The 144,179-nt window shown below is 40.9% G+C and overlaps 1 protein-coding gene and 1 long non-coding RNA gene across 2 annotated transcripts; one reads left to right on the top strand and one right to left on the bottom strand.

Moving 5' to 3' along the window:
* Window positions 1-19,937: 19,937 nt before the first annotated feature.
* KCNF1 (potassium voltage-gated channel modifier subfamily F member 1) lies at window positions 19,938-22,484 on the top strand. Its single transcript, XM_036380842.2, has 2 exons — window positions 19,938-20,351; window positions 20,453-22,484. Exon 2 carries the CDS (start codon window positions 20,651-20,653, stop codon window positions 22,112-22,114), a length of 1,464 nt encoding a protein of 487 aa, XP_036236735.1. The 5' UTR covers window positions 19,938-20,351; window positions 20,453-20,650; the 3' UTR covers window positions 22,115-22,484.
* A 50,780-nt stretch (window positions 22,485-73,264) lies between these two features.
* Window positions 73,265-140,239, bottom strand: LOC129046625 (uncharacterized). Its single transcript, XR_008508262.1, has 3 exons — window positions 140,091-140,239; window positions 76,113-76,184; window positions 73,265-73,339 (listed from the first exon to the last, which is right to left on the bottom strand). It is a non-coding gene; the product is annotated as an uncharacterized LOC129046625 (long non-coding RNA).
* Between the last annotated feature and the right edge of the window lie 3,940 nt (window positions 140,240-144,179).

Genomic DNA, 144,179 nt, shown 5'->3' with positions numbered 1-144,179 from the left:
AGATGCCTTTTTGCAAGACACTACACGAAGCTCCAAGTTTTCACTGCAGAATTTGAGAAAATATGTACAAGCTCTTTCTAAAGAGCCTAAGGGCTTTCTTAGCTCAAAAATACAGCATGGCTTTTTCCTGTCCCTCTTGATCAAGTTCTATTTGTGGTCAGTATTCTCAATCCACACACCCACCTCATCAGACCTGTGATATTCTAATTTTAATGACCAAATGCAGGAAACTACTTTTACCTGTTCAATAATTTCTTTATCATAAAACACAAAAAATGGCAGTTTCTTTCATACCAGCCTGACTGGTGAATTTGTGGTTTCCTCACTGTTCACTAATACATCTGATAACCAGGTATCTTGTAGATCTATATAAATGAACAGTAACAAGAGCATTTTACAAATTAGGCTGCTTCTTGCTTAGGCCAGAGGTCTGGGGGATCAGGATCCACTTGTCATTATTTTCTTCTACATCATGACTCCTTTTGGAAATGGGTGAATCTATACAGTTTGATCTGTATTTCAATTACCAGCAGTGGATCAATGTGAGAGAATGTTGTGCTAAACCACAAACTAAACAAAGCTGTGTTGTGCCCTTGTACCATGCAGATGTAGCAGTTCATGCAGAAGCTGCTTGGGGAAGCACAGCATGGTCTCAGGTGATGCAGACAGCTGAGCTACCCCATGTCCATCCTGGCAGGGATGTGGCTCAGTGGGAACAGCCATCTCTAAACTGTCTGCACCCAACAGTCTCCCCTACTTTCTGTGAACAGATGAAATCTGGGTTTCTGAGAGCACTAATCTGGGACCATGCCCGAGTTGTGCTGCAGCCAGCCATGTCTCAGTTGAGGTACCAAGAACTGAAATTCATGCTCACTGGCTGCAGCCAGTCTGGGCTCTGTCCACCACTGACAGAAGAGCTGGGGTAGCTCAGCATATTACAGGATTAGTCTCAGTTGCCTAAACCAGAACTATTTTTCTCCCACTTTCCCAGCCCTCTGTAGCTCTGTAGGTATCAGCTATTATCTTTTGATAGCTTTAATAGCACTACTGTTGTTCTTCTTTATCAAGGAAAGAAAATCCATAATCCAAGCTGTCTGAAAATTGCCTGATAAAATGTTTGGAGAAAATTGCCACCCACATCCTGTATTCCTCTGCAAGGTATGGGAGCATTTCCAGCACTTGTACAAGATGAGAGAACACGTGTCTTTAAAAATTAGGATACTTAATTTGAACGTAAATATACTAATGCTGACAGGAAAACTGGATATGGAAGTGTTTATATGTGATTTTAAACAGCTATCAGGGGTTAAATGACATGCTAGTCATTTAACCTTTTAAACATGAACCTCGCACCTTCATTTTCCTAGTACCTCCTAATGTTTACATGAAATTACAAGAAGAGGTAAAGCTATTTATTTACATAGAAAGCGGTCAGACTTGCAGTTTTGATACCCAAGTATATGACACTGAACATCTGGCCTTGTATTTTGGCAGTCTGGTAAAAGATGTCTGATTTCCTAGCTAGAATAAAAACTGTCAATTGCAAACCACTCAGAATGGAATAATGGATCTGTATAGATAAGGATGTTGGATCCTTTAAATTAATCAGTTTGAAAACACTGGATTCCGTGTTTGTGTCCAAAACAATGGTGCAACAGCACAGTTAAGGGTCACTACTGTGCAAGTGGGGCTGGGTTCCCATGCCCACTCTAGTGCTGGTCAGTTCACATGCCCACTCCAGTGCTGGTATGGGTGATAGCAGATAGCCACAATGTCAGTGCTAGTGATATGTTCAAAGCTCTGGCCACTAGGACTGACTTGTAGCATTAGTTCAACTAAAAGTAATTGTTACCACAGAATTACAGACTTTCAAGAGAACATATTAACTAAAAAAAATCACACTTCAAGCTGTGACACTAGCTTTTTTAGCTCTAACCAGCTGGAAATCAGTAAAACCAGTCTCTGTTAAATAGCCCCATCAATTTTAGTCTTTCTCTTAGACTGTCTCTGATACATCCCAAAGTAACAGCTGAGATCAAGATAATGACATTTACTTCATTCTTGAGATGGTGAAAAAGAAGCTTGTGGTAAATGTATTTTTTGTTGCCCAATATTGCTCCAAAACTATGGGTACATTTCCCCTGAATGGATAGGGGGTCTTGAGTTCCACTCCTGCCTTTCATCCCTGCCCAATTGCTTAAATTAGAACTAAGTTGTCAATGGGCAGCAACAACCTGTTCTGCATTCATTTCAGTTATTCAGTGTCTTCCAAATCTTGCTTACATCCATTACCACTTCACTGACACAGACATCCAAAATTTCAGTGCATGGTGAATTGTCTCTCTCATTACAAGTCTGTAGATTTTAGCAGTAGTCTTCCCTGCCAGGCCATATGAAATATTGCACTTTGTAGGGTAATAGCATTCTTAAAAGACGAAATACACCACATATTTGTTCCACACATTATTTATCCACAAAGCACTGAGACTTGAGTAGTATTTCTGTTTCTCTTCTCTGCTCTTCTTTCTGAATACTTTTCTTTCCAAGGCTTTAGGAAATGAATACCCCACTCTGCTTCTAAACTGCTCATTAAGAGGTTTATTTCCTAGAAGTTTTATGAATTTTAGGAAATTTAATAAATATTTTGGGGAAATCTGTTCATATTTTACCTTTCAGAAATGGGTTAGCCTGAATGCTATCTAATGCTTCTGATAGCAAGGATGTGAAATTGAAGCTGTGTAAAGGTTAGTTAAATAGGGTTTCTGTCCTCTTATGGGATTACCTATCCTTTCTAAACTGGGAGCCCCTTCTGTGGTCAGAGGAGCCCAATGACATCTGAGCTATTGGCATGAGGTTGACAAAGATGATGCAGGGCTAATTGTAGTTCTCTATGTTTCTGGCATTGGAAGTCAAGCAAGAAACAACTGAAGCATCTAAAATGGCTCCATGTGCTTGTGTGTGGGCAAGTGAACCTCGTCCTGAAATTCAATACAAATGAGAGATGGTCAGTCAAGTTGGCAGAGCTTCACCCCACTTCTCAGAGTGTGACATCTGATTTGAAGAAGGTTGCCACTGTGCTTTGCTGTGGACATAAAGAATCCATTCCCTCACCCCACCAGCAGAGAAACAAAGATGAACATGGCTTTCCCAGTCAACTTTGAGAGCATGAGGGCTCTATGCCATCTTCTCAAGGCATTCCATTTGGCAGAAGGCCAAATGGAATCCCCAAATGGATTTTGTCTTGGGAATGGAGGCTTGGCTCTACCCATGGCTGAGTTCTCTTTCATCTCTACCATCCTATTGACACCTGCATGAATGACAGAGGGAGAAGGCAAATCTTTCTGTTAGTCTAATTTTGCACAGGAGCTGAATGGTTGTACCATCCCACATGCAAACATCCCAAGGAATAGGATTTTTAATGATAAAAGGGAACATTCCTGAATAGCTGCTTCCAGAGGTTACCCAGCTCCTTCTTATGGTGGACTTAGCTCAAGAGTACTCATGACAGATACTTCATTTCAGTCAGCATACTGTAGGTAATGTTTACTTTACACTTCCCAGGAGATCCTGCCCTTAACATCTGCTTATGGCAGTTGTTAGAAGTTTTATTTATTCTGTGGCGTTTTCTGATGATAACAGGTGCAGCTGTTCTTCACAGTCAGCTGTGCCTCACACTGTTCTTCAACATCACTGCTTTGGGATGTAAATATTCCCCTCAATGCCTGGCTAATAGTGCAGAACAGACCTGCAGCCTCTCTTGACACTGACAAAGTCATGGGATTCAGTCTCAGAAAAAACATCCCAAATTCAGGTGTCCACATGCTTTGGATCTGACAAAGTCATTGCTGTAATCCCATGGCAGGTTTATACTCTGCAGTGGCAACGCAGCCACACTCAAAAAACTTCCTAAGGCAAGTACTTTCAGCTTTTTTATGCCTCAGAGAGATCAGGCCCCAGATAAATAAGTTGATTAATTTGTTACTCTGACAATCTACTGTGAATAGCCATCTACTTCTGCTGTGTCATCATAAAAATCAGTCCTGCATGGAATGGTGAGAGTTTTTCTAAATGAAGAGAATTTAGGTAAGCTGATGGTGAATGCTTTGATATAAATGAGGGGAGGGGGGGGGGAAAGCTATCTACAGAAGGCGGGGTTTTATTTATCTTTTCTACTTATCATTTACCGGTTGTCTAAAACTTCCTGTTTGCTCCCTATTGCAGTTACAATGTCTGCTGGGATTTACCTTGAATTAAACTACACAGAGCGTGGAGAATTTGTACCAGTTACATACAGTTCTGAATAATTCAGCAGCTTTTGTGCAGTGCCTTTACTGAAATTAGAAATTGGAATGAAAGTTCTCATACAGCCCAAAGGAATGTTAAAATTGGAGAATAAGGTTTTTATGGTGCCATTTTTGTGTAAGTAACAGAAAATGGCAATAAAACTGAAAAGTCTAGCAAAAAACCCAAACCAAAACCATAAAAAAACAACCAAGAAATGAATCTATAATGTAGGTGAAGTCCCAAAGGTAAAGCACAGGTATTACAACTGAGGCAGTCTTAGAGTCAGCTGGGAGCACAAACAAAACAGCTTTTTGTTTTAATGGAAATACCCTTTTCAAACAGTCCTTGTCATTGGTTTCCAGCCAGTCCAGAATATCGCAGTGACTGATGCCCTATAAACACTCAGACACCAAACACAGCTGTCAGGTGGCTGAAGGAAAGAGGCCCAGCAATTTGGGTGAGCATCTCAAAAGGTTTCACCAAACATTGTTGTCCATAACTTGATTGTGAATCTGAGTTGACTCTGTTTGCCATTTTTGCTAGAATCAAAGTTTTTAGATCGGTTTTAAGATTTCAGATAGGTTGGGTTTTCCTGCTTAAAACCTCACATCTTTATCACAAACACAGGCCAGATGCTTTGGACACATGTAGCCAATAATTCTCTCAGGCTAGGTTTTCTTTTAGTATTAGCAATTGCATCCTGATGTAAGATTTTTAGAAATTTGCTGTGTACCTAAATAAAAACTAAATGAACAAAGTATAGACATGAATTCATGTGAATTAATTGGTTTTTGGAAACTGCTTGACCATAAAATTATTAACATAAGCTGATCTCTATACAGCAACATCAACACCCAGGCTCCAAATGGTATTTACAAACATACAATTCATCATGCCTTGACTACTACATTTAGAAGATGGTTTATATCCTTGAAAGCTTATTTACTTCCTTCAGGAATGTAATTTGTTCTAATAAATTACATTCTCTCTATTTAAAAGCCTATCTGCAGAATACATTTATTTTACTCTGAGTGTGACAATTCTGTCTCTGTCACCAGGGTGGACTTTGCCAGTGGAAACTGGAAGTCTGCTCTGCAGCAAGCAGTATTCCTGCTGTTTAAACCATGAGTCCTGTAAAGAGCCAGCTGGCCTTCTCTTTATGTTTTCAGACATGTATAAAACATCTGCTACCAAAACATAACCATTTGTGGATGGATTAAAACAAAATCTCAGTTGTCAGCAAATGTCTATTGATCCCTTCCTCTGGCTTCCAGACACTGTAAAGCTGGGGCTGCCAGATAAGACAAAATGAATGGGGACTTTTTTTCCAATGCTAATAGCACTGTGAGGTGGCAGACTTGTTTTCAGCCACTCATTCTTCTTACTCCTTACATCCTCTGCCCCAACTATTGTTTTTGGAGACTTTGCTATCACTTGTAATGCTTGGTCCACAAACCAGTGCATGCAAATTTGGCACCTTCATGCAATATGGAGCAGGATGCTGAAGCCAGAACTGAAGGCCTGCCCAGGTAACTCTTGTCCCTGGCATGCAGGAGGGCAGTGAGAGCAAGCCTGAGTGAAGAACTGGTGTATCCACCACTGCTTGAGTCCACTCAGAATGAGAGCCAGGCAAGTACTGAAAGGAGCCTCTCCCATGAGTGAGCCAGAAACACTCAGCATGTTTTACCCACATGCTCCTTAAGCAGCTGTTGTGTGCTTGACTCTGAGCAAGTGCTGTGGTGGTGAGGAGAGGGACCTGGCAGATGCAGAGCAAATCCCAACATGGAAAAAAACTAAAAAACCCCTGTCATTGCTTTAGTTTTTCTTTGTTACAGACAGATTTATCAAGTGATCATCAGGCAGCATTTTCCAGTTCTAAAATGTGGTATTTCCAATGACACTGGTGTTCCCTTTATGCAATTTTATTAGTGTGAAAGAACATTTGCTGTATGAGAAGGTCAAGTTATCCTGGTAATAAGCAGCTTTACATTGGAGTATCTGTATCTGAGTTAAAACTCAGAGTGATGGTAGTATATCAATGTGGCTAAAGAGTCCTCGCTGCAATGGATAGTGGTAAAAATATGCAGTGTAGTCCAGCTTCTTAACTGGTAATTCTTCAGCACATCCTATCAGCTTTAAATCAGTGCATGTTCATTTGACCTGGGGAAGCAGGTGGAGGAGGCCAAAGCTAGGGACCATGAAATGGGAAAAAGGAAATATTTTCACTTTGGATTTTCACAAGATTTTGAGTCCTTGCAGAAGGATTCATAGATATGTTAGCAGTGACAGGACACTCAAAGCTGCTGCTCTGTGAACAATTGAAAAGGTTGATCAGTGTTTTCCCTCATGCAGAAAGTGCCATGGTCCAAGGCAAGATAAAAGAAAAATAATCAAATTTTGTGATCTAATAAAGAAATTAAGTGAATGAGGAAGGCACTAGTCGTGACAGCTAGTTTTGTTTAGCAAAGATTACTTGGGGTTTTTGTTGTTGGTTTTGTTTGCTTTTGTGCTGTTTTGTTGTTGTTGTTGTTTTGTTTTTCCCCCCCTAAAAGAGCTTTATTGTTCAGTTCCTCACATGACAATACCTTTCTGGTGGCCACTCATTGTCCTTTTACAGCAAGGAATTGGTGTATGAAACCCTGCCATGTGCTTTGGGAATTTATTGTGCTGCAAAAATGTTGAGACTGTAACACCTGCATGCTCAGGGAGGATTTAGACAATAAAACTGTATTATTATGCTAATGTCTGTGCACCCCCAGATTTCCTTCCAAAATAGCACTGAGGACATATAATCTGAGAAAAATTAAAAATATTACCAAATAATGGAGTTGTATTCTTAGGCTAGAAAAACTTCTCAAGCTTAATCTGGTAAAATAAATCTATTTTCTTCTAACTATCTTTTATTTGTTGTTTTCCTACATCAGAGACCAGACACACACTAGGAAATTTACTGCTAGTTCCAAATAGAATAAAGTTGCTCACCTAGTGGTAAGAAGTGTAATATTTTGGGAAGGATAAAATGTATGCTTCATGATTTTCAGTTACTCAAAAAGGTTATTTATAGATCCACAGCAGAGAAATTATGTTGTTCAACTGAAACATCCCAAAACTGACAGAAAATATCGAGCTTTACACTTTTAAAAAGAAAAAAAGCTTTCAAAATAAGACAAAAGAAAATTTCTTTCCCTAATGCCCACTATGTGTGGGAAGACAGATGAGAGATGTGTGGGAGCAGTGTTTATTTTGGTGATTTTTCCTTCCTCAGGCACTTGTGACAGCTTCTGCTGGGAGCCTTCAGGAAGGCTGTGGAGAAGGGAGATACTTCTGGGATGAAAGATGGAGAAGGAGGTGGTGAGCTCAGCAGCTGACCTGTTTTGGACTCCAGGTGGGGTCAAAGGACACGCACAACATAAGGCTGAGTCTTCTTCCTGCCTCTATCCTTCTACTTGCAAGAGGAAATCAGTGATTTCTGTTTCCTTTTGGGGCAGAAGCTCTCTTGTTCCATGAGTGTGCAGAGCAGAGGTATCAGTCTTAGACACAGCATCTCTGTGCCACAGAACACATCCCCAGTGCTAATTTGTCCTCATTGCTGTGACATGAGACATCCCTTCTAAATATGGAGCAGTGGCAAAACATGAGTCTTTGTAGAGCTGGACCCTGCAGAGCCAGATCATGAGCCTGGCAATGAGTGTGGAGGCTGCAGCCTCAGAGAGGTGACTTCAGATGGGTATTTTCACTTCAGTGCTCAGAACCTGGAATTTCTAGTGACTCTGCAGCTCTAAAATGTGTAGTGTCAGTGCTGGGCTTAGGGATATTTATTCATTCAAACTTGTTTGATGACAAAGAGCCATTGGAAATAATTCATACATCTCCCCTTGCAGACACACTCACATGAGTTTTGTTTACAAACTGAAGAAATGGCTGTTTTTCATGCAAAAAATATTACAGGTTATCCATGTGGATAAAAGACTTCAGTGCATGAGTCATGAGATCTTAAAATACCAGGTGGTGAGGGACACCAAGGACCATCTGGTCCAGCCTTTCTTGGCAAAAGCATGGTCTGGACAGGATGGCCCAGCATCCTGTCCAGCTGAACCTTGAAAATGTCCAATATTGGGGAATCCATCACATGACTCTACCCCAGGGAGATTATCCCAATGCTTTATTGTTCTTCCTGTGAAAAATTTTCCAATTGTGTTAAATTGGAATCTCCCCAGGAGTAGCTTGTACCTATCACCCATTGTCTTTTCCATGTGACTCCTTGGAAAAGGAAGTCTCCATTTTCTCTGTAGCCACTCTTTAAAAACTGGAACCTGATGATAAGGTTTCCCCTGAACTTTCTTTTCTCAAGACTGAACAAACCCAGTTCTCTCAGCCTTTCCTCATATGGCAGGCTGCCTGGTCCTTTTACCTTTTCTGTGTCCCTCTCTGGATCCTCTCCAGCCTGTCCACATCCTTTTCTGCAGAGCAGGGACCAAAACTGAACAGTGTTCCAGATGAGGCCTGACAATCCCTGAATAGAGTAGGACAATGATTTATTTTTCTCTGCTGCTGATGTCCCTGAGCATCATCCTGTTGGTTTCCTTTGCTGCAGCAGCAGCAGCACAATGTTCACCCTTGAGGGCCCCCAGGTCCATTTCCCAGACAGGGAGATCCCAGCCTGTGCTGCTCTCCTGGACTTTGCACTCCCAGGACCTTACACCTGCCCTGTGGAACTTCACAAGGTTCTTGTCAGCTCTCTCTTCCAGCCTATCCAGGTGTCTCTCCTGTCTTGTCCCTGCTCTTTATTGCTAGGCATTCCTGGCTGCTTCTTGCTCATTGCTGGAAAAATTTGCAACTACATCAAAGAAACCCCTATGGTTCAATGGTACCCGTGTGTGTAATTGTAATACTGGTAGATAGTAAGTAGAGATAGTGCATATATTTGAAGAAAAACAGGATCATCTTGCAAGAAATTTGTGAGCAGGAAAAAGAGCAAAATGACTGCAGTAATATTCTGTATTAAAATTGAGAGAACTCTTTGTAATAAGTATATGGTAAATAGACAAGGGAACATCCCTTCTTCAGTTATTTGAAATATGCAGTGTGTTGTGAAATACTGTTGGACCCACTTCTGTTTACATTCTGTACTTCCAGTCTACAGATTATTTACCTGCTTTTTGAAATGCTGATTTGGAAGCTTTTGTATCATTTAAAAACAACTTACTGTCATCAACAAGTAACCTGAGACAGAGTTCTTGCAGAATATAGCACCACATTATTAAAGTTTTTAACTTACAAAATGACTCAGTTTAAGGGAAGAATTTTCCTCAATGCATGTGCAACAATTACATATTTGATAAGTTTGTCAAAAATAACCCATTTTGATGGAATGTTAAATTTTAGTCTAAAACCAGCCTGTGACAACTTCTTCAAAATCAAATTTGAAAAAAAAAAAAAAAAGAAAAAGGAGGAATTAACAGCATTATTTCAATTAAGGAATGAATACAGGGGGAATTTAAAATATACTCTATCCTCTTACCCTGTTGATCTGAAATGCAGGGTTGTTGGACCATTCTGCTCTGGTGCTGTAGAAGAAATTACTTTCCAGAAGATGAAATTCAGATGTTCCCATAAAAATACATTAATGTACAAGATGTATAGAGATGTGTCGTGTGAAGTACCTCAATTTTTGTTCTGGCCTTACAACTGTAACAGTTACACACTGTAAATATCAGGTATTAATGTTGCAGTGCTGCAGTTAGAAACCAGTTGTGGTTGGAGCAATTAAATGTTTGGTTTTGTTTGTTTTTTTTTTTTTTTTTTTATAGGATCCTAATTCCACTTTTCTTTGCACTTATTCTGACAGAAAAGGAATTATTTTCATTGGTGTTTTACAGATTTTTGGCCACTTTTGAGATGAGAGTCCATGCACGGTGGGTGGAGCGGCTACGTTGCTGTTTGATTGGTGTAAAGAGCTCTTCCATTACACCCATGGGTCCCCAATGGTTTTATTAAGTACATTTTTGTGTTGAAAAATGTACTCTGGACAACAATTGAAGATGATTCAGGCTTAATAAGATGAGAAGGGCTACAGAGAACACAAAGGCAAAAGCTAGTGAAAATCTATTTGGAGAAAGTTGACTTTTTCTCATGCCCTTGGGCTATGTGTTCAGAAAGTATCCTTTTCTCTCACAAATCCCATCTGTCATTTCCAATTTCTAAGAGAAGGTCTGGCAAGGAAATGTGAAGAATCTCATGAGTGTTAGAATTACTGGTGTTGTACAATGGAAATAGAACAGATAATTTTTTGACAGAAGAGATTCATGTCAGATAAATGCAGTTCAGTTAAATAGAAAGTTGCCAAAAAAATGCAATGAAAACCTTTAATCAAGATATGTCCCTGTGTTGAAAGAAACTGTTTTCATAATATCAAAATATATTTACCTCTGTATCTAAAATGTTTAGTTAAGGTTTGTAATTTCAATTTTTTTCCTTATTTTGGCCTTGTACTGCACTAGCAGCATTGTATTTATAACACAATATCAGAATGTAATATTTAGTATACAGTGTATAAACATTTTCACAATGTAAAATTTTGGTGTTGCTAAACTAAAGATTCCAATGTCCTATATTTAGATTTGTTTGACACATTGCAGGGAAGTTTCTAAAATGCAGATTAGTTTTTCCTTCTTTCTGCAACTCAACAGAATGTCAGGATATCAGAAATTCCTAGAAAATGTTATGTATTTTGTAAAGGTCTAGTTAAAATTAATTCAAGTTAATCAGTTTTATCAAGGAAAAAGACTTTAAGAGATGAGCGAAGGCCAAACAGTAAATGGTTGATTATTAAATGAATTGTCACCAGCTCTGAAACAGAAGTCCCAAGAAGATTTTGCAGCTGGGGAGCTGAGTTGTGGTTCCCCACCTATGCAGCGTCACCATTTCATGCATGTACATCACAAATTTATTGCAAAACATACACAGTACCTGATTCTGATTTCTGTACACAACCAGTCTAAGACCGATATGAAAGGACAACTCAGCCATGTATTGAGCAATGATTGATTATTTAGGATATTCATGTGCTACTGGAATATCTGGCTCTGTTGTCAAATAAGCCAAACGCCCTTATCATGAGATATTGACAACTGCTTTTAAAACTCCAACCATAAGGTGAAAAACCATTTCCAAATACAGGATAAAATAATTAATCCCTTTATGATTTGTATGTATAAGATCTGATAATTTTGTATTCTGGCCACATTTATGGGTATGTTTACAACTACAACCTGACCTCACATGTATGGTAGTACCCATACTTACTGCAAAATAAAGGAAATCTGCTTTGAGATTTGAGCTATTTTTGTAAGACTAACTATCTTTTTATGAAACCAGCAAAATACTGAAGTATTTCCCATGATTGGAATACAGTTTTAGATTTGAAGAACTGGAGCCATTATGGTTTCCACTCTGATCTTTAGTGCAGTGCTATTTTCTGTCAGGATAGGAATTTTTATGCTGATGTGTAGGATGTGTCCCAGTGATTTGTGGCCAAGTGTGACTGTGGATGTTCTGACCAGGGAAGTGGTTCTTTTTCGTGGTGATTCTGCTACTGTGTAGTCTCAATAATATGCACAGAAGCTTAAAGATAATAGTAGGGAGGACGGAGCGGTTAAAAGTGGGTGTAGAGCACGGGGGAGATTAGATGAAAGTAAATGTTAGCATCATTGCTGTCATAGGCAGGAACTCCTTTCTCAAGGTCACCCAAGAGAAGTCCCAGGGTGGTTGAAATCCTCCTGCTGCCAGAAGTGAGGAGCCCCTGCCTGTCCTCTGATTAACCTGTGTTAGTCACGGCAGTGGAGCTTGGCAAAAGCGATGAAATCCTCGTTACTCATCAGGACAGAACATTTGAAAACGACAGAGAATGGTAATAATGAAAGATTTCAGCAGGAGCATTTCTCATTCATCACTGAGCTTCCTTTCATCTTCTTAGCCCTTATTTATTTTGCCCAATGGGATATCTTGGATTCTGTAGTTTCATCTTTGAGGACACTACCAGTGCACACAATGGATGGTGGTGCTCTTATCACATTGTGCAAATGGGCTCATGACTCCACCCTGAGAAAAAAGTGAATTAGTATGCAAGATGTCAATACAATATTAAATTAAACAGCACATAGTAATGAAAGGCATTTAATTTAGTAATGTTCAGTGAAATCTTTACTGAGCAGAACCGATTATTGTATAAAACAGAATGGATAAAAGGCTTGACTCATCCATTGTCTAGACAAATCACTTAGAAATATGTGGGTTAGCTTTAGAACCATTCAGACAATGTAAAAGCTTATTTGTAATCTGTTTGTCAAATTAAAAATGTTTTTTCATTTGACTCCTTTGAAAGCTATTAAGAAATATGATGTGTTGCCAAACAGCTTAAGATAAGTAGCAAGAATGCAAAAGATTTTTCCAGTGGCAGATGACAGATCCTGAGTAGGGCCAGGAAATAATTTCTGACAGGTTGTTTGTCCTCCAGAAAATGTAGTTTTGATTGACTTAAAACTTTTTGTAGATTCCACTCAAATTCAGCAAATACTTTTGCTAAGCAAATCTAAAGAAGACAGGCAAAGAAGGAGATGCTAAAAACAATTTGTCAAGGTAGGGTCATACAGAGGTTTGGTCTTCTTTTTTCAAAGGCAACAAGAGTAAGAACATGGTCCCATCACTTCTGAAAGCAGTGATTTCAACACCAATGGAAGAGGAAAGCACATTTGAAGTTCTCCTTTCTCTGATCTATAGTGGAAGTGTTTACTGATAAAAAATTACTTTCATCACCACAAATGTGCATGCTTTAATGCTTTCACTCTATGCTGGCTGTGCAAGCAGGATACTGGCTGGGAAATGCCACATCCTGCAGTGCCTGACTGCCTTCCTGGCCACAGGCAGGACTGTCACTATCCCAGGAGATGGAGAGAGCAAGTCCAGAGAGGCTGCAAGCTGAGGGAGTCACTGGCAGCAAGGGGCTCTAGGGCATCCTGCCACAGCCCTCAGTCCTGCAGGGTTTAATGAAGTCAAATGTCCACAGGTTGCCTCGATGGGTAATTGCAGAATTGTGAAAATATGAACTCTGCCTCTACTTCTGCCTACACGCCTTCCTCTCCTTCATCTTCTACCACTCACTGCAAGAAGGAAAACTATAGCTGCATTGACAAGAGCTTCTGAGAATTGCAGGCTTTGCTGAAGCCTGTATTTTTCTCTCTGCTGCCATGTTTTCTAGAATCAATGAAAGTATTTTATTTTTTAGTTCTGTTTCAATGCACTGATGAATTGTTTTCTTCTTTTTTTTTTTCCCAACAGGTGTTCTTTACTGCTTTTTCATAGAAAAGATTACATATTCTTTCTTCTTCATTGAGCAGACATATAGGAGTACTTTTGACCATAGCAGCAGAACTATGAACTATTTTATTATATTCCTCATTTTGATTTGACACAATAACAAATATTAGTTTATATGAAAATAACTTCTATTCTTAAATGGTACACATTGAATTGCTACACATGCTCTTTTTTCAAAGAATTAGGAATGATAGCTTGTACAGAATATTATTAATCACCATTCAAACTCCAAGCACAGTAGAGGGCTGCAGGGTTGAATTTTTAAAAAGAAAACACATAAAACCACATTAAAAACCTCTGCCCCATCAGCCTTAGATCTGTCTTTGTGTCTTGGCTACCAAAACTTAGGAGACAGTCTGCCCATTTCACCTCCCTCTCTGCTGCCACGGTCTTGGTCTTTTCTTCAAGTCAACTATTGGTAACAAAATCATTTGGTAGTGATGGGAATGTTCACCTTTGGGAAGGCCAGGCCCATCACTTCACCAGAGCCACCAGCAAGACCCTCTGATAGTACCATTACCTTTATCTCCTTACTTACCCCAGTACCATTTACATTTCTCTGCTGGGCCTCCCACATTCGAGCTGGCTCCAGGGAAGCTGCTGGGCAGCAGGACCAGGATGTCATGGCTCCTGCAGGAAATCACTTACAGCCAGTTGTGATAAAAGCCAACAGTGGGAGTGCAAAGGCAGACAGTCAGAGCTGAGAAATGCCAGTGCTGAGATCACCCATGGAAACTGCATTGAATCACCTTGTGCCTATTTACTATGATACAGCTCCTAATTACATGTGCATGTGCAAATTTTTGGACCATTTTTGGACCATATTCAATGTATATGCAATTCCTAATTTTTAAGTCATTGTCTCTCTGCAACTGTAGTAAGTCTTTTCACCTCGTTTTTTGCTTTTCTTTGTACATGCAACCACATTCAAAGCTTTTGATGGCAGTGTTTAAGAGCAAGAAACAGAATTCCAGTCCTTCCTCAAGAGACAGTCATGCTGTAAACAAGCCAAGGTTCTTAAATCTTTTACAGCATCTCCAACTCCCATCCTATTCATGGCTCACTGATATGCTTAATTTGAACCCATCTGTTTGCTGCTTAAAGGGAAGGTTGCATTTTATTTATTTGAAGTCATTTACATTAAATCAGAGATTTGGCTGTACTCCTGAGTGGTCACTTAAGGCAGGTCTAATAGTACAGGAAAACAGACATATTAATGTCAAATGGAAAGCAAGGCCAATTGAAATTTGCAGCAAGCTATTACCAGCCCTTTAATAAGGTATTAATTAAAAGCTCTGATACAATAAACTGACTATGTATAAATTTTGAACTTTAAAAAATGAACAAAGTAGCTAAGAGAGGAGAAATAAACTGGGAAAAAACTCCTTTGAAATAATAGTCTTGGACAAATATGTAAATATGCTGGAAACAGAGACACATAAAACCAGATTTGCAAGGTGAACAGATCTGTTACCGTCCAGATACCCATCTCAGTTCAGACATTTCAAAATCCCTTGTTCTTAATATATCAATCTGAAGGAAGTTTTATGTATTGAGAAACATCACACAAAGCACAGAGATGTATTAAAAGAAGTAGACAATTTGTTTCTCTAACTTTACAGGGACCTTTCTTTTACCATATCAAGGGATTTAAAAGACTCATCTGTTGCTAGAAATAGCAGTAGTGAGCAATGAACATCTTTCATGCTGAAGCTCAGATTCATTCCAGCAGCTCATGGCTACACACACAAGACACACATCAGTGCTGGGACCAGGAGCTGCTGCCACTGCATCACAGAGGTTTCCTGCAGGCAGTCAGTGCCCACAGCTCCTCTCCCTCAGGCCCTGGTGCTAACAGCCCATGACATCAACTCATGTCCTGCTGCCCTTCAGGTGTGCTGGGGAGGTGCATGAGGCTGGTGCCGGTGCTATGGCAGCACCACCACATCCATGCTGGGAACCACAGTGCCCAAGGGAAGGCAATCCATGTGTTCTTGCTGTGTCAAAACAGCTGACTTTATTGTAGAGCATGTTACAAGGATAAAAGAAGGTGTGATTTGAAAACAGACTTAAAATATTGAGCTATGAAGGATAAACCAACATGTTGCAGTAGCTGGATTAATTTGCCAAAAAGGGTGTGCTGGATCTTCCAGTGTGATTGTGATATTGCTGCACTAACCAGTAGAATACTCCTTAGATTTGGAAAGCCTAAAGGGTTCTTTCAGCAAAATCTTTCTTGAACTTCTTACTAAAGCTGGCTGTGGTAAAGCAGTCAGAATAGCTGCTCAGACATCAGTCTTACACTGGATGACTTGCTCTTTCTGAAGTCCAGAATGACATCATTAATTCCTTCCCGTCCTTCCAGGTTATCTGCTTCCCATTTCTTGTGATTGGCATGAAGTAATTACATGGTGCTTTTTCCATACAGAACCTTGTACTGTCAGTGAAGAAGCGATGTCCATGCAACTGGCTGAAAACTTTGACCCCACAATACCCCAAGGAAGGGAGAAAGAATAAGATATTTCTATTCTTCATCCTCCTTTAGGTCCCTGATTGACTTTTCTATAGGTAATTTTGGTGACATGTTCCTGTCTCTAGTGGCTCTCCATAGTCTGCATCTAGTCTAAAATAAGTGGTGGTGTGTTAGATGCTGAGATCTCCTGCTGGATCTATCACAGGTCCAGTACTGCATGTGTCATTTAAAACCCAAATATGACACAACAGAGAATGTGTGCTTATACTGAGTATAAGCAGATTTACATGTGCCCAAGGATGTCCCTGGGCATTGAGGCAAACTGACAACTGGTCTCCATCTGTTTTAGGAAGTCCTTTTAATCTGCAGTACTGGTGCTGCCTGTAAATTCTCTGTTGGGAATTGTCTCTGATGGTCACATGATGGCTTGGAAATGTCCATGTTAGCTGGTCAGTGTGGGCTGGATCTGTGCCAGACATGCTTTAGCTGTTTCTTACTTGGACAGTCAGAGTCAGGTCCCTAAACTTTCTTGAGCTTGCCTGTGATTTTGGGAGAAGGGAGAGGGCAGATGCAGGGCTGTGCTCAGTGCAGGCAGGGGCTGATTGCACCACAGCCTGCTTGCAGAGAGGCTGTCCAAGTCCTGCCTCCGTACTAAGCACCCTTCTCTCAGTGGAATCCAAACTTATCTCCCTAGGGTTGCCTCCTAACCCATTCACAGTCCTTCAGGCACCACTACTGCCCACAGCTCCGTGGGGAGCAGCTCAGTGCATCTGACAGGAGGACAGAGGTGCTGGCTGGGGTTCAAGAATGTAGTATGAGCCAGACTAGCACTCAAGAGTGCTGGGATTCAGGAATGTAGTATGAGCCAGACTAGCACTCAAGAGGAGCAATCTCTCTTCCCAGACTGCACAAAGCCACTCAGGCGTAAATGTCCTTGCCCAAAAAGTGGTCAACAAAGGAGGTAAACCTTGAACGTGGGCATTCCCTGGGGACTGTGGTTACTGCAGGTCCCTGTGCTGCCTTGTGGGTGCTCTGTGCCACCCACTTCCCTCAAAAGGAGCCAGTGTCACTGGGGACCCATCTGAGCTCCACCCACACTTAGTGGACCACGACCTGATGCAGTTCAAGCCCCACCCTGGGACATTGGCACCCCCACCAAATGCAGCCCCCGCCCCAGCAGGGATGCCCAGCAACCCAGGAGCCCTTTGCTCAGGCTGCAGGGCTTGGTGTCTGGCTGGGCCTCCTCCTCCTTGTCCACCTCCTTCTCCTCCTTCTCCTCCTCCTCCTCCTTCTCCTCCTCCTCCTCCTCCTCCTCCTCCTCCACCTCCCTGAAGGAGCCTGTCTGAACCACAGCCAAAACTTAACACAACTGTCAGCTCAAATCCATGTGTTGTTCTCTGAGCCAAAGCACCAACACAGGAAAAAACCCCTCTGTGTTTCTTGTTGGGTCTGTAGGAATTCAATTGCCAGCACATATTGCTTCCAGCAGACACAGCACAGCTTGACCTGTTCTCACAGGCAACAGAAGTTGAATTTAGGAGCCCTAGTAATTGCAGCAATCTGGTCATAAATGAATTATAGGGCAACAATTATCTACTGAAATTTTTAGATTAGAGAAGCTTTCTTTTTGTGGATGAAAAAATGAATTAATGGAATAAATTATTTGCTGCAAATTATTATTTCTGCTCCTGTTGTTTGCTGATCTGTGATACATCTGATACAAACATTCATCAAACAAGCCTGTGTCACTCTTTTCAGCTACAAAAACAAGGGTTTAATTCATTATGATTTCCCTGACCGTTCTTTGGATCATTTACATTTGCCCAAGTGGATTTAAAATGCTACCAGATCTCCTCTAACATTTCACAGGCACACTGAAAGGTGTAAAGAACTCTGAAAAGGTGCAAGACGAGGGAGAATAAAGCACAAGGATTTTAGCAGCCACACTAAGTAAAGTCTTCATAAGGACAGATCTGGCATTTCAAAAATAGTTTCTTCTCAACCTTTTGAGAATGTGCTGAGATTTATCATCTGAAAGGAGCTGATTTCACCTTTCAAATGGAACAATGTCCTGTGTGCCTTTTTGTAGGTATTTGTTCTGTAAAATGGACAGGGAGGGATAAGGGAGGGGAAAAGCCTTTTTGGAAACAAAGGTCTCAGTGTTGATCGTGCTGGACCCTGCATTGATTTCTCATCATTACCTAGAGAAAAACGAAAAGGTCACTGGAATGAATTGTTGATCAAAGAGAGTAAGATCTGAGATGGTTAAATCTGAGGATTTAAATCTACAGAACTTTTCCCTATGCTTATGCAGTGTGACAAAATTCGAAGCCTAACTTTTCCAGATCTTGATTTTGTTTTGTAAGATTGGATAAGTAATCCCATCTGCATTTTCCCCTGTGCAAGCATATCACTGCTATTGGCATCTTAAAATTTATTTTGCTAATGCCAAGTTAGCTAGTAAGCAGGAAAGCCACAGGTGGGTAATTATTTATTGATGAACCCGAAAAACTGAGGGTTTTTGCAGGTCTCCAAAGCATTTCTTTTGTCTCAAGAAGCTTGCAAGTATCAGCAAATTTATATGTGCCTGGAAAAAAATTCAAGGGACTTCTTGTATTTTACCCAAACTATGCAGCACACTCGGGAGCACATGAAGGTGACTCTGGCCTCCAGAGGTTCACAGCATGACACTGTGTAGATTAATAGATATTACTCTCTTCCTGGGACCTGATATTCCCTTTTCCTGGGTATGTGACACTATGACCACATGCCATGTCAAGATGAGGTCTGGTGCACAATCTCTCATTAATCACCCATAAGCTTCTGAGACAGTGGAGCAGGAACACTGTGTACTCAGCAGGGTCCCCCTGGCTGTGTGACACCAGCAGGAGGACAGCAGGCACACCACAGATCTCACCTTTCTCCCAGGATAGACACAAGCCTGGAGAAGCAAACAGTCAGCTGGATTTGCTCCTCTCTATTCCTCTCTACTGAGAAGCTTTTCAGAAGCCAGTAAATTGGAAACGATCATAACTTGCTGGTGCAGATAATTCTGCTGTGGCCAGAAACAGTTAGCTTATGAACTGTAGGTTTTCCTGGATCCACTAAAATGAACTGTAGAGTCAGATTTAAGAATTTAAGGGTGGTAGGTTTCCTGCCTGTAGAGGTCTGGGGGGAAAATGTTCTTCAAATCCTGGAATTCAGAGAAAACAAAATTAAAAGGAAATGCTTGTTATTCTACTTTTACTTTTAAAGAGCTGGATGTAGTACAAAGCATTGCTTCTGGTAAGTAGCAGTCACTGAGATATCATAATAGATGTAAATTACTCAAACCCTCCTCAGGCTCAGCTGACTACAGGTCACAGAAATGTAGCTAAAAGTGAGGACCCAATAGCTTTGGGAAACATGCACAGAGTGTAGGGGAGGTTTTGCTCCACATCTGCAACAGAAACTTTATGGTCTCTGCTTCTTTCTCAAAGACACCAATACAAATCCAAATTAACTCAGTGTCCTGACACAGGACAGAGATGCTCTAGAGTTGCTCCTTTCTCACTGAGAGTAGGATAAATGCCAAATGTTTATTCCCAAAACACAGTATTGCTTCTTCTGGTTTCTGCCTGGAGAAAATATTTGTGTGTCTCTGAGCTCTGGATGACTTTATACACGATTAGGCTTTGCATGTGATAAAACAAAATGTTATAAAAACTCCTTCAAGTTCCTGTCAGAATAGAAACGCATCATTGTACCACTGGGCAGGCGTATAAATAGCTGAGAAGAGCTTTCTGTGCAGCTGGTGCTTTGCTGCGTTTCACCAGGAGAGGGTAGAGTTTGGAAAGGACTCCTGGCAGCCCAGGCTCCCTATTGTGCTGGGAAACAGCGAAGGGAAAACAAGCACAAGTTTCTCCTCTGCCTGTTTGCACCGACTGACTATGTGCGAGAGTCAGCAGATGAACTCTGGAAGACCTTAAAGTAAACAGAAAGCGGAAAGAGAAACAAATTCAAAAGCAGCTTTCTAGGGAAGTCAGTGGAATCGAAGGGAGAAGCCGCGGCAGCTCCCGTGGGCTCGCCCCGCCGGCTGTCTCAGAGCTGTCACTCACCGCACCGTGCCTTAATCAGAGCTCGGGATTTATTTCTCTGCCGTGACTTCCAAGCTGTGAATAGATATCCCTTTTAGAGACAGAATGGGACCTGAAAAGACTCTCGAGCACTGAACAGACTGGTGAGTTTTATTAAATGGTTTCTTCTCTTTCCAGTCTGCTGGAGCTTTCTAACACCCTGCTTGCAGGCACAGCAGCCCGATGACTTGTCTTTTCCCTGCAGCTTGTTGCATTCCTCACCAGGCTTTCCCGACCGCAGGTTTCTATCAGTAACCTTTCCCACCAGGACTCCAGGGCAGTTTGGTGACATTTGTAACAGAGCTGCCTCAGTGCTGATTTTCTTTCATGAGAGATTAAAACCACAAAGCTGTGAAACCAAACAACGGGCTAAAAATCAACCAAAATCCAATACAATCATAAAATGGCAGGTGACTCTAGGTTTCCAGATGTGGACAGTGATGGATCAGAAAAAAGTGAAGAAATGGAGATTGTAGTCAATGTCGGCGGGGTAAGGCAGGTGTTCTACGGAGATAACCTGAATCAGTACCCAGAAACACGGCTGGCAGAGCTGGTCAATTGTTTATCGGGGGGATACGATAGCATATTTTCCCTCTGTGATGACTATGATCCTGGAAAGAGAGAGTTTTACTTTGACAGAGATCCAGATGCTTTCAAATGCATTATTGACGTGTACTACTTTGGGGAAATTCACATGAAGAAAGGAATATGCCCCATATGTTTCAAGAATGAAATGGAATTTTGGAAAGTGGATCTGCAATTTTTGGATGACTGCTGCAAAGCTCACCTAAGTGAAAAAAAGGAGGAACTGGAAGAAATAGCCCGAAGGGTGCAACTCATTCTGGATGACTTGGGAGTAGATGCCTCAGAAAGTCGCTGGAAAAAGTGCCAAAAATGCATCTGGAAATTTCTGGAGAAACCAGAATCATCCTATCCAGCTAGAGTGATTGCTGTACTGTCATTTCTGTTCATTTTGATCTCCTCTGTTGTGATGTGTGTGGGGACCATCCCAGACTTGCAGGTGGTAGATGCAGAGGGGAACCGTATGGAGCACCCGACCCTGGACAGCATCGAGACCGCCTGCATAGGCTGGTTCACCATGGAGTACGTGCTGAGGCTGATCTCCTCTCCCAACAAACTCCACTTTGCCCTGTCTTTCATGAACATTGTTGATGTGCTAGCAATACTTCCTTTCTACGTCAGCCTGACCTTGACCCACCTGGGAGCCAAGCTGATGGAGCTGAGCAATGTCCAGCAGGCTGTCCAGGCACTGCGCATCATGAGGATCGCGAGGATTTTCAAGCTCGCACGGCATTCCTCAGGGCTCCAGACCCTAACCTATGCCCTGAAACGCAGCTTTAAGGAGCTCGGGCTGCTCCTCATGTACTTAGCTGTTGGAATCTTTGTCTTTTCTGCCCTAGGTTATACCATGGAACAAAGTCACCCTGAAACTCTATTCAAAAGCATCCCTCAATCATTTTGGTGGGCAATCATTACCATGACCACAGTTGGATATGGAGACATTTACCCTAAAACAACACTAGGAAAACTGAATGCTGCCATCAGTTTTCTTTGTGGAGTGATAGCGATCGCCCTCCCCATCCATCCCATCATTAACAACTTTGTCAGGTATTACAACAAACAGAGAGTTTTAGAAACAGCTGCCAAACATGAATTGGAGCTGATGGAACTAAACTCTGCTGAGGGGAAAGCCGCAGGCTCCAGAAGTGAACTGGAGGATCTTTCAAGGGAAAGCAAAGAGGCTCCTTTTTATAGCAGCCGGATAAAAGTCTCCCACAGTGACACCTTTATTCATCTCCTGTCAGAAGAGAAACACCATAGGACCAGGCTTCAAAGCTGCAAATAAACTGTGAGCTGTTGTCAGCGCTAAGCTGCAGATCGGGACAACCTGACAATCAGCTATGGAAGGGACTCACAGATCTGTCAGAGTTGGGAGGGAGCACTGCTTTGCTTTTCCAACATGAATATAAATTAACCCCATGGCTTCTCCATCAACAGTTGGTAAGACTTTACCATTATTCACCCAAAATAAAACAGTAGGACTCCAGCAGTCTGAGATCAGACTGCTTATATTGAGTGTGTTCTGGCAAAAACCATTTGTAACCATTTCAGAGACTGAAAAATCCTTCCTGATCCGTAAATGTTCAATGACCCGAATGTGCAACATTGCCACATCAGAACTTTGTACCTGTGACAATAAAGAGCAGCATCACACAGATTGTGTCTTCCAGGCTCTCTTCAATGCCTTTGCAGCTAGGGGAACTGCTCCTTAAAAAAATTAAAGCAGCCTCTCATTTGTATTAGATTCAGGCTTACAGCAAAATGTTACAAGCAGTTTGAGCCTAGAGATACCGAAGGTATCAGCATATTGTGTGCAGAATATCAGAGTGAATAAATGGCTTTGTTTTGTAAAATGTACTTTGGGGTCAACTTTTTGGATAGGTTTCTGTTCTGCTTTCCAGAAAAAGTTTATTTTGAACTATATTTTGAGCAGAGATACAGAACAGAATCAGTGTATTTTAAGGAGCAAATTTAAAAATATTTGTTCTAGCTATTAATTGCTGGATGATTTATATATGCAGGGATCTTTCAGGAAGGATTTATAATTAAGTAGCTTTTTAAAACTGTAAGTTAAATCATGGTATCTTTAATTCTCTACTAAACCAAGGGAAGTTTATAAGGAAGTTAAATTGAGTAATTCTAAATAAGAAACTAACTCTTTGAAAGTAAGTGCACAGAAAGTTTCAGTAAAAATAGTATAGTCTCCAATTGATTTTTAGTAAAGATATCTAGCTGAGTAAACATGTTATTAGGTTATTTTTTAAAACAATACAATACTGCAAATTGTATTGTTTTAAAAATACAATAACTGCAAACTCTGTAAACATTAGTTTACAGAAGCACTAGCTACTGATCAGTATCTTATTCATTAATTAATATACTAATTAATCAACACCAATGTATAAGTACTATCCTTTCCAAAAACAAGTGCCATCTACATAAGTCTAAATTTGGTTGGTGTAAAAATTGTATGTGTAATAGGTCTGGTGCCAGAGAAATCCATTGAAACTAGGAGTTATGCCAGCTTGGAGGGAAGGGGAGCACTGGCACAAAGATATATTTACATAAATGGGAAGCAGGATCCCAAATGTTTAAAGGGCTAGAGTAGCTATCTTTATTTGTTCCCTGTTGTGCTGAGCAGCCCCTTGCCCAGGTGAAATGCAGCAACATGAGCCATGACCTATCCCTGGGCACCTCATGCCCAAGATCCCCCTACAGGTCTTTGGGACATTTTTCCTGGCACGTGGACAAGCAGTGGGCCTGTGGCATCCACCCCACAGGAGCAGTGGCTGGAGGGGCACAGAGCTGAGGGATGGGCTCTGTGCTCTTTTCTAGCTCCTTGTTTGTCCCTGTTTCCTGGTAGAGTGGTATGTGTCTGCTGGTGGGGAGCTCCCTGTCCTGCTGGGAGCAGAGAGCAGTGGTGGCATGTAGGGACTGGGCAGGTGTGCAGTGAAGGGCAGCACGCCTCAGGAAGACCAGCCACCCTGTATCTCTCCTAGCATGGAAATCAGCCCCTGCTTCCCTAGGTTGAAGGCCTTTCCTAACATTACACCTCAAATTGCTGATCTCCAGGGACACCTCCTTGGTATCCCCATGCCCCAGCCCTGTGCCTGACCTAATGTCCTTTCTCTCAGTCCTTCCTAACATACCTCCATCAAGTAAGATAATTTAAATAATGTCTAAACATTTTGGTACCCGAATCCTTCCACCAGCATTTGTGCCAAATTCTCTCCTGCCTAAGACAAATAGCCCCTATAAGTACCTCCTCAGCCCAAGCAACCCTTCACATCCCTGCTCTTAGCCTCTAGAACTGCTCTCTCACTCTGCCTCACCTGCTGAGACCTGCTCCTTGCTTGCCAACAGCCTCAGCTCCTCTCCCTGGCTGCCTGGCCAGGACCACAGCTGGCTCCCATCTAAGGGACAGGATCCTGTCCCTGCACAGCTTAAGACTTCCAGGTTACAAGTATGGGCTGCAAACCAGCAAAAATTGACTCAGCTGGGGTGCTGGGAGTGGAAGAAGAGGGAATCTAACACAGCTGTGTGAGTCCAGCTTTATCTATCAGCAGGAATATTATACACTCCTGACTTTGCTTGTGACATGCAAGGGGTAGCTGAGAGTGAATTAAGTTAGCAGAAGCATTTTCTTGAATGAGAAAAGCACTGTGTTAAAACTAAGCAATATGGTTGGGCTCTGCAAGTCCTAAATCCTCACTGCCATGCTTTGTGATTTATTTAACCTGACATTAAATTTTTAAAAACTCCTTCTTTTATCAGAAATAATTTTATGGGCTAATTTCTCCAATGAGTCATGCCTTTGAGCACTGGGCTCTGCTTATGCTCTGTCAGTGTGGAAAGAGTTTAGAGACAACCTTGGTGCTGCTGTAGCCCAGACAGGTCTCAGTATGTCTTGCTGCACAGGGACCTCATTTGTTGGATTTGTTGCTATAAGTTATGTTTTCTTAAAAGGCTGTGTGTGGGCAGGATGGATTCCTGCCTATTTGCCTTGCTCATGGTGTGGAAACCCTGCAGGAGCAGGGGGAGATGTGGGCAGTGGTGGAAGGACAGGGCAGGCTGGCAGCCCATGGTGAGACTGGAGAGGAGCAGGGAGTCTTGAACACACAATCCTGATGGTGCAAAAGAACTTCCTGGGTCCCTGGGGAGACATCTCTTGCAAATCAGGAAACTACCACAAACCACTGGCTTTGAAATCAGGGCTGGACAGAAGACTCTGTCCTTAAAGAATGGAGTGATCTAGATGTTGTTTGTTTCCTATTGTTTTAATATCCTACACAACTCAGCAGAGCTGATTTTCCTTTATTACAAGGCAGTCTAAAAAAGAAAAGGATTTAAAAATCTGGAAGTCTCCAGGGTTGAAGGGGACGATTAGAGAAGCCCTTTCTCAGAGAGTAAGCAACACAATCCAAAGGGTCTAGTGTCCCCACTCTTTGACACAGGACTTGAGAAAGTCCAGATTTAGGACAAGCTCTGAAGTCTTTCCGAAGGGGAAACTGCACCATGCTTGTTGCAGGTTTCATTTCTGTGCTCTGGGTGAAGTGAGCACAGGCTGCACCACTCAACCCAGCAGTGCCTTCCCCACATCCAGCTCTTCCCAAGCACTTTGCGGGCACTTGGGCCGAGTCTACTCAGTTAAATTAAGGAATGCAAGGCATTCCAAGTGAGACCTTCTCCAGACACAAATGGGAAACTCTGTAGCACAACTGCTCTTAAGGGAGCCCTGTCCCTATGTTTAATACCTTTCACCTGGGAACCAGGACTGGGATAGCCAGAATGCATCCAAGTGCAGAAAAATCCAAATAAACCACCTGGGTTTCTCCTTACTCTTGCTGCACAAGGACTCTGCTTTGGACTCACAGGTGTACAAAGGAAAGGGGTCACTGTTTCTATAAGAAATTGGGAGTCTGGGAAAAAAAATGTAGTAGTCTTCTATGGAAAGCCACTCTTCTATGGAAAGCCCACTGACCAGAATTATGGAGAACAAAACAGAACTACTGTAATTTTAGGTGATATCCCTTCTCATACAGAAGTTCCTCAGTTCACCATTCAAGCAATTTCAGAGCACAGTGAGCAGATCAAACTGTCCTCTGGAGAAGTTATCCTGTGGGACATCTGCCCTAGCAGCCAGCCCTGGCTGCTTCTAGAAAACTTTGAATCTTTAAAACAGCCTGTAATATAGAGTTAAAACTCGAAGTGAAAAACTTTTATTTCCTGAATAGTCAATAGTGTTTCAGTCACAGCTGTAAATTCAGGATTAATCCAGGTTTGACATCAAATAGCTGCTAGCAGAATCTGATTCAATAGCCTTTATTTAATAACACAGCCAATGGTAGATTGGTGAAGATTGCTAAACTGTAGGTAAAATGAAGCCTGTTTCTGGCTCTTTGGACACCATTAACAGTAGAACTGAATAGAGTGGAAATTGCTGCTGGAAGTGTGGGAGATGGCTGGAATATTTAGTGACACACAGCATTAGTCTTAGGGAAGTGACAGGTGTTTAACACACCAGCCCACAGCACACTGTGGCTGGCATGTCACAGCCACCTTAGCTTTGGAGCCAGGCTCAGGCAGAAACAGCCATCAGCAGCTGGGGCTTCACTGCTGGATTGACATGTATATATGATTTGAAGAGACTTTATAAAAAACCCACCAAAATGATGGGAAATAGTAGAACACCACTGTTTTCTGCTGTTGTGCATGTGGGAGAGCCTCCCAGTCCTGCAGGTGTGGCAGTGCCACACAAGGTTAATTGCAATGGCCTCTCTGGTCTGTTCATGGGCCAAGGTGAACATGTGGAGGCAGAGGCAGCTCCTATCAAAGAGAAGGAGGGCTGAGGACCAGGCATCATGGCCCATCTGTCCCTTGCTGTGCTAGGGGCACTCATCACTTTTTGCAGGTGAAGCAGACAGTGATGCTGTTTCAGTAACCCTTTGGGCAGATTTCTTTTTGCCTAATGTACTATTTGAATGTAGCTGATAAAAATGCTAAAGAGGAGAAACCTCTTTTCAGTCTCAAGTACTCTCTATATATGGATTTTTCAAATAACTACCCAAAATGCTCACCTGAGACTGGATAAAATAGTCACAAACAGGTGTTTTTTGAAACAGAACATTCAAATATCCATAAAAAGTAGAGGTTAAGGAATAGAAATGAACAATTAACTATACTAGAAGACAAAAATCCACTGAGATGAGCTCAGTTGGTTAGAGCAGGGTGCTAATAATGCCAAGGTTGTGGGTTTGATCCCCATACAGGCCTTTCACTTAATAGCTGGGCTTGATGGTCCTTGTGGGCCCCTTCCAACTCTGAATATTCTGTGATTCTGTGAAAAAAACCCACAACTCTCTTCCAGCCACACCTGAATTGCCAGATATGCTCAAACAGATAGAACAGTGTCCCCTGTGAATTACACTAGGCAGAATTATTTCCTCCCTTTCAATGCAGCCCTTGGTCCTATATCCACCAAAACCCCTTACAGTTCCATACTTACACAGTTACTGGGCACATGCACAGGAGAATGCACTTGTTACCCACCCAGGTTTCTGAGGAACTGCCTTGCTCTCCATTCAACTATTTTACCTAGACTGTCCATTTGGGAATATCAGTGTTTCCTTCCACACAAACTTGCACAAGACATTTTCCCTTTGAGACAGAGGGCTCTTAATGGTGTGGGTAATAAGTTCTGCACTGCCTGTGTAAACCAAACTTCACTGGGAGTTGCAGGAACATAACACTAGTGTGAAAGTCAGCTCAGGACAATATATCCTAAATACACTTGCTTCAGCTGTAGATATCTCACTAAAACCAAAATTGGTTTCCCTTCCTGCAATGAACCGTATTAGGTTTGAATTCAGTAGGAGCTTTCCCTGCCTTAGGAATTTTATAGGGGATGATGGAGCCAAGCAAGCCAGGCTAATATACAAGGCAAGCTTGTATAAATTGCTAAGAGGAAAATAAAAATGATGGAAAGGTCTGAGAGCTCCAGGAGAAGATGTGCCATTTAATTGTTTCTTTTCTTGTTGCTTTCATATATAGGCGAGAAAGCTGACAGTGTTTTGAAGTTGCCTTTTTTTCTTCCCATGTAAAGGTAACCTTGAATATCTTTTTAACATGCTGAGAGCCAAGTGCTGCTAAATCATGCTGGTCATTTAAAGACATATAATAAAAGCAATACAAATGAGAATTATTTTCTGCTCATGAATAGCAGATAAAGTGTCATCCTACTGCTTGAGAAGTGAAATATGGAGAAGACAGCTTGACCTTTGCCCCCCCCTTTACTCACTTTGTAGAAGCATTACTAATTACAAGTCAGTTTTTGTACATAAATAAAAAACAAAAAAACCACCCTAATTCCATCACTGTTTAGTGGGCTAAACTCAAGCAGAGAGGAGATAAAACCTGCATCCTCCCCATGGCTTTTGCTTGGCAATGGCCACTGGCCAGCTGGACACTGCTTGCTTGTTTGCAAAGGAACAAATCACACCCTTGTCTGCCAGCAGGTCCTTCTATTTCTACTCGTTGTCACAGTAATAAATCAATTGTTGCTGCAAAACACAGCTCCTCTCCAACTCGTGGGGAATCTGCAAACTCTCTACAGCCCAAATGTCAACCAATTGCTGGCTGGGCTTTCAGGCTGGAGTGGTTATTGTTTGCCAGTTCCTTATTTACATTGGAACAGTAAATTCCATTCGCACAAGCCTTTACCATTTGGACTCGTTTGCCTTAGAAACAAATTAATTGCTGCCGTACAACATCATCCCTGCTGTGACTCACATAAGGGCACATTTGTACTGCCTTGGCTGGAGGAGTGAACCTCAGCTGCCAGCTGGACTTCATCCTTGCACGCTGGAGCTGTTATTGTACTCCTCATGTTGGGATTCTTACTGTCACAGCTGCTCACATGAGACCTGAGTGTCTCAAAGATGCATCAAAGTGAGATCTCCCAAATCTGATGCAACTCATCTGCACAAACGTTTCTGAGTTGGAAAAGAGGTGTAAAGAAGCTATAAAGATCTTCAATGAGCATCTGGGGCTAACTGGGGAGGGTGCACGCAGGCTTGGCTCAGAGCATAGCTTGGCTCAGCCACTCAAGAGTCATCAGGAGAGGCATCCAAGGCCCTCTTCCCTCCACTCATCTGACTGCCCCTTAAGCATTGCTTGGCAGTGAGCAGGTGGATGGCAAAGGACGGTTGTGTCTGATATTCCCTTAAAAGAGGTCTGTTTCTTCCTACTCCCCATACAGAAAACACTATTGCCCAAAATTCCACAAAGTTTAAAGTACAAGAAATATCACAGGAGGTTAGTAGAGCAGCCTTGGAGATTCAACATTTTTGCCTCAGCTAAAACATAGGGATGCCAAAGTTTTTTTTTTTTTTGGAGGGGAGTACTTTTTAATCACAGGGTTGCAGACAGCCCCAGTGTGATAATGTTTGGATCCATGAGTGAGACTCGCAGGTGTCAGAGCCTGTGACAGTGACACTTGGCTTTGCTGCCTAAGCTGTCATATGATAACCTCTGCCATCCTGGAAAGCTCATGGCTCTGTATCGTCAGGAATCTTGGAGGGAAAAATAAAAAGCCTTGTTAATGTGACTAAAGAAGTTGCAACCACTTGTAAGTAAACTGTCTGTTTGCTGAAATCCCCACATTGCTTTGAGATGCTTGATAGGTCACGAGATGTTCTGTGACATCCACCAAGGGAAATAAAGGAGATAATGGATTCCTCTACATTTCTTACAGTTCTAGGGTAAATGAGATAATAGTGATGACATAGTTGTGGGGGAGAGGGAGATAATTTGCTAGTACACTCCCTTCTGGGCTGAGCTTTCTCATCCAAATTTGCACATTTTGTAGATTGAAAAATTTAATTTTGATCAGCAAGAATGGTGCAGTCCAGCACCACTGATTCTTGGGCAGCCTACAATTAGAAGTGGAGTACAACAAACTAATCTAAAATCCCAGATTTCAACCTAATTCACTGCTACATCAATCCAAGATGTAGGATGCAACAAAACACAAAGGATCTTCTGTAATCGGTCCTGTGATGAGGAGAAGCCACTTCCAGCTTCAGTGGGAAGGCAAGGATCTTGGCAGTGGGCTTCAGGATTGGAAATGTGCCATGCCCAAGGACCCTCATCTGCAACCCGGTGCTGCAGCTCCTCTTCTGCTCAGGGAATGTATGGGACATTTCCCTGTGCTGCACTGTCACTGTGTCAGAAAATGTTTTGTACAAAAAAAAAAAGAGATTTCTTCCTAATGAACAGTCAGTGAGGGAGGATGATGGACATTTGGGATATCTATAGGTATTGCTTCATTTATAAACAGAGACTAAAGTGAAAACAGCTTTTTTCATTGTTAATTTGATTCCACTGCTTTTTCTCCAGTTCAGACTGTACCATTGCTACAATTTAATGGGAAATAATGCTTACTCCAGTGAAATATCACTGAATTCAATTGCTGGCTCATCTGTCTCATTCTGATCAAGTGACAAAAGACACACACCATCACAGTAAGCCATGTCCTCTAGCATCAGGGGATCTTCCAACACTTCAGTATTTAACGACTCAAAAAACTTTCATGGTAAAGGCTGCAGGAATGAAAGGCTGCAATCTGAAAGATCTGCCTTAAATAATTTTAAAAAGACAATTTTTTTTTTGTTTTGTTTCCTAGTTTGCCCAAGAATACTTTTAGAGATGGCTTGATCAAGTACTAGCATAGAATGGAAGTTCCAGGTAGCTGAGGGCTTGTTAATGTAACAGACAAAAGCATAAAGTGCTAAGTGTAGCATACTCTAAGGAGATGCACAATATCATAGCACAGAATTATCTTACCATGGAAGGAATTAATTTTGGATGGGAAGATTTTGCCATCTGGATTCTTGGCTACATAATACTTCAAAAGAGGTGACTACTGAGAAGTCAGTCACTCAAATTTAGTTAGTATCCAGTGTACCTGAGATGGTGAGGGTGTCCCTCCTGGCCTGGCATGAAATTATGCATATTTTCTATAAGTGCTGTTCTGGCCCAGTGAGGTGAAGAGCATCTCATGGAGTATGAAACTCCTAAACATCCTCAAATGAATCAAGCTGAATCACTGTCAGTGGATTTTGGCAGAGCAGAACTTTCAGGTGCCCAATGAACTGGAATTTGTTTCCAGCTGAAACCACAGAATCATTTAGGTTGGCAGAAATCTTTTGAAATTCCCAGCTCAATCCCTCTGCTCAAGAACAGCCATGTGAAGCAGGTTGTCCAGGAGCTTGTCCAGACAGGATGAGCTGTCTGAGACACCTGAAAGGGATGGCAAATACACTCTAGGGAGCACATGAGCCTTTCTAAAGTGCCTCCAAGATGCCAAGAAAGGTCCTTCACAGCACCTGAACTGATAATAGATGTCTGTGTTTGGGCAAATGAATTCCAGCCCTCATGTCTGCTTGAACATGGTTCCTGGAACTTCATCTGCCTGCTGGGCTCCACCATCAGCTTTGAGCTGATCTCAACTGACTCCAGAGGGATCTGAGAGTGCACAGTGTCAATGCTGGCCTGAACCTTCACTTCTGCTCTCTGCTGTCTGCTTCCTGAGTTTGTGATCACATGGTGAGGTACAGAGCACTTTGTTGAGGAAAAGCAAAGAAAATGGGTTTTTTTACAAACCCATGCAGCTGAAGAGTTTTCTGCTACAAAAGAATCATAGAATTTGTTTCTCCCTTGCTGCTTGGTTAGAAAAAAAAAATACCTTTCAGATATGAATAAAGGTACCTAAATCACATGGTTTTAAGGATGGTCCCACAGTCTGTGGCACAGGTTGATGGTGTGATGGTATTTCAGGCTTCCTGTTAGATCAGGAGATGCCTGGATCTGGCTGCTGGACCACTACCTGTAAATCATAGAATCACTCAGACTGGAAAAGACCTTTAACACTGAGTTCAACTGTACACCTAGCATTACCAAATCCTGTCCTCAAATCATCAAGCTAAATTACCCAACATCTGTTTCTGATCTCACAGATCAAAAGAGGACTTGTGCCAGTTGTGTCAGTAGAAAATGAGATAAAAATCAGCAGTGGGCCATGTGCTCTGGCACTGGATCAGAAACAGCATGGGAGCAGAATGGTGACTGTTTTCTAAAATTCAAGAGACACTCCAGCAGCTCCTGCAGCCTTGACTCCTGCAGCCCATAACCCTGACAAAGCAGCCACTGCTCTGCACAGCTCCCCTTTCTGTTCTCCCACCCTGAAAAGCCTTCCTCTCTCAGTCCCTGATCCCTCATGTAAATGGAGACAGCATTATAAACTGTGCTGTCATCTCCTATTCTGGATATGTAAATCCAAGAGTCTTTCAACAATGGCTGGGAACAGCATGGTTCATGTGTTCCAGCTATTGAGGATAGATCAAGACAATTAACTTTGTTTCTTAGTCTGCAAGGAGATTTACCTTCCAGGTTTTAATATTGATAGTGGAATGTTAGAGTGGTATTTTCATAAACCATGTCAGTACAAAATATTGCTCTGTTACAATACTTAAAGATTGCTTCCAACTCCACAAGTTTCATAGCATTTCAACAGAAGTGTTGTCTTGCCTATCTTTCTCTAGACAGCTTCTCATGCATATTCAATTTAAACAAACAAAACTCTGTGTAATAACTCTGATGTTATTGTCCTAGGATTTCAAAAGGAGTGACGATCACTTGGGATAGCTGATGACCACAGTCAGTATTCTTACTACAGACTAAATAACTAAATAATGGGATTTCACATAGAGAATCATCTGAATAGAAATAAAAGGTTAACCACCCACATAACTCAATTAACAAACTATCAAGATGCACTCTCATGTTTATTATTGCAATAAATCTGTGATTTAAATTCAGTGGCAAAATATTTGCAAACATTTACTCAATTGCTGCGTGCTCATTTTTTTATCATAAGATGAATCAGCTGAAGCTCAAGTAGTGCTGTAGCTCCATGATGTTTAGTGCCACACATAAGTTTAGCATCATGTTCTTTAGTCCACACTGTGGCCCTGCATAGAAGTGGTGTGACATCATCTCCTGTTTATTACAGATGGAGTGACAGACACAGATTTTACTACTGTCAAAATAGCATTAACACTTGGTAGCAGTCATGTTGTGAATTTATCCCTCCATCAGACTGCCTGCTATGGTGTTACATTGCAGAAAAGATATCGTCATTGACATGTTACTGGGAAGAACAGAAACATCAAAGCTGCAGTGCAGTGACTGGAGAACAAAATGAGTCTGATTCATCACCCTGAAAAATCCCATCTGAAACGTCTTGAAAAGCTGGCACAGTTGCACCTTTTCAGCCAAGAACAATGAGAAAAGTCAGTGTGCATGAGAGAGAGAGAGCATTTGCCACTTGTCCAGGCTTGATGGGAACATGAAAGGATGTACTGCTAGTTAGTATGAAAGCAGAGGAGGAGAATAGGTGGGAGTAGCACAGGATTTAGAAGGGCAATAGAGAGCAAAAGAATAAAAAGCAGTACAGAGAAAGACACTACAGAATGGAGAGGCAAAAGGGAAGGGGATGAGAGACTCTTTACATTTTTTATTCTGTTCTGTCTTCTTACAAAGCTCCATTTTCCAATTTCCTTTGTGTGACTTTAATTCAATATGATGAAAGTCCTTTTAGTACTTTTAGCACTGCCAGTCGTTTGCTAACAACAGAGGGAGCGTGAGTGGTGATAGTGCATAAATGTGTGTATGTTTGCATATACACATATATCTGTATTAATACAGTCAGTCTTGCAGGATTGATGAAAAATATTTTTAAGTACTTTCAGAAAAGTTTGCTACAGTTGTAACAAAATAATCTTTTAACAGTTACATTTGCCATAGGGTATATCTATAACTAACATATATTTAGATGTTTCTCCTTTGAATTTATGTCCAAGATATTTTTTCTATTACTAGTTACTTTCTGTATGGTGCTGAAAATGCTTATTGGCAGAGTGTCACCCATTTACAATCCAGAGGCTGACAACTATGAAGCTATGAAGCCAACTCCTTAATGAGCTTCAATCTATTCCCATATCCCTGTTTACCCATTTACCTCAGAATGAAATTGCCATTCTGTTATTTTTTCCACAAACTGCACAGAGTTTACTCACTTAATTGGAAAAAAATGCAGCACGGAAGGATATTACATGTTCATGAAAATTTATGGCCATATATCCTGTCCCTTTAATTTCCAGTTGGTAATTCTTGTTAGTGAGTACTACAGAAGAAGTCTCAATGAAATAGAAAACTCCAATAATTGCAATGAAATAAAGCCACTGTATTATTCTCATTGATAAACTGCTTTTCTGTGGTTACTACTGATGGGTACCTGCAAGAAAACCAAGGAGATTGCAGTAAGGTTGTGGCTTATGAATTAAAACAATATTTTTGTACAGCACATGATGAAAAACCATTCTCCCATTCTAACATATTTCCTAATAGTTCAGGAACTTAAACACATGGTTTAATTGCTACCAAGTAATCCAAGGTCAGGGATGGCATTATAAATCACTGCAGTGAATGCCTATTATTTAAAACCTCTGTGAGATAACAACTGACTTCTGGTTTCTGATCTCAAAGTTAAGCAAATGAGAAAAGATTTAATTGTTTTTAAAGATTTGTGAAATAAATGGAGAGGAACATCTGTGCATTTATTTAATTGGTTATAAAAATATCTGTCATTCCAAGTGCTCTGAAGTTCATGGATGTAATGCTAAGAGGTATATGTAAGCATTATTACTTTGCCTTGAAGAAAAGTGGACACTAAGAGACTGCATGTCTGAATTTTCACAGATGAGTGTTGAAAGTGCTTTGGTTTCTGACTGTCCTGGTGGTGGAAGGGGGATCCAAGCTCTCCACTCCCTGCCCTGAGATGGACATGGATGTGCTGGTGCCTGCACATGCTGGTGCCTGCAAAGGCAGGCATGTGCCTGCACATGCTGGTGCTGGTGCTGCACAAGCAAAGGAGGTGGCAGGTGCCTGCACAAACTGCTATAAAACCCTTTTATCTCTGCTCCCTAAGCAAAATCACATGCCCAGCAGACTCACCCTAGCCAAATCCAGCCTGCTGACTGGCAGCAGGAGAGCTCTGCTCTATACAGGGGATTAGCCCCCCATTCAGCTTTTGCTTTGAAAGCATTGACACAAATCACCTTTCAGGCTGGACTGCAGGGATGTCCCAGCTTTCCCAATGTGTTAGTTACTCTTTCCCAATGTGCAGTTACTCTTGGGCAATTCTAACAAAGCTAAATGTTAAGCCTAAGGGATAAGAAGGGAGGGAAAATGTCCTAAGAGGCTGACCTGATAATTTAGTCTTCTGTGAAAAAATAAAGAAGACTGTCAAGAATGAACCTTCTTTATTTTAGACACAGGCAGAAATTAAAAGGCAGCTTTTCCTGCAAGGAGAGAGCCCTGGGTGTGATACAGGGCTATTTTCATCTGCATGGAATAATGGAGCTTTGCTTCAAACTGTCAAGGAAAAGCACTGGAGAAAGGGACACATATGAAGGACCTGCCTAGCTTCTAAACAAGCAGGAATATTTCTTTATGCTGGCATGGTAGTTTATTTTTCTCTGATGTTTTAATCCTACTTGGTGTAGAATTTACAGCTCCACAGCCTAAGGTGTGGGGATGCAAATAGCTGTAATGAGACATGAGTATTTTGCTTATGCCAGCCCAGCTTGTCAACTTCCACATCATTGCCCACTTCTTCAATCCCATTTACCCCATTTTTGAAGGAGACAAAGTGGTTCAAGGTCTTTATGACCAGCAGGACTGTCCTCCAATGTAGTGACTGTTCTTCCCAGTTGGGTATCATGTCCAATTCCTTCTTCAATGGTGATGGTAAAGTAGAGCTCAGACATAATTTTTCAGATGTAAATTAGAAATAAAGGCAGAGAAGGCACTATCCTTTCCATGCAGCTTGCCACCCTGAGTTGAAAAGAGACCTCTTCTGCAGGTCAGCCTGGAAGTAGCCTGAAACATTCCTGTGTCTTGTGTGTCCTTGTATCCTCTCCTGACAAGCCTCAGCTGCTGTTACACTGAGAGACAGAGATGCTCACCCTCCCACCGAGGGCCTTTATTGACTTGTTAGAGACAGGAAGCAATTTAAAAGCCTTTTCTCATTTACCTATTGACTTTCACATCACTCCTTTAAAGGATTATTGGATTTTGAGATAGTGACTAATGATGTTATCACTATTCATTAATCCTGAAAAGCGTCTGCCATCCATGGAGCTTGGCAAAGAAGATGAAAAGAAGACACTGTAGGAAAAATGATTATAATGTCTTTAATGAAATTCCAAGAGGATAGCTATTATAAGCAATGCATCTTATGGAGTGATAATAGATTTTGCTTTCTTAAAAGTGGTGACAGGTTCTTGCTCAATGAACAGCAAGAGAAAGAATTGGTATAAAAACATTCAAGTGACAAACACAAGTTCAAGATCTTCTTTCTGCAATTATTTCTGCAGTGTTTCTGGCCTGGTATCTAAAGTCACTGACAAACTTGGAAAAGTCTAGTGGAGCCCACCAAGTTGGTCAGGGCTGCAGGACTTGTCCTGTGAGCAGAGATGAAGGGAGCTGGGCTTGTTCAGCCTGGGTAAAGGACACCTTCAGGAGAGTCTCACAGCAGCCTGGCCCTACCCACCTGGAGGATTATGGAGGGGCTGAGATGGGCTCCTCACAATAATGCACAGTAGGAGAAGGAGAGGCAGGTATCATAAATTGAAATAGATTCCAGCTGGATATAGGAAAAGAAATTTCACTGAGGACAGTCAGGAGACCAGACTGCCTGGAGAGGCAGTCCCACTTTGGCCTTGGAGAGTTCAAGATCCACATGGGTAAAGCTCTGAGCAGGCTGGCCTGAGCTCACAGATGACCTTGCTTGCAGCAAGGAGCTGGACAGAGGGTCCCTGAAGTCTGTCCCAAAGCAGTTGATTTTGATTCTTCTTCCATTCTCACAACAGTTTGCCAGGACTTCTAAAGAATATTCAGAGTCTAAACACAAATAAAATGATCTTCATTCTTTATTGCTCTAACTGCATCTGTCCTTACAATGAAATTACCTGATTGGTCAGTCTATATTCATATATCCAGGTGATAAGAACCTAGAGACCACCATAAAACCACCAGAGAGAAAAGCAAGTCATGCTGCGTGCTGTAGAAGACTAAAGCCTCTCACAAGCCCATCCTCTAGCAGAAAGATAGGCTTTTACATTAAGTGGTGCAACACCCTGGAAAATGAGTAATGACTACAAGTAATTCCTGCAAATGGAATGAAAATCCTTCACAAGTCTGTCCAATCTCTGCTTCCAAAGTGCTCCCATTCATATTAATCTATTCAGAAGATCACATTACTCCTTCAGTGCAGGCGCCTCCATTCACACAGGCACTCATCCAGAGTTATGCTGAGAACATATTGCAGAAGTGTGGCATTTCAGAGCTAGAAAACATGTGTTAACCAGACAGACATTTCCAAGAAGAGAACACATGCATGAAGTTTATACTGCTCCGTACATGGGGGAAAAACCTATGCTCTCCACAGGGCTACATCCCCAATCCTTTTGCAGCAACATCTACAGGGTGTAAAGCTTCAGGCTATCAGAAAATTGGTGCTCCCTCTGCCTACAGCAAGAGCATATCACTGTCTGTAAGTAATGCAGGTTGTTAAGAAAAAGAGAATATTTATTTAAGCACAAATATGGTTATGAAAGTTTTTTAAATAGCACAGTAATGAGCTTGAGCTGGCTATGTATATTACATTTTCATGTTAGTTATGAAAATTAATGTCAGCTTAAATACATGCATCCATTTAAAATGTAGAGAACTTTTTGCAAATGAAAAATACATTGAAAAAAAGTAAAGATAAAATATTCTGTTATAAATCCACAGAAGAAGTCTAATCTGAATTACTGACTCAAGCCAATGAGGCAGAGAATAATAGAAGCCAGTAGAATCTTGACAATAAGAAGTTTGACCTGGTTTTCCTTCAGAATTGGAAGGTCATCGAGTTAAATATTATACTAGTATGGTGATCCAGTGTATTTTCAAAGGCAGGTGGCTTGTACAAATAAAGGAATAGCTACCCATAGAGTAATGTACTATTAGCTGTTTTCATGCTGGAAGACTTTTTTTTATCAAATTGATTGATACAGATTTCATAAGTGCTCAAAAAACATAAATGTTCTTGGGATTCTCTAGCTGCTGTCTCTCTCATTCTTCTAGTTTGTGGATAAGCAGAAAAAAAATTTCATTCCTAAAAGCAAAAGAAAATTATTTTATCCAGAGTAATATGTTCAAACTACCAGAGCAAAAATGAAAGCCTAAATGGAAAAAGAACAACAGTGATTCCATTTTTAGGATGGAACGATCTTTTCATGACTGAACAATTTAATACATATGACTTGCAATTTCTGTGCCTGGATCTGTCATCTTTTTAAATGCCATTAAACTTCAGTGTCAAAATACCTATTAAGAAAGAGTCTTTTATTGAGGAAAAGATAATAAAAATCAGGTACATTAATAAGCTGTATGAGAAGCCTCACTCCAGAAATAATGAAGCTCATAAAATGAGTTTTGCCATTTACATTCACATCCTAAAGCAACCAAGCACTTTAATACACCCAGATCTGACCAAGAGAGATTTACCAGCCATGGAACTCATCAGCCAGAATTTAATAAAATTTTGTATACACCCAACCTGTGATATTAGGTCACCTATAAATAGAACAACAGAGTTTCAAACTACATTACTTCTTCCTTCAGAAACATTGAATGTCTAGAAAGCAGAACACTGGATTTTGCATTCCTTTAAGTCCTCAGAAATCCCTAATGAAGTCCACAGAGTCCATGAGTACAAAGGATCATTTTCAAATTACAGCTGGGGATGGGATTTTTGCATGGTAGGAATATACACTAAACAGCAGCGCTGAAGTTATAGGTCATAAATAACCTCATGGATCTACAGTCACTCCAGAGCCTGCTAAAAACTGTTGCTCCTGAACTGCTGGAGCTTCCCAACCCACCTCCTCAATGCCTACAGCTGACAGGTCAGCATCATGGCAATATGAAAATAGTATTATCTGTGTCAATGAGCATCCACTCATGATACCATTCTGGAACATACATTTATTTCAGTTATTGGATTTTGGAAAAGAATTAAGGCGATGAGCATCTGGTGTTTGAAATAATCATTTGAGATGAAAAACAGGAACCACAAAAAGCTACCCATAATATTCATATCTATTTTAAAGCAGTTTACTCGCTTACATACAAATACAATAAATACATTCTTAGAATTTTTATCTCTCATATTCAATAAGTGATTTTCATTTGCTATAAAATTACTGATCTCTTGCTCAAATGAGAGACCATTTTGAATTTAATGAATTCTAAGATTAGCAAATTTAGGAAAAATAGAAGGGTTCTTGGAATATAATTTACTACAAAATCAAAGCATTAAGGTAGCTGAAGCAATGCACTGTAACAACCTGTTCAAACAATAAACTCTCAAGTAATCAATGGAACATTGAAATAGAAGACAATAAAACTAATTTTATTTGTGCTTCTTCATTCTGCTAAATTCCATGAGAGAAATCAGCACTCCATTTTAAACCTACATCTAATGGGAATTAATAAAACAACATAAGGAGAAGTATTTTCACAATCTCAGAATAAAATTGCATCTTTGCGTCAATTAGCACAATTTTCTTATATTCTTCTAAATAGTCTATCTTTTTTCCACACCAATAATATTTCAGAAATACTATCTTTTTTGTTTATGAGTGAAATACTATTCAAGACTGGATGCTGAACTGGCTGAAGCATTAATTTAAAAAACTTATTATTTTAGAGGTTTGTGCTGTAAGAGATGCTTTTTATTTCCACTCAGATAACTCCACTAGAAACTATTAAATTATATTCTGCTGAAACAGATGAAATTGTGAGGACCTCAAGCAACCCACGCAGGCCAGTAGAATATTTGCATTCTTTTCAGCTGCTTTCAGAGCCAAACCCAATTCCTAAAATCCTGAGATCATCCCCATCTCCTCTAGTGACCCATTTTTCAGTCCCTATCAGCCATAGGTGAATCCTTTCTCACTCAGGAACAAGCACTAGAGGTTCCTCTGTGCTTAGTAGGTGCAGCACCTGTTTCAGCTACACACTTTGTGCCTCAGTTCATTAATTTGCTAAATGAGAAATAGCGGCATCTATCCTGGAAGTAAACTAAAACGTTTAATGATGCATCTAAACAGGTTTTAAATTGCAAGTTAAATGAATAGGCAAAATTACAAAAGAGACAATGAAATAAAATCCTTCCAAAATTCTGTTTGCATTATTCAAAGTGCCTATACGGCTGACAAAGATTTTCCCAAGCTCTCAGACAACAGGCAGCCCAGTAAAGGAGAAAGTAACAAGCCTCTTATGAGGAAGGCTCACCCATTTCTAATAACAGGAATAAATCAAATTTGAGAGGCACTGTGAGTGCTTATCCAGGCTTTGCTCTTTTACAGCCCTTATGGATACACCTGTCTTTTAATTAAATTTACCAGTTCAAAGGTAAAACATTGCTCTTTACATATCTACCCCTAATTTTACCTTTGAAATTTATTTCCAATTTTTCTTATTAGATTTAAAAACCAATTCTTGTTTCTCCAGTGCCATACAAAAGAAAAGAGAGCAAATCAACATTTCCAGAGTCAAATGATGCTTTATTGGTGAGCTAATAACCCTTTTCCACCTTCTCTTTCTGGGGTTTCTTTATTACTGCTCTGTCTCAAGAATCCCACCATTTCTCCACAGAATTATATTTCTAACTTCGTTCTACAAATGGAACCCAAGCATTTTCTTCCCCACAGAACAGGAGCAAAATGCTTGCAGTAAGAGAAGATCAGCTTCTCACAAAAATCTTCCACACAGACATGAACTAGCTGGTAATGATTTATAAACCACTGGGAACACTATAAAAGACTTATTCTATTTAGACAACTAGTTTCATTTTTTCTGTACTGAGTTTAATTCCACCCTTATTAAAATGGCCATTTTTTCCTATTCTCTCACCTAATGAATGGAGATAATCTGGCACAAATCTCACATCAGATTGCAGCAATATCCATCTCGAAGGCTGTGCCCAGCCTGCAGCTGCTCATCTGAGTGCTGGCAGGTTGATTCTTGGCTCTCAGCACATGGCATTCCCCAAGCTATTGCTGATTTGGGTGGCTGATGGCCAGTGCAGGTTGTTGCCAGGCTGCTGTGCTGTGGCCACCATTGCTGGCCAGTGTGACCTTGTTGTTGGTCCCTCTGTGTTGTACATGAGCATGAAAACAAGAATGGCTAAGCCAGCCCAGGGCAGATCCCAGAGGGGACTGCAAAGCCCCATCAAGCCTACAGTGGCCTGACATTATTCCTTTTGTATTTATAAACACAAACAGGTGACAGCTCTGCTCCTGCCCAAAGTTGTGACCCACCAATGGTACAACTGTGCCTGCTGGTGGTTGGCAGATGTGGCAGATCTGCTCCCTGGCACAGGGTGGCTGTCCATGGCTGAGCCTCTGGCTGTGCTCCAAGCAGGTGTGAGATGTGAAGGGGATGGAAAAACGAGCCACGCTGCCTCCAAAAATAACTGCACTTCAGTACAAATAGTGCAGGCTCGGCGTGACCTATTGGCAAAGCAATGATTTTAAGGCAGTGGTAGCAGGTTTATGGGCTGTGCTTCCCTGACACACATAGGGCACCATGTCACAGTAGCTCTGGGAACAGTGGAACCAGAAAGAGTCCCAGAGAAATGGGTTATTCTACATCATCAGTTTGCAAGGACAGATGCTGTAAAGCAGATATAACTTTAGAGCTCTCTTGTGTTCATTTCCTCCAGATTACAATGACACATAAAGATAAGGTTTGGTTTCAAGGGAGCTGTGTCTGGCTGGACCTGTACCAGCTGCCCTATGCTCTTACTTAAGAGTAATGTGGTCTAGATTCATTTCTCAGAGGCTCATTTCCCATTGCTGTTTTACATGCATACCACTGGAGCCCTGAGCAGAATCACCAAGGACACTGAGAGTACCAAAACCAAAGTGCAAAAGGTGCAATGAAAGCAGATCTTTGCCTGTGTTGCCCCTCAAAAAAGTCAGTGCTGGTTAACTGGCATTTTACAAACAGACAAAACTTACAAGACTGTTTGCAAGACAATTAATTCTGAGCCTTCTTTCTGGAAGAGGCATGGATTTCTCACTGCCTATACAGAGCAGGAGTTACTTTTACTCCTTGGTTTCACACATCAAGCAAATTTGTGTCAAGAAGGTGATGGCAGAAGGAATAGGACAAGTCAGAATGGTCAGCTAGTTCCATGCTCTAGAAATCAGGGCTGTGTGTCTTCAGTGAGGTGTGCAGAATGGTGCTCTTTCGCAGGGTCAGACTGGAAGAGTAAGTTGTCCAGGCTGGTATTTAGCCCACACATCCTCAAGAGTGTGGATTTATACACAGACTGTCAGATTTTAGCTTTGAGAGCCAGAGGTGATTTGGCTACAGATATATCCTTGGCTGGGAGAGCTGTGCAAGGCAATGGAAACAGGTCAAGTGATAATATCAAGAGGAATTCTCTCTTGGCTTGTCTACTGTACCTCTCTGTTCAGAATCACAGCATGCTTAACTGGATCTTTCCAGCCCAGAGCAACAAACCAAATTTATAATGTTCTTAATTGCTTTTTCTTTTCTTCTTCCCCAGCTGGCAGATGGACCTGTACCATATCAGCATTGCTTTGTGTCATGCTTTCAAGAATGATAATAGAAGCAACAAAATTATTTTATTTTCTGCTCTGTGCACACTGCAGAGAAATTTCAGTAAGCAGCAATTGGTCTTTATTTATTTTCATTTTCAGCTCTCGCTGAGATAAAAAATTATTTCTGCTGTATTTTGTTTGCTTTTATTATATAGTGTTCCAAACATTCTCTTTTAATTCTCACAAAGGATGCTTTTTGGAAACAAGCCAGGCTTGCTGAATCTTTGGTAGGGATGTTTTGAGACACAAAGCAGGAAATCATGTTGTGTAGTCCATGGACTCAAAGGGATAAAAGATGACTCCTATCACATGCATCAACCAAGAAACCCATCTGGGGCTGAATATAGTGAAGATTTTAGTTACAAATGCCTGCCTTTACAGGTAACCTAAAGATTCAACTCAAAGGAGAGACACCCTCAAATGTAACCTTGCATTCAGTAAAACAATTCACAATTATAACATCCACAGAATCAGCCCAAGTCTTTTCTGGGATTTTATTTTTACTAGGATGCAGAGAAGCATTTCACAGTCTTATTTGTGCCTAACATATGAAATGAACCTGCCATCATTTTGGAGTGTAATTATACACACACACACATGATTGTACTGTCACCCTGAAATGGATGTCTGACCATATGAGCTACATTCAAATTCAAATTTAAAAACTTAAGAGATGGTTCAGGGGACCTGCTGAGTATTGAAGGAAAAGAGAGATGGTATTGACTTCAAGAGATTTTTGTTATTTGCATGAGTTATTTTGAACTGACTCTACTGGTTCTCTTCCAGAGAAGTCAGGCTGAATAGTCCCTTCTGATAAGAAAGTTCATTAGCCTTTAATTATTATTTAATGTTTTATAAAAAAAAACCCAGATTTTTTCCTGAGGTAATTTTGGTATTGCATAGCTGTATGCTTCTTCAACTTCGTGTTGTAGAAGGAAAAAATTCATTTTCTCCTTTATAACCCTAACAGTTTAAGGCTGCATGTGAAAAAGCAATGCACAAATACTTGAAAATTTTGGCTTCTCCTTGTAGACGAAGACTCAAGAAAACTGCTATTTTCACTATGATGACTTTGATTGTAGCATTTTCTTTTCCACTGAGCAGTCTGTTGAGGAAGCAGCCAGAGCAGACAGCACAGAGTGCTATGCTGCACCACAAACAAGGCTGTGAGAGAGCAAGAAATTAGTTCAACCAGTGTTTGTGCCAAACAGCATTAATTTAAATATGCTTTTAGTGGGGAAAAAAACCCAGGCTGGAACAATTTCAATCTTTGAGCAATGCAACTGGGTATGGCAGTGCTTCTGGAGCTGTGGTTGAGTCAGCTAAGAGAACCTCGGGCTGAGGTTTTCAGGGCTGTCCCAAGAAACAGCAGGGTTATTATCTCCTGTCAGGGGGTGAAATGGCAATGAACCATCCATGGAGACCTCAGTGGATCAGGAAAAAGCCCCATGGGGTGCTCCTGCCTGTCAAAGACAGCTTGAAGTCACCAGCCTGTCTTTAGGGCCATCAGCTTTTTACAAGTTCTGGGTTAGTAAATTGTGAATTCAGACCTCTGCTCACTACATATAGTTAATTATGTAAATGCCAGTGCTTTGATATGGCTCCATTCTCAATCAGGCAAACACTGAGTGTCTCTATGGGTCAGATGAGCCAGAGCTCAATTTGAACCACAGGAGATTGGAAGCATCAGATTCAAAGCTCATGCACAGACCAACTATCAAGCAATGCCAGGTTATTTCATGGGAGAGTGGATTTTGGTTTTAAACATCCACCACTTCCTTGCCCAAAATATGTATGTCTCTATCTGCATTTCTCTTACATAATTTGTGGGCACCAATCAATCCCTTTGTGAGAGATTTTTCCCAAACTCAAGTGAACATAGAAACTACCCAGTGGAATCAAGATACCTGTTCTTGCTTCTCTCCTGAGCAGTGCTTGAGCCTATTGGTTTAACTTCCATAGACAGAGAGGATACAGATTTATAAAAAAAAACAAAAACAAACACAACAACAACAAAATACCAACCCAAATAAACAAACAAAACCCCAGAACCCCAAAAAACCCCACCCAAACAAAAAATATTCTAGTATTTTGGTTTTGTTTTTTTTTTTTCTGGTGCTGTTTTTCTGCTTAACTTAGTTGGGAACAAAGGTGAGAGGATTAAATGAGAGAATTAAAGAGCAGCTGTAGGTGTTTGCAGCTGCTCAGAGACTCCGAGAATACCACCCTGCAGGCAGGACTAGGCAGAATGTCCTGGGCCCTCGTTACCACTTTGCCAAAACTGGCAAGGGCTGCACCCTGCAGCAGCCTTTTTAGCCCCCCCAGTACATCTGGAGCTCACAAAATTCCCCTTATGCAGTCGTGAGGAGAAACTCAGGGTACTTTAAACTCACATATTTTCATGCACTTTTTCAATGCACAGGTCGATTCCCAAACTGGTTAGATAGAGAAGAAGGTCTTTGTCAGATCAAATTTTATCAGCAGAAGAATCTGGGAATGGTTCCTTTCACTGCCAAGTTTGTCCATCTCAGGGAGAGAGCATTTGAAAGCACAGTTAGCAATGGACATTGCAGCACTGTAATAGACCTAGAATTCCTCAGGAATGGGATTAGAGAGCAGGGATTTCTACAAAAAGAGGAAAATAAAGCAATCTAGTGAGTCCCACAAAATTACAGCATTTAACTGTCAAATGCAAATCTTTCAGTTAAAGAAAATATTAAGGAAAGAGATTTTGTGTGTACTGATCCTAGCACTGTCATTTCATCACTGAAATATGTCTTGCACAGTTTTCTTGGCATCTTGTCTTAGGTTTATCTCAAATCACATTATTCTTGTGCTAATAAAGTTAAGTGTTTTCCATTCTACTACAGAACAGTAAACATGGACTTAAATCTACCTATCTCTGCCAGTTAACTATTTTGCAGAATTATTGCTTAAGTTCTATTGCATTAAATGGGAGATGAGGTTCGTTTAGTAGGATATATAAACAACTCAAAACTAAATCTAACAGCCTCTAAACATTTTGCCTAGGCATATACATATGTTACTATTTTTGTTATTTTTAAATAGTGGTAATTCCTACCATATTTATATATGTCAAATAATCTCAGTGATTTCTTTTCCCAAATTCCTAAGCAAAGGGCTCAGTCTCCTCTGCAATGCACAGTATTGCCAATTGCCACGAGGACTGGGAGACACACAGGTATTTCCTGCTGTTGAGGCATTTGTCTCACACAGCCCTTCACAGGAAGAGAAATCTAAGTTCTTCTGGTTGACTCTTCTGTGAAAGCACCTGTGCAGCAGGGAAGGTCATAGAAAGGGTGCATTTTCTGCTCCTTGTTACCTAAGAATTCATAGTGGTATTGAATAGTCATATTTGCTGGTAGGATGTGCAGAGCACATTGGGTAGTACCCATCTCTTAGGAATTCATTCTCAGCTACCCCAAAAATGAGACACTTGAAGCCAGTTGTTAACTAAGGCCTTTATTCTAAACATATTTTCAGAAAAGGCAGTTAACAATTCACCTCCAGTGTAATGAGCACCGGATTCATTAAATAAACACTAGGTTACATAAATCCATATTTATGACTCTCTGCAGAAAACAGAAATCCAAAGCTGTGCTTTGAACTAAGTCATGGGAGGCTAGACAGACACTGCATGGGGAGAAGATAAATACACACCACAGAAAGAGTGGTGACTCCATACTTGTCCTCAGGGTAAAAACATGAGGGAAAAAAACCCCAGTGAACTATTAATGAGACTGTTGTATTGATGTAGACAGGGTGAGGAAATGTCATAACATCTTTTGTAAAGCACTCTAATATTAATTGACAAACATGATGTTCCATTTCTCCACTATAGTCAAAGAATTATCATTAAAACAAAATTGTAAATGACAAAATCTATTACCAAAAATTATTTGAAGACATTTTCTTCCTTGGCTCCATATTCTGTCTGTCTTCCTCCCAGGAGGATTCAAGATTTGTAAAATCCTTGGCAAAAGGGCATTTTTTTTGTCACCCTCTCCATTTGGAGGTGATTATTTGGAGCAATATAATTAGCAGTTTGGCATACAACAGCAGTACTGTGTGATTGAAAATTTAAACCAAGAGATTTCAGGAGAAGGACTGTTTGCTGAAAATGTGTTGTGCTCAATTCAGCCATTGAAAAGACTTCAAAATGGACTCTTTCTCTCTTTCATCTGAATCAGGAGGAAAAAGAATCACTGTGATTTTATGCTCAAGGAGTCCAGAAATGCACTAATGAGAATGGAAAACAAAAGAAAACATGACTGAATAAATGGTTGATGACCAAGCCTTAAAAATTAGTTTGCCCCTACAGAAGGCTATAGCAAAAATTAACAAGTAAACTGGAATAAAATCTGTTACCACTTCTAATCTGTTCATTACATTTATATACAATATGCTATGCAAAACACACCTGGAGGAGTTGCCTCTTTCAATCCTGCTTTGTTTGTTCTGTTCCACTAATGCTGTTGAACATGAAATGTAATTCTCTGGAGAAATGACTAGAGGCTCATTTTTTTTACCATGTAAATGCCTTGTGTCACAAACACAGCCAGACACAGCTCCTGGGCTCTCCTGTATTGCAAATGGTGTATGAGTTTCCAAAGAAACATGCAGAAATGTTTTCCTGTTCCCTAAATTGTGCATTGAGTTTATGATTTCCTAGAGATTCATAAATGTCTAGGAAATCATCAGGGTCTGCAAATGGGGGGCATCTGAGAAATGTACAGTAAAACTGAGATTCCTCTCCTTTCCTTCAACTATTTTAGAAGTCCTAAATATGGGGAAGTCAATAAAATATTCATCTTGAATATAATGGAAGGAAGGAAGGAAGGAAGGAAGGAAGGAAGGAAGGAAGGAAGGAAGGAAGGAAGGAAGGAAGGAAGGAAGGAAGGAAGGAAGGAAGGAAGGAAGGAAGGAAGGAAGGAAGGAAGGAAGGAAGGAAGGAAGGAAGGAAGGAAGGAAGGAAGGAAGGAAGGAAGGAAGGAAGGAAGGAAGGAAGGAAGGAAGGAAGGAAATGATCAGGATTTTTCTTTTATATATTCTTTGAAATCTACTTTAAAGTCATCCAAAAGAGAATGAGTCATTTTCATTTTATTAAAAAAATATATCAAAGCAATAATGAGCAGTTTGATCCCAGTGTGAACATTTTACCTCTTATTTTATGTTAAATAATTCCCTTCAGTTAATAACAATCCCACTTTCAAAGCAAGAAAATAGAAATTCTCTGTGTGATGATTCTGTACAAAAGCAAAGTTTGTTTTTATTTCTGCAGGGACAATAAATTAGAGTCTTTCATCAACTACCATTTATCTCCTCTTTTTTATGAGGATGCAAGTAAGTAATTATCAGTGAAGTTCAATGATCAAGCCACTGCATAAATCTGCAGTAGAAACTAATCCTGACTAATTAATCTGACAAAATGTGTGGTTTACAATAATCCTCAGTGCCAGTAGTTCCTTCTCAATAATTTGCTTTTATGTTAGAATTTCATCTGTCCTTCATGCTTTTTTATTTGAAATTGCACCCCAGAGCCAGTTTTACCTGGAAATTTCATGATGTTTTGTAAATACAGCCTTGGGTACAAAGAGACAAAAGTAAATACTCTATTGCTATAGATGAGAGCACCATGGCAGTGTGAACCAATGCCAAAAAACTTTAGGAAATCTGGTGAAGATAACAAGGAACAAGTTGAGGGGTGCACTGGATGGAACAGAATCACTCTATGTCTATGCCACAGCTGTCAGGGAGTACAAACATCTAGGAAGGATGAGTTAGCTAAATAGGTTCCAGCACTTTATAGCAAAAAAAAGAGCAGTGGATATTCTTAATCCTTTTCTTTTTCCCTGAATGCTAATAAACTTAAATTTTCCTTGTTGCAGATTTGTAACAAATAAATATTTGGTTTTGGAAAAAAAAATAATCAAAATTTGGTCATAGCATACAGTTACTTATTTTAATATCTTTCTCTTCCCTAAACTTGACCTAAAATACTCAGGAAATCTCAGGTTCCTTGCAGCACTGCTTCTCTCTAGATGACAAGTATGGAAAAGAATGCAGTTAAGGGACCCAATAGTTCAAACTGCAGGATGTGTGTAACTTCTTTAGCTGACATGGGCAATACAAATTCCAGTACCTGCTTGTACAAAATTCACAAGCTAACAAAGCACAGATAGTTCCCACATGAGCACATTTCAGCATCTCCTTAGGGGAAACTGAGGGAGGCACTGGTCAGAAATAGTAATTTCTCAAGTCCAAACCTCAAGTCTTAATTCCCTATTTGTGTTCAAGAAATATCTAGATGTTAGAAATGAGAAGTCACAGTCTGTTTGCCATTACTTCTCCTTAAAGACAATAATGAGGGTGTTTCCATGTAAGAATTTTTGACTTTTTTGCCCTCTAGATGTCTTCCTGCAGTAAAAGATGCAGTAAAGCAAATCCAAAAAATATTTACTAGTTGGAAATTATCTTCCTGAAAGGGATTTTTTTTTTTTGGTACTTTTAATCATTTTAGTACTGACTAAATCAAAAATGTAATGTTATTTCTAAGCTTAACAAGTTCACTTGACAACCACAAATAGCTGTGATTGTGAGGACCTGGATGAGAATGGGGCACTGGCTGACTCTGCAGCATTCTGTAGAGGGATTCTGTACTGTAAATGCACAAGGCATTGCCCAGTGAGACAAAAAATTACCATGCTATCCATGCTGTGTGCTTTCCACATCAGCTCAGGAGAAACAGCAGGTAATCTACCTGCTTTAGTGAAACCTTAGCCCTCTGAAAATCTTTCACCTAACCAAAAAATTAGTTTCAACTCTTGAAAAATCCTTCTCAATCCCGCAGAACATTTACTACAGGATAAGCATAATGTCAGAGCACCACATTGATAACATGCACACAGAATTAATTTGTTGTAATATTTTTCAAATAATCAGAGTCATGAGGTTATTGCCTTATTCTCTGAGATTTGTACCATTTCCTTGCTACAAAGAGGCTGCTTATAGAAAGTGCAAGGACAATGGTTTTGCACGGCCTGGTTTTTGGTAGGGGGGCCCACAGAGGTGTTTTCTCTGAGAAGCTGCTGGAAGCTTCCAGCACATCCAGCAGAGCCAACCCCTGATGGCCCTGAAGATGGACATGCTGCTGGCCAAGGGTGGGCCAGTTAGAGAGGTTGGTAATGCCTTTGTGATAAAATATTTACAAAGAAAACCAAAACAAAGTAGACACAGTTTTTTTTCTTTTAGTGAGAGAAGAGGAGGAGGTGAGAACATGTGAGGGAAACAACATAGTGACACCAAGGTCAGGGGAGAAGCAGGGGGAGGAGCTGCTCCAGGAGCCAGAGATTCCTCTGCAGGCCATGGTGAGATCATGGTGAAGCAGCTGTGCCCCTGCAGCCCATGGGGATCCAGGGGGATGCAGAGATCCACCCACAGCCCATGGGGATCCACAGGGGATGCTGAGATCCACCCACAGCCCATGGGGATCCAGGGGGATTCAGAGATCCACCCACAGCCCATGGGGATCCAGGGGGATGCAGAGATCCACCCTCAGCCTGAGGGGATCCAGGGGGATGCCGAGATCCACCCTCAGCCTGAGGGGATCCAGGGGGATGCAGAGATCCACCCACAGCCCATGGGGATCTAGGGGGATGCAGAGATCCACCCACAGCCCATGGGGGAGTTTCCCATGCCAGAGCAGGTGGAGGCCTGGAGGAGGCTGTGATCCAGTGGGAGACCCGGTGGAGAGAGGGGTCCCTGCTCCCAGGCTGGAGCAGCCTGTCCTTGGAGGACGGCAGCCCATGGAGGAGTGACCCCCGCTGCAGCAGTTTTGGGGGGACTGTGTGCCTGTGGGGGGAGTTCCCACTGCAGCAGCTGTGGTAGGACTGCTGCTCGTGAAATTGGAGCCATGCTGGAGAAGTTCATGGAGAGCTGTCTCCTGTGGGAGGGACCCCATGGCCCCACAGGGGAAGGACTCCTCTCCCAGAGCAGCAGAAGAAAATCTCTGTGATGAACTGACCAAACCCCCCTGCTCTGTCTCCCTGCACTGCCGCCGGGAAGGAGGGAGGGGTTGGGGGGGAGCAGTGTTATAAGGACTTCTTTTACTTCTCATTATCCTCCTCTGATTCTGTTAGTAATAAACTCACCTTGTAACTCTAAGCCTGTTTTGCCCTTGGAGCATTTTCTCCTGGTCCTTATCTCAACTCACAAACCCTTTGTTAATTTTTCCTCTCCTCTGCCCAGCTGTGGCAGGGGAGGGTGAGTGAGTGACTCTCGTGGGTGCCTGGTGTTTGGCCGGTGTCAAACCATGACAGATGGCTATAAATGGCTGGGGAGGTAATTCAAAGGAGTTGGGAATTCACAACAGGATTTACACTATCTATAGTTGTTTTTCAGCCTGTTTTTACCTTGCATGTACTGTACATACATTTATATTTCCAAATTTTGTAAGTACAGGTATGAATGTTAATAAGACTGTCCTTCTAATTTCTTCCCTTTGGAGAGTCTCATAAGAAATGCAACCTTACAGTAACTCTAAAGCAGACTATGCTTTACATACTATGACTCATATTTCTGGTCCAGTCTTGCCAATACAAATCACAGCACAGAACCTATTCAGTAGGATTAACTACTCAGACCTGAATGGTGCAGGCCCTAAATGATATACTCTCTCACCACATCCTTTTTATAAATCCATTTTGCTGTGTGTGATAAAGCAGTAGTCAAAAAACAAAAGCTCAGCTGGAGACTTATAGTTAATTTGGATACATTTTTCCAGTTGTTTGCTATGCAGAAATGTATTTCCTATGGTGTCTGAGTTACAAAGGCATTACTGGCACTTAAGAGATGAGCAGAAGAAGTTGAACCAGTTGACAATTAGTGAAGCACTGCATCTGCTTGTGATTTGCAGTCCCCAAGATATCAACTTTTCCTCCTAGCAGCTGTCTTCTGTTTAAAGAATAAAAGCTAATTTGGGTTGCTATTTATCTATTACCTTCCAAGAGTTTGGGGGATTTCCTTCATGCAAGCTTCCATGCTTCCTCAAATTTTGTCTTATGAGTTATAAATACATCACATCCACACCAGGAAGTTCAGGGTCCTAGTTTACAAATAGGATTTAAGCAAACAGAAAAAAGAGCTCTTGGCCTGAACACAGACACCTTTCCATCTGCACGCAGCTCTGAGGCTGTGACCACTTCATTGCCTGAGCTCAAGGGAGCATGGACAGCTCAGTCTGCCGCAGGGCTGGGAACAGTCAGATTTAGGGAACACAACATTTCTTCCCATGGCTTCTGCAGGGAGCCAGGAGCTGAACCCTCAGAACAAATCTTCTCAATTTCTTACATTCTCTTGGACTTAGAGGCCATGGAAGACATACCATTCAACTTAGGTACTTATAAGGTGCTATGAATACACCCCTCTGCATTCCCCTGCCAGCTCTGACTTCATCTCTCAAGTGGTTACACATCCCAGGCCTCTGCAGAGCCCTGTGGAGGTCCCTGAGCCTGGAGCTCCCCTGCCAGGGAAGTGAGGAGGCTCTGAACTGCAGCCTTGTTCTTTGAACAGAGCTTGGGGAGCAGAGCTGGCCAGCGTCCGTGTTGATTGGACCAATAGCAAGTTAATTACAAATTCATTTCACATTACAAAATGCAAAGCTGGTAATAAAGAAGATTGCTGTTAGAGCACTTGTTGCTCTAAATTGTTATGGAGGATTTGGGGAAAGAGTCTGTGAGAAGTACTAACGACAAAGAGCAAGCATGCTATGGTTTTTGAGGTAGCTCTTATGTGACTGTGCGGATATCTGTGCACAGTAGATACTGGAAAAAACACAGAGAACCTTGACTGATCAGCTAACCTTTAGAGAACAAGGCTTCTGTGGATAATTTATCAAAACAAAGCCATCTTCCTGGCACAAGTTTTCTTTATCAATTTTGTTTGTGCTAGCTAAACAAACACATTACAAATATTCCATTATCTTTTGCTGCCTGTACTTGTATTGCAGCATTTTCAGATAACAAAATAAACATTTATAAAGGTGGATCTTTGCACGAGCCTTTTATCACAAACTTTTAATAAAACAGATTGGCCAGTGGAAATAAAATGGAACTACACAATCAGGCAAGTAATTTTTTAGCAGTAGCTGCCCTTGTCCAACAATGAATGTGAGATTATTTATCCCTCTGTAAAACAACAATAATGTAGTTTACATTACCATGGGGAAGAGCTCATACAGAAATGCATTGCTGAATGGGTAAGTTGGGGTACACTTGCATCAAGCTTAGCCTCTGGTAACTTCCAGCTGTGCCCTCCCAGCACCTCACAATTCTATCTGGAGGTCTTCCCTGAATCCAGAGACCTGTGAGGAGAGTAGGATTTTGTCAGAGGCACTGCTGCACTCCAGTCTGTCTCATTACCAGCATACCTAGGTATCCGGCAAGAGCTAGTAAAAAACCTGCCACTCCCCTGTGAAAACCCATGTAGTGTTTTCAGATGATTTCCAAACTGCATGCTGCAAAAGATGTCTAAGGAACTTACAGGCCATGTGCCAAAATCTTCTCAGCAAAAAAGCCAGGTTCATGTTATAATTCTTATTACTAACAAGACTTAAGCCTTTCTAAGTCTACCCAGCAATGGGTTTACACTTCAACAGCACCTCTGTGTATCAAACTAATAACTAATAACTTAACATGTGGCATGGAAAATAATGAGCTGATACTTTATTAATTGCCAAAGTAAAATCTTCATTTCACATTCACCTGTGTTAAGGTCTTCAATAGCATTGAGTGACATGTAAGAAAAACCTTTCCCCTGCCTACCTTTGATGTGCTCAGTAAGATGCCTGGAGAACATGGTCTGTCCTGTCACTGCTCTACTCCTCACCTCTGGCTGAATGTAACACAGAACAGATCACTAGGTTCCAGTAAATAACAGATAAGAGGGCATGCAATCACCTTACACATCTGTAGTCCTTTTTCTGTGTCCAGGGACTGTCATATCAGGGGTGGTCCTCCCAAAAAGCCTCTCAGAGGTCAAGAGCAATTTTTGGCGTAGCTCCTCTCCCTGGGGCGTGTCGGTGTTTGGGTGTGTGAGATGGCTCCTGGGGTGCCATTCTATTTCCCCTTGGTAAAAGCTCCTGCACCATGCATCTGCAGTGGTACAACAAGACAAGGAAGGCCTTATGGCAATGCTCCACTCACACCTGTGAAGGCTTTAGAGAGCTCTTGGTGTGAGGTCAAGAGGGGAAGAAGCATGAGCTTGATTAACCAGGGTTTTATTACTGACATGCTAAGTATATAGTTTACTGTGTAATCAAAGCTTCCTTGACAATTCTCTGATTGCACTGCAGAAAATTTCAACTCAGTAATCAGTGAGAAAACCAGTGGTACTTCTAAATTTACTAGCAGATTTCAGTTCTCCTGTGTTACTACCAAAAGTCTAATAGACAGAAAAATACACTTATCACTCCTTTCCATGCTGTCCCTTGCAGCCCATGAACATGCTAAAACCTGCCTTTTTTTCTCCAGGGAGAAGATGACAGTTGCTGATGCTGTGATCACTTCATCTATTTTTGCTGATGTACTACTCGGTGCTACAATTTAGTTCTACTAATTGATTCCTCCTACAAGAAAACAGTTGATGAACACCCATTTTAAAAAGTATGCTTAAATAGGGTTGATCTGCCACTCTTTTAAGACTGCAGCTACTTTTGATTACTTAACATAACAATAAGCATCTTAGTCACTCAGTTGCCGTAGGTAACGCTGTACAACTTGCATATTCTCTCACTATTTCTTGTTGTAATCATCAGGATCTGAGGAAAAATCAATTTGTTATTCAAATTTTGGATTTTCTTTGTATAGTTCTACTTCCAGTTTGCCATGCAATGATGGAAGATGGGTGATATTAGCTATGGCTGGAAATCATTTCATATGATGTCTAGTCCTTTTCTTCATCCTAATTCTGTCTGCTGTGAAGTCAGAAATATAGAATAAATACAATTGCTCATATAGGAAAGTTTTCCTCTACAAATTTATTTTTTTACAATTTTTACAATTACTGAAGGATGTTATTTTCTAAAAATTCAGTTGGACTAGTACTGTAGCAAATTTTAAAAATGAAAGGGTAATTGCTAGAATCACATTTTAACAACCAGGAATATATTATCCCATGCTGTAGGGAAACTGCTGTAGAGAGGAGCTAAATCCAGAAAAGTCCTAAATCATTTGGAAAAGTGGAATGGGAAGCAATGCTTTAATTGTAAAGGAAATAAAAGAAGGTTTGGTGTGAGCCTTTATCTGCCTTGACAGAAGGATGTCCATGCCCGTGGTGGGAGGAGCACCTTTTCCTGCCATGTGGTGACTTGTGCATAGGAGGGTGACTTAAGCTGGTAAACTCCACTGCTTTGGGAGAGTGGCTGTGAAAATTCAAGGGTTCAGGAGGTGCAGAAAGATGCTTGTGGAAATGAGGAGGGTAAAGAGCTGATACCTTTTTTCTAGCAGAGGATTCAGTCACTGGCAGCTCTACTGCATTATGTCCTGCATTTTGCTCCTTCTTCAGCCTCTGCAGTCTTTGATGATGTATCTGCCATATATTTTATATTTGCAACTTTCCTGATCCTACATTACAAAGCAACTCTGCCAAGTAAATAAACGCAAATCCTGATATCAAGGAGTAAATTTTTTGTGTGTGTGTATGTGTGTGTATGCTGGGAGAGATGGGAATAATAAGCTATTTTTCACAAAAGTTTCATATCTCTATATATATATCTATAAAGATATGAGGTTAAGTAGACACTGGATAGAATAAGATTAGCTTTCATCTCCTGGCCAAATTTCATCTTAGGTAATTACATTCTTCCTGACTAAATATCTTTATAATTTCAATTGGGTACAGTCTATTTCCTATTTCAAATTGCTTTTCTGTACATAATGTGAGCTCCTGTATTTTCCTAGAAATGGGTATGCGCTGCTAACAGGTGAAGTGATCACTGGTGAGTACACATTAAAATCAGTAAAATGTTCTTAAATTACTTTAGGAAACAGCCATAAATCTTACTGTTTGTTATGCAGAGACAAAAGGTTGAGGAGACTCTTCAAGGAGATTGGAAGAAAAGAGTTTGATACTAAGCTAGCGATCTGCCTCTTTCACCTTTGGGTCAGGGACTGTCAGGACATTGGTAGGGGATTTGACACAATGAATTACAGACTTATACTTGGATTCTGGCTCTATGAGGGGAAAAAATTTGCCCTACTTTGAGCAGTAGATGGATGTATCAGTTAAACTCCTGGGAAGAAGGGATCTGTGCAGGTGACTTGATAGCTCTTGTATGCAGACCTGAACATTGATACAGTTGTCAGATGGTAAGGCCAAACTTGGGAATTTACAGGTAGGAACAGGACAAAAGTTCAGGGTATGTGAGATTTAACTGATGCAGGCTTAGGTTTCACGAAAAGTGATGGAAATGGCTGTGGGATCAGACATTTGCATCAACAGCATGGCTTGTGCCCGTTAAATCTCTCTTCAGAATAGACAACCACTGTATAGCACAATGTGTCTTGTATAGAGTAGAAAAGCCAAGTTTGATTTATGGCATTTTTGAGCACAAAAATCCACAGGAAATTAATGATTACTTCCAGAAATTAGTAGGAATGAGAAGATCCAGGGTCATAATTGTATACACCAGTGTGAACTGCCTGGGGTCATTGTCCTGATTGTTGGGTAGATCCCTAATTAGAGTCCCAAATGTTTGAGATACATGAATACAAGGAGCTGTCAGTGGGGAATGAACTTCTTGTTAACATCTCCAGTGTTAGGAGCTACTGATTTGCTACACTTTTCAGAATATTAGACAAATGTGACCCAAGAGCACAAGCATTTCATGTGCAGATAGAAATTGTAGTTTATTATTCACATGCCTTATTTATTTTCCAAATTAAAGCTGGAAGCATCACCACAGCATGGGGTGGCTCTCTTTGTAGAGTATGTCTTGAGGTCTGCCAAGTCTCACTTCATAAATGGAATAGTGACGCACACTCAATGCAATTTCCAGAGCAAACATGTCTTGAAAAATAAGTCAAACATCTAAATTGCCTAAAACAGGCCTAAGAAACGGGCAAGAATGGATTTCCTCAAGCCTATGTTACCTGAATTACCTTAATACATACATCTGTCTTCAAAACTTCATGAGACTGACTTATTTGTAAGATTTAAAAGAAAATTAAATTCTTCCTGGGTTCACCTGGGATTTAGAAGTGCAGACCCACTGTTTCACTCTTTATTCTGTGCAACAGTGAAGTTTATGAACATATTTTCTATATAAAATGCAATCTGACATGAAAACATGCCTTGATTAATGTTTTGCACAAAGCTCTGCACAGAGAACTATTCATATAGAAAATAAATAGAGAAGGATAAGGACTGAGCAAGCACGTGTGATACACCCCAACTTTTTCCAGGCTCAGGATTAATCACCTTACACAGCCTCTGAATCCAGGCTCTGGAATTGCAGATGATGATGATAAAGTCTCAAGAGGCTCAAAGTCTCTCTGGAGCTGTGTTCTGCCTGTGCTATGTAATTACAGCAATAATCCTCCTTCACACTTCTGAGGTGCCTGGAAAGCTCTTGGTAGTGTTCAGCAGCCAACAAAGCCAGCATGATTCAGCAACCACTTGTTTCCAGCTTCTATTCTTTTTTTTTTTTATAAAGAGCAATACTGTGTATAATATAGTTTTAAAATACATCCCTTCATTATAAGTTAAAATTAAGTATTTTTGGTTTCCATTATACTGTACTCCTAGTCCAAGCTTCTGCTATTTTCCCCTGTTGGGTTTCTTTTGCCCTTATTATGCTTATGAATCAAATAAACTGAGAATGAGCTTTAAAGCTGTGCTTTACAGAATTGCCCATTTCATGTTAGAGTTCCTGCAGGTCATTTGAAATTATATGCCACTGAGCCTCTGACTTGTTGTCAAAAAATACACAATATGTTTGTTCTTTCAAAAAATCCCACTTTAAGTAGTTGCAGAGTAAACTGGGTCTCCATAAACTGGGTAATTATACAATGCTTTAAAAACCTAAGGAAGAAGCATCATCAGACAACAACTATTTACATTACAAACCAGCCTCTTATCCAGCAAATGGCCCTATCCACAGAGCAGAGCATCCATCCTGGGTCTTCTCTGGGCACAGAGACTTAAAACATTACTGTGATTTTCTGAAATTTTTAAATTTCAATAACTTGAAAGAAAGGTGAAGGTGTTGCCATAAGGTGGGAAAGTGGAGTGGTTCATGCTGTGACACTCAGAGTATTTGGTGCATTAATAAGGCACGGCCTGATAGAGATTTGGGGTCCGTGAATTTCTGGGGCCTGCCAGGCCAGTATGGGAAGATAATGTGTGGGCTCAGTCACTGTGAACCCAAATCATCCCTGGCTCTGTTTCATGTGGTATTAAGGAATGTAGAAACTCTCTCAAAAGGAGAGCCCTGGACCATATTGCCAGTCACATCATGGTGTGGAGAACAAGGGCACAGGATCTGGCAGTGAGCTGAGGAGTCATTTGGCAGGGACTATGTGCACAGTATTTTTCTTTCCTTAGCTGGCTGATAACAAGGCAGTAAAAGAATGCCATGGTGACAAGATGAAGCCCCAATGACAAAAATGAGTTTATTTCCCAAGACTTCAGTAGGGTTGGACCAGTTAAAATCCATACATCAGCACCTTCAAGATACACACAAATATCTCATGATTTTACTGTCTAGGATATTCATAATGGACTATGAACTAAATATTTTCTGAATTTAGGAAGTATCATGTGAATATGGAAAAAAGGAAAAACTTACTTGGCTGGGAATGGCCACATTGCTGCCCATAGTCTTCAGAAAGCTGATGTAGCAGCAGTTTGTTAATGTCTCCTCACGTAGATGTGCTCCAGGTGACCAGCTCAGCTGCCAAGCAAGAACATCACAGTAGAGAAAAAAAGCCTCTGTGCCAATTATTATAAATCTCATTCTTTTTAAAGTGCACCTGAAGCTGCAAATCACATGCAGATGTCAAGCTCCAAGTGTGCTCTGAAGTCAAAATCACAGTGCTGGAAAGTGTCTTTTGTAAAACTGTTCACATCTGCAGCCTCTAAATGCTAAATGCAGAAGCAAAAAGATTACTTTCCTGTAAACTTAAAGGGAATTTTGCTCTGCCTGTTCCTGCCTGACGATTGATGTTACCTGCTGTTGTAATCCCAAGTGAAAGGCTGAAGAGCCTGGAAGTTTGAAGGAGACAAAGCCTTGTTGAGTGATGCAAATTCAGATCCCACGTTTCTGCCAGGGTGCCAAAGTTTTCCCAGTCCAACCACCAACCACTGCTGGTGCTCAGCCTCTTGCTCACAGCCTTTGCAAGAGTGAGGAGGTTATCAGACAGCTTAAAAGAGAGCAGAGCATATGTGGGGCAGAGATGAGCACCACCAATGGCCACAGCTGAGCTGGAATTGTAGAATTTGCAAACTGATGCTTCTCAACTGAGTCTGATTTTGAGCATTTTTTCAATAATCCATGTCCAGGGCATGAATGAAAAATATACCCCCTCCTCTCCCAAAATAGTCTCTCTTCCTAGAGCTGAGTTAAAATTTCCCTTCCTGCTACTTGCCTTTACTCATGGCAATAAATTATTTAATAATATGCCAGGATGTAGGTTGGCTGCACAACTGAATGATTCCCATCTTTTTTCTCTAGGGAAAACTCATTTTTGTAAAACCATCAGGTGATGTCCAGGTGAAGTCTCAAGGCAGGATCTTCTCTTTTAACTTGGTAGTCAGAAGACCTTATGGAAAATCAGAAACATTCACAGCATGGTGGGTGTTAAAGTTTAGTGAAAAATACTTGTGTTCAGCAAGTTGTAAACAGCCAATCAATCCTGGAAAAAATAATTCAAGGAGAAAGAATAGAATAAAGTGAATCACTGATGGCTTCCCCCAATGTTTATGGAAAGCTCTGCAGCTGTTATTAGGTTAATGAACTTTAATAGAAGTGCATTACTGAAAAAGCGCTCTTAACAGAGTTTTAGTGCAATGTTTGCATGCCTTTGTACTGGTGCCTGATCAGGGTAAGCTCTGAGCTGACTGGGAAATTGGTCCTTACCACATCTGAAACCAAGTGTTGAAACTCCAGCACCAGAACACGGATGGCCTAGGAGCATCTGGGGACACAGAGATTTACTGTGTACAGCATTTAGAAAGTCTGTGTTGCTGCCCTTTGGGATTTCAGGATGTGTAAGGTGAAGGTTCCTCCAGCAGCCTGCATGCCAATCCATCTGTGCTGCATCCCAGAGATTTACCTTGGATCTAGGGCATGGGAGAGTACTTCCAGTGCTTTTCACACAGGAGCCCTGCACTTTTACACTCCTGTTCTCCATTCCGCCATAACTAATGCTGGTCATTTTAATAGTGCTATGACTTCAAATCAAAAGAACAACTAAGTTTTGTTTCATTTCACCATTTCAGTCATTGGGGTGAGTAGTTACATATTCCTGATTGAATTGCTCTTTCATGCAAATGTCACCACTCTCTAGTTACAATAATTACAATGCAGAAGGAAGCACTGGAAGCTTCCCTGAGAGAAAAATAATTTTTATAATGGCATGTATAGGAGGAAAAACATCATCTTGTTTGTTTTATTGAGCAGTAACCAAGGGAATCCATTAGTTTTGTAAATAGGAAATTTAACAGCACAGGAAATCAAGTGGCATATAAAAATCTATCAGTAGAATTACTTAGAAAAAGGATGAAGTAAATAATAAGATAATATTCCTTGAATACTGGGATAAGTCACTGAGAACGACCCTGAAGAAAAGGACTTGGGGGTGCTGTGGGTGAAAGGCTGGACTGTTTATGTGTCACAGTGTACACAACCTGGGTATTTGCTGTGTAGGAGGAGTCATTGGTACAAAATCAATGCTGTAAATGTAGTAATAGCTATACCAGTTTTTAATTCTTTGTGAGGACGGGTAAATGTCACCTGAATGGAGCTAAAATCATCTGACGGTTGAACAGGAATTGGTAACAAAAGTTTTAAAATTGGTACTGCCAATTAGTATTGGTATTGTCAATTAGTATTTATCAACTTGGTCTTTTTTTTTTTTTGTATTGTAATGAAATATGATTGACAAAAAAGTGAAATCAGATGGTTGTTTTACGTCCAACTTAGTGAGAAAAGCGAACCCTTTTTAAAGTTACTAGAAACCAGTGAAACTAAGGAAGCCTGTCATGCTTGAATTTAGGATGTGAATTTTAACAGCTGTTTAACAGTAGCTTGACTCTTCCACAATGATATGTGAAAGACAATGGCCTTATTCTGATTTCTGCTCCCATTTTCTGCAGTCACTTGGATGGCTTGAAGTTATTTATAACTTTTAAAAAGCTGTTTAAAATGTAGTTAATAGCTGGACTAAAGTAGTTTCATTATTAAACTGTTTTTAAGAAATGACATGTGATTATTTTTGACAGAATCTCAGCACTTAACGAACCTTGAAAGCTAATTATTGTTTCATACATCCTTCCATGGGGAACAATCTTTTCTTAATAAAAGAAAAGGAATAGAATTTGGGTGTTTATGTACACACAAGGAAGCAAAAAGAGTGGTAATTTTTTTTAACAAAAGTGGAAGATGTCCTCTAACTTCCTGACTGCCTTCAAAAGCAAAATTAGGGACACTGTACTTTCTTCACCTGTTGTACCTTGTGAGAGCTCAAGTTCTGTGCAGGAGTGGGCACAGTATCATTTACAACATGCAGCGTCATGCTCCACTAAAGGAGCACTTTGGGGTGATTAGTATAAAACCAGCTGCTAGGCCAGGCTCAATGGGCACAGGGACAGGATGTGGACCCTCACAGTTGCCCAAAACTGAATAGAAGAGTCGCATGTTTGTATATGTGGAGTCTTTTTTATTCATTCAGACCTTTTGTACAAGCACTTGGGATAGTTATTTCCCCATTCCCTTCCCCTCCCTTTCCTTCCCTTTCCATTTTCCCTTCCTTTCCTTTCCCACTTCACTTTACCTAATTCATCTTCTAAATATCTTCACCTTAAATCTTGCTCAGGTCTTTAAAATCTGCTTAGTTATCTAAGAGCTGGAACATGGGACAGAGATAGTCAGGCTTCACTTTAAAGAATTGCAAAAGGAGAAAGTCATATGAATTTTTGTCTTCCAGTACCTGAAGGGAGTCTACCAGAAAGCTGTAGAGGGACTTTTACAAGGGCATGTGGCGATAGAACAGGGGGTAGTGGCTTCAAATTGAGACTAGGTTTAGATTAGATATTAGGAAGAAATTCTGTACTGAGAGGGTGATGAGGCATTGGGACAGGCTGCCCAGAGAAGCTGTGGATGTATATCTCATCCCTGGAAGTGCTCAAGGCCAGATTGGATGAGGCTCTCAACAACCTGGTCTAGTGAAAGGTGTCCATGCCCATGGCAAGAAGGTTGGAACTGGCTGATTTTGAGAGCCTTTCCAACCCAAACCATTCTATGATTCTATGATTCCAGGGCAAAACAAGGATAAACAAGATGGGCACTGCTGGACACCACTCTTGCAGAAGAATTGTCTCCTTGGGATGGCACCTCCTCTCTCCCCAGGGGTTGCCTGCACTTACACTTCAGTGCCCTGTTCCCTCAATTTCTTGGCTGGAAAATAAAGTTGTGCTTTTCTGACTCCCTCAAAGGTTGGTGCAAAGATAAATCAAAGGACAGAAAAGGCTCTGAACACTTCATTATCTTACATAAGCTCTAAATATCCCTAACTCTGTTATGTGTTCAGTATGGACTCAGCAACTTGCACTCTTAACAGGCCTGGATGGAGGAGAGCAGAGCAGGAGGAGCTGCCTCCAGCAGTGGGGTTGTTGGCTAATACACCAGGTTTAGTAATCTACACCACTTCATAAACTTCTGTTGGTTATATATTTTTAGAAAATAAAGTTATGCTTTTAATGTTCCTTTCATCTGAAGAAATGTCATTTATTCATCTCAGAGTTGGTTGTTCTACAAATTTTTTCCATTTGTAGATTTTATCATTTTGGTTGTTCACCAGAGTGGGGAAAAAGGGAAAGCTATGCAGCCTACATCAAACGTCTCCTCATATAAAGAAATATCTATGAGGGTACAAGATTTTTTTTGTGATTTCTACATTTAATTTCTTATATGATTTTATTATATTAATATACATTCTGTTCTGATAAATAGAAAACAGCTAGAAAGTAATTTTCTCTTTAAATGAGACTAATAAATTTATTTTCATGTCTTTGAGGATTTCAATCGATAAAATAGTATTCTCACCAAGAACTCAATAAAATCTTTAAAATATATATGAACTTCAATTTTATCTTGGAATACATTCACAGAATATAATTGCTCTTAATGTACCATGAAGAGGAGCTGTACTTTGTAATATATAGTTTCTAGGGAGAAGTTATAAAAGGATAGCTATTCTTCTACTTCTAACTTTAGAGAGCTTCTCTGGTTGTTATCAAGGCTATTGAAACATGTCTGCTCAATGTTCTTCACTCTTTTACAAATAGGGTATTAGGAAACAGTTGAGAATTACCAAAGGAAATAAGAAAGAATCTGATTATTTGGGGTACATAACATACAGCATTTAATAATAAATTGTTTAGAGACTTACTAATAAACTTACTTTCTGTGTGTACACACCAATGTTTTATTTTTGTGTTGTATTTGGTCTATACCTTATATCTCTCTAGCCCAATTTCAAAATTAATATATCACATGAAAACATCCATGTATTACTGATGTATGTTTTTTGTTTTTCCCACTGAAATAATTCCCAATTCTTCCTCCCAGTGTCTCTGGGGAATTCAGCTTCTGACAAAGCACACCAAGAACTTCAGAGTGAATTCTTCAAAACACCTAATTTTAAAACTGTTGCTCTCCCTAAAACAAAGAGAAACTTACTGGCTTTCAAAGGCCCTGAGCCTGTGAGCCCTGGTTTCCACAGGCAATGAATAGGACCTAATCCTGGTACCCAGCACAGAAAAGGGATCAGGACCAGCAGAGCTACTGGCTCACAGCCATGAAGTTTGAATCCCAGCATGGTATTCAACAGTGTAGGACTACAGTTTGGTTTGGCCCACTGTATGGACAGGAATGACTCAGGAAATTGAAATCCAGGTCCAAAATATATTCAGCTTAAGTCTTTATTGAAATATGAGCACTGACAAGTAGAAAAGGTTGCATGTTGCAGCACTGGGTTTGGAAACAGATGGCAGGAATGGTTTTACCATGGGACACGTGCAAAGTCCAAACATGACAGAGGATCCACATTTCCAATGCCACTTGCTCACAAAAAACAAAAAACCTCAACAACAACAAAAACATTCCCTCTTTCTCTACTGACATGACATAAAATGAAAATTTTGATTTAAACTGAAGTGACTGTGTGTTCAAGACAGAGAGATGTATGAATAGCCATGGATTATTCCTCATATGAATAGCTTCTGAATCACATCTGACAAAGGTAGTGTACCAAACTGGCATTTGAAGTCTGAAGTTTTAATTCTATTCACAGATTGTGTTCCCAATCCTCCTTTATGGCAAGGTAATTTAGACAATTTGTAAATGAAAGTAATTAAGAAGGTGTAAATAGCACCATGGAGCACTTAAGTGTGCTCTTTTCCACTGAGAACAGCATAGTTAAATGAAGTTGTTAATTTAGTCCTTTGTAGGAATCAAGCATTACAGTTACATGCTAACACATTAATTAAATAGTCAAGATTCTGTCATCATGATTTGATTCACAATATTTCACTTGAGAACAATCCAGATTCATCCACAGATACACAGGCATATTAAAATGGAATATTGAAACAATTATGTAAAACCCAGTGTAGATGAAAGATATTTACTTGCCAGCTCAGTTTTATTTGGATAGGCAAAAGGAGTCATTCTTCTAACATATTTTCTAACATTTATTTAGCCAAGCCACTTGGTCACAGCCAAAAGGCTCTGTCAACATATGGTGTAGGATGTTTAAAACAGCATTTGTGGGTGATATCTTCACACATTTGATGTGTTAGATTCAATAAGGAAACTTGGATTAGATACACAGCTTATAGCCCTGATTTGGAGAGAGCTGCAGGATTCAGGAAGGCCGTGGGCAGCCCTGGTGTGTCCAGGTGCAGGCACAGGTCAGCACCTCCTGTCACAGCCACAGTCCATGCCCAGTCCCACCTTCAGGATGGGGTGTGCTCTATGTTTCATGGAGAGCCCTGCTCCAGCTGGAGGCAGGATGGAGGCAGGAAGCATTGGCAAACCCCAAAGCAGAGGGTTTGCCCTGCTTCTCATCCATCCAGCAGGGTGGTACAATCAAAATCAGCTGGTTGGTACCTCCTGCCAATATCAGAGCAGAAGAGACACCGTGTCCAGCCTAGCACACTGGATCTCCTGGCAAGGCAGCCATAGGAAAAGTCTGGCTGGGGACCATGCACAGAAGAACTTAAGGTGCTTAAAGGGGGTTTTGTTTGGGTTTTTGTTTGCTTTGTTTGTTATTAAATAGCCTCTTGGGATCTAATCAGTCTTAGGACTTGGAGCTGGGCTGCTCTCCTGAACTCTGGCACCCAAATTGTGTCTATGGTGCAGTGGGGGTCCAGGTATATCCTGTAGAATGTATCTTACTCCTAATGTTAGCTTTTGCTCTTCAGTGCTTTTAGTTCAATGAGTTGACTTCCTGATCCTGTGACAATTGGGCTTCTGAGGTTAATTCTTTTGCTGCAGGATGAAGGCATTTTTTATAAGCAATGAGCCCTCAGGGAACATTATCACACTCACAATAAGAGACAGCTAACATTTTTCCAACACACTCTTCATCTGCAAGTATAACTGAACCAAAACCCTGTTTTAAAGGAGAGGCAGGCAGAGGCATAGCTTATAAAAATGGAAAGAAAAAAAATTAAAAGTGTCAAGAAGATTTTTGCCAAAGTTTTCTGTTGCAGAATTGAGAATTATGTGCACACAGATTTCACCCATAGCCTTACCAGCTGTGCAACAGTAGGAAAGAATTAGAAGTGCTACATTTTGAGAGAAAGTGTTGTGTTCAGAAATCATTGTCAAGTGTGTAAAAGGGAAGGTGTTATTTTTATAAATGAAATGTATTTTTCTCCTCTTCATCACACTCTCTTATTATTTCTTAGCTCTACAAAAGCTAGAAGAGGGTGAAAGTTTGTGAGTGTGGCAAAAGAAAAATCCCTTTTTCATATTTTCATCCTTTTCTCATGGAAAACTTTATAATTTCACATGGAAAGTATTTCTGAGAAAAGCTCTACTTTTCCAGTTCCACCTATGCACGAAGCAGAAAAGACAGATTAAAGGAACTGTCAAAAAGTTTCAATGTTAACAGCAAAGTGAAAAATAGAAACTCATTTTTTCTGACTTTTCCTTTTCCTATTATTCTTCTTGCTGTCACTCTCCAAAATGTTCCCTGATATTAAGAAAGAGCAGGACTTGGCAAAGGTGGAAAAAGATCATTCAGACTTCAAGACAGGTATAGCATTTCCTGGCTTTGAATCATATTGAGAATGCAAATGAAGATTTTGTCAAAATAATTTTCTAAACAGTCATTGACACTTTGCAGTTGCTAAACTGCCACAACAAATCCATGTCAACTTTTGCCCATGACAAAACAAAGTTTTTTGGTCTCTTTCTCCAGCCAAACTCTTCAGTCATGTTTCTAGAGCTTCTTACAGACCACACAAATTTTTGCATGTCTGGTCTCAACAAGTTCCCTTCTATGTGCACGTCTTCTATATTGCTATACCTCTAGCCTGCCCTATCAGATCAGGAAGCCACACTACTGCTTTTTCCCATGTCTCTTTCTGCTTACCTTGGAATAATTTTCATACCCTGTAACTGGAAATCAGTTCCTGCAATCCCCAACTCCTGCTTATGTAACAAGGGTTCCTGCTAAAATACACCTGTGTGCTGCTATTTCAAATGTAGAAGTTTCAGTGGAGAATGTCAGGAAAAAAAGAAGAAATCCCACAAACACTCAGACAAAATGACACAAGGCTTTCAAATGTCTGCCATTATTAAAGTAGAACACCAAATGGTGCCATTTGTCCTTCCACTGGATTGTGCCCTTGCTGCTGCTCAGCCCAGGCATTTGACAGTGTTGGCCATGGCCAGCAGCAATGTGCCTCAGAGAGTGTTGGGTTTGGCTGTGCTTGCTCTCTCAGAAATGTTTTCAGGTTAAAGAGTAAATTACAGTCAGACAGCTGACCTGAGGAAATGTTACCAACAAGACAAGGTTAATGACAGGTCCCATGATCTGCTCAGCTGAGGCTTGTTGTCATTGCACTGCATCTTTAATGAAATGGGTCCCCAGCAGAGGGCTGAAAGTGACTGTAAGAAATGAAAATGTGGAGATGGGGGAAAAAAAATGAGCTCACTGTTATTATTATGTTCCATATATCCCTGTGAGTACAGGATATCTTCTGCATATATGGCTTGAATATGGGACCTGCTCCACAGAGAAGAGGGCAAAACTGGTTTTCTCTGCTAGCACAGTAAAAAAAAAAAAAAAAAATATACTAACCTTTTCCAAACTTTGGACTGCGGCTCTATATACTGTTTCATGATGGATTACACATTTTAACTGCACTACCCAAGGAGTTTTATTGCTGACCTACAGAGTATCTTCCTTCCTTGCAGGTAGAACAAGCTGTGATTTACTGCCATTGAGTTCTCCTAAATTTAACAAGATTAATGGGGTTTCCACAACTTTAACAGTCTCATTATCTTATGGTTTTAATATGTTATGTGAAATTATTTCAATCTTTGTGACAAATGGAATATTATATAATCTTTTATTACAATTGTTCTCAATATATTAGGTCTAGGATTAGTACCACTGTGCTTTCTGGTGGTTGAAAAAAGAACAAGCTGCCCAAATTCAGATGTGTTAATCACCACGTAGGACAGAAATATTAACCAAGAGACCTATAGGAAGGAGGGGAGGATTCACCCATGTGATAGATTCATGTACAAACACAAAAAATGAAATCTGTCCTAAAAGAGAAATGTTATGGGCTGGAAACAGGACAGATTGCTTCAGGAACCTTCATTAAAAAAATAGATATCACATATCTCTAAAAGCTCTCCAGTAACTTAGATGGAAAAGCCAATTCTCCTTTACCACAAACTGGCTTTGAGCAGTCAGTTTGGCTTTCATCAGAGGCAGAGCTATTGCATCACCTGCAGCTCAAGCTATTTTAGAAAGTTTTGTATTTACAATCAATAGGTTGCAAGCAATTCCAAAGTGAGTGCAATGGCTGGAAAGCATTGCTATAATCCTGATCCAAACCCTGTCTTCAGTCTGCTTTCACTTTTACTTGATAAGATTTGGACAATTTGTCTTTTTTTTCCCTCTGGGGTATTTTGCCCATGTAAATGCAAAACACAGAAGGATGCTCAGTTTTTTTAAACATTTTTGCTATGTGAAATTCAGAAGGCTAAGTGGGTAAGAAAACAAATTATGTAAATCACTTGTGCCAGGAACAGCTCCTTTTTGCTATCACTCATATGTTTCTACAGAATGATTAACTTTTTTTCCATATTGCATATTCCATTCTTTTCCAAGTTTCATATGTGTTTAAGAGCATAGGAAACCAAGGAGTTAAAGTATATACCTTGGTAAATTTTATCTTGTGAATTCATCCCACACAGTCTGTTTCCTTTGTCCAGTGTTTTCATAACCCTTATTCAAATTAATGAGGGATCATTACAGTAAAGACTAAAAAACATATCTTTTTAGAACTTTTGAATGTAATGTTTGTCTCTGTACTCTTTCCAGAGTGCCATGTAAATGGAACAGAGCACCAGAGACTTCCCTCATGCCTTGGAAGGGAGCAGGGCTGAGCTTTTAACATGAGAGTCTTTAGGGATACAGATTTACTGGCTACATGTGTTTGTCATGGAAAATGAAATAAGAGCTCCCAGTATCCACCAGACAGGTTAACCTGCTGATGAATTTAAAACATTTTTCCAGCGTAATTAAAAAAGACATTTCTGGGAGACCTCATCACATTCTGTCTCAGAAATTTGCCATGCAGTCTGCAATATCAGTTTCTAATTCCAGGAGTAATTAGGTATCTCCTGGGACTTGCCCTGAATGTATTTTCTTCTTCATCCTCTATACTTCTTCATATAAACTGATTTTACACCTCTTTTATCACAGAAAGCACAGTAGAAGAACTATTAATTTTTGCCATTTAGAATTCTACAGTAATATGATGGCTAAGACATATATTGTCCTCTTTACTCACCTTTTCCCACTTCTATCTTATCTTAGATAAACACCACTTATGCTACTACTAGAAGTAGCTGAAATAAATTTAAGGTGCCCTCTTTTAGCAGGAATAGAATATCTGCTTCCCTGAGGCAAATAACAAGCACTGTGTAAACCAGGCTGGCCATGCTAGGAAATGGTCCAAACTCTATCCAGGTCTGGATACAGCCCAAACCTCAACATTTCAAATATTTGCTCCCTCTCTGTGCAACTGCTTTGGTCTCTCTGAAGAAGGGAATTTTCTCTATCAGGTCATGGTGTGTGGGCTCACCCATGGAGGGTGACTTAGCACTTCTGACGGAGGTGGCCAAGTGCTCCAGGCTGTCCCAACACTTTGGGGATAACTCAGAGGAGAGTGTCCCAGCAAGGAGGTCATTTCCATGGTGACAGGCACAGCAGAAGCAGCACAGTAGATGGGCAGGCTATGGTTCAAGATACCTAATGTGAGGTGTCACCATGTAGGTGTCTGAGTGTGTTATTTGCATTACAGACAGATCAGATCCAGGCTGTGATTCAGGTCCTGAAATGTAAGTGTTGAGCCATCTGAGACAACCTGCAGGCCCCCTACATTTTCTGGGCCATACCCATGAAGCTCACATGGGTGTCAGAGTGTCTCAAAAGGCCCCAGGCATCTCCTCTGGTCACTGAAACAGAGGCACATGCCTGCAGGTACTCACACAAGGACACTGAAGGAGGGCTCAGCCTGGAACTGAGCCTGCTGGGATGTGTTGTACTGCTCAGGGTACAGATGGAGACCACCATCCTGAATGGTTAAGTAACTCTCTTAGAAATCATAGGAATTATTGACACAAAATCATAGGCAGACCCTGGAACTGATGCAAAGCTTTCGAAATCCCAGCCATTCTCCTATCCAGAGCATGGACAAGGATACCTACAAAAAGGGAAAGATTACACAGGCAGGACTTCCTCATCCAGCAGGTTGCCCTGATCCTTCAGGCACTCATAAAAAGTTGCAGATGCAACATTTCTAGGCACCTCCTCTTCTTTCATGGATCTTTAAAGTTAGCAATTTTTTTAACATGTAGCATATTGCTGCAAATACTAATTTTCTGTTGTTTTCTCTAATTTTAATCAGGCTGGATGTCTATGCAATTGGAATGACCTCTATAGATCTCAATAAATTCCCTTATGTGTATTACCCAAGCAATGTCTTACACTTCATTTGAAGTTTTCTTTCTATTTCAGTTGTAATCAATTGCTTTAGCAATCTGAAAAAAAACACTGTATAGGCCACTGCTCCTAATCATACTCATGGTTAAGTTTGCAGTAAATTATCACATGTAGATTGAAAAGCATTTTTTTATCTGTTGCATGATTACAGCTTCCTTTCTAATCAGTCTTCACTGGGTTTTGTGTATCAGCTATTTAATCAAGCCATAAACATATCCTTGTCAAAGGTATCCTTGATATCCTTTCATTACAGCCTACGTCCCTTTATTCCAAAAGACAAGAACCTGACATGCCACATATTTGTCTACAGCTGTGAAGGTTATACTTATCATATCTAGAAATGGAAGAAAAATGTCATGTCTCCAGGTACACCTTTCCATATGGACAAAATTTGCCCCTCAGAAATATTTTTAAACACTTTTTTCTCTCTAGTTTTTCCAACTCAGATAATGAGATTCTCACCAACTCTGCTGGGGAATGTTCCTCAAAACTTTCCCTATCCTAATGTCATCCTACACAAACAAAGACTTTCCACTGCTGACATTTCCTAAATGTTTGCCATCATGTTGTCTCCACTCTCCCATAAATCTGATTAATCTTCTCCACACTACATAACCAGTTTTCAGTCTGTAATAATTTTCTTTCCTTTCTGTTACTCTTCTATAATTTAAGTTCATTTTAATTACCACCCACATCCTAGCACTACACAGACACAAGTACTCCTGGCTGGAGTTTCTGTAGACTAGAACTGTAACATATCATTACACTGGTGGAAAACACTGCCTCAAGATTTGCTCTGGGTGCACTTCTTAGAGCAGATATACCAGCTAAACTCCTGAAAGAGTACAGCCCCAGGGATTATAGCTGATCTCAGCCACATCAGTGCCCTGTCCTGGGCCTGGATCCAGAATGCAGTGAGAAGGGGATCTCTCATGCTGTCATACAGCACAGGACACAGCAGGTGCACCCCCAGCCTCTGGTCTCTGTGGTGTTTTTGCTCCTGACCTGCCAGGGCAATACAACCCAAGAGAGCTTTCTATTTGCAGCATTGCCACATTGCAAATTCAAGATTGATTTTGTCATAGATGCTATCAGCACATTCCCAGCTTTTGCTTGAACACTTATGTTTAAATATTTACAGTTTCTAGGTTTTGTTCTTGTATTTAATACAGATATTTACTCCACATGTTTACTTGCATTTTCCAAGCACAACATTGCTAAGTGATTTTCCAACTGTAGCTCTGCCCTCCATCCTCATGACGTATTGCTCTTTTCTCAGGAGGATTGCAGTAATTCTTTGTATAGTATGTGTTGTAAATTGGTCTCTTAGGTCCAGACACCAAAATGTAAAATGGGACTAATATGAGGACCAATACAAGGACAAATACCTGCACAGGGGCAAGCCCTAACCAACTATGTCCACACAGCACAGAGGGGTTTTCTGGTGGCCATGGCATCATCAGCAATGGGCTGGTGCTGAGCTTCCTACAAAGCCCATGGTGGCGCAGATCTTTTCTTTTCAGCCTCATTGTGGCAACATTTTCAGTAGGACAGGCACAAAGCCATTACCTTCTTCTTCTTTCAGCCCACAAAAAGACTTCAAAACATATCTGAAGGTCCATCCTAGCTGGATGTAAACTAGCAATCCACTGCAACAGCATCTACAGTTTGCTGTTAATCCTACTAGCCTGCAGATACCCTTTTTACTCTTTCATGATTTCCTGTACCCAGTGCATGGTGGAGTTATTTTCGTTTCCCTTGAGGATGTTGTCTATTTCTCATCATTTCCCAGATGATACATTAGCTGTTTGAGAATTCAATTAATTGAAGTTATTTTTATATTTATGCTGTAATTTTGCAATTAATATTGCAAGTAAACTATGTGTTCAGCAAACTAATGAAAATGTCATTGATATCCAGTAAACTGCTGTGACAACTTCCTGGGGACCCCATTGCAGTGCCCAGCCACACTCAAGGTAAAGAACCTTTCCCAGTATCCAGCCCAAAACCCCTCTGGCACAACTTCAGGCCACTACCTCAGGTCCTGTCCCTGGTCACCACAGAGCAGAGATCAGTGCCTGTCCCTCCTCTCCCCCTCACCAGGAAGCTGTAACTGCAGTGAGCTCTGCCCTCAGCGTCCTCCAGGCTGGACAGACCAAGTGACCTCAGCCAGTCCTCACACAGCTTCCCCTCAGGGCCCTTCACCATCTTTGTTCCCTCCTTTGGACACTCTGCAGTTGTTTCATGCCCTTCTTACATTGTGGCACCCAGAGCTGCCCCCAGCACTGGAGGTGAGGCTGCCCCAGTGCAGAGCAGAGCAGGACAATCCCTTCCCTTGCCCAGCTGGCCATGCTGTCCCTGATGCCCCAGGACAGGGATGGCCCTCCTGGCTGCCAGGGCACTGCTCTGCAGGGCAATGTTCAACTTTCTGCTGACCAGGACCCCAAATCCCTTTCGATGGCACTGCTCTCCAGCATCTCATTCCCCAGTCTGTCTGTACAGCCACATCTGCCCCATCCCAGGTGCAGAGTCTGGCTCTTGTTTCTGTTAAACTTCATATGGTTGATGATTTCCCAGTCTTCTAATTAATCAAGGTCTCTCTCCAGGGCCTCTCAGCCTTTGAGGGAGTCAACAGCTCCTCCCAAGAGTGCCTGGATACCTGCCCAGCAGAAAATGACCTAGAGGTGCTGGTTGGAAGCTGGTTGAATATGAGCCAGCATGTGCTGGATGGCCAAGGAGAACAATGACATCCTGGCCTCTAGCAGCAGCAGTGTGGCCAGCAGGACCAGGGCAGTGACCATCCCCCTGTATTCAGCACTGGTGACACCATGTCTCGAGTGCTGTGTCCAGTTCTGGGCCCCTCAAAGACATTGAAGGGCTGGAGTGACCACCAGAGAAGAGAAACAGAGCTGGTGAAGGGTCTGGAGCACAAGTCTGATGAGGAACAACTGAGGGACCTGGGGTTGTTTAGTTTAGGGAAAAGGACGCTCAAGGAGACCTTATCATTCACTATAACTACCTGAAAGGAAGCTGTAAGGTGGGAGTTCTCTTCTCTTCTCTTCTCTTCTCTTCTCTTCTCTTCTCTTCTCTTCTCTTCTCTTCTCTTCTCTTCTCTTCTCTTCTCTTCTCTTCTCTTCTCTTCTCTTCTCTTCTCTGTAATAAGTGATAGGACAAGAGGAAATGGCCTCAAGTTGAGCTGGGAGACATTTTGGATACTAGGAAAAATCTTGTCATGGAAAGGGTTGTCAGACACTGGACAGGCTGACCAGGGAAATGGTAGATTTGCCATCTCTGGAGGTATTTAAAATATGCATAAATGTGGCACTTGGGAACATGGTTTAGTGCTAAACTTGGCAGTGCTGGGTTAATGGTTGGACTCGATGTTAGAGATCTTTTCCAACCTAAATGATTCTATGATTCTATAAAAAATTTCAAAATATGTTATTTGTGATTCCCTTTTCAACTCTTCCCTAGTGTTTCTCAACGAATCAACTGCACAAACATGTACAATAATTTTGGCAGAACATAATATTAAGTCTTGACTTTTGGCTTTGACAAACACTTCTGTATTTTTCAATTTGTTTTGGTAGGATCTCTTTTAGTTTACTAGCTCAATTCCCAGATGCCTTTTGTGTAACTCAATTTCATAGTCTCAGTAATGTCTTTCATAGGCAAGCTGCTGAACTAATAAATATTACACAATTTAATAATAGATACCTTTATTTCAAAGTGTCAACAATATGGAGTAGAAATAGCTGAAAAATAAGTCTTTTCAAAACCAAAGTTAAAAAAAAATCATAATAGCAATGTTTTATTGCAAAGATATTAATGTTGGAGTCAGAGACCTGCACAGGATAGAACAAGGTTCAGTGAGTTCTAGGGCTCTCTGCTTTGCTGACATTTAATGGCCTGTTTGAGTTTCTCTGTGCAAAATTATTTCTATGTTTGTAGAAAAAGTTCTCATTTACTTCCTGGCAACATTCAGAAAGCCCAGAGTGTTTGCACATAGTGCAGAGGGTTTTTCTGATGGCCAGGGCATAACACTTTAGAGAGAAATTGGGTGCCCTTGCCAGTGTAACCTGGGAAATGAAGTGGCCACCTAGCCTAGGCATTGATATGTGCATCCCACAGTGTACATGTTCAGGAGTCAGAAGCCAGCTCCTGACACAAGTTCCCAGTTGTGATCTGGGAATGATACAAGAGTTGCTTAACCCCAGACACTGCATGGTGACAGCCTAAGCTCCAGCCCAAAGAAACCACAGTAATGGGAGGTTTCATTCCTGGAAGTTGGGCCAGGGGAGCAGATTCCTGCTCTTCCTGCCCTCCACACCATCTCCCTGTGAAGTGAAGCTCTATGGTGTGGTGTCACCTCCCTCTCCTTAGGCTCCCCTGCTGTGATCTGGACACAGGCACCTTGCTTCAGAAGCAAGGAAGGTGGGTGCTGACATAACTGCCTGGTTGTCAGGGTGCTCAGCTGGAAGGGGGGAAGAGAATGGGGATCTCCTTCAAGTTAGGAAGAAGTAGAAACTGAACCCTGGTCTTCAACTTCCTGATGCAAGTATGGAAAAGCAGATGTTATTGCTGGAAAGACTTCAAAATTAGTAAGTATTCTCAGCTACAAGTCCTCACCTCTAAGAGGGTTCCACACTCTGGACTAACCTTATGGAAACTTTCTGATGTACAAACTAATAAAGTCCCAACAAATATACAAAAAGTTTGACTATGTACAGACAGGCCTGGTTTCACCAGCTCTGGAACTGCAGAACAAAAAAAGGACTGAGGGATGGGAGCTGGCAAGATTTATCTTTAATAAGTAATATGTCATTTGTCACCATTGGGACCAAAGCTGCACTTCTTGGGAGTGCTCATAGGAGACAGCTTTCCTGTATGGTTTGGCAGCTTCCTAATACTGACACCAACTCACCAGTGAATGTTGGCACAGAGTACTTGAGAAAGGAAAAGATTTTACCCCCTGAAATTTGATTACTCAGAATGAAAGATACTAAAGAAAGTGAAAACAAGGGCTTGAGATGAACTTTTAGCAGTAAATCAAGAAAAATTAAGAAAATTTTTGTCTTTAATGTGGTCTAGGGAAAGTTTTAAATTAGTACCTAATATTGAAAAAAAATTATTATCCCTTTAGGTGAGCTCCTGTATTGCTGGGTAACTTCATTTTCCAGCCACCCAGTAAGAATGGACATTACTGTTCCCTGGAGAAAGAGAACACGCCAGAGTAGTGATGGATAAAAGTGGGGGCACTCAGGGTTTCTCTCTGAGAGTTCTTTTGCTAATAGACTCACATAATAAGAAGTTGCACAGTTAAACTTGAACAGATCATTAATTTGATAATGAAAAAGAGTCCTATGAAATGCCCCAACTTCCATCATTTAGCAACAAATCAAAGGGAAACTATGAGGACAGATGGTAAAATTACTGTTAGCACAACTGGTACAATGAAGAACGTTTAATAATAGCTAATAATGCATCAAACAGGATGGGCTGTACTGTACCAACACACTGCATTTCTGCTCTTTGGGAGCCTCTGCTTGCCAAGGGCACCCAAGGGCAAGCACTTCTAGTCCACAGCACACAAAATTGAGGGTCCAAAGACTGCTTCTGAGAGACAGGGTCCTAAGGTCCTAAAAAAGGAGTGGTCAGTGCCAGGGAAGAGGGAATTTGGATTAAATTCTTTTTGCCAAGCCCTGTCCTGAAGTCACCAGGATTTATTTTCAAAAAAAGCACACTGAAAACAGGATTGACACTCTGGAAACAGCACCTGCAGAGTGTTTCCAAAGTGCTAATGCTTTTGGGAGGGGGAAAGTCATCCTTATTCTAGATTGTGGATGACAGTTTTGAGACATCTAACTACCAAAAAAAAAACCAAAACAAAACAAAAAAACCAAAACCAAAAAACCAAACTGCTTACCAAACAAGAGATGGAGATACGAGCTGGTGGGTTTCAATCAGTCTCTTGTGTCCTGTCACTTTTATGCAAGCACTGCAGTAAAAGAAATAAGTAGGAAATTCTGAGCTGCTTGTCCCACTTCAGTTCACAGTGAAAAAGAAGAACTAGACCAAGTAGTCAATTCTTGCTTTTCTGTGCAGATCATTATGCTTTATCTTCATGCCATAAACACAAAGCATGAATCAAACTCATCACTTAAACACTCATGTTTTCACAGCTTCCAGCTACATGAGTGTTTTGTAAATGTAAAAATACAAAATGGTCAAATGGAAGTAATGAATTTTCCATCTCAATACCTGTTCTGTAACTCTAATAAAAGATCAGCATTATTAACCCAATAGTTAATGAAGTAAATATTTCTCATGCTTCTCTTATTGTAATGAATAATTTTTCAGTTGAAATCCCCAATATAAAGAGCATATATTTCAATTGCTGCATAGCAGCAGCTCTTCTCATCAGTACCACTCATTCCTTCAGAAAAGGCAGATCTAGAACAGCACAGGGGCAGTAAGGACTACACCCTTCCCATGCTGTTGCAAAGGCAGGGAGAGTTAGGCCCCCTCTCTGTAGTCTTCCCAAGATTAGCAAGAGATCTAACTAAATTATTAATATACCCATGCAGTGGGAATCACTGCTGAGTACAGAAAGATTCTTCTGTAAGTAGTTCCCATAGGCAAGATTATTTCTATTGAAATACAGAAATCAAATTTTAGTTTCAGGAGAAAATCAGAAATTAAAAACTTGACAGCTAATTAATGTTGTATAACTGGTCACATGCTAAGAAAGGTGAAAGCCAGTATTTGCACCTGGGGTGAATAAAAGTCAAACTTCTCCCACTTGTTTGCAATCTCCAGCATGCAGTGTACCAGGAGCACCAGAACAACAGCAAACAGGGGAGAGGAGACGAGAAAGCTGTCGTGTTACAGGAGTGGTCACTTCATTTTCACAGTTCTCCTTTGCTTTTAAACTTTTGAAGGAAAATGCTACAGATCAATAGGTTTCCTCGTTAGCCAGCTTTAGCACCTGGCTGTGAGCACCAGAACAGCCCTGACTTACATACAGATGAGCTGTACAGAGCAGCTGAGCTGACATCACTTGCACTGTGGAATTTTTCTGGACTGAAAGTTTGTATGTCAAGAAGTAAAGGCTGAACATATAGCTTGTTCTTTCAAATTCACCTCTTGGGCACTGTAAATTTCCTTTCTCTCCTGCCCAAAGCTTTTTAAATTTACCCTGCTAATCTTCACTTTTTGGTCTTGATTTTTGGAGGAATGCTTCCCATTCTGTTCAGGTTTTCTGGTGAGAAAAGGGCAAATGACCAGCTCTTTTTGAAGCCACTTGTTCCAGTTTCTTCATTTAAATTTGAAAAAGCTCTATACCATCCTTAAGAATAAACACTTTGTGAATTATGTTATGAAATTCAAATAAATTGTTTCAAGTAAGCATATTTTTTCTTCATATTTTCTGCATTTCACAGGATAATAGCAGTTTTACTTCATGGCACTATGATGATACAGCTCACAACTCCAAATAGTATTAATTTCCAACTCCAAGAATTTTAGTAGAGAAAATTTTATAAGAATTGAAACCCTGACAGCAGATACATTTTCCTTACACCTGCAAAACATCTCTACATTTAATACCTGTGCAAGAAAATTCTCAGTTCTCTTTCCCCTAGGCTCCTCAAATCTGCTTTCTGTATCCAGGAACTGAATCCATGGCAGTGAACAGAGCTTTTTGACATCAAGTTTCAGGTAAGTAAAAAGCTGCAGATCTTTACAAGGGAATCTCTGTGTTCCTTAGTTTCTAATTATTTTCTGTTCTGTCAATTTAAATTGGAAGCTTCTTGCTACAGAAACTGTCTCTGACTTATCATATAAACCAAGTTGCATAACCAGTCACATATCTAAGAAGGGTGAAACCAAAACTTTGCCCAGGGTATGAACAAAAATGTATCTTCTAACATATTGCATTCTGCTTCCTGACAATTTTACTGTGTCAGTTTAAAACCGTAATTCTTTGAGTCAAGACAGGTGTCCAGATGCAGTTTACAGAGAAAGGCAAAATCCAGACCCTGTGGCTTGGAGCTACTGCCTGTCCTCCCACCTCAGCATGGCAGGCAGCACAAATCCCAGAGCTGACCACTTATTTATGTTTTGGATCCAGGGGTTGCATCAGCTCTGTCTCTCAAAGGAATGGGAGACCTGTGGAAACAGCCTCCAGTTCAAATGGAGAGCTCTATGCCAGCCCAGTGCTCTTTCAGAAGGTATCACAAGCACCTGTGCCAGCTCTCCATGCCCTGGAGAGCCACCTGTCATCTCTGCAAGTCTCTGCAGCTGCTACTACAGCTGATGCAGTTAGGTAAATGCTCAAAGCCACACATATCCAGCAAGTGCTTTCAGCAAAATAGCAGCAGAAATTTAGCTTGACTTTGGTCATTGATTCTTTTTTTTCAAGAATAGAATTTTGTGTATTTGATTATGAAAATTAAATAATGAAGAAAAATGCCTTTTTTCTGTCACAAGCCAGGTTTGAAAAGTGATGATTCTTCATTTTGTAATTTGGTTTATTCAGCTAATCTATTTGACCTTATGCAGACCTTCTGTTTTCATGTCTGAGTGGCAAGGAGGAGGGGTTCTCAGTGCATGTAGGAAAGCCAGAGGGCTGTGAAGAAAACTGAAGTCCAAAGCCTATTGTTTTCATGAGAAAAGTAAAAGCTGCATTTATTTTATGGCAATAAGTGTTACAAGGGTCTTCTCTCTTCTTTGCATTTGTGTTGTGGGAACCCAAAAATGAAATTATTAGCCTAAGATACAAAAGTAAGCTATGTAAAACCATCTTTCTGGATTATATGAATTTGTTGTGTCATTGTGTCTCCTCTGTGCCCAACAGGCAGAATCACACCATGTACAGCATACAGGCTCGGAGGAAGATGCTCAGTAAATTCCATTCACTCCCAACAGCCTCAGTGGCCAGCACTTCTTGCTCATTTCATATCAGATCCTGCAGTCTGACAGACCCTTGAAGAACAACATCTTCCCACATACAGGGGATGTAAGGAGCAAGCTGGGTCTCTACCCCTCTCTGATGCCCACAAAGAGCAACAGGAAGGGCACTGCTCTTGTAAGATTTTGGTCAACCCCTTGTGGTCCTTCCTTTCCTAGCAGCTTTTGTGTTCTTTCTTTATTCTCCATTTCTGTGCCCAGTTTTGTGCTGATATTTTTTGCCTTGTCAGAGGTGAGGAAAAACTGCAGCTCTGGAGGGCATGTGGGTACTCAGCAGTGAGTACCCTGGAGACCAACAGCAGGTTGATTTGGGGCTTAAAGACATTCCAGTTTGGAACTTGGTCTCACTTGCTGAAATGGAAGGTACAGTTTTTCCTCTGCTGTTGTCACAGCATCCTCAGCTGTCCCTCAGGATTAATTTTTGTCCTGACCAGGAGGAAAGTGTCCATGGTTCAGAGAAGAGATGTCCTTCCTGCTCTAATAACAAAGCCAGCAGGATTATTACTTAACCAAGAGAAGTTTTTTTTCTGAGAGAGAGATAATCCTGAATGAGCACTGGTGGCATGGCCTGCTTGAGGAAGGGCATCTGTCTTGTTGATTTTCAACTGAGCAGTTGGCAAAAGGGAATATTAACACTCAGATGGAAGTAGACAGTTTTGGGGGTTTATACAAGATACAGGCCTGCTGGAGATCCCACAGCTCAGTGCAGCAGGGACAGCTTCATCCCTTAGTGCTCCTGCTTTGTATGTTCTCTTCTAGCTAAAAGTATCATCTGATGGGTTGATTAGTCTTAGATTTCTGTTCCAAAATAGTTGGTACTGAAGGTAGCTGGACTTTTCTATAACCTATAAAATGTGACCTGAAGAGACTGAAAAACACATCTTTATGGGTAAGGTAGAATTTTATACCTTTATAGTACAGAGCATTTTAATGGGTAACTGGAAAGGAGCTGGTTAGTATGCACAGGGTTGGACTTACCCTTGTATTTGGGATTTAGACATACTGCAAGAGGCTGCTTCATTCAACTAAAAATCCACACAGCTGTGATCTTTGTTAGCTGAAAGGTACATACCAGCAACCACCCATAAACCTGAGAGTCAATACTGCTTTGATTAACTTGAGAACTACATGAAATACCTTCACATTAAAGTTATTTTCCAGCATGCTGGTCATTATTTTATTAGAGGATACGTATTGATAGCATAACAGACATTTTTCAGAGTGCCAATAAATCCCAAGTCTGAGATTTTGACTTCAGAAGGAGAGGCTGTAAACATGGGAGAAACACAGAGGCAGTATTCTGCAGAAAAATTTGTCCAGAAATAGTTTCATGTGCTTTGGCCAGATAAGAAACATTTGAATATGCACCTTTAGATACCCTGTATTAAGTAAGTGCTTGCTACTTCTTCTGAGTGATTTGTGACAGTGCATGCCATCTACTGTGAAACAAGACTCCTGACAGAAATAAAGGATAATCGTTTTTAAAGCAGAGTGGAAATGTGGAGTCTTTCCATTGCCTTTAATGGGCTTTGGATTGATTCCAAACAGGCTGCAGTGATGTGTTTCTCACTATAATTCACAGGCTCTTGCCCTTGCCTTGTGACAAGAGAACATCACCCAGCAGTGCACTGCCTGCAGGAGCTCCACACTTGAGGCCAAGGCAGCACCAGCAGCACCAGCCAGGGGCAGTGCCATGTTTGTGGCTCAGGATGGTCTCAGAGGGATAGAAAAAACCCCAAAAAAGGCAAAGGCCAGCCCCAGAAGTTGTCAGGGATACAATCTTTCTCCACTGTGCTGTGCCAGGGGGTCCCAAATGTCCCAAATTCCCAGCCAATAAGTTGTTCCAGGCTTTGGATGCACAGCTTTCCTGCAGGGAATCACAGAATCCCATGGAATTGGACTGGTTGGAAGGGACCACAGTAACCACAGAGGTCATCTGGTTGAGCCTCCCTGGTCAGCAGGGTGATCCTAGAGCATGTGGCACAGGCTAGACTGGATAGGAAGAATAGACAGGAAGACTGCAGAAACCCAGGGCTCACGAGGAAGGTGCTGCTCCTTGGGCAGGGTTCACCAAGGTGCTACCTCCTGAACCTATCATCCCACCAGAGCCATGGGAAGTTGCCATGAACCTATCATCCCACCAGAACCATGGGAAGTTGCCATGAACCTATCATCCCACCAGAACCATGGGAAGTTGCCAAAAGTCATGTCTTCTTGCCCACAGGAAGTTCCCACTCAGCTGGAAACACAGCCCATGGGAATGCATTTCCAAAGCTTCAGGTCTATCCCCACATTTCTTTCTTTCCTGCAGCAGCACCAGCACATGGGGCTGTTGTCCCACCTGTTCCTGTTCCCAGGTGCTGCACCAGCTGTGCTGCAGGAGCTGCCCTCATCCCTAATTCCCTAAAGGAGCTGGTGACCTCCCCTCTCCAGGCCCCTGTGCCCAGCTCTGCTCAGTGCCCAGAGCTGGCAGAGGTTTGCCTGGCTGGGTAACACCCCAAAACAAGGTGATGAAGAGTGATATGAGAACAGGGGACAGGACCACCTTCCACCCCAGTTCACTGCATGGCCATGTGGCTCTTTGGAGGTGGCAGATGGAGAGGGCTGCCCCCCTCCTTCCTGGCTCCCTGGGTGATAATCTGGCAAGAGCTGCAGCTGGGTGAAGTTACAGCTGGCTGGTATTTAGGTTTCTGTTCTCCCTAAGCTCAGCAGGCTGGTGGTTTTGAATTTGATTTAATTATTGGTGTGAATAGGAGGTGCAGGTTATATTCTCCACACTGGATTGTTCCAAGTTATACATATGTATTACCAGCTTGAGCTTAGGCTTCAAAGCACAAATATTTTGTGTGCACATAGTAACACACCTCAGAAATTAAAAGACTGAATACTAGATTACTAGATATAGAGCTTCTTGGAGAAAGAAAAGATTATTCTGCAAAAGAAGTGTCCTTTTATTTCCAAATTGAAGCTGCTGAAATAATGCTCATGGCAAGGTTTAGCTGCAGAACTCTCAGCATTTTTATTAATAAGAATTACTTCCAGCCACTCTGTGTGTGAAGCACTGTGACTCCAGGCAGGCTCACATCTCCTGTCAGGTATAATGAAGCACAAGCATCAGCTCTCCTGCTTTGTGTGTGACTGCTAAGATGAGGTATGAAGGAGACCAGGCATCACATCCCATTCTGAAGCAGCTGGTCTTTTGTGAAAAGCTAATTTTATTCATGAGCAAAAGTGATTTGTTAAATACAGCCTATAAAACCAGGATTTAAGGTAGATGCTATTATGATCAGGGAAATAAAATATTAGCCTTTCCTCATTTATTAAATCCATGAATTCTTTTAATAAGTGGATTTCCTTAATCAGTGCTTGTTCATTGACTGTAAGTTAACATCTAAAATCTTGGCACTGATCTTTGGCACATTTGCTGAGACAAAATATCATTATTAACAATTAGAGCAGAGTTATTTTAAAATATTTTGCTGCACTTGAACAATTATCTGGGTAATCACTGACAGGAGCGTCCAGGCAGTGATGCCAAAGCGCAGAGCTGAATTCTTTCTTGTTTTCTAGTCTTAGCCTCAGATTTAGAATCACAATGAGCCAGTGGAATTAATGTAGGCATCAGACAGTGTTATCTCATGCAAGCTTATGCAAAGGCTGACTACTTTCACATTCATCAATTCTGTGTTCAACCAAATTTCTGTGCACAGACACGCGCATGCTCACAGAGCTCCCCAGACTCTGCCAACCTCAGATCATAGGAGCCTTGTCTTAGTGGAATCCTCCCTTCTGAAAGCCCAGCTCAGCCACAGCACAGCTCAGTGCTGGTGACACTGCCCACCTGAGGAGCACAACCTCTGAGAACATCCCCATCTGATATCACAGATTGTTCACTGCAAACCCAGGTCTATAAAAAGATCCTGCTATCACAGCCCTCCTAAAGCAGATTTTGGAATCCAAGAAGTCCTATATAATTGAAGAGTTATGAAGTAATTGTAGACAAATAAGTAGAGGTAGTGCAAAGTCCTGGTCAGTCATCCAAATTACAAACAGAACTGAAGAGTGGTGGCTCACCAGTTTAGCCAACAGGAGAGTATTTTGTTTTACTTTGCAGACCTACAGTACACAACCCTTTTACACCCTCTTACTGGGTGGTTTTCCTGCTGTTCCAAGGAAACTATTTATTCTGCTGGAAGTCTCATTTTGTCTTTGAGGCTTTTCTTTAAATTGTCATTGCTATATAAATAGAATCTAAGTTAGGAAGAAACATTTAAAAATGTTTAGCAGGGACTTGTTTTCATTCCAATATAGATTTGTGTGTGTGTGTGTGTGTGTGCATGCATGCATAACACACAAACATGCATGTCTGTTTAAATTGAATTAATATAGAAAAAATCCAAACAAAAACCCAGCACCAAAGTGCACTCTCTTGTCAACACTTTCCTTTTATTTGGAGAGAAAAAAAAAGAACAGTGAGGTTGTTGAAGTATTTCTCTAAGAACAAAGTCTGCCATTCCTGACATATAGCCAAAATAATTATTTTTAAGAGGTCCTAAAAGATAGAATAGTCACGTGTGAGATAACAAAGAATTTTAAATATCAGATTTTACATTCAGGAGGGTATTGTAGAAAATGAAGATTAGGACAGTGATACCACTGCAGCTCTTGGTGAGTGCCTAAGACCTTCAAGATTTAGGTGTCCACTTTGTATCACTAGTCACAAAGTTGACCAGGGACATGATCTAGAGAGGACCATAATGTAAAACACAATGTTTTTGGAAGGTAACCAGTACTTGTTTTCCTTCTCAAGGAGCTTGGTTCTTTCCTTAGGCAGTTTTCAGTAGAAATTAGCAGCTGATCAGTTCTGCAGCAGATCAGTTTTGAGAGCTCTGCCAGGCTAGGGAAATTTCTGTAAATAAATTAGTATCTAGCTCATTTCTCTACTTCACCCAGTTCACACAAAGTTTTGCACCCTCAGTGAGAAACAGCTACCAGTGAATCCACCTTTGGCTCCATTAAATCTAAACTCCTGTAAAGATCAATAATTTCCAGCACTGATTGATTTTTTTTCTGATGTGAATTCTAGAAGAAGCCATTAAACTATAAGGCCTAGCAGTAAGATTAATCGTGCATCTACTGGATAGTAATGTCAAGGGAATGTCATTAATTGGAGCATAAAAGGATCTTTATCATCATTTCAATAGTGATGGAAGTCTTGTGAGTGAACACTGGTGATAGACTGTGAAGAGTTTTTACTTCTCTGGGTTGCTTGATTTCCATTGCATAGACAGATTTTACATTAAATGAAAAACACTTTTGATTATATTGACTGCCTTACAAAACTCCTACTGATCACACACCTCTTGTTCAATCACTCAGGATTTCAGAATAATGAAGATTATTTTTAGAGTTACAGAAGAGGCCAGTATCCTGCCATTTTGCAGTGCCTTTTTGGGCTAGAGCCACAGAACCTGTTAGTCCTTCATCTTCTAACACCCAGGTGAGACATACATTTTAACTCTGTATGTACAGGTCACATAGAAACCCAGCCATTTGTGTTCTGCCAAACTGTTAGCTTGGACAACATCTTACAGAAATGAGCACAGCACTGATTATGTGTTTTATGAAAATCAGAATTCATTTTAAATATGGCTATAGGAGAAAAGCAAAAACCTTTTCTGCCCTTCAATGAGCCTGAAGTTATACATGCATATGGTGGTTTTTTTCCAGGTCTTTTTTGAAGCAGTAGATAACATATATTCAAACTGTTATCTTGGTTTAGGTTCTGATCATAAACATATGAGGATTGAATCAACTGGAGAGTTTTAGGATTGCTAAACTTTATAGTTATCTTAAAGCTATAGACCTAATTTCATGTTAGATAAATGGAAATTAATGCATCCCTAAGGAAGATTTCTAAAATGGGTCAAACAAAATGCTCTTTTAAATTGTCTGATGCTCTTTGTTGACTAGGGAACATCAAGTACAAGAATCAGTGTGAAACAATGACTTAAATTTAGGTACTTTTGAGTTACTTGATTCCTATACTCCCATTAGAGTCACTGGAGCCTGAAGAGCAATTCAGCTCACCATAAAGCAGGTATACAGTGTCTGTTCAGCTGAATCATTCACTGATTACTCTTACAGGATCTTCATTAGTGGTAGTGGGAGATTAGACACTTCATCACAGAATCACAGAATGTGCTGAGTTCAAAGGGACCCACAAGGATCATTGAGTCCAGCTCCTGGCCCTGCACAGCACCATTTCCAAGAGTCACACCATGTGCCTGAGAGAATTGTTCAGAAGCTTCTTGAGCTCTGTCAGGCTGGTGCTGTGACCACTTCCTGGGGAGGCTGTTGCAGTGCCCAACCACCCTCTCGTTGAATAATTTTTTTCTAATCTCCAACCTAAACCTCCTCTGACAAAACTTCAGCAGAGCAGGACAATCCCCTCCCTTGCCCAGCTGGCCATGCTGTCCCTGATGCCCCCAGGACAGGGATGGCCCTCCTGGCTGCCAGGGCACTGCTGGCTCATGTTCAACTTGACATTGACCAGGATGCCCAGGCTGCTTTCTGTGGGTCTGCCTTCCAGCATCTCATTCCCCAGTCTGTTTGTCCATCCAGGATTGCCCCATCCCAGGTGCAGAATCCAGCCCTTTCCCTTCTTTTCCATGGTTGATGTTTGCCCAGTCCTCTAATTTGTCAAGGTCTCTCCACAGGACTTTGAAGGAGTCAACAGCTTCTCTGCATTTTGTATCATCTCTGAGCTTGCTCAGTATCCCTTCCAGTCCTTCATCCAGGTCATTTATGAAGAGGTTGAAGAGCACAGGACTGAGGATGGAGCCTTGTGGAACCCCATTAGTGACAGGTCCCCAGTCTGATGTCACCACATGCCCTGAAACCTTTGTGCCTGCCTCATGAGTCAGTTGCTCACCCATCCCATGATGTATTTATCCAGCTGTGTGCTGGACATTTTACCCATGAGGATCCTGTGAAAGCTTTACCGGAAAAAAATACTGGAGGATCCAGTATTGAAATCTTTACTGGAATCCAAGAAGATTATATTAACTGGCTTCCCTTGATCAGCTAGGTGGGTTACCTTGTCATTAAAGGAAACCAAATTTGACAAACAGGATGGTCGTCTCATGACGCCATGCTGGTGATCAATGTTTGTGTTACATTTTAGGTGTTTTTCAATACCTCTAGGAATAATCTCCATAGCTTTCACATGGAAACTGACAGGTCTGTGCTTTCTGGGCTCATCCTTCCTACCCTTCTTGCCCTCCTTGAAAAGGACAATGTTTTCCAGCTCCCAATCAGCTGGGACCTCTCCAGATTTTCAAGACTGCTCAAAAATCATCAAGAGAGGATTTGTGATAACATCAGTTAGCTCTTTGAGTATTCTTGCATGAATCAAATCAGGCCCTAGAGATTTGTAGGGATCCACCTGGAGCAGAAGATCCTGCAAAATTTCAGGGTCTGCTGGGATTTAATCATTCTTGCAGTCATGGTCCCCCAGTTCAGGGCACATTTCAGGTGTGGTACATTGTAGCCAGCACCTTGTGAAGCAGACTGAGGGATCCCTTTGGTGTTTGTTTCCTCAAGGTTCAGCACACATTGCTCTTCACTGGTCAGCCTGGTTTTGTCCCTTTCCCCCTTCCCAAACTCATTTAGAGCTCTGTCAACAACCCCCCTCTAGCTCCTCTGAGCATCCTGTCAGGTTTCAGTAGACCAGAAGGAAGTGATGTGTTGAGCTTATTCAAATTTTGGAGATGGAAAAAAGAGTTACATGCTCAACAGCAGAGCTGTGGCTGCCCCATCCCTGGAAGTGCTCAAGGCCAGGCTGGATGGGCCTCTGAGCAACTTGGTCTAGTGAAAGGTGTCCCTGCCCATGGCAGGGGGCTTAAAGCAGATGATCTTTAAGGCCCTTTCCAACCCAAACCATTCTATGATTGTATGAATTATCCCAATGAAAACTGAATTCCAAATTCACTTTTAAATGTAGACAAGTTTTCATGGTTTTTATTACATTAGCACAATCAGACAAATGGCTTTGTGGAGCCAACTGCTTTAGAGCACCACATTATGAACTAATTTCATTACTACTTGGCAAGAAGTAGTACCTCAAAGTCTCCTTGCACCAGGGCTTACAGAAAAGGCTGAGGGCCAGCACTGTAATTTCACTAAATGCAATCATTTTACCACAGCATTGCACTAAACCGTTATCTTATTCCCCTTAAGACACTTAGTTGCAAACAGGCATTCAAATCATTCCCACCAGACATCCAAGATTAACAAAATAAATATGCTCCCACACTGCAGATTTTTAGAAGGTATATCTGTACATTGGTAATTTCAAGTTCACAGAAGCATGGTTTTACTCATAACCAGAACAATGCAACAGTCTGTTTGGGATTCTGCAAGAAAAATGATATATATATATATATATGTGTGTGTGTGTGTGTGTGTGTGTGTGATTGATTTGACACAGGAGACACACAAGAGTTTGATATTTGGCTGCATTCAAGCTACTGAACTTGTCTGAAGTCAAGTCCAAAATCAACTGCTAAGAAAGTAAAATTTCCTATCAGAAAGGCTTTTCCACAAATATTTTTACAAACTTCTTCTTCCTACAGTTTAAATGTAAGCAAATATGTAAGTAATTATGTAGTTATTACAGCAAACTGTACTGCTCAACTCAAGAGAAGAGATTCTTCATTCTTCTTCCCCAAAAATTAAGCTTTCCTGGTACTCCACATGCAACAGCATTACAGAAAGTCTAGGAATTGTTTTCCATATAATATTCTGTCCAAATATTACTTTCTGGTCTAAGACCTTTCAGTGTGACTGTTTCATAGAAATTCAGTAGGTATGAGAAGAATACAGAGTACTGCACTTAAGAATTAAACTTCAGTTTTGTAAATATCTAGAAATTTTCTGGATGGTCTCCAAAAGTCAACCCTACTCCCCTGTTGCACATTGTTCAAGGCTGTCAGAGAAATGCAAGCGAAATAGAGAAGACCAGGCAGGATGTAAAGGCCCTGCAGTGCATGTTTGATCAAATCTCAAAACACTTTTTCCTCCTTCTTTCAATCAGATTTCATTGATGGGCTCAATTCTGTCAGACACTAAGCACCTACCACCCACAGGACTTGAGAGTCTTGGGAAACTCAGCCTCATAAAAACACGCTTGATTGCTCAGTGTGAGAAATAGAAAGGGATTTGCCACATGTGGCACTGCTGTAAGAGCAGTCAAGGGATGAGTAATGTGCTGGAGCCACTTGGCCTCCAGTACTAAACTGCTTCAATTCTCACATCAGACATGGATTTTGCTGTCCTGCTTCAGTGGGGTTCAAGGTGGTCCATTCCACCCAGACAAAGCTAACACACAGAGTTGGGGTGCCTGGTTGGCTGGGGTGCTGACTAGCTGGGCTGCCAGCATGGGGACTACTCTGGTATGCTATGGCTAATTCAAAACTCAGAACTTGATTCTAATTATTGCCCTTCCTCACAGCTACCCAGGATCCCAGTGACAAGGGATGCTTAGATGGATATCTCAGCTCTTATTCATACAAACTTTCAGTTTAGTTTACCTAATTGATGTAGCTAATAAAAATAAATTGAAATAATGACTCAAACTCTAACTATTGAATTCCTGGAAAAAGGTCTTTCATAGAGTCATAGAGGGTGGGTTAGGGTAAGAAGGTTATAGGTGTGAGCCCACCCTTTGCCATTCTCTGCTATCAAAGTGACTACTTCAACCACTGATCTCATCTGATTGAGCAACCAAGGGCACTCACACACAGAACTGGGAAATCTGGGATATTTTATCTATTATCATTTCCTTTGTATGATAAGGAAATGGGCAAGCAGGATGGACATGGGAATGAATTCCTGAAGCATTGTAGTGGCTGTACTGCCTTCTGCCTCAGAGCAAAAATTTATACTAACAGGCACCTCATAAATCTGTCTTATTTCACTGATTCAGGTCAAGAGAGCATTACTTTGCCCTGTTATTAGTGCTTATTATTATAAGCACTGATCCTTCCCACAGGTCTCAACATTATCTTCATTGGTTTATGCCTGCGAAAGGATAAGAGATGTGATTTATTACTTTCTCCATATTTTTTAAATTGAGATGGTCATAGTCTAAGTGACACTTTTATGACCTTCCCTGAATGAGTACAGTTAAATATTATGTTTGATGTAAGTATTTTGTCCTGACCCCAAAACATTAAGTTTATGCCACATCTTCCATCAGCTTGTTACTCCTCAAAGAGGAAAAGACACATTTTCTCTGCATTGCTTCACATGCATCCTTAAAGCTTAGCTTGCCAGTTTTATAGGCAACAATCCTTTATGAGCCTGTATTTTAATATTATTAGGTGCCAAAATATGAAGTGTCTCTTCTCTCCACTGAAGAGGTTCACAGTTGTAATAATTTAAGATCTCAGACTCATTCAGACTGTTTTCCCCTAATGAATGATGTCACCTTCTCTCTTGAAGTCTTGCTTGTTTTCAGTTTTTTGACCGAATGCAAAATGTACCTAGCACAGTTCAGGTTTCACAATAACATATATCAGAAATTGGTAATAGACTTACAGAAGGAAGACCACTGTAGGCCAGTTGTGAAAGATCAGGAATAGCTGAAGAAATTCATAGAGGAATAACTGCTGTGAAATTTGGTCCTTTGTTTCATTTCTAATCTTCCAAGGACCAAGGAGAGATCTTTATACAAGAGTAGAAAGAATAGTAGATCAATTTAAATACTTGGCTTCTTCTGCAATGTGAATTGATCAGGGTGAAGGAATTCTACTCATATCTCTGATACTAAAATATGAACAATAAGCTAGATCCCAGTATCCAAATATGCACCTTGACATTGGATCAAAAAATGCTGTTATTATTTTTGTCCATTGCTGTCCACCCCAGGCAGTAATACATCCTGCCGGTGACATCCCATCATTGTCCTCACTCTGGGGGGCAGGCCAGGGGGACATCTGTGCCAGAGGCTTTGAGCATATCTCCACACATCTCCTCACAGCTCCAGAAGTGAGCTCAACAGGACCATACTTCAGAGAATTATGATGGTGGATTAGGTACCTTATAATTAAGCATTTTAACAAGCCAAACCAAATTCTGTCCCCATGTTAAAAACAAATGAAAAAACAAACAAACAAACAAACCTAAAAGATCCCCAACCCTCAAAATTAAATGAAACAACCAAAAAACCTACTCCAGAAAAAAAATCCCACATTGATTCAGAGGTTCCAATATTTACATAGGTCTCAGTATTTAGGAGACTTTGTTAAAAAGCAAACAGGCTTTCCTCAGGGCAATTTTTTCCCCATAGTGCAATATTGAGTGCAGGTTTCATTTCAGGAAGAAATAAACCCATTGCACAGAGGTTATGAGTAGAACAACCACATTTTGTACACTCTAGAGCACTCAGGGTGAACACAGGGACATAGTCAAGACACACATATTTAGACACAGTAGGACAAAGTGAATGCAAATCACTCTATACCACTTCTGTGGAAGAAAGGATACATTTACGGCCATGCTAGGAAATAGGAAGAGGTGTGCTATCTTTCAACACATGGAAAAAACCAAAACTTCACTGAGGAGTTGTGGGACCTGGCAAGTCATATCCTTGAGGTTTGGGCTCTGTGATTCAAGGAGTATGCAGCTGCAAAGAGCTCATAGCTAGCCTGACAGAGCTGGAGTAAGGCAGAGTATCAATTCTGTGGTGTTCTCCTCAGGTGGGAAGCCCCATCCTCTCCACAGCAGTTTGGTATCAGTACCTCAGGGGCTTGACTGGGCTCCAGGTCTGAGGTTCTCTTTAGATAAGGCCCTGTGAGAGAAGAGGAGAAGAAGCCCTCAGGCACTGTGCTGAGCTCCCTGCAGAGCTTCAGGCAGGCAGGCAGGGAGGGGCTGGCAGGAACAAGGGATGAGGGGAATACCCCACAGGAAGAAGAGCAGAACTGCTCTCAGCCAGCTTTGCCATCAAAGGAAACCCACTGTGGCCCCAGGGACAGATATCAGCACTCACAGATGGGAACACTGTGCTCAGTGTAGAAAACTTAATTTAATGGGCTCTAGCTACAGCAAGTGGGTTTTCAATAGCTAAAAGCTTTCTAGAGTGAGGAATTAATGAAGGATGGGAGCAGGTGGCACATGGGATTTGTACATTCTGTGTTACTAGAGGTCAGGAAGAAGCTGGACAAGGACAATGCCCCAGGCACATGGCATTATTGTGCCTTTGGATAGGAGGATAAAGCAGTTACCCCAGTGTTTGACAGCCTTATTTGACATAATTTTTCGCTCCCAGAGGTCCAGTACAGAGACTTTGGCTATAGCTACTTTGTAAAGAGGATATTCCCCTCTTTCCCATCACTCACTAATGTATGGGAATTTTTAAAAATGAGAAGACACTTTAGTAGATAATTGACTCTTTAAAGGTAATGATATAATTGGGTCAGGGGCAATGAAGAGCCATTAGGGCTACTCAGACCTGTAGTTCTCATATAGATTAATTACTTAAACATTTGCTAACTGTCTATAAGTGGGCCCAGAGCTGACACATTTTTCAAGAGAAAATTGTTCTTAATTACATGCCTTTTGACCCCTCTATTTCCTGTGCTTGTCTCACTCATGTATATAGTTCCATTGAAGTGGGTATCATTTCAGGAATCCAGCTGAAAATAATTGGAAGTTGGCATCATTTTACAGAAGGCCACAAAGCATTAGGGACAGACTCAGCCTGGACAGGGTGCCTTCTAACAGTCATGCAGACTTGTTTCATCCTGCTCTTACTTTTCCTTGAATCATCATCTCTTCTCTTGTCCTGCCACATGGTAGGTGTAAGTAATTAATGTCTGCAAAATGCTTTAAAACCTGGGCTGAAAGAAACTACACAGGAATGCTGGTCATTTGGAACAGTTTCAGAAACAGTCACAGCATACTCACTAATTTTATTCCCAGTGTGAATTTTCCATGAGTAATTTTCAGTGCTCATAACTACCAGAAGCAGATAATTTCTTGTATCCAGAAGCTGTGTTAGCTTTTATAGTTTGCCTGTTCACTAAAGGAAATCTTTCTCAAAGGAGAGCAAAGTAAATAAAAGAGCTTGTAAGAGTTTTGAAGCCCATCCATCCCACTGCACAAAACCTCCATGAAGAGCCTTATCCCACATGATTCTCATGGCAAGAATGTGGGTCCAACATTAACACTCCCTCCCTTCACTTGTGGCATTTAAAATGTACCAGTTATACCTGAAGGTGCTGGTATGCTTTATTTCAGGAATGCTGCCTTTGAATAACTGGCCTATTTAGTTAATCACCAAAGTGTCTTGATCCTTATCAAATGCAATTTCAGAGCCAAAGCACATACATGAGTGATTTCCATTTTTAACTAGCATCTCTTCAGTGCAGCATAGGAGAGACAATCCTGGAACAGTGGCAGCTCCTGCAGAAACTCTGCACATTTTGTCCAAGCTAGATAGGGCTTCTAGCAGAGTATTATGGAAGAATACAGGGAAAAAAAATTAAAAGCCCCAAACACTTCTACATCACTACTATAAACCTGTCCTGAGCTGCTGACCTTTTGGGCATGCTGCAAAATACTGTAAGGAAGAGGATGTCCTCTGGAGTGACAGAGCAGCACAGCTGCTGGGCTGAGTCCCATTTTAAACACTGCAGGGAGCAGCTCATCCCCAGTACTGTGTGTTAGCATGCCTGCATTGAAACAGACACTATTTTCAGAAGAGTCCAAGCCACTTAAAGGTCTCTGTCTCCTTGAAGTAAGACAGCCACTGTTGAAAGCAACCTGTCTGCTCTCAGTCATGACCAACTGCATTGAGGTTGCTGTGAATTGCTTGAGGAAGCAGCCTACAGAGTGGTTTTCAGTGAAACAGATCAAAGATCATAACTTTGCTCCACTCAATAACCTTTTGTGGTTTTGTTGTATCAGCATTAATCATCTTCTTTCTTTCTTCTTCAAAACCACCCATCCATCTTTCAGGTTGATGGAAGATATTTCCCCATTAAAGCACATTATTGCTAGGAACAGTCTGTCCACCATGCAAAAAGTGCTATCACTCCTTAATATAACCATGTTCTGCTGCTGTATGCTTCGGAGAAAAGTACCTTTGGGCTTTTAGAGCATCTTTGTGGCTGCTCTACACCTCCTCTTTCAGCCTACATCTGCCTCACTAACTAGCCCTGCATCAGGGTGATCCTCAGACATGACTGTTACTGTCATTTTGCTTTCCTCAAACAGAGCTGTCTCTCTTAAATGGTTCTTAGAAAGCATTTTGTTTTTTCTGTGATGCCCAGCTGGACAGCCAGAAGTAGAAATGACCATGACAGATATTAATGTGCTTTTGATATAAAACATCCCGAACACTTAGTCATGCCTCCCCCTTAGCACCAGGAGCAAATCTGAATGACAGCTTTCATGGGCTCATAGTCCAAGTCTTCTAATTCTCTCTATCTGACACATGGATAATATTTTTTTATTCTGAAGACCATGAATGAGAAAGTTTTAGGAGGAAATTAGCTGGTGTGGCTGAATCAATGGCAATGACCACAATCAATGGCATTGACCAACAGTCTTACAAGTGAGTAGAATCAGCAGCTAAGACCCAGGACAGGGAGCAGAGCAGAGTTTAAATAAAAAGCACAGATCAGCACTTAGTCTCAGTTATAGTCCTTCATGCCTCAGATATCACTCCTAGCCAAATTCCATCATGCAAAATCCTATGAGATTCATAGACCTTGGACTCAGGTTTTCTCCTGTAGAATTTTCATTGATAAAAGTGCTAAAGTATTTTCCCCTGTCTGAATCTCACATACTTGAAAGCAGACAGCAGCAGAGCAGTTGCCTGTTCCAGTGCTGTGATAATGCTGGCCTCCAAGCCAGGCTTCAAAGATTGCTCTGACCTTAGGCAGTGACTGCAAGAGGCAAACTTTCCTGTTATCTTGTTATACCATTTCTTCCAGAAGAAATACCACAAAAAGTTTCCATTGCAGCATTTTCCCTTTATTATGGGGGATATGGTGGGAGGAAAAGTTTGATGAATTGTGTACTTCATGGTACTCTCAAAACCAGCTCTTTCAGATGCCAGGTTGCACAACAGACAGTATGAATTAAGAATAAAGTTTTTTCAGAGCACCAAACTTTTATTGCATCTTTTGGGGTGAATGAGATTAGAGGGACTGTTGCCCTGATTTTTCAAAAGCAAACTCTGTTCACAAACTATCTGTAAGAAGCTGCTCTCTAGGCATAAAAGTATCCCCTCAGCTCTAAAAAGAAATGATACCTAGATTTTATCTCAGCCATTTATCTCATAAATGGTTTAAATGTTGCAATAGCAACAGCCACTAAATCTCAAAAGGGTCTATAAACCAGCTCCCAGTCTGGGGCTAGACTGTCGAGTTATTTTTGGATTTACATTGTACAGTTACATTAATTTGAATTTACACTCTTACAATAATTGTACACTTAGAAACACTCTCACTGTAAATCAGCCAAGAGCAATTTTGCACAATTTGTTTGCTTTCACAACAATTTATTTAAGGTTAATAAAATCAAGTCAAATAAACCACTTTTTCTTATTTTGAAGAACTAGTACATAACCATTGAATATAGCTGTTTTCTTGAGATTTCCACAAGAAACACTTCAACATTTTGTAGAGGAATGTACTCCACACTGCATAAGCCAACAACTCATAGCAGCAGTGGATTTTGCTCTGCTAACTCAACTAGAAGATAAGGAAAAAAAAAAAGTGGATATTTTCATCATTTTTCATCCATCAGCTGTTTGAATCTCCAGCGCCTGAGTGGTGCAAAGCACATAGAGATGAAACTGCCTAGGGGAGTGGTAGAGTCACTGCTCCTGGAGCTATTTAAAAGGTGTGCAAATGCAGCACTCAGGGACATGGTTTAATGGTGGACATGTCAATATTGGATTAATGGTTGGATTTGAAGATCTGAAAGATCTGTTCCAACCTAACCACAGTTTATGATTCTATGATTCCTTGTGTTAGTACTGAAGGACACTGACTCACAAACAGCAAAGTACATCAGATACTACAAGACTTTCCTTCTTGCCACAGCCAAAGAGATGCCATGTTGCTGTTGACATCCCCTGACACATTCCTGAGCCTCTAGCACCCAAAGGATCTTCCTGCAAAATGGGGAGTGGTGGGGCCTTGCAGGCTGCCAGAGCAGATCCCACCAGCTCAGCACCCACTTCCCTTTGGCCCCCACAAATTAAGGGTTTCAGCCCCACAGTCCCTGCTGGCCACTGTCACAGGCACACGCAGGTTGTGGGGTGTTTCATGTGCTGCAGGTGGCCCTCCACATGCTGTGTCTGAGCAACAGGCCTGGATTTACACACTCACAGCCCACCCTGCTAGAAGGCATCATACAGTAACCATACAGAGAAGCAATTTGAGGGGGCCAGGACCAGGATTTGGTATTCTCTAAGTCCCAAGAGAGAGATTACATCAGCCTCTTATTGCTTTCACCTCCTTGGCAGTTTCAGAGGGGCTGGAGGGAATCCTATCTCAGCTGTCCAGACTGGGGCTATTGTTGGCTTCTACACTTTATGAAAGAGTAAAACAAGAGAGGAAGAATCAAGGTTACGACATCCAGACAGGAATTAACTCTAAAATATTTTCTTCTTTTATTTTTTTTAATACATTGTTACTTAGAGCATTTGTCAGAGGCATTCACTCAGCCAGTTCCAAATGCCCTCCAGCCTGAATGGCAGTGGAGCACAGCAATGCCCATCCCCTGCCTGAGCTGTTCCTGGCCCCTCCACACACAGCAGCCCCAAGCAGGAGGCAACGAGGAGCACTTGCCTCTCCTTCCACCCCTGCCCCCAGGGGAAGGGTGTTCCTGCAGACACCCCAGCACAGCTCCCCATCTTCAGCAATACCAGGAACCATGTTGCTCATAAATAAAAAGATGCTCATTAAAATTAAGATCCTGTAGTTTCAGTTTCATCTCTATGTGCTTTGCACCACTCAGAAGGAAACTTGGAGTAACCCAAGACAGTCTTTTGGAGTAAAACAACCACTTTGTTGATTGTCCTCTCTGGGGGATCTTCTGTGAGAAATTTTTAACCCCCTCATAAAGAAAGTTAGAAGTCACAAGAGGAAATCTGGTATTTTTCTCCTCCTGGAGAAATGGTGCTTTTCATTTAGATGGTAGAACTGCCTTAGTCTCAAGATCTGTGAGCAGGCAGGAGTAGAAGAAATGAGTGAGGGAACAGCAGAGAAAAGCCATCCTCTGCATGAGTCTCCCCTGGTGAAGACCAGAGACCTTTCTCTGCACTGCTGGCTGGAGCCCTTCCAGCTCAGCACTCCAAACCAGTCATCAGCATTTTATAATTTGTTATAGCTCAGGGCTGGTGTTCAGGATACAAAACTTGTTAAAACACTGTTCCACCCTCTTGTGAAGCTCTGAAAAAACACTTGTGTAGGACTCACAAATACATAATAACATAAAGCAAACACAGAAGTGAATATAAATACAGGGTGAAGATAACTCTTCTCACAGTAACTTACAGTGCCCTCCACTGCTGTGCATGTCTAGTAGCAAGATAATTGAAAAATAAGTTTTTCTGTGAGCTAGTTAATTAGTCTAATCTGTATGACTTGCATGTCTGCATGTCTATACTGCTCAGATTTTTTTCCAGAGGTCCAAAAGATAGTTGGTCTACTTTCATGTGACAGCATTTGATTTTCTTTGATTTTATGAAAGGGAGCAAGGCAGTGAGAGGAGGATGTGGCTTGCTGCTCTAGAAGGGTTCAGAAGGAAGCATAAGACTCTAGGTAAGAAAGGCATAGAAAAATTCAGGAAAATATTTATGTACTTGCATATTATCTGTTTTGTGAGCCATTTTGGATATCAAATTAAACATACATATAACATACCCATGTGCAGTTATATATAAATGAATAAACAAGTAAGGAAGTTCCTGTGAGAGTAAAAATGCAGGTTTTATGAACTTCTATTTATGAAATTACCTGAACATTCAAAAAAAAAACCCTATTACATACAATATTTTTAATGCACATGAAATATTTCATTACAAGAGGGTTATATTTAGTTATATAACAGAGTTTCTGTCATATTCACCACTGTGTTACCTAAAGATTTTCCCAGAGTGCACTAATCAACATTGCAAATTGTTGTCTCTGAGGCAGAAAAGACAGCTGAAAAATGGAATTTTTCTGTTACAGATGAAGGCAACAATGTCTATGATGTCCCTCTGGCCCTTAGGGAATTTCTTCAAGAGTGTCAGAGTGATTTCTTTTGTGGATTCTGCTCAGACAAGCTTCCTCCTTATCATAAAAATTCCTGTACCAGAAGAGAAAGACAGGCAAAGCCATCTGCATGCCTGCAGGAGCCTGTGAGAAGCTTTCTGCATATCCTTAGCCTCAAGCCATAAAGCGCTTTAGCACTAAGGGCTGAAACACGAGCTTGCCTCAGCCTTCTGTAAGAAGCTAATTCAAATGAGAGAGGGAAGGTTTGGTGGTGTCCTGGCTGCTGCACAGCTGAGGAAATCTATTCTGCACTACTTAGAAGTGCCAAAGTGCTGCACACTTCATGCTTCATTCTGGTTTTGCTGCCATCCAGCTAAGGTTTATTATCCACGTCATGAAGCCATGGCTTATCTTACTCCCAGGGGTAGGCTGGAGTCTGTCATCCACCCAGAAGTGAAAGAAAGAGTTGATCATAAGCACAGATACTCAAATCAGTGGGAAATGCAATAATCATCAGCTGCAAGTATCTCCAGGAGACCTGGCATTATGCAATGGTGTTACAGTGTGCTCAGCTTGAATGTGAAGAAATATATCTGAGGTGACCCACCGAAATGGGGTGGACCAGAAATTGACTGGCAAAGCCCTATGAAAAATAATTTCTGTTGTTCTCCTGTTCAGCAGCCTTGTCAGTGCTAGTGCTGAAATGTTGCAGGATGGAAGTCCCTGCATTTGATATGTCATGAGAAGATAAATGCAATGCTGCATTTCCTAGTCTTGGCCGAGTCTGTAGGGTGCCAAGTACCTGTGGGGAGGCTTAGGAGGGGTTTGGGGTGTAATTCAAATACGTCCAGGTAACACAAGGTACACTAATGACTCATTCTCTTGTCCTTTACTGTTGTCACACCCTGACATGGTCTGGGAGCTGCCATTTGTCCCAGGTCAGCTGGGCACCATCTGTGGCATCAGTGATGGCTCTGCAGTGATGTCTCAGGCTGACAGCAATGACATAGTTTGAGTCAGAACAGAGAAATCTGCCCTGGGTGTGTGGACCCAACATCTGCAGAACCTTTAGTTCACTAACCAGCACCTGCCACCTCCACAGCTAGCCAAGGAGCAGCCAACAGGTACTCCTGACACCTGTGTGATGTGCTCAAATAAATGCATTTCAGAGTATCTTTTGTATCAAACCATGCAATAGTGAGCCTAGCTACCCTAGGGGTCTGTGTAGTGAACTTTTTTCCTTTTAGAGAGAAATTAAAAGTACTTGATATCATGTCATTAGGCTGGTCTGGCCATGTCTATATCAGAGTTAGGAAGATCTCAAAGGTCCAGAAGTGGAAGTAGTGTTTGTACAAACAGGCTGGAACCAAGGGACTGAGCTTGCCCCACTGCACTCTGGAGGTTACCAGCACAACCCAGCATTTGCTCAGCTCCATGTGATGTCCTGAGCGCAGCATGAATTCTCCATTTCTCTTCACTACTGACTATCTCTAGGATTTCTCATAAGCTGTGAGCATTGTCCCTCCCAGTGACTTGTAAATGTACAACAAAGAGCTCTGCACCTTCACAGCAAGAGTCTCACACATGAAGTGCTTGGCAATACAACTGGAGTTAGTAAGTGCAAACATCCACTTATCCTGAGTCTAGCTGGGAACTACAGCTTTAAAGGGTTGCAGACACCTGGAAGAACAGGACATTGAAAAAAGCTTTACTGGTTTATTTCTTGCATACATTTCCTTTCAAGATCTTAGGGTCAGTGTGCCAGTGCTACATCAGCAATGAAAACAACAAAGTGCAGAAAATGGTCCAAAAAGGAAATCAAGGTAGTTTCATACAACTGCAGCAGATAATCTGACCTGATTTAGAAGTTTACCCTGCTTTGAGTCCAGATATCTCTTTCTAAAGTTTTTAAGAAAAATGGTAAATGATTCAAAGGATCTTCTATAGCTACAAAGCCACAATTACATCAGTTGATGTAAGACATATACCATAGCCAGCAGTTCTAAAAAAGTGACATAAATATGTTATGATCGTCACAGTTGCCCAATGAAAACTTGGACAAATCATCAGATTTCAGTTTATTTAAGAACATGAATATTTTCCTAGGTTTTCCTTAAAGACATGATTTATTTACAAGATCATTGCGTGGAAGAGGACTACTGATCCCAGCTTTGGCAGTGAGAACTCCATCCCATACTCCAAATCATTAATAAGGAGATTGGATTGTCTCCCACCATCAGTCCCTGAGGAATTATTCAGGTAGATTTTATCCTACTGATCACAACACCAGGAATTCCAGACAATTTTCCACCAACCTTATCATCCATTAAGCCAGCCCCTATGCCCCCAGTTATGATGACAGGATACTGTGGTGGTGTGCCAAAGGCCTTGCTAAACAACATATGCTGCTGTTCCTCACCTGCTGAAACGTCCATCCCATGCCAGGAGCAGATCAGATTGGGCATGGCTTTGGGACTTCCATACTTGCTCCTCCCTAAAACCTTCTTGCCTTTCATTGCTTGGGAATAGCTCCCAGGAGGATCTGCTCTATAATCTTCCTGTGAGAGTTAAAAACAGCTGTGCATATACTAAAACCTTACTGAAGGAATTCAGAGTAACTGTAGGGATGGCAAAAAGAAAAAAAGTTCTCATTTTTCTAAATACAAGGATTAAAAACCTATCAGCCTTACCCATCACTATCTGCTTCTAAGACTGGATTCTGCTTTAAGTGATCTTGAACTGCTTCTTATTGGAATATATTACTTATTTATACTTATGAACACTTCAGAGTGAATAAATCATTGTTGTTCAACAAATCAGCAAATTTTCCTCTGCCAAACTACTGCCAGAATGATTCAAACCTAATTCATTTGCACTTACATATGAAATAAACAATCTGCATCTCATCAAATTATGTGGAGTCTCTAAAAGTGATGATGTGCACCTTACTCCAGATCTCCCAGCTGATACATGATGCTATTGCAGACGTTGGCCTTCCCAACCAAAACCCCTCCACATGTTTCTATAATTCTGACTGTAATTCTAGCTACTAAAGGCAAATGCCAGAAGTGGCCAAGTCCTCAGCTGAGTTATTGCAAAGAATGACAGCCCCTTGCTGGTTAGCTCTATGCAAGAAAAATGTTCTGCATTTTTGATGGAATAGCATTAGCTATTCTATACTAACTGCTGAATTAACAAGACATAACTAGACATTGCTAGCATTATTACTGTTAAAAAATATCCCTAAGAAGCAGTAAGAAAGATTAAGCAAAGTGACCTAAGTTAGAAACATATATAAGGATATGTGCTGGGTCTGGCTAGTTTGCAGTGAATACTCTTCACAGCAGCTCATATGGTGCCATGTTGGGGAGCTTTGACTAAAACTGTGTTGATAACATGAGGATGTTTCAGTTATTGCTGAGCAGTACTTGCACTTGAAAGTGCTTTACACTTCGCTTTTGCAAGCAGCTTGGTTTCAGCTATTAAACTATTAACACTTGCCTAGCATTTCAACACAGAGTTTTTGGCTTTTGTTCTTCAACTTTTCTCTCCCTTCCTGCCAGTGGGGAGTGAGTGAGCAGCTGAGTCGGGGCTCAGCTATCAGCCAGGATCAACACACTGTCTATAAGGATATATGTGTTAAGCTAGGATCAAAAATACCTGGTTCTGTGTTCTACTGGACCTTTAAAGCACCTCCAGGACAAGCTGAGGATTCATGTCCCTGCTGTACAGTCTGCTTGGGACAACAAAATGCAAAATAATGCAAAATAGTGTAAAAACTAACACTCACTCTCCTGTTTGACATGCCTTAAACAAATTAGTAGCACAGAAAGTATCAGCCAGAGAAGTGGTGCTAGGGGCCACCAGGAAAACCTCATCTTTCCAGGAATGTTTCCTCAGCAGAGTCCCCCAAGAAGGTTGCAGCTGCACTGCCAAGCAGCTGAATCCCTCTTGGACACAGCTGTGCCACCAGGGTCAGCAGGAGACCACTAGCTGCCTTGCAATCCCTCTGTTGAGCAAATAGTGATGTTCTCATTTCAGACCTACTCCGTGCCCAGCTGTGAGCCCGTTGTCACTCACAGATGGGCTTTTAACCCCAGCAGCAGGATCCTTCACAAGATGCTCTTCTGAGCTGTGAAGCACAGCTGAGAATACAGGCTTGGAGTGTTGGTGGAAGGTGAGAAGTGGCTGACTGTCACAAATTGGTACCCTACAGCTGTGTAAGCAACATGGCCAAACCAGGCTGCTCTGAATGTTTTGTTTTCATCACAGTGAGAAAAAGACAGAAATCTTTTCACCACCTGTTTTGCAATGCTGTCAGATACTTCTGGCCCCTCTTCGGTTCTGCTGCCTTGCTGCACTCCTCTCCTTGCCTGCAACATTTCAGCCCTCTGCTCAATTCCAGATATGCATCCAGTACCTGAACAGATGGGACATTTTCTCCATTTTGGTTTTGTCAGAAGCTTCCTGAAAAAACTGCCATAGGAAATCTGCAAGGCTTTTATATTCAACAAATATATCCCATATGACATTTTGATGGAAAAAAAAATGCTCAAACAAAGAAATCAGTCCAAGGAACAGCTCTCTGAAGGCCTTAATGACATATTCATTGCCATTTCTTGTTTCCTTTTCTTTTCAGAATTGTCTGTGCTGAGGAGCAACTTATCTGAGAGGTTATTTCTATGAAGGGTTGTGCCTCTATCACTGCAGTAGGGCAAGTCTGGGTCTGGAAGAAAGAGATGGTCCTGGAAAGGAGTTCAGGAGGGCTCTCAATGCACACAGGAGTGAAGAGTGAAAGACACCCTGCCTCCAGCAGCTTCTGCCCAATCTGCTGTTTGGGTACACTTTCAGAGGACTGACGTCATAGGGCTTGTGAAAGGGGACATATTTCTGTGACATTTTGCTTGCCTTAGCTCATGCTGGCCTGAAGACCTTCTAGATCATTGGTATATGTTTTATATCCCTTAACACACCACTTCCAAATTAGGCCAAGACTATAGTCATTCCGTACTGATAGTGTACGTCGTTCTTCATCCCAAGAGCTGAGTGCTTTATACATCCAGATAACAAATTTCCAAAACATTCTTAAAGATATTTATTCTATTAAAGTGCAAATGACAGTGGAAACTTCCACAGGATTATAGATATATATATCTCAATTCAGGCCAATTGCAAGAACAAAATGGAAATGCCCCTATACATAGCCTTTGCAACCCCAATGGCCAGTGTTCTCACATGTCAGATCATGCCATGTGAATTTAGTTGGCACACAGGAACAAAATCAGTCATTAACTACTACAACATATTTTTAATAAGAATTTCTGTTTATGGAAGTTTGCTACAAGCATTTAGCTGCTATAGCAACAGGCACTTTATAAATGAGCAAAGTCACAAAAGCAAACATTCCCAGTTTTATTTGAGCTTCACTGAAGTAAAGACCATTCCTGCACTCTAGTGCTGGATCTTTTTTTCTAGGTGGAACAGTGGAGAGCTTTAATTCACAGTTTATTTATCTTAGGGATGATTTGTTTAAATGATGCTATTTTGAACTAGATTTTATTAAATGACAGAGTACTTGCTCCTTCCCTTTGGCATGTGAGAGAATGTGCGTTCATGATGGATTTGAATTACTTCACATTTCCACACTTAAGTGCAAGTGATGGGCCAGAATCACGGCATATATGTGCTCTAAATTGTCTATATTTGGATCTGCACTTTCAATGGACAGGATGAGTAATAATGAGCATAACATGAGGGAGTGGGAGACTTCAGTGGGACCATAGGAAAAAAATTCTATTGATATGTGTACAGAGCATTGGATTTGGTTGCTGAGAACAGTTGAAGCATTTCCAACACAACCTTTTTTGCAAAGAAAAAGTTAAACAGCAGTTTTTTTGGTGGCATATCTTAGGTTGTAGGGTTGATCCTTTCCTGGAGCAGGGAACTGACTGAGAGGCTTTCTGAAGTTGCAGTTGAGCTTGTAAACTAAATAGTGCTGGAGCAATGGACTAAGAACCTCAACATTTGTAAGATTGTCACATTGTGTATTTGACATCTCCCTTGCTAGAATCTCCCTTGCTAGAACAGTTTATTCTGGTGTCCAGAGCACACTCCTAGCTAACACTTCTGCATATATGCATATATACATATATGTATATGTGACTCTGTGCAGTACAGGTGAGCAGTACAGATGAGGTCACACTTGGGACAGAAGGGAGTTACCTGAATACCTGAAGGTATTTTGTGCCACTGCCTGTCATTACTGGGGAACAGACTCCTTGTCTGCCTTATTAGCACAGTCTTGAATGTTTTATTAGCACAGACACTGCCAGAGGTTTTGTTCCAACCCTACTTCCCCTAGCACTGCAATAAAGCATTTAACAAAAAGGAGACATTTATGAAATGTTGGTATTCAGCTCTCAGCAATGTTTAGACTCTGTGTTGGTTCAGGCCCTATTGTTTATTTCTCCCCTGACCTTACCTTCACAGCACTGGTTTCACTGATATATCACTGCTATATCACTGCTGGCTTCAGTGGGGATTATCCTAGTTTACATGCACCAGGACTCAGAAGACAGCTTTGTTAAGGGGAAAACCTGGTATGCTGTTTTCTTTAAGTACATTGGGTGAGATAGCAAGAGAAAAGGATGTGGATGATGTGGAAAGTGCTAAGGATGTGCAGCTTTATGATCTAGCATGGAAACAAAAATGTCCAGAATCAGGCAATTGACAGCAAAGTACATAACCAGTAGTATATTTCTGGAAAATATATAAATACATAACCAGTATATATTTTTGGAAGCTTGAAAGAAGGTTGTTAACTTTACAAGAAAGGTGAATGTTTTCCAGTCTCTTTCTGTTTAATTTGTGTGGTCAGTTTTTAAAATTTGTGCCTCTCAGGGAACTTGCACTATGCAATTTCTCACCCAACACAAATCCTTCTTCTATTCAGTGCATGAAGAATCAGCCTGCAGTGTTGCTGTGAAACCCCTGGGCTGATAAGGACTCTGGGCTGATTAGGATCCCAGACAGACTTTGCTTATCAAATAGGTGATTCTGAGCCCCATGTTATCAGTGGCCCAAATGTGCTCAGATGTTATCTAGAGTGGAGGTGTCCATGGTAACTCAGAGCATGGACAGGAGCTCTACACTGCACATCTGGACTAACTGTTCCTGCTGGTTTTGTGGGGGAAGAAAGTCTTGCTGAGGCAAGTATGGTGCAACTGTTTAATCTGCTGTCCTTGGTGTAGATGAAGTTGTTATAAAATCTGTCAGATTTCCTCTAGAGTAACTCTTTCCCAAGAATGGAACTACTTGAGCTTGAAGGTTTCAGAACAGATCCATGATGGGATTTTATCTGTCTTGTGAGAGAGAAGCTATCTGTGGCCCAGAATTCAGAATAACCTCCTAAGAACTTTATGCTTTTTCTTGGGTAACGTTTGGTTTTTTCTTTTGATTTTGAAGATCAACCCAGGAAAGAGCCATGAGGTCATGGCTTCCAAGATGGGGTTAGCTGAGGTGACCTTTAGGAGAGTTCCTTAGTACTGTGTGATAACAAAAAGGGTAAGAAGCCTCTACAAGCATTAAATTTCATGTGATTATAAATAATTCCAGATTAATGGACATTTCAAGATAGATCCATGAGCCAGAGAAGACGGCTTTCTCAAAGAGAAACTGAAAGACTGGGTTATGAAGTTCTTCCACAGCAGACATTAGGAAAGGAGTAGCAACATACTTGTTAGCACTTCAAAAACATGCTGGAGTTCACATTTCCTGAAAAACACATGAGCCAGAGGAGAAAACTTGAAAGGAAACAGGACATGGAAGGAGATTCTGTCGTGCATTTGCCACTGATGGCTTGTCTGTACTTGAAAGATCCTGTAATCCTCTGAGAATGCTGATGGTGCTGGGCACACAGACATTTCCTACAGAAAACCTTGCTGCTTTTGTGACCCTAAGGAAGGCCCCCAGAGTGTGATAAGCAGTCACAGAATCTACAAAAGTAAGAAAAAGCTTATGCATTTGATAACTGCAAACCTTCCTTGCTCTTAACAGGCTTGTCTTCCCTTGTGGTTTGGGCCACTGGGAATCCCAGGGAATCCCTGGCAAGGGCATCCAGACAAATATTCTCATCATTACAGAGATGGAAAATGCAGTCTACTGCACTGAATGCATCCAGCCTGTAACTGTAAGGAAATAGTAACTATCTTCTCTTCTTCATTTATTCAGGATCTTATTGTGATTATTCTGAAACCCTCTGCCCTAATTCAGATCAACTCAAGCATTTATAGTAATTTAATGTACTCATCTACAAACTAACAGATGAACAAAATTTTCACATAATGGGCTCAAAGGACATCAGCTGTTTCAGCTGTTTTTTATAACAGGAACTGTTCTAATAATTTATAAATTTAAAGTGTGTTTCTCCTTCACAGGTCCTGGTACCTAATGAGCAGGTTGTGCAATCTTTCACGGTGTAGGTCTTTTCAGACAGGTCAAGATGAAAGATATCCAGGAGCTTGTGATATTTCTCTTGCACAATTCTCCTGAGGTATGTCTAGCTTCTACCATGCACATGATAAAGGAATAATACCATCAGCAAGAACAAAGATGCTGCAGAGGAGGCAAACTGTCCTTCCCACCCATGTCTCAACTCATGGAAGATGTGAAGAAAGCAGGGAGGAAAGATAAGTCTGTAAAAGGTACAGAGATTTACCTGACTAAGGAACCTGACTCTGTTGGCTTAGTGGTTCTTCCTGTTAGCCATCCTTAGTCCCTTGAGGCACACTGCTTCCAGGGACCAACTCAGCAGAAAATCAAGGTGTGTTCTCTTTATTATATATGCTAATACTCTTGGGAATAGAGTTATTAAATGGTGGAGTTATGGAAGGTGGGTATTAAGGAAATGGGGCTCCCACATTTTTTCTCTGGCTCAGGCTGTGTCTTAAAAATCAGACCCCAGGCACCAGAGAGAGCTGTGCTGTGCCCATGTTGTGATAGACTCAGACAGACTTGTTTTGGCATGGCTGGGGTCAGGAAAGGGGTCACTCTGGGAGTACCCTTTTTCTTACACCCCCTGATCACCAGGCACATTTTGATGACACGTGGAAGGGCCTTTTGGCAGCAGAGGAGTTTTACTGAGGCAGGAGCAGAGAGAGCGACCAGCTGGAAGAGCAAGGGAGGATTAGCTCCTGCATTTTATGAACTTTAGGCCTTGCATGGAGCATTTCCCAGATGATAAAATTAGGTAGGATTTTTGAAATAGCTTGTGAAGTATGGCACAAAAATAAAGTGTCTTCTAAAAACATGTTGCTTGCCTAAATCAGAAAAGCATCTTTTTATAAGCTTCTCACAAATGGCAGATCTTGTGCCCTGGGATTTTCTTACTCCCTTTCTCTTGAGCTCTCTGTCAGGATGAATATAATAGCTCCACTGTTTTACAGCAAAAATATGGAGGTTTGGGTTCTAAAACTGTTAACAACCCACAGATAACTTACATTCATTTATTAACGGTATACAGGGAAGAATAAATTTTTTCTTCCAATCCAGGGTTTCATTAAAACATTCTCTGTTTTTGAAGTTCAGAAACAATAATTTGCAAAGAAACCTTTAATCAAAACAAAGGAATTGGATTCAGATTTTTATTTTTAGTGTAGGAGAAGAGCAGATGGTTTGTGGGAACAACTCATTATTCTGTAACATTATCTCTTTAAGCAAATCTTTCTTTAGCATACATGAAAACTGCTAGTTTGCTAACTCTGGGCACATAAAGACCTGTGTTTACATACAACACAGGCTTGGTCAAAGCAAATTCCTTGGCTCAGTCTTAGAATAGATTATAATTGGAATTGAGCTGTGGAACAGTGCTGAACATAGTTTGGAACTTCCAGTTTCAAAGAAATGGCATTTAATTTCAAATATAACAAATGCATTTACAAATGAAAGTTTTTGTAAATCATTATGGTTCTGGTTTAATTTGGAGAAGCTGATATTAAGTGTCAGGCATGAAAAAGTCTTGGGGCAGTAACAGCTGCTGGCTGAGGTTAGCACAGGTAATATGGGCAAAACCATAATTGACAGGATGCTAATTCCACTCTGTGGTACCAGAACACTGCATAACTGGGTTCAGCCCTCTTTTAATAAACTGAAAGTGAACATGGAAGAGACTTCCTACTCCTCAACGGAGTGAAACTGTGGTACAATCATTCCATGGGAATAGTGGTAGAGGAAAAATCCACAGGAGACATACAGACCCAGAGCAAGCTCAGCTCATTGATTTAGGCTGTAAATTCTACAGTCAAGTACTGCACAAGAATTCTTGTATGCTGTGTCAAAGGCGTCAAATGGGAACTCTCCTTTGACCAAATCTGTGGCTTTGATGTCAAGTTTACCTGCAACCTCATATTTCTTTTGCAGTTTAAATGTAATTTCATCATCCTTTATATTTTATCTTAAAAGCTCTTGGATTAACTTGCTTGTGAGTGAGAACAAAACAAGCCTACAATAGTCTGTTTTGTGGGAAGGATAAATATTCAACAGGATATCTCTCACAAATTAAAATCAAAAGAGATTTAAAGTCTTTTAGTACAAATGATTAAAACTAAAGAAAAAAGGCTGTTTAGAATAGCAAACACAGAGAAATTGGGTAAAACTTCCAGATCAACTATTTAAATTCATTCTTTCCTACCACCCTAGGATTTCTAATACTTATAAAAAAATACATACTGAGAGATAAAAGAGAGAAAAAATGGAATAATAAACTTCAGTTGTACATAAAAGGAGTAAGTGGGAGTATGGGAACATATTTGTAACTGTTTCCTTATTGCTAAGTGGGACAAAATGACTCCAGAACTGCATGGAATTATTTAAACCACATATTTAAGCAACTCATACTTTGTTGATTTTTCAATACACAATTTCCTTACAGAGAAAAATGTCAAGACAGATTGACCAAGGGTATTAATGATAAAAATCAATATTATCCCATTGGTTTTATATTATTGCTTTCCTTTTGAATAAGTAGCTTAGCATAGGATTTATTTACTGAATTATATACATTTCAGCTGTTAACTTTAGACTCCCTTTATACTCAATGGACAGAAAGGACATTTGTAGAGTACCATTTATCTATTATGTGGATCTCTGAAATGGGTGGATGAATTGCACTCCTTTATTGCCAGTTTCTCTCGGGGGCTGTGAAGACAGCTGACCATAACTAGTGCTGATGTAGATCTCCACTGTGCAGAAATCTCAGTTTAGTCAAGATGAGCCACTCTGGGGGAGAGCTTCCACTTCCCACACACAGGTATGTGTGCCATCAAAGAGACATCCATGTGATAATGCAAATAAGATATTGGATCTATTGGAAATCCATGTTCTTCTCCAGCAGCAGCTGAACACTAGACAGGACACCCTACAGAGTCTGTAGAACAGCTCTGTCTGTAAGTGTTGGGAAGGCTGACCTAGAGCAGAGACTAGACAGAGCTAAAGAATAAAGTAGATATTTATTAGGAGGCCTCAGTAGATCCACCTTGGGCAGCACAAGAGCCCAGCCAGGGCTACACCCAAGGTGAACTGAAAATGGTCACAAAATGGATGACCAGGCATGGGGTCTCTCACTTTTATACATTCTGGTCCATTAGCATATTGGAGCTAATTGTCCAATTACAGCTTCAGCCCATGAAGTCCCATTCTTTTTGTTTTTCTCCCTTCAGTCCACCATTGTTTATGCTCTTGGGCCTGAAATTTGGATCATTTGTCCTTGGTCCCCATCTAGAGAAGGAATTTTTTTGTCTACCTACTGTGTGAAGAGTGCTTACCATCTCCTAATATGAAGCTCAGAAGTACACAATAAAGCAGTACAGAATATAAAAAATATATAAAGTGAAAAATATAAAAGCTAAAACCTGAAAAATATAAACTTTTTTGAAAAATATAAAAGCTAAAACCTGAGGCATCAGTAGAGACAACTTAGTTGAGGCAGAGTACTCTTAGTAATAAGAGAGATTACTCTTATTACAAAGAGTAATCTCTTAGTAAACAGAGACTACTGTTCACTATCTGCTGGTTAGATTGGCACAACAAAGGGATATGGCAGCTACTTATGCAGGTTGGGAACCAGATAGCCAATTTAAATGTCTTAATTTCAGAGGACTGGATTTCCCTCTGGAGGTCCTCAAAGGGACTATTTTTCCCTGTTATGTGATTTTTGGCACTTAGTTTTGGAAGGATGGTCCATTAGATGCCAAGAACTGAGCACAATTCATGTACCTAAGTGGACAGGATCTTAATTTCTGCAGTTAAATACTGTAAGTGACCTTACTATTTCTAAGAAGAGTGATCCTTAGTCATGTGCCTGGTGTGGGTGATGTATTTTTGAAATCTAGTTTTCATTGTATCTTCAGCATTGTTGAGCAGTCAGCAAATGCCAGATCTCTGTGTGCTGGGCACTCGGAATTGCAGTTGTGTTTCAAAACCATGGTACTGCATTGACCCAAAAAGCACACATTCCTACCCTTCTTTGGGGGCTTTTTGTTTGTTTGTTTGTTGGGAAGGGCTCAGGCAGGGTGTGAGTGGGACTTGGTTGTTTCTAGAGGAACAGTACACATCTGAGATCCAGCTGCTCTCACCTTAAGGCAGGTATTTACAAAGACCCATGCCTCAAAAAGTGAGCACAAAAGGAACCATGGGTGACAGTCCCAGATGGAGATGTCTCCTAAAGGCAGACTTGTCCCAGGGAAACTACTCCTTAAGACTTGCTCTGATTTCGGTGGGTTTGGGGGTCTTTCTCTGTGCTTCACTGCCCAGTTGAAGAAGCAGCACCTCCTTGTTTGAAATGGTGCTCTTGGGGCTGAGTGACCTGAGGCATAGAAAAACTGGAAAAATGAAGTATCTAAAATACACAATTTCAACCTGTTAAGAGTTAAGAAAATTGCACTGTTTTTCCAGATCATCCCTTATCCCCATCTAACATTTATTAAACATCTCTTCAGCTCACTGTCTTTTTTGTAAACCTGATTGTTTAGCAAAAGATCTGCTGGGAAACACACCCGATAAATCACTGAATTTAATATAATTATGAAAGGAAGAGCTGTCTGGCATTTAGATAGACTGACCTTTCAATAGGCAAGCTGGTCTTTGATTGAAACACTGCCTCATTCAAGGTTTTAGGAGGTTATTCCACATAATAAAAAAATGTTAAAATGAAAAGGCAATTGGAAAATAGAAAGAGTGGGTCATTTAATCTCACCTGATACCAAGCACAATCTCAGTGTTATACCATTCAGTATTTCTGCATTATTTTACTCAAATATAAATATCAGGGGGAAGAAGATTTAAATAGAATTTTATTATTGACAGATCATTTAAGATTTTCAGCAAAGACACCAAAATAAGTGAGACAAGTGATATTTGGTTTTGCTTGCTTTATCATGTTAGTTTCTCTGTCGTTTAGATAATCTATCTTATCTTTGTCTCTTTTTCAAATGTCATGTGACAAAATGGGTGTTAGAAACCTTTTTAAAGCATTGTTTCGTTTAGCCAGAATCAGCAGCTTTGTTATTAAAGGTTTGCATTATCTTGGTCTAAGAGAATACAGAGCATTTGAAAGGGCTTTTACAGAAAACTATTTGAAAAGAGAAACTATGTCATTGTATAGAGAAAACACTTTTGAAGACTGTTAACTTTTTAAAGTGAAAAATGTCTTTTTCATTTATAAATAAGTGGGTGGATCAGTCAGCTAGGCACTCCCAGCAACCTGCACAAACAGTTCCAATTTGTTTCATTTTCAGTCCAATTATAATCCAAATAAAAGCAAAAAATATAGGACCAGGACAAAATGGAGTAGAAAAGACATGCTTTAAAGGAATGACACAAGATTTTTCAGTTTTTCTTTTCCTCTAATCTTTTCCTTATAAGCCAACTTACATTTCTTCAGCTGGCTTCAGGATCACAGTTTTTGAGCTTGGAAATTAGATGCAGTTCTGATTAAAATTATGCCTATTAAAAACCAGCATTGAATACACTGAAAATTTACATTTTCCCAGCATCAGCCAACTGCTGAAACAATGGGAATTTTAGTAATTCCAAAGTGATTCAATCAGACATTCAGCTGACAAGGTCAGGAATGCACTGTAAAGCTCTAATTGAATGATACTGTAAGAAACATTTTATATAGGCAATCTTCCACAGGCCATTCCACTTCACAAAAACGTTTATACTTTATAATAACATGTAATTTCTTATTAATTGATCTCATGCACATAAGACCCACAAGAACTCCAGTACCTGCACCAGACTGAAGTGATTTGCTTATGTCACCCAAGAGAGGAGCCCACTTCTGACCATCCCACCACATTTTACTTTTGATTTTTTTTCTTTTTCAATTCAGAGGTCAACTATCTGCACTTTTGAAAGCACCCAATAAAACCATGGTGGCATATACAGTTGCAATCTTTGCAGACCACTCAGTATAAAAGTTGCCCTGTACATTTCAATTCACACTTCAAAAACTGTCAAGTGTCCAATTTTTTTAATGAACCATGGTGGTTTAGAAAATTACCACAGCTCTGTAGATCAGACAAAAATGAATAGCTGTTTGAAGTATGCTTTTTAGATGGAACTCTCAGTGTCTCTCTAACTCACTTTGATATAGTTATTGGCTGCTTGGCTGTATTTGAGTTTCATGCTGTTTTCCTAGCTGGATTGCAGAGTTTCTTCCCCCTCCCACTAAGGGAGACTCAAACCATGGCATTTGGTTACAGACTTCAAGCCCTGCAATTCAAAGATATTCAGAGCCTGCATCTCTCTCTAGCCAGGTGCAGCCTCTCTCAGCAGTAAGATAACACCACAGTTCAGCTCTGGCCCTGAATTCAAAATTCAGAGATAGTTTGTCCAATTGCTTTACATGCAATTAGACAGCTGGTCAAAATCACCATCCCACTGGGGTCAGTGGCAAACCCAGCTTCCTGTTACACTGATGCAAACTAATGCTTCACTGCAAGTAAACATTGTTTCTGTTCATTTGCATCAGCATCATGACTGAGAAGTGAATTTGGTCCATGCCCACAACAATTTCACAGTATCATAAAGAAGAAAAAACTCCATTTTTTCATGCCCAGATGATTTTCTCACTTCCTGAATATTGTATTATAGTGCATTCAAGCATAATTAATGTTCCTGTCACTTCACCCACTGCCAGCAGAAGCAGAGGTATTTTTATTCCATAATTGCCTGTTTTTCAGTGTCCATTAAAATGATTGTATTCACATCATTGGCACTCACAGAGAGAGAGCAGAGCATGAAAGGGAAAGCATTCCGGTGTACAAGTCTGCAAGCACCTGCAATGTCATACAATAATGTGACCGAAATTTTAATGAATGCTGGAGTTTTAAAAGAATGTCTCTGAAGATCTCTCTTCCTTTTGGAGTATTCTGATCAGCTGAATGATCCCTAATTATCTCCTACAGTAGTGGAGATAGCTCTTGGAACTGGGGCTTTGACAGCTGCAACAGCTGCTGATGCATGAAAGCCAAAGAGCTCTTGGATCCAGTGTGCAGCAAGACTGCTCTTCCTCCCCATTTCTGTCTTTAAAAGCTGCAGGTGAACAGTTTGAGGATTGAGACTTTAAATGGCATTTGCCAGCACAACATCAGAAGGGTTTGTAGGGCTGACTGCTCTTACACACGCTGCAAGGAGTTTCTTAAACTGGTGCCATCAGGGCCTAGGGGTTCATGGGTTTTGAGGTGTCTCTCCCATTTAGGTTGATAGGTTATGGATTCTGGTCTAATTGGCATTTTAGCACCCTGGGAAGGTTAGATCAGCAGAAAGCAGAAGCATTTCAAGATTGCAAAAGCACTTGTAAATGCACTCTTTGAGCAAACAACATCTGAAAGTATCTAGCAAGACAATAATTACTTTATCAAATTAGGTGCCAAAACAAAGGACTTAGAAGCAGTTTCTGGAGAGACACCTGTCCAATTAAAAAATTAAAAAGAAAAAGTCAGCAAAAAGATTTTCAAAGTGAAATAAATACTAAAAGTCAAACAACACAAACTTATTCCTGCCATAAAACTGTACCATATCCTGAATACCATATAATAGTCCAGTTGTGTATTCAAAGAGATGAAGAAAAGATAACTGAAACAAAGAAAAAAATTAACCCACACCTGGTACATTTTGAGTGACTATCCTGTGTCCAGTGAGTACAGGGGAAAACATGTGGCTATAACTAAGGTCAGAAACACAAGGCTCCAACAGTAATAATAAAATTTTTTTCCAAATGAAAATATTTAAATTCACACATAGTTGTGAGGTATTCCTTCTTAGCAAATAAAAAGTTGTGGAAAAAATCCCACAGGACACAGGAGTTTAGAAGGAACCACTTAAAACCTAGATTCTAACATTTTTCTTCTACCATTGGTAAAGTGCCAGCAAAGGCTGAATGTAAGTTGATGCCAGAGAGGAAATGAGAGGCATTAGGGACTGAGTGTCTAATTTCTGCATTCTGGCACACTGCCATGCTGTGATTTTGAAAGTTGGGAGCTGGCTAAGCATCCACAACTAGGCAGTTAAAAGAAAAGGTTATCCCATTTCTGCAGTGGCAACCCAAGCAATATCAGCCATTAGAAGGAGCAACAGTTTACCTGCCATGTTTATCTCTGAAAATTTTGCATTAACTTTATGGAAATAGAAGCATCATGGAAGTGATTCAAACATGTTTCCCTCCTCACCTGGGAAATGGTTGAGTTTTGATTGCTGCCCTTGACACTCTCTGTGAGCTGTAGAAAGACAAAGCCTGAACTAAGCTGTGCAGGGGTCATAACATTTCCTCCTCAGCCTTACAGGCACCAGCGTATTCTGTGCATTGAGGAAAAACACATAGAGGAAATTCAGAGTCAAAAGGGTTCTAACAATGAAGTATGGAGGCCAGAAATTCTCAGAGGAAATACAACATGCGCTTCTTCATTCCTATTTTTTCCCTACAAATCTGCTTTTGGATATTGTTGCAGAAAAAAGCATTTAATGCAGGGAAGTTACAAAATTTCCATTTTGCAGCTCAATTTATTTCTTTTTTCTTGCCTTTTATAGTCTGAGCTTAGTTTAAAGAGGTAACTTGTGTGATAGATTATACAGGCCCTCCTCTGTCTGACCTGCCAGTAACTGGAGGAACTGGGAAGGCAGCAAAGGGACTGCATGGAGATGGAGGCTTCCCAAAGCTGTCCTAGCAATATCCTGCATGCAAGGAGCACCATACACAGCCTTCAGTGAGGAGGCACAGACCAAGATGCAGAGGGAAAAAGCTTGGGAGAGAGAATAAAAACTAAACTAGAAGAGGAATATGGAAAGACAGAGGGAAGTAGAAGAAATCTGGAGATGGATGAGAGGATGCAAAATCAAAAAGAAGAAATTAATGCTACCAAATAAGGAGATTGTATTGAAAGCAAAATCAGAAAAATATAAAAGTGATTTCAAAAAGTGAGATCGAGATGAGAAAATGAAACACCACCATTACCTGCAGAAGGGCATAAAGAAAACTTCCTCTTCAAGTCCTCCTCCTCTCTGAGGTCAAAATAGGTACCAGGTGTCAGCTTTGGGGAAGGGTGGTGGCTGCAGCCCTTTGCCCTGGCACCCACAGCCAGGCTCTGCCTCCCTGCCAGCCTGGCACAGCCACACTCCCAGCCAGGCTCAGGGTGAGCCACAGAGCCCCTCAGTCCTAATGTGAACCCTTCAAATTACTTCCAGAGACAGCAGCTCACCACTTCTCATGCATTGTCTTCCACATTTTCTCACCTTTAACTTATCAGTGTACTTTGGCTGAGATAAAGGAAGATACCTCCATGTGGATTGTGTGCTAAGATAGCATCACTTTATGTTTCAGCATCATAAATGCAAATGAGAAAAAGTTACCTATAGGAATACACCTGTCAATGATTAAAGGGATTAATTTGAGACAAATTATGCCCTTCCAACTGTGACTGACATTGGATTTTTATTTTCAGATACTCTTCTGTTTAACCACCTCAAGACATATAATGCTAAAAAATTAAAACACCTAGAGCACAAATTTGGAGTGTTTCATCACACTGGAAACATAGAAACTGCTCTTTATAGGTGGCAAACAATTCACCTCAACCAGCTCCATATTGGTGTAAGGGGTGGGTTTGATTGTTTGTTTGAACTTAAATGGCATTAGTTTGTTACTGACTGTCAGTAGACAGCCAATTTAAAAGAAACACAAGGAGAGAAGAGCAAGCAAGTGCTTCAGGAAAAAGGTGCTTCAACAAAGAAGTGCATTGCTTTGAGAATGAGAAATAGATCCTGATTTCACAGGGCTGCATTGCAGTGGAAGAATAGACTTACTGAGCTATGAAGGTCAGTTTGTATGTCACAATGTACTTGTATCCCTAGGATTTATTTATACAGATATAAGGCTACCAAAGAGTGTGTGCAAACGTTAACCGGCTCATCTTAGAGTCTCTTTTTCCCAGCAGTTCTACAGGAGCCCAACCTTAAAAAATCATTCTCAGCTGTTGATGTCATAGACACAGCCAGGCTGCAGGAGCTGTGATCACCAGGGAGGGAACAGCAGTTCTCTGCCCTGCACATCCCCTCCTGAGGGACCACAGCTCTCTCTCTTCTGCCAGAGGGGCTGTGCAGGGTCTGCCAGGGGCTGCTGGTGCCCCAGGCTGGGAGGAACTTGTGCAGCAGATCTTGCACAAATCCTGTCTTGCACAAATCAACCTCTACACCCAAAGCCAAGACAACACAATGGGCTGCTCTGAAACTAATTTAGGGCCAGCAACCACAAAAGCACAATCCCTGCTGTGGCTCCCACACTGGATTTGGGCGTGTTCTACCATTCTGTGAAACACCAAGAGACCTTACAGCTCCAACATGTCCTGTCATCTGGCTACAGTGAGGCTGGAAGCATACAATCATGGGAAGGCTGTCCAACTGGGCAACTTCAGCTCAAGGCAGAGAAAAAAAAGAAGTGAACACCTCATTTCTGAGGTCAGTTCTTCAAAGCAGGGGCTGTCAGGCCTGTACATTTGTATGGCCCCTTAGAGAGAGTGGCCTTGAGGCCAGCAGCCACAGCTTCAAGCTTATGCAACACAATGCTTATTAATAACTGTATCAGTTTTACATCTCACTCTCTAAAACAAGTTGCACCTCCTCCCACCCCCAGCCCAATCAATCAAAAGCCCTTAAAATAAATCTTCTCATTCATGACTATAATCAAGTCTCAGAGAGAAAATGAGAGTAGGTATTTGCTATCACACAAAATTAGGTTATCATCCCCAATTATTCTTAGGAGAATAATTGAGGAAAGTCAAATTTTTGTCTATGTTCCTCTCAGTCTTGGTGCTAGTTCTTTCTCTGACCTTGCCTCTTACTCCTTCCCTGGTGAGTGCAATTTTGAGTTCAATACAGAGTATCCTGGGAGTCCCTCTCCCCTCACAGACCATGTGTGAGCACAAGGGACAGAGGCTGCCCCAGGCACTGTCTGTAAAGCCAAACCCAGCCACGGGCTGTGGATAACACAGTGGCACTTTACTGTACCTACACTGCTCTTTGCATAACAGATATTTATTTTCTTACAGCTGAAAAGCACCATTAAGTACTTCCATTTCATCCAGGAAGCACAGAAGTGTCTCCAACATAGAAGACAAATTTCAGATAATATTTTGTAACTGAGCAAGTCATTTGCTGGGAAATTGAAAATCACTGGTGTACTCTGAGTCACCACTGAATTCCAAACACAGCTTCTATTGCACTGGTGACACTGATGGCACAGATATAATGCCAGTTTGTAACATATGCATTCAAAAATGCCATAATGCCTTTTCATAGGTAATTGCATGACAGGAAGAAAACACTGCAAGTGAAAAATTAGTAACACTGCAATGAAACTGTAGGTGGACCTGCACATCCCTTGGCAGATGTAATACAAAATCTATAGATGTGGCACAATTATTTTAACATTTCAAAGACCAGTAAATACCAGACAGAAGTGTAGTCACTGTAATTGGAAAGAAGGTTCTGCTAGAAATTTAAGTATTTAAGAGTTCCTATACAAATCACCAGTTTTGCAGTGGTAACCCACCATACATCTGGAAACAGGCATTATAATTTACAGCCACTTGTCTGGAGGTTCACCTGGGGAACAGCCAGGGCTAGGATGAGTTCACATGCCTAGAAGAAAGATCATATATATTCCAACAGGAAGAATGAAGAGACCCAAATTACCTCTGCAAGAGATCTTTGATGACTGCATGTGACTGAAAGGGTCATGGCATGATTCTTTGGACACTTAACTGCTCAAGTAAAGTCACCCACTTTTGTAGATAAACAGTGACATTTGGGGAAGGGGAAAACAAGAAGCAGAATCATTTCAAGAATCATTTTTCTAAGCTTGCAAATTTCATTTTAAAATATAATAATAGCTATTTGTCTTTAAAAGAAGAGAAGGGGCAAGAGATAGGGGGGGAAAAAGAAAATTGAAAAATGCTTTTTCATCTAATCATTCACTGGAATAGTTTAAGGGTCCTCAATACTGATTGGTTAAAATAAGTTTAATACAGGCATAATGTACAGTCAATTTTTTTTACATATAATACATTCCCCAAGAGTCACGGCATTCATCCCCAGAAGGAGATTTAGCTAAAAGAAAACAACAGATTTCTTAGAATTCATGTCAGAGAAATTATAGATATTCCTCCAAATGATTTTCCTTTGCTTACTTTGCCATAAGAAATGTGGTATTTTTGATCTTTTAGACTTAGAAGTTGTCAGCAATTACAATTCTCCTTGTGTTGTCTGAAAGAGGTGAAATAAAGGGCAGGGATTAAAACCTGATAGACTTAATTAAAATGTTTCCAGAATCATGCTCAGAGAGATGAGTTCCTCTCAGAAAAAAAAAAAAAAAATCTTTAATGCTCTGACATTTCCATCCTTCTTTTTTGAATACACTGCTCAATCCATTAATATTTCCACTGCAACCTTTCCATGAAATAAGCATAGTTCACTAGAGTTACACTTGTATAGTCTGTAAATACAATACCAGATAATAAGGCTCATGTAGTTTTATCTTCATAGTTCCACAAAAGATAATAATAATGTCTAATGATTTCATCACCTCTTCACCAACTAATTATTTCATTTCTACAGCTGGAAAGTACACAATAGGAACCATGCTCACCCACAAAGGAAATGGAAAAGTGGACAGAAAGAAGTAGAAGGAAAAAATACTTGTTGAAATTCTATATATTTCTATCTATGTGAGAGTCATGTATCCCAGTTCAGCAGAAAAACACCATTTCTGTATCATTCAGAGAAGCTCCTCAGAAAGGTGGGATGTAGTGTCACAGGTAAGGCATAGGCCAAGTTGCTTGCCCCCTAGGGACATAAAACTAGAGAGGATGTGGGGATTTGGCATGAAAAATAGGTGGGGCTAAAAACATGAACCATCCATGTATAGGTGACATGTACCCACAGCTTGTACTTGTGCTGGGCACTGCCTCAGCCCTGGTGCAGCACCTTGCACCTGGGTTTTTTTAAACCTTAGTAAGATTTGCACAGGGCCACCTCTGAGGCCTTTCCAGGTGCCTCTGGATGGCATTCCTTCTGTCCAGGGTGTGACTGCCCCTCTCAGCCTGGTGCTGCTGCCAGACCCGCTCAGTGTGCTCTCAGTGCTCTCCACCCACTGTGCTGCTGCCAAGGATGTCCAACAGTGCTGGCCCCAGCAGCGAGCCCTGGGTACAGCTCCACGCACCTGCTGGAGCATCCATCCCTGCTGGGACACTCCTCTCCCACAGACTGCCTCCTCCACAGGTTCTGGGAGGGCTGCTCCCTTCTCTGACTCGAGCCTATTTCCAGTTTCCATTTGCAATTTACCAAAATTTATTTCACTGCCTTCTGCAAGTGTATGTGTATGTACAATCCAGAGTCTTGTTTTCAGGCTTGTCTCTTGGTGACCATTTTCACTTCCCACATTTGGGAGCTATGGTGAAACTGGAAGGACTGGGGGAAAAGCCACGGTTTTGTACGCTGAATCTGCACACCCCAGCCTGGTGCTCTGTGCCTGCCAGCCCTGTACCTTTCTGCTGCATTGTGATGAGGTCCTGAGGCAGAGCAACCACCCCTCTCCCTCAAATTGGGATTTAATTCCTTTAACAATGGTCAGGTTTCACTGATGCCCTTTACAGTCCAGCACTGTCTCAGTCTCACTGCATATAATATGGAAAAAACCCAGGCATTTTTCAGCTCACATAGTTGGATTCTTTACTGTTGCTGAGGTCTCAAGTAATGTATGCACTCTGTTAATAGTCTGTAGAGCTGCCTAGGAAGAGTCTCAGATAGGACAGAGGATTGGCATAATCAAGAGAGACACCTGGGCTCTCAGTCTGAAAGATGTCTGCCCAAAATAATGGCTTACAAAGTGCATATAAAAGCACTAACTGTGCACCTGTGAAGTGTTATCTTCTGCATTACCCTGGACCTATTTCCACTGCTGCAAGATGCTGTTTCTCTCAGATAAAAGCAATATAGTAAATGTCAGGATCAGTGGCACTGGGCTGATTGGGTGAGATGCTGTTCTGTAATCTAGAGAGTTCCACATTTTCTCTCCATCCAGATTTCTAAAGCTGTCTTACTTCAGAGAGTGTCTATATCATATTTTAGAATGAGAGCCCCAGAGGGCACCATTCAGCCAATACAAAATTCCATCAAATCACTTGGGGTAAAACCTTTTGTTGACTTTGCTGACATCTCATTTTATTTAGCACTCAACTTTTTTGATAGAAACAGATGAATAAAGCTTTACTTAAACTTGTTTTCTAGAAGTGCTGAGGTTTTTTACAGAAATTATATCTCTTCCTTTTTTTAAAGATCAGCCTTTATACTGTACAGCTGTTTGCAGCTGCAACACCTGAAACCAGTAAATAAAGCAGATTTCCATAACCTGTCGTGGTTCCAATGAACCTAGAGAGAAATTATGTTTCACACAAATAAAAAATTTGGTGAACAGGCTTTAGATGTACATATTTTACACAATTGAGTTGTGCATTTGAATTGTGTGATTAAAGCAATAAGAAGCCATAGGAACTTGTGAGGAGAATGTCATCTGCCTCTCTGTTTGCTAATCATGGTTCCTGGGTTTACCACAAGCTTCAGTAGAAGGGAGATAAGGCTTCCATAGGCACTTCTGCTGACCCTTGGCAAAACCCTGGCCAGCCCTGCATCACCCTGGACCCCCAGCTCCTCTCCCCTGAGGAGCAGCCTGCCCTTACTGCTCCAAGACAGCCAGAAATAGGGAAGAGAAAACTTTCACCTCAAGGAATCTGTTTATCACACCTATTTGCTGGATTCCAGTGGTCTCAAAGGCAGACTCATTGCAGTCTTTGTCCTTTAGAGCTGGAGAGGTTTTCTTTCAAATATAGTTGAGGCAAGTACAGCTGACTTCTCCCCCTGAACCTTGCAATCCCAGACATAAGACTGAGACAATTGAAATAGAAAATTTTTTTAAAGAGAAAACAGGTAAAAATAAATCAAAATTATGGTCTGCCAGGCTGCAGATCCACTCTGAGAGGTGTTGGATGCCTCAGGTACTTTTTCCTCAGGCTCACATGCAGCTCTGTAGCAAACACACCATAGTTTCTACAGCTTTTTGCAATGCAGAACCATGTCTGCTTGTTTATTCCCCAGCAGGCCTCTGGGAGTTTTAAAGGACTTTATAAACATTAATAAAGCAAGTGATGATAAGCAGCAATAACCCACTTGTAGTGTACTGGATTTTAAAATCCAGGCCTAAAGTATCAATTTAGCCACTACATTTCAAAACAACAACAACAAAAAATTTCAAATAGAATAGCTTTACTCGAGAATGTTTGTCTCCAAGGTCCACAAACCCTCTTGGGCTTTTGAATCTTTTAAAGCTTCTCCTATAATATATTATTGTGCAGAGAGGTCTTGATTTAGTCCCTTTCACATGTATGCATATCTAGAATTATTTTAAAGTAAGGATAGAATGGGAGAAACTGATGACAGCATTGTTGTGACCATGTACAAATTTGTAAGATGATAGAGCCAAAAGAAAGTTTACTTTTCACTTGTATTAGACAGAAGATACTGACATCATTTGTGGGTAAAATAACTTCCAAAGAAATGATCAGTTTGTTATATATGTTGGTAATTACCTTTAGATCATTTTATCAATTTCAGTTCACTTGTTGGTCCATCTCCAATGCTCCTCCTTGCAGAAATATGGTGCTGGCAGGAAAAATTTGTTATGGGACAATGCAGGGGTTTGTTCTAATAGTTACTATGGAAATACACAGAATGGGATCTTTTAGCAGACACATTATGGAAGGTTAAGCTAACAAAAGAGGGAACTGAGTGACTTCTGACGCACTTAATTATTTTTTGGATTATATTAGACAGTGGTACCATATGGGGGACACCAGGAAATTATTAACTGCAGCCATAAAGGCAAGGGAATCAGAGCAAACTGCAGTTTTGCACAGTAGGCTGAAGTCTCTAGGTACTCTGCACTCACTTCAATGTGTAAATGCCACTGAATACTTCCAATCTCCCTGCTAAGCCCCAGAGACTGATGGAGCAGTGAGGGGCCAGTCCCTCAGCCCAGCAGGATGCCCACCCTCCCTCTGCTGCCTCAGAGCTGGGGAAATGAGAGTGGGGACACAGTTCCACCTGAGCAGTACTGCTGAGCCACTCATCAGCCTGTCAAACCCCCCTCACCTTGGCCCACCAGAGAATGACCTTTTGGGAAGAAAGTATAATTTGTGTGAGAGATCTGCCACCCCAAACAACACCTGGGTCTTGCATTTCTGCAGGAAAAGCTTAGTGCCATGACTGGGGGGTTACTTGTCTTTTTTTTCAGTGCCTGCCTGGTCTCAGAATGACATTTTAAGGCCCAGCTGCTGTTTCAGACACTCTACAGGGCCAATTCATCTGACTGAGATCAGAAATATTTACTGATCATGTCATCTCCATATTTAACACAATTCATGTGAAAGAAGCTCACACCAATTCCTTGTTATTGGCAATGCTGACATGGTATCCCAAATGTTCTAGCATCAGGTGACCCAGCAGATGTGGAGGGACACACTGCCGCTGGGTTTCCCCAAACCCACTCCCCTGGCTACTCAGGAGGTTCTCTCCCCACAGGCAGGAGCCCTCAGCCTGTTTAACAGGGGGAATAAAGGTGTAATGGTTTTTTGGAATCCTGGATGCTGAGAATTTTAAGCTTTCTGCGCTGAAAGGCACAGACCCACAACGTAATACTATATTTGACCTGAGGCCATGGAGAAGGCTTCCAAAATTGATTGATAGCACTGGGATTATGGGTGTGTAGTTGATTAGAAGTGTGTAATATCACACAAATTAGTGGTGGAAAACTTAGAGTTTAAAGTTTTAGAATATAGTGATGCATATGGGGAAAGATGGAGGTTTTAGGTCAGTGTCTGGTTGTTGTTCTTTACCTGCTTCACCTTCTTCCTCCTTCTTCATGTGTTTGGGTGGTATTTTGTAATTGGACAGAAAAGTCTGCAGTGCGGACTTTGAGTGATTAGTTATTGGGTTAAAAGTGACAATAATTTCGGTGTCACTTCTCAGTTGGATAGTTTAGCCTTAAAAGACCTTGTAATGAAAGATAGTGAGCCATTTTGTAGTTTGTTAGTAGAATGGTGTAGAACTCATGACTTGTAACATAGATAAGAAATGAAAACTTCTAAGCCTGAATGCGAAATACCATCTCAAGTGCCTTCAGTCCTGACCTTGACAGAAGCAGGAAAAAGAAGCCAAGAAGCAGCAATGGTTGAAGACAGATTATCTTATGAGTAGACATGAGTATCTGAGGATGCTTGAGGGAATAAAAATTTAAGACCCAATCTAATGTATGGAATTACGTACACTTGAATCATATTCCATCATCACCTAACTAAATGCAAAGTATATCTTTGGGATAAAATATGTATTTTTGTAGTTAATTAAAATAAAGGTGCTAGCAGTGAAACCTTGAAAGAATAAAATTTACCCTTAAAATTTATGTCTTGAGAGAATAAAATTTACCCATTATACAATTTAATAAAACACATCAAGTTTCTTTCTTCAAAGATTCACTGTGATATTTCTGAGACAGGGTCTCATATTTCAGTAGAGATGAGGTTCAATGTCATTCCTAAATAAAAGCATTACCATACAGTGTGGGAGACCATTCTTGTGAAAGCTTTGCAACTCTGTCCCCATTCAAGGAACTGATCACATTGAAATCTTGGTCTTCGGCTTATGTGTGTCCAGTCTTTGGGCTGGACCACTGCCCTCTTCACTGGGAACAGCTGTTCCTTGCTGTCTGATGTGTGACAGATTCCAAAGTTTTATTTTATATATGCTTTGAAACTACTAAATTAGGATTAGCCAAAACACAGTAGAAGTTTCTGTCTTCAGAAGTTGGAGACATTTGGAGAGCGTTTGCAAGCTGGACATGGCAGCTGCTAGTGTAGTTCAAATCTTAATGCAGAGGGTCTCAAAAAATCATTTTCAACTTTGTGAGGTAATGAGTAAAAATTAATATGATAAGAAATTGTATAATCTTTGCATGAAAGTTGTATGAATATTAACTGTATAAGACATAATTTATAATGGCTCATTATTTAATATTTATTTGCATGACTGCAGCTAATTAATCCCAAGCTGTTTTATCTTTGTTGAACTAACATCAGTCTTTCTTTGAAAAAATACATTACAGTAGTATTTCTCTCCTTAAGTAGCACTGCTGAGCATAAGGAGATCAGTAATGTTTGCCAAGCTCTAGTATCTATTGCACTTTTAAGTAAGTTAATTTTTCTTGGTTTTGTCTGCTGGGAGAAAAATTTTGTTCTTCATGCAGCTCAGCAGTGGTCCCAAAGAGGAATACACAGCACAATGGACATTTGTTTTGATTCTAATCCTGCACTAGTAAATTATAAGTTAATTTGACCCTTGATCTACTCACTTTTCTAAAAATTATAAATGTAGTTAATACAAGAAAGGCAATTTTGTACTTTATTTGTCCATTATGTTGCAGCTTCATAAAGGGAAAGCCTGCATGTTTAGTCCCTGTAATCACTCTTTTGTCTATGAAGTGAAAATAAACAAAATATCATGGGACAGGCAAAATGCTTAATTGGTAGTTCAGTTCTTCTCTTATATTTCTGACATTAGCCACATCTGAGAGAATAACAATTGCTGAAAGACTGCTGCCTTCTGCAACTGGAGTCAAATGTATTCACATGAAATATTATTCAGTACTGCCTTACACGCTTATTTGAAAATGTGCAGAAATGTACACATGCTGAAGATACAAAATCCTCCCTGTTTGTGAAGGTAATACCATTTGCTTTCTGGGCAAAGTGGATGCCATATTTATAAATAAAGATGGAGAAAGCAAGATGCCCATGCATCTGGGGAAAAGAAAAGCCAAAAAATATTTAAAAGAAATTTCTGGTTTTAGATTCTGCATTTGTTTTATGCTGGGAGTGTGCTTGAAAGAAAAGATAGTCCTGCATGCAGAGAGAATGTGAATGAGTGCAAAAGAAGCACCTAAGAATTTCCCAGCCCCAAAGCCCTCCAGACCAACTCCATCACACATTCACAAGGTCAGGGAGGTCAGAGCATGGGAAAGGTGTGCTGGTGATCCAGAGCTGCTCAGAGTGGTAGAAAGAGAAATAAGTGGGACTAGGAAGGGCCTTAGGAAAATGATTGCCAAGGCCGTAAGATGCCAGATGAATTGTGATAGAGATGAATGTAAAAAAATGCAGAAGATGGCAAACAATTCACACATAAAGTTCTGCTTCTGAGCAAACCAGAACCCCTCAGGACTGAGGCCTTGGGAAACAGCACCTCTTTCCTTATAAGCTCAGTCTTTGGTGGAAGCCAAAAATGCAAGGAAAATGAAATTATATAGAGGTAAAAAATTCCATAAGAGAGATCCCTGTTACTGAACAGGCAGAGGAAATCCATTGGTCTGAAACAACAGACATCCATTGTTGGATGTAGGCTGAGGCAAGGGGAAGAAATGTCACACAGATTTCTCCTGCTATTACGATTCCTCGGGTATCTACTTACGGACACTTTCGGGCTGGGTGGATATTTGCTCTGAACCAGTAAGACCTTTTTCATGTTTTTATGGGACACAGGAGGGCTGCATTAAATTCCAGCTCATTCACAGAGGCCAAGTCCTGTGCCTGGTTACTTAATCTTAACCTTGAATAAATTTTCCCAGACATCTGAGTGAACATAAAGTTTGTGACCTTTCATAAGGAGACTCACGCACCTATGAAAATTATTCCCACTGGTTTTCAGTGAACTTTGCAGAAGGCAGGAATATTGTGAGCTTTTAAAACCAGGAGTCTTTGTCCTTTTATTCAGCTTGAGAGGCAGTCAACACACATGGATGCCAGAAAGCAATTACAACAGTAATTATTTGCATTTCAGCACCAAATTATTAGCCTTACTGTGAAAATTCAATCTAGTTAAAAGTTGGCTTCTGTTCCAAGTGCCAAGACTGAATTGCTCTGTCCTTCCTTGAGCCCTACCCAATGAACAGCATGGTTTGGGAAGGTTACTCAGCAGGGTACAGAGCAGTTTTATTCAAATGCATATAATGAGAGGGTGTGAGAGAAATGGTTGAGTCAGACACAGATTGCTATTTGTCACTGCCTAGGTGGGATTAAGCAAGTGACCTTATGATGAAAGCTCATTATTAGAGAGTTATTCATGAAAGCTGTTTGGTACTACAATAACTAAATGAAGATTTAACTGTTGTAGTATAAAGAACTACTTGCCCCTCTTTGCTCAACTGTGAACTTACACATGATTAGCCCCATTTCAGCTGTCAGCCCCTGCCTAAGTCATACTGTGGGTGTACCCACATGGATGGACTTCAGAGCCAAGTGACAGCTTCTTCCCAGTCCTGTTTCTGGCCTAGTCTCCTTCTGCTTCAGGATGGAGCACTTTGATGGATCCTGGTCCTGGTCCATTGCTTGCCAAGTCAAGGGCTGTCAGACCCCCATTATCTGCTCCTGTGGGACTGTGGGTGAGGGAAAGGTTTGCACTGACTCATGCTCAGCTCCTGGCTTGGCTGTCTCCCTGGAGCAGCTGGCTCTTGCTGTCCCTGAGGGGAGACCACCCTGTCAGCAGAGTCAGTGGTAATGGATAATGCAGGCATCTTCACAACAGGCCTGCTTGAGTGTTGTTTGGGTGGATGTTGCAGTTGAATGAGTCTTCAATAGGAGAATTATTATTGTCATGCCCCTCTGTAATAGTTCCTATGCTAGAATGGTCCTAAATGGAAAAAGAACTTTATCCAGTGATTCCCTCTTACATTCAAAGTTGTGGTTGCTATAGAACATATAAGAAAGAAGGATGTTCTTCTATCTCAAAGGCTGAAGAGTGTGATGAATTTCTTGTTCTTTTCTAGTAGCTTACAATAGCCACCTTCAGTGCTAAAACTCACAGTTTTACCTTTGCTTTCAACTTTGAGGCAGTAGATCTCTGCATAACCTGCAAAAAGGTAGGCAGGGTTACTACAACTTGAAGCTTCTTCTATTTACATGTGATTGATCTGACTGTGCATACTTGACACAGCTTCCATTTATTAAGATCTGCAAATACAAAAGAGCAAACACAAAATAGGAAAACAACTTTATTTCTCTTTTGGTCACATTGCTGTTTCCAGTTCCCTCAGGTTCTCAGTTTCCCAATGTCTTGTTGAATTTACTGTGCTCTAGTATTCATCTTTCTATGTAAGAATCAATGGGGCTACTTAGAGTTAAAGGAATTTAAAAGAATGTAAGAATCAATGGGGCTACTTAGAGTTAAAGGAATTTAAAAGGTCAGAGATGTCTGAGAAATCCTGCAGGAAATATACAGTTTCCAGTATCTTCTGTGTAGGATTTCAAAGCAATTTTCCTTTGGGAATGATATTTACCTTCCTGCTTCAGTCTAAATTCTTCCATTCACCAAATATTAAGGCTGGTTTAAAAGTTCTTTTCTTCTGAGTTCTTCAAATGAAGATGAGAAAGGATGAGAAAGGAACTCAACCAGAGAGTTTGATCCCTTTATTTTGCTGTTTCACTTGGCCTAATAAGACCTTAAAAGTTGACGTTATCTGTACCTACAGGCATTGCTACCCTGCATCCTTTGGCCATTACAATGACAATCTTATTATCACTTAGCATTAACTGAGATGTTCTGTTGGAACTTTCAAGCTGCCACACCTGACAGCCAATAATGCCCAGGGCATTTGTGAAAGATTACATACATGTTGTAAAGGGAGTCTATAAGGAACTGTGAGTTATTCCATTCCAAACAGCTAGAGTATAATATTTTAGAACACCACCACCATCACCATCACCCTCTACCATGAAGAAAAACTCTCAGGAAATACTAAATTAATAAAGAAATCTAGTCTGATTTTGTATCTGGTCTTGCTTCAAGCAGAGGCCTGGACTAGTGACCTCCTGGAGTCCTTTCTGACCTGAATGATCCTATGGTGAAAGTGAATCTCTCCTAAGTCCAAAAGAAAGCACTGTGCAAGGCAGATCCTTAGTGGGTCTTTTCTTCTGGAGGCAACCATTGCATCTTCTGAAAATCCAAACCTTGTGTGAAACATTTTGTCACTGTAAAATTGGTCATTCATTTTCTGATTTTCACATTCTTGAAGCAATCCAAATGAGAGTTGTACAGAATACAAAGGAAGAGCAGAAAGAAAAGAGAAAGAAAGGAATATTAAAAGAAGCTAAATAATATTTTTATTACTTTCCATAACACCTAAAGGCCCCTTACTGCCCAAATGACCCAGTATTTTTGACATCTGGGGAATTCTTTAGTACCTTTATGATTTTAAGAAAGAGACAAAGATGCTACAAGTTAGGCAAATGCACTTGTATTGCTTGTGAGATGAACATCATGTATTCTTAGAAAGAAAGGGATGATGGGCTTTTTGAACTGTGGATCATGAACTGCTTTTACCTTTGTGATTCAGCCTTGTCTGAACCCTTTAAGTCAGTCTCTACTGGAGTCTTCCCTAGAAAGTGGTTATCTTAGGCCACCTATTTCAAGGTTTCTTGTCTCTTCCTTTGGATATAAAGGGAAGAAATAGAGAAGGAGACAGTAGCTTAGAAAATGGTCTAAGTGTCAAATTTTAAATTGTTGCTATGTCACATGCTATCTCTGAGAACAGGATGTAATAATCTAGAAAATATGAGTTTGGCAAGATCCATGTATAATGAATATTTTATACAGTGAACACTGCTTTCAGTGCATAATTTAGATAGTTTGAAAGAAGTCTTGCATCTGTTGTGATATCTCCACCTCCAGAAAAACCCAGAATGCTTCATTCATACCACCCAACGGGCTCCTGCCTGGGATCATTAAAAAGCTTTAAAAAAGAAGATGAGAAAACTCCAGTGCAAAGAACAAAAGAGAAAGGAAGAAACCTGAAGCTTTCAGGCACAAACAAATGTACTACATGGCAAGTTGAAAGCAATTCTCCTGTCTCGCTTCATGACACTGATTTCCACTGGAGGAAGTCCAGAAGAGAGCTTAGCAAAGCAGGCAATTCCAGCTAAACAAAAGCACAGGCGGGTAACTAAAAAACTCACCAGGGACATCAAGCCCAAAAGAGAGAAGGCTTTTTGTTCCCAACCATAGGAAACACTAAAAAGCAAACACAAAACAAAACAAAAAACAAACCCAAAAAACCCAACACAAAAAACAGCAGCAACAACTAAATCCCACCCCAAACTATATTTTGTTCTTTTTATTTAGTGATTTTGTTTAGTAATTGGGAATGTAAACCTTTCTGCTAACACAATAAGATTTCATTTGTCTAATAAAGAAAGTTGATTCTTCTTAGGGGAATTTGCTAATTTGACAGACCACACAAGCAGCATGTTATGGGCTTGGCAGACACATTCTTTGATTATCTGTAATTCTCTTCAAAATTCAGAGGAAGAGTGTATTTTTCATCAATGAGCAAGGATTATCTTAGAGGCTGGTAAGATTGCTAGCCCACCAGCACAGAGAGGTTAATATTGGTGGTTAATATATCTAACATGCAGCAACAATTCAACTGACAGGGTAATCCCATATTGTGGAAGATGAACCTTGCTGTGCAGGTTGAAAACAGGAATTACTTTTCTTTAGAGAAGTGAAAGAAACCATACAGACTGCAGAAGGATGAGCAATTGCAGCAGCCCTAGGAAAGAAATGTTATCTCTTGAAAAATATATAGAATCCCAGTTTGCAGGCTTTCTGTTATATTACATTCTTAAGCAAGAGAATAAATATTAGAACACTTATTTGAAAAAAAACCAAAACATAGAAAGCTACTATTTTCCATTGTACAGGGTGGGGAGCATGCAGAGGAATCATCCAAGGACACTTCCCCAAATACTCTTTCTCTAAATACAGCTTTTAATAGTCACCTGAAAAATAAGGGCTTTGCTCACAGGTTTCTCATGCCTCCAAGTAGGGAGTCCTCTTTGGACCACCAAAGAGATTGACCATTACCCTTTTTAACACTCCAATATCGTGCCACAGGGATCTGCCTCATTTTTCCAGCTGAAGTGTACTGAAAATGGAATAACCTTGTCTCAGCTCCACAAAAGAGACTGTTGTCACGCTTGAAGTTGCTCAGCACCTCCATTTACCTGTTCTTTCCTTCCCTCTTAAACAGCCCTCTGGCAATGAAGCAAGGCTTCCAATTTGTCTGTCCCTCCTCCTGCCCAACCCACAGCGTAAACATGGCCAAGGCTGTGTCTTTGGCTGGGCACCATTCTCCTTCCTCCTCTCCCTAACTCAATAAAAATCCTATTCATGAAGTCTCCTAATATCTCTGTGAGGTCTCAAGTCAAGAACTGATGAAAAATACTTCACAGATGCAATGGGGCCACTGCAGCATTTTGCATCTTCCTGCTGCCTCCCAAGGTAGTAGCAAAGAAGTGTTGTAAATTCCTGGCCATTCTGTCAGTTAATCAAAGCCAGAGATCATTTTGGAGTGGGGTATAAAACCTTATGAAGAATTTGGCTAAACGTGCCCAGCTCAGACAACCATTTGTTGTGTGCTCAGATCATCAATGTGTGGATCCTTGAGTACTTTGCTTCTCTTTCCTTGCCATTCAAATCTCATCCTCGCCAGTTCCCAGGCAAGGTACAGCATCAACACTGTTAACCACAACAGTCTGAGGTCAGATCGTGTTACTTAACAAAAACAGAGGGAGCAAGAACAGTGTCTTCAAGCAATAGTGACACAGGAGACAAGAATTTTAAAGGCCCTAATCTCAGGTGAGGCAATCAGGAAATAGCAGCTCTACTGCAGCTCCTCTCCCTGTTCTTAAACTAGGAGTGAAAAAAAAAGTCATCAGCCATTTACTCTGGATGTTGTGATGCTGTACTGGCCAAGCTCAGTTCTGGCAGCCCACATTTCAGAAACTGAGAGTAGAAACACTGACTCATGTATCCTGTAGCTAAACTGCTGTTATATGAATATGACTGCATGGGGATGCAAGCTCAGCTCTGTATTTTTACCAAAGCATAAGAAATTTTTGTACACTTGTTTGATATTTTCATATATTTAGTATGTTCCTTTGGACTGATTCCATGGCATTTTTTTCTAAAATATCTGTCTATAACAGTAGAAAAATGGATTCATAGTTTATACGTCTCTGACTGGAGCACCATCTTTAAACTTTAAAGTAAATACATCTGACTGAAAGCTGGAAGAGTTACACAGTGTTAGTTTTACCCTTCTGAAATAGGACTTGTCTTTAAGTGTGTTTTATTCTTACTTTGAATTCTTTCACGAGCATGGACCTTGGACCATAGTAACTTGGGTAGTGCTTCATAGTGCTTCCATGAATTCTGGAGAAATGGGAAAAAATTTTTCTTTTTTTGCGACAAAAGAATTAGGCTTTAACCTCCATTTGACTGCCATGTTTATGATGCTTCCTAGAATCCCCTCTGGAGAGTTTAGCCCACTAGTATTTGACAAAACATAAGTCAAATCTATTTCTGGAGATGTAAGAGTGAAGGATGCTGGAAGCAGGGTTCATCTGAATATCACCCCATAAAAAGCTCCAGGCTGACCCCTCTGCTGGGTGCTGGGACAAAGGGCTGCCTGTCATCCCCTGCCAGGTCTGAGTGTCACCAGAGCAGTGACCTGTAACCCCAGGGATGCAAGATTTCGCTGCATCAGTGGAAGAATTGTGCCCCAAAAGGCAGCACAGTTATAGCTGCTTCCATGCCACAGGTAGAAGCCAAGGCCAGGACACTCCCATCCAGCTTTGCACACTTTTGTCTGGCCCCAAAATCAGACTTTTCACGACAGGTGACTGTAGATTTCTCCTATAGTCAATGGAGAGGGAGAGGCACCTTTGAGGGACCTCCTTGCTGGCAGCATTTATTTTAGATTTTTGCTACCAGTCTGCAGAGTGTCTGCTGCTGGAGAGTGTGACTGGGAGAGGAGCAGGAGCAGAGAGCCAGATGCTGAGGTTGGTCATGGCCAAGGGGCCCCTCAGCTGTCACTCCACTGCAGAGAGAGACAATGCAGCACTGTAAAAATTTCACTGAGCTTGTTCACACCCCAGATGTCTGAAGATATTTCCAAGATGGTTAAGTCTGTCTGGCTTACTGTCTTTAATTTCTTCCATGGAGCTAATTGTTAGCCCAGAACCAGCACCAGCAATTCAAACACCACCAGCAATTCAAAAAAGGGATTTCCCATCCACGGTAAGACCTCTTGTATTGACATCTTTCTTTGTAGTCTTTACTACAACCAAAGAGATGGTATTTCACATGAGTTCAATAATGCTCAGAAAAAAGATAAACACTTTCTTAGAGCACTTTTTCTGTTCATTCCCACTCCTAATGAAAATACATGTATGGAATGCTACAGGCTTGACTACAATACTTGTAGGTGCTTCCTCTACACAGAATGCATGTTTTAAAAACAGAATCTAAGGGGTTAAAATGAGCTTTGGAAAAAGATTTTGGAAATACTGAACATAAAAGAGGGAAGTATTCAGCTAAAATGCTTGTTCACTGAAAGGATGCTCTTTCCTCAGGTTGATTCCTTTTTCCTTCAGACAGCACAGGATGAGCTGTAGCCAGGTTTTCTTAAAAAAAAATCTGTAAAGTTGTGTGTTTTGTGCCAGTGAGATAGGAGAAATATTTTAAAATGAACACTTTAAAGTTGAATTTCACAACAGTGACATACCTGTAGGCATTTGTGCTGCATGAGTAATTGTGAAAAAGACTAACAGGTTGTTATAGCAACCAGCATTAAGCAATGACTTCATGAGAGGAGTTGAGTGACATCAGAAAAGCACCTTGAAAGCAGCTGCTTTGCTGTGAAGCTCTGCTGTGGTTTAACCCCAGCCTGGAACTGAGTACCACACAGCCACTCAGTCCACTCACCCTGGTGGGGAGGAGAATCAAAAAAAAAAAGTAAACCTCATGAGTTGACATAAGAATAGTTCAGTATTTAAAACAAAATTATATATATATATATATATATATATATATATATATATATAATGATAATAATAATAATAATTATAATAATAGTAGTAGTAGTAGTAGTTGCAATGAAAAGAAAATAGAAAGGAATGAAAGGCCCCAAGGTAGTGGTACATGCTGCAATTGCTCCCTACCCACTGAGTGGTGCCCAGCCCATCCCTGAATGGTGGTTCCCCCAGCCCCAGCCACCTTTCCCTGTTTGTGCACTGAACTCTGTGGCTTGGAACATCCCTTTGGCCAGTTTTGTCACTAGAGTCCCAGCCATACCTCTGTGGCTTCCTGTTCACCTCCTCATTGGCAGAGCATGACACAGAGAAGTCCTTGACTTAGTGTTAGCACTCAACAGCTAAAACATCAGTGTGTATCAACATTAGCCACAGCACTGCATCAGGAAGAAAATTAACTCGGTCCCAGCTGAAACCAGCACTGACTCATTTTATAGAACAGACTGAATCAATGACTTTTTTCCCAATGCCCTGAAGCTTGAAGGAGCTGTGAGTGCAGGGGAACCTGAGCTTGTGTCTCATGCTCAGTGCAGGGATGAACACAAGCAGCTGGATGAGCAAGACATGAGCCCCACGGGCTTGGAGGATGCTCTCTTGTCTATCTCATAGCTCACTGAGCACTTCTAAGAAGTAATTTTTTTCACCCAAAACTTTGTTTCCTGTCACTCCTCCAAATTTTTCCTTCAGACCATCTCCTTGGCCCAAAGTCTTTATTTCCCTCAAGCTTCTGTGCAGAGGGTTTCTGCCTTCTTGGCACATAATTACACAAAGCCTTGAAATGCCCAAGGGAAAACGAGGCCTACCAAAGGCAGAGAATATCACTGGGCTTGGGCTGGAATTGGGATGGTTGTGGTGCTGCTGGAAGAAGTAGCTGATATTCTGAGTGGTATCCGAGGAGCCTCTTATCATTTTCATCCTCATGATGTTTTTTTCAGAAGTAGATTCTATTACCTTTCAGGCCCCTTCTCTTATTACTGTTACCTGAGAGGCTTGAGAGTTACTGGGATGGAGGGGTTTTTTTTGTTTTTTTTTTATATTTACAGATTTTTCATCCTGTTTTTTCTACTTTGTTTTGCCCTACAGGCTTAAATAGACACAGGGTGGTGGCTTCTTGTCCCTGTTAATTGCCATCAGTGGGTTGTATGAGACCACCTACCTTACATCTTTTCCCCAAAGGATAGGGAACTAAGTATTCAAGGGTTTGACAAGTGGATATAGAAGAACACTGTCTCCAGTTTTTCTCTTCCCTGGTCTCTTCAGGTCCCTTATCTAACCCACAGTTTTCTATCATCTCAACAGTTTTCAATTTCTTTGTGGTTTCAGTACATTTTTCTGCTCTTCTGCCTATATATAGGCAAAGAGAAGGTAAACAAGAGTTTGGTGCTTCAGATGGTAGAGAAACACAGGTGTAAGGAATGTAGACTCTAGTGTAAAAAAAAAATGAATCTGTTTTAGACACCAATGTATTACTTAAGAAAGCCAAAGAAAATTTCTATAATAGCAATTTCCTTCACTGAAGAACCTGATTTATAGAAATTAGGCTAGCAGTGTAAATTCAGGATGCTTTTTCAGACAGGCTTCTTCCAGGCATTGCTACATCATTGCATTGCTGAGATGTAACCTGCTGGATCCAGGTGATGAGGAGATCACACAGATGCTGATTGGGTGCATGAGGCAAATGGGACTAAAGAGTGAGAGGTTGTGAGACATCCCTCAGAGTACAGTGAGACACAGAAATGGCAGAGGGGGCCAGATAACCTAGTCCCATGTGTGATGCATGAAACTTGGTGGATCTGCAAATTCATTGCTGAGGAACAAGCACTGATTGCACTCCAGAAACAGCAGGAGCAGCCAGTGACTGCTTGGGTGCTGCAAGAGCTTCTAGGGGTGTGCATCAGGCCTTTCTGTTTCGTGCTTGGCTGAAAAAACTGAACTCATTGCAGCATGTCTGCTCCTGATGCAATGAAAGGAGACCATCAGAGGCCTTTTGGATTAGCTTCTTTTAGAAACTGAGAAGAGATTCCAGCCCTCCAGGCACTTTTCCAGAAAAAAAAATATGATGTTTCATATTTCATTCAAGAAATTAATATGTTTTCATATTTCATTCAAGATGCTAAACATGAAGAAAGCAAGCACTCCCAATTGATAATATTTAGAACAGTAACCAAAATGGCCACAAACACTCTACACATCAAAGACACTGCATGAGTCACTAATAAGTGCTGTAAAGGACTCTGGCTGTGACAGGATCAGAAAGTTAAGTCCCACCACATTGTGTACACAGTCAATGACTCAGCCTGCTCTGACTTTAGAGAACCATGGTGTTGAATCTCAGTTTTTGGCCCAGCAATGGCTAATGAACCTCAGCAGAGAAGACAGAAGCAACTAATTATCATCTGGACATATGAGAAAAAAGAGGAAGAATAAGGGTATCTTTAAAAGATAGAGGGGGAAAAGGACTCATTAACATGTCAAGACATTTAGTTTAATTGTCTGTGTAACAGAACTCTATAAAGAAAAAAAAATCTAGTCTGGCTTCCCTTCTCCTTATGAATGAACTAGCCAGAGGAGGATGAGAAATGCTGTGTCGTTGGACACCCCCTTTTTCCATAGGTACCATATAAATGCCAAGAGAAATGTGAACAGTAGACGTCCCACATATTTGTTGACTTATAAAAAGTGAAAATGCCAAATCTAATAGCCATCATAAGAGTCTGAAATCAATCCAGAAAAAGGTAGCATTAGCCTATAATGCTTTGAGTCTTGCCTAAGAAGCTGAGGATAAAAGACAAAACTGATCGTTGATTTCGAAGCTCACTTCAAGGCTTGCACTTTTGCCCTTGATAGGACATAGCAGCTCAAAAGCATAAAAGTAGCTTTCCAATGGAATTCCTTTCTAAATCTGCATTCAGATTGTTCAATTCAGCTGTTAGTTTCCTGATCCTGAGGGGCTTTTTCCTCTCATCTGCCTCAAATAGATCTCTCCTATCAGTCAGTGTGGTCACATCTTTGAAGCTGTGCAGTTTCCTTGCTCTTCTTTCTCCCTGCTCTGAGGCAGGGATGATTTCTGGTTCTGCATAAAGATGTATGAAATGAGAGCTCTTCATCTCACCAAGACAAGAAAGGATTTCAGCCTCACACATAGAGTGTTGCATAGAAAAAAGAATTAAAATGCCTCAGGAGTTATGAGACTTCAAAATTCAAGCATACATTCAAAGAAAGAGACAACATACATATATATGGTGTCTGCATGTATATATGCACACACATAGAATATATACATAGCACATATATAAAGCAAATCTTTAAAGCAAGAGTGGAATCATACAAGTGCTATATAAAGAAATTACCATAATTCTGGAAAAGATCCAATCTAGTCTTCCACAAATTTGAATGTTACAGCAATTTCCATTAAAATGTTAGGTTATCTGTTTCTGATGCCAGGATAAGGAACAAAACCACACCTTTTCCTAATAGACTGAAATTAATTAATTTATTATTTATTTAATTTATTATATATATAATTAATTAATTCCCACAAACTGAAATTAATTAATAAATAAAAGTGTATGTCTATTATAAACTGGGCTTTCTCTCACCAAATTGTAACCATATAGTTTGACATTTAATCGACATTAGGCAGCCAATTTTAGCTTTGTCTTTCTCATCTCTCTGCACATTACCTTAGCACACAGAGGTTATCCCCAAAGTCCAGCCTGGGAGCACCTCACACGCCCTAGCCATCACAAAAGATATAAGCACTACCAGAAGATGCTTCTAAATACAGTGATTTCAGATAAATCCTAGGCCAAATATATATATTAAAATAGATTTCAATTACCCCAGTAGAGAGATGTGAGTTTACTTTTAATATCGTGGTGAGGTTTGTATGAAAACTCCCTGAAGAAAGCTCTGTAACAGAAGAATGCAAAAAATGGTTGAAATTCAGAAGAAATCGGTTATGTCATATCTCTACCTGGTCTGCAAAGGGAAAGGAAGGATCCTTGTGTATGCTGTATGTGACCTGGCCAGCCATGGGAGAGGTGTGAGGCCTGGCACTGATCTGCACACCCAAACTGAGCCAAAACCAGATTGTTGTGAATCCCACCTGCTGCAGAACAAACCCCTGATCAGGCTGTGGGCATCCAGTGTGGGGGATCCACCCAACAGCCCCACAGATGTGACTGCAGGGGGGGCCTGGACTGTACAGAGATCTCAGGCACTGGGTGTCACTGGCCTGATACACGGCAGGTGAATGCAGACAGCCTCAGAAACACCTTTCAAATGCTTTACAGACACAGGCAGAGATGGTGGATACTGGCAGAACTTCAGTTTGGGGAAGTTTAACTCACTAGATTGCAGATCTGAGCCACATTTACCTGCAAATCTGCCTTCAGCGAGTCACATGCACACATTTTCCTCCATGAAAAGGAAATCTCATCTGCTTCTGATTGCATCCATGTTCCTGCTAAGGATCCCTTCAGTTTCCCATTATTGTCTTCCCTGGCCTTACCTCATGCAGTAGTTCCCACTGTCCTGACATTGTCTTGCCCTTCCAAACTCTTCCTTATCTCATATTTGTCTCATGATCTGTCATTGTCCTTTTCTGATTTTCCATATCTTCCTCCCACACCTTACATTCCCATCTGCAGTCTTCTGCACAAGATTTTACATTTTTTTAGCAACAACTGCTGGCAAACAGTGGTGGTTGCCATTGCCCATGGTAACCATTTGCCCATTTATATGGGCAAATATGACCAAAATCCACACTGTCAGAAGGAATAATGCCAGGCCTATCCAATTTGTTTGGATCATACAGATTTCACAACTGCTCTAGACCAGGGGAACTCACCCCAACACAGCCAATGGCTTTCACAGCCAGACATGTTGCACTATCACAGAGACTTGACCATGGGAATGTCCTTTGATTGATGTCCAAAATGATAAAGACCTAAATTCACATGTGGAACCACAAAGAGATGTTATTGTGGTTCACAATTTTTTATCACCAATGAACTCCACAAAGATTTCCTGCAGATTAGCTTTTTGTCTAAACACTCCAAATCTGTGACCATTAATTTCTACATAGTAATAATCTTATTGTACTTGTCAAGTAAAATTGAATTTGCACAAATTTCCTTGCCATTGGGCATGTAGAGTTCAGTTATTAAAATGTACTTTCAAGTTGGGAAAATGTTGTCAGCAGTAAGTCTGTGGCTTTGTACATTGGCAAATATAAATCAAAAGAGTATCCTTGAAAAAAAAATTAATTGGCTCCCAAAATGAGAAATGAAGATGCAATTTTGAAAAATCTACAACAGTAATCTGAGGAAAGAGAGATAGAGTGCTTCAAGCAAACCCTTAAAAGAATGATAAAACATATTCAAAAGCCCATTTTTGCTTCTTTAATATCTTCATGTAAAAGCTTCTGGCTCTAATTAAAGTCTTCATATCACTCAACTAACATCCACTGCTACAAAGTGATAACAAACTTAAATCACAGGACTGGTCTTTTGAAAATGAAGAATTCTGGTCTTGGAGATAATTAAATCTTAATCGATTGAGGCCTTGTCTGATTATTGTCTAAGATCTTTCTGTCACATCCTAATCACAATATACTTCTTGATTGTCCTAGCACAAGACTCTAAACACTCAATCATTTAGGCCAAAATGAGAACATTTTTCAGACATAGCTTTAATTGGATTAAGGGCACTGTCAAGCTTGGCTTCTCATAACCCCTTGTTTTGGTTTCCTAAGCCTACTGCTAATGCCATGAAAAGTCTGTTTTTTCCTGAAGGTAAGACTCTGGCCAGTGCTTGATCTTGTGGAGGGCTTCAAATGGACTGCGGTCCTGCAGATTTCAGCAAGCAGATGGAAAGCAAGGATGTGTTCCACTAGGGTCTCAAGGGATCCAGGCAAAGTATGTGGCACACTAAGTGGGACAGAAGTGTACTCCTGTGAAGAGATTAATGACTGTCAGGTTGACAGGATGCAGAGAGAACTGAACACCAGCTTTGAGTGAGAGTGATATGCTAATGGAAGTGAATGCTGGCATGTGCCTCAGTAGAGAAAGACAGCACATCCTGTGAAACAGTTCTGATCAAATGAAAGCCAAATGCCAAACATAAGGTGCCTACATTTTATCACCAAAATGTAGCTGGATCTCCCTCTCTGTTCTTCTTAGTTAACTGGTCTTCATCAAACCAGGAAAACGGGTTACACTTATCCACATGGCCAAATACAGGGTCAGTTTCTAATATTAAATAATGAAATTTAAGATTTAGGACAGATCTAGTTAATGGCAACAAAAACCATAGAGGTAACAGACTGTATTCTGAGTTTCCCATAACCTGATGTGGTTCACATATCTCAGTGAGTAAAGGGAATAATTTAGCAGTTTGCCTCTATTATTTCTTAAGTTGCCTTCCTATTTCTTTCATTGGTTCTTCCACATAGCAACATAAAACATATTTTTAATGCAACACCTTTCATATTTTTAGTGTCATTTCTCTATAAAACTAGTGAGTAATTACGAGTTCTTAAAAATTTTTCCTATACATTAGCAACAGTGCTATAGCAGGACTCTCATTCAAAAGAATGACCTGTTGAAAAATTACAAAAATTGCATTGAGATCAGAAATTTCAATAGTAAAAAGCATCAAATAAAGCACTCATTTCTCCAAAGTTCTCATCAGTTCCAAAGTTCTCTTATTACACTCTCCTGGGGGCAATTTTAAAAATAATTTTTGTTATTAATCAGGGAAAGCATCCACCTAATTTCTGAGTATGCAGTCTTCTGGTTCAGGGGAACCATGATCAAATGCACCACAGAGGTGAAAGGAACAAAAATTCTGGGGGCTCCAGTCAGGTCCCCATTGTGCAGCCAAGTGTGGCTTGGTGCAAAGATTGGTGCAAAGAGCAGAAACTGAGAGAGGCACAGCCCCAGGGCAAACTCAGGAGTTTAATCCATGGCTCTCAAATCCTGGTTCAGCATCCCCTCTCTGTTAGATCTATCTAGCTAATGGCCAAAAGATGGTCAAAAGAATTAGTGTTGCAGAAAGTGAAAAACTCACCACTTCTGAACTGCAGCAGCAGTAGGTGCAATGACAAAACTTCTTCATGTCCAGTGAGGGGGGTTCCCCATTTTTTCTTTATAAAGTCCTACTTAAAGAGCTTTTCTCTTTTTGAATTTCAATGTAGATATGGAGTGCAGGACAGAGCTGCCTGGATTGCAGGAGACACAAGCTGTGAGATGGTACCTGCTGTGGTCTGTGTGGTAACACTCTTTCCTCTTCCATTTGATGCAGGATGACATGGATCACCCCATGACTGGATTCCTCAGGACAGATCAAGTGGCTTGGAGAGTCTGGGCTTCATTTCCTTGACATGCTTTTCCCCATCTGGGCTGGATAGTACAGCTCTGGCCTTGGGATGCCTGCATGCTCTTCTGCTTCCCTCCTGGAGCATCTCATCAGCATTTGGTTATCATTCAGGGTGTTCACTGCCCCGTCCATCAATGCTGGCAAAGTCACACTTCCTAACGCTAACTGGAGGTTCTTCCCTCCACTCTGCTTTCCTGAACCTGTCCTCACACAGACCTACCAGTCATCCTGTGCTGCAGAAACAGATGGACACAAACTGCTGCACCCACCAGCTACACAACTGCACTTCACTTCATTCCATGGCAAAAAATGTATCAACATTAATTCCTGACTGTGAGCTCCTGCCCAGCACTGTCAGCACCCATACCCACAGCAGGGAGCAGCCCCCACCAACAGCAAGCCAGTGCCTGGGGGCTCAGTACAGGCACTTGAAGCATCATAACATAAATAAACTATGGCTGAGATGAAGGGAAAAATAGTAAAATTATTTCCTGTTGTGTAATTACAATAAAAATAGCTAATCCTGAGTGAAGCTATTGCTTCATTCTTGTATCCATGGCAACAGAAATGGAGCCTGGTAGCCTGGCTGCAGATGAACACAGCGTTCTCCATCCCAGCAGCCAGCCCAGAGTTCCAGCAAGCAGAGGAGGAAGGGCTGCTCTGCTGCTGGGGTGGGCTCTGCCCTCTGCTGAGAGGGACCAGTGGCAGGGAAACACAGATCCATGCTCAGCAACCTCTGCACAAGCCCATTACACTTTCAGAGCATCCTGCTCTGCTCCCTGGGCCTTTTCCAAAGGCAAGCAAAGGGAACCATGGAGAAACGTACAGTGCACGGTGTTCTTTGGCCCAAGTGAAGGCAGAGGGCCTGAGCTCTCAGGAATCAGAACAAATCAAATGACAGGTCACCAGCTAAAGTGGATCAGTACTTCTCCCTGTGAAGCAACAGGTTTCAGTGCTTGCCTCAGGTGCTAACTGAAGTCGGCTGGGGCAGTTTGCATTCTGATAATCCGTGAATTACCTATTGACATGGATACGTTTGCTCTTCCTCTGTGAAATTTCATACAAGTCACTGAGTGCCAGCGAGCAGCAGGTCAGTATCCCCATTCTGGATAGTATCCTCATGTTGTCAGTATCTCTATTTTGGACAGTATCCTCATTTCACCCCCAGTGAGTCTGTTGAAATTATGTTGATGAGCCCATTAAAATTATCTGGAAAATAGTAACTACCACACAGGTACAAAAGCATACCTTCAATTCCCAATTGGAAAATATCCCTTATTTCAAGTTCTCTTGCCCTGTCTAATGTTTATTTTACAAGTTTAAGTGCAAGAGATCAGGACTTGGATACAAATTTCAAATGTCATGTCCAGGTGAACGGAGGCCACAAGTATTGTATCCCAATCACATCTATGTTTATTTGCATGTTCTCAACTCCTACTTATAATTAATTGCTGATCATGAAATTCCTCCTCATTAAATGGATATTAAATTTGATTATTGTAAGCAGTTTTCATTTAATATTAATGTTCCTTTAAGTACAGTGAATGGCACTGCATTTTTATTCAAAAATCATATCATACAAAATCTTACATGTTCCACTGCTCACATAGACCAGAAACACCTAAAGTCTTGCAACCTTATGTATGAAGAAGCAGCTTTTCTAATCAAAGCACTGGGAGTAACGAAAAAGCCGTTGTAACATAATATCATAAGCATTGTGAAAATTGTGAACACTGAGCTGCTGGGAAAAAGAAAGACACTTTACTATGTTTTTCAGGTCATGGGAAGATGGGTGAATAGCCTCCTTTAAAGAGGTAACCATATACAGAATAGAGGATCTACTCTTGGAGAAAAATAGCTGAGCAAAGTAGGACACAAGAATCTGTGTTATGTAATACTGTACATTTTTTCTGTTTGTGAGGTTTTGTAGTCGTTGGGGTTTTTTTCCAATTTGGGCAATATTTGAATGATTTGCCATCTTTCATGGATGGCATTTCTATGGGGATTTTTTTATTCATTATGAGAAACTAAGGCAGGGGGGAAAGAAAGGTTTCAATAACTGTTTTTACCCAGGTGAAGGCCATACAAAATGATGGAAGGAATCAAGTCTCCATTTGATGCTTTGGTTCAACTAGCTTTCTGTAGCATGGCTTTTGTAGGCAGCAGAGAACCACTCTGTAAAGAAGAGTTGGCCTTCTGCTGCTGTCCAGATACATGCAAACATGAATTAAAGCTTTTTTCTTAAATATCCTCTATGCACATTAGTGAATAACTCACTCCCTGCTCAGAACATTGTCTGGTTTGGAGGGTGACTGGCATGACTTGGCTTGCACCTGTACAGCTGGCTCTGCTATCCCCAGCATCCATCCTGTGTAGAGAGACAGATCCTGCTCAGCCACGCTCTGGCAGCTGTCCTGCCCTACAGCTGTATCAGGGATGGGCCAGCAATCCCACAGACTGGATTTCAGAATGGACAGACATGTGCCAGCACTGCCCAATTCCTCATCTTTTTAGTTTACTGGGAGAGAAACTTTATTTTACTTTAGTTTACTTTCTGGCTGAGAGGCAGCTTAGTTTCTCCCAGGAGCTGCTCATCTGAAGGTTAACAGAAAGCTTTCACTGTCACACTGATGCTCAGAGTTAATCCATCAGGCACTATTTGTAGTTGATCTGAATCACTGGTGTGACTGGAAGAGGCAGTGATGGAAATGAGAGGGACCGGGTGATCCCCACTCAAAAAAAAATTGCCTCTGGATCCCAAGAACATTTAAATGAAAAATCTCCTGTTTTCCTCAATGTCTGTTACATTTATCAACAGCAGCCTCTACTCCTCTAAAGCTCTTTGCAAACCCTGTTACTGTGTTCCTTTCACCTGGAGTTTCTGCAGTCTCCACCTCTCCTTCACTGCCAGTCTCTCAAGCATTTTTAGCCACAGGTTGTGTCCTGTGTCACTGATTCTTTACTTTTCTTCTGCCAAAACTAGCCACATTCCCCTTAGTAAATTGAACAATGGTAGGAAGGTCACCTTGGTGGGAGGGTCACAGCTGCAGGTCTGTCCATCACCCCAGGCAATTCCTATGGAAGTGTTCATGGGTTGGCACGGGAGGATCTTCTGGTGTTCCTTTCAGCAGGTGGTTTCTATGCAGCTTCTGTTTCAGTGCAGTGCCTGTTTTGAAGCAGAGGAGAGCATGACATGACTGACATGGCCAGGCCATGCTGTGCTATTGCACTCCCCTCTCCAAGACTGGCTCTGCTCCTCTCCAGACTCAGGGCTAGTCTATGCCAGGGTGGCACAGCAAGCTGGTCCTGGCACTGTTTATTGTCTCAGATACAGACTAATAAGTAGATAAAACAAATGGGATCTCAGTGTAATGGTAGTTGGGTTATTTAATTCTTGCCACAAAACGTTAGGGCCTCAGTTATTGCCAATCTATTCCCTTAATGTGCTTATTCTCTGTTTGGACTCAGTGATGAAAGCTCTCTATTCCATTACAATGAAGGGAAATGTTATGAGCATTGGGAGTGCTGGGAGCACTGGGAATGCTGTGGGTATAAGGGAGGAGCAGGCTGAATTTGTGACCCCTGAATTGTGAGACAGGTGTTGCTGAGAATGATGAGCCATTGGGGAAGAAGCAGCTTCACCATTCGGACAGCAGCAGCACTGTGCCATAGCAGGCGCCACTCCATGTCCTGCAAGGCCACAGCTGTGCTGTGGGAACAGCTGGCACCACTGCACTAGGAGCTCTCCAGTGAGCACGGGCAGCTCTCCTGTCACCCAGC

Source organism: Molothrus ater, chromosome 3, assembly GCF_012460135.2.
Source record: "Molothrus ater isolate BHLD 08-10-18 breed brown headed cowbird chromosome 3, BPBGC_Mater_1.1, whole genome shotgun sequence".
Classification (NCBI taxonomy): domain Eukaryota; kingdom Metazoa; phylum Chordata; class Aves; order Passeriformes; family Icteridae; genus Molothrus; species Molothrus ater.
The sequence above is the reverse complement of the archived record's forward strand: the minus strand, read 5'-3'. Positions and strand labels throughout refer to the sequence as shown.

What these genes read in the sequence shown, in the direction of transcription:
- KCNF1 (XM_036380842.2), top strand. Translation starts at nt 20,651, where the DNA reads ATGGCAGGTGACTCTAGGTTTCCAGATGTGGACAGTGATGGATCAGAA.